This window comes from Rhipicephalus sanguineus, chromosome 6 (genome assembly GCF_013339695.2).
Source record: "Rhipicephalus sanguineus isolate Rsan-2018 chromosome 6, BIME_Rsan_1.4, whole genome shotgun sequence".
NCBI lineage: Eukaryota > Metazoa > Arthropoda > Arachnida > Ixodida > Ixodidae > Rhipicephalus > Rhipicephalus sanguineus.
The window spans coordinates 118,826,659-118,960,941 of record NC_051181.1 but is presented as its reverse complement, the minus strand read 5'-3'; the positions used below and the strand labels follow the sequence as shown (position 1 = coordinate 118,960,941).

The 134,283-nt window shown below is 45.8% G+C and overlaps 3 protein-coding genes across 3 annotated transcripts; 2 read left to right on the top strand and 1 right to left on the bottom strand.

The window, feature by feature from the left end:
- The first annotated feature begins 34,131 nt into the window (after positions 1 to 34,131).
- Positions 34,132 to 64,977, top strand: LOC119396267 (uncharacterized). The gene is made up of 4 exons (XM_037663404.2): positions 34,132 to 34,457; positions 60,141 to 60,239; positions 63,499 to 63,819; positions 64,348 to 64,977. Exons 1-4 carry the CDS (start codon positions 34,437 to 34,439, stop codon positions 64,624 to 64,626), a joined length of 720 nt encoding a protein of 239 aa, XP_037519332.1. The 5' UTR covers positions 34,132 to 34,436; the 3' UTR covers positions 64,627 to 64,977.
- A 9,600-nt stretch (positions 64,978 to 74,577) lies between these two features.
- Positions 74,578 to 76,622, bottom strand: LOC119396266 (guanine nucleotide-binding protein subunit beta-like protein 1). The gene is made up of 3 exons (XM_037663403.2): positions 76,373 to 76,622; positions 76,067 to 76,211; positions 74,578 to 75,269 (listed from the first exon to the last, which is right to left on the bottom strand). The coding sequence occupies exons 1-3, from the start codon at positions 76,505 to 76,507 to the stop codon at positions 74,605 to 74,607; spliced, it is 945 nt and encodes a 314-aa protein (XP_037519331.1). The 5' UTR covers positions 76,508 to 76,622; the 3' UTR covers positions 74,578 to 74,604.
- Positions 76,623 to 76,874: 252 nt separating this feature from the next.
- LOC119396264 (ankycorbin) lies at positions 76,875 to 114,491 on the top strand. Its single transcript, XM_049417025.1, has 26 exons — positions 76,875 to 77,480; positions 81,393 to 81,507; positions 82,067 to 82,240; positions 82,937 to 83,043; positions 83,913 to 84,094; positions 86,319 to 86,389; positions 87,099 to 87,162; positions 87,382 to 87,962; positions 89,693 to 89,897; positions 90,818 to 91,109; positions 91,816 to 91,899; positions 95,366 to 95,464; positions 96,716 to 96,800; positions 99,433 to 99,534; positions 100,492 to 100,599; positions 101,428 to 102,423; positions 102,730 to 103,020; positions 104,080 to 104,171; positions 105,251 to 105,311; positions 105,404 to 105,484; positions 105,608 to 105,683; positions 106,321 to 106,385; positions 106,786 to 106,887; positions 107,087 to 107,220; positions 107,452 to 107,636; positions 109,237 to 114,491. Exons 1-26 carry the CDS (start codon positions 77,245 to 77,247, stop codon positions 109,344 to 109,346), a joined length of 4,698 nt encoding a protein of 1,565 aa, XP_049272982.1. The 5' UTR covers positions 76,875 to 77,244; the 3' UTR covers positions 109,347 to 114,491.
- Positions 114,492 to 134,283: the final 19,792 nt, after the last annotated feature.

Genomic DNA, 134,283 nt, shown 5'->3' with positions numbered 1-134,283 from the left:
TACATAAATTGTTGCCGCCTTGCGGGGTAAACAACTTGCGCATGGTTTTTTGTTATCCTACGCGTTACACTTCATAAAAGAGCCTAATTCAATGCATATAAGCAGGTACTGGGGCTCCAAATTCTTGGGCGGATCACTGCTTCGAATGCTGCAGGTGAGGCAAACATGAGTTTCCGTGCCAAAAAAGGCTCGGGAGCTAACGAAAGGAAAGTTGGTCTATCGCTGTACGTGGAACGGTTTGATGGCTATGTGTGATCATTTGAACTGAGATATAAGAGCATCCATGTGCTGCTTGTGAAACAAAGTTTACAAGTCGAAAAGCCCCCCCCCCCCCCCCCCCCCCCCCCCCCCCCCCCCATCCACTTGCCCCATGCCTTCCAGTGCGCACACGTATACATATATGCATAGCAATGGCATTGCAGAACTCAGCAACATCGGCAGCGTCCGAGCAGCTATTCTCAAGTGGTGACTGTGTTGCTGGTGTCTTGTTGAGCATGTTTATTTTTCTTTGGACGCAGTCTTTCTTTGGTATGGGCCACATATGTAGAATGGCTAGGACGTGCGTCGTAAGGATAATGGGTATCGGTTGTTACCCAAACCCAAGCCGATTGACCAAGTGGCAGCCAAATCCCTGCCATTTGACATTCATCTGCTTTGTAGAAAAGAGAACGTGGTCCGAAAAACCAAAAACTGCAACCTTCTTTTCTCGTTTATTTTACACGTTTTAAGTTGTTCTGCATATCCTTGGTGGACTTTAGCTCTCACTAGAATCGTTTCTTTTCATTTATTTGTATAGCTCTCGTGTGTTTCACTCAACAAGATCAACGAGGCAGACTCGTGGGCTAGTTAATTGTTGCTGCATATATATTGTCGTTTATTGCGAAGGAGCGGACGTCCTAAGACGCGAGGACGCTACAGTGCTGTGTTGTATTTTCTGTCGTCCTCATTATTTTCTTTGCCATAAACCTTAAAGTATGCACGCAGTTAATGTCACCATAAAGTAGCATGTGATGTTTCACAACATTTCAGCAACAAACACTGTTCGACCATTCTGTATCTCTTCGAGCCTCCATCGTCGTCTGAATTTCTGTCTGGTTTAGTTTTACACCATATGTTGTTTATACCTTCTCGAGCCATTAGCGCCAAATATATTTGGCAGTTAACAAAGTAAATAACATCATTCAACAAACCGTTCCGCCATTGCGTTTTTCGTTTTTGTTGCACCAACCAAATAACTAGGGTCGTACATGAGTATAACCTTTGTTTCAGCCTTTTTGAAAACTCCTGCCAAAAATTCCGATTATTCGACGGAAAAAAAAACCGCTTCGATAGCGATGAAACGCTAAGCCGGTGAACGGTTAATCGCTAATCGGTTAAAAGAGTTAATCGGTCATTCCTTGGCCAGAACGTGTACAACAGCCTCGCAGCCTCTCGCTCTACCGTAGGCGTTCTCTGCGTTGTCGGTGACTTTAGCGTCATCTATAGTCAATCGCCCGCCATCGTAGTCCGAACGCTCCTTTTCCTAACGTTCTGTTTTCGAGTGACAGTGTAGAGGCCCTCGAAGACGACGCAATTCATGTTCCGCTTTCCTGCCGCGGCTTTGTGGCGACAGCAAGGTCGCATAATGAGCCAAGTAATGCGCATTACAATGCCGCCGACTATGGGAAGGTAGAACGTTGCCCCATGTTCAGAACAAAAGGTGAAAGATTTGTGTTTAGAAAAAGTTTATTTCATCACAGGACGCTACTAACAGTTGGGTACAGTGTCGTAATCAAAGACAGTAACATATACAAATGTCTAAACACTATATACATGAAACATTTTTACACAGAAATTCAAGTCCACAGGACGTCTTCAACACATGCTGCTGTGGGCTAACATACACTTACAACAATCTTATTTTCACATAATATACATGACTTCGTGAACATACAAGCACATATGTACAACAAATGTTATGGTGTAGGCAATGTACAGATTGAATATTGTTAGCATGAAATGTATATATACAAGATCCCACACGGATACGGGAACATGCACACACAGAAATAATAAATACTGTAAAGCAAAGACACAGAGAAATAGACACAACGCCTGTTGACTAGGCCGGCTGTTCTATTCTGCTCGCTTCGTCGTTCCCTTTCTTCGCCCAGCCGATTTCGCGCCCGTGCCCGAGCGCCGCTGTCTTCTTTACACTCGGCCACGCTGCGAAATTACATGGCGAGCTGCAGAAATGGTTTCGGGTGGACGACATTGGCTGTGCAGCGCTGGTAGTCGCAGGCCCACAGACCCTAGACGCTGAAGTGAAAACGTCTCTGGCGGGCGGTACTGGCTGTGCCTGGGTGGTCGCTCTTTTGCACGCCACGACGTGTCTTGCAGAATTGCCGAAGACTCCGGCGGTCGACTTTGGCTGCCTCGTTGTGGCGGCAGGTCTCGGCCACACTGCGATTCGGTTTGGGGTTCTGCCGAAAGGGTATGTGGAGGGCAAGACTGGTTGCATCGCAGAAGTTGGCCTCGGCCACGAAGCGACTTTTTGTGGACAGGTGCCAGCCATACATCCGGCAGTCGACTCAGGCTGTGTCGCGGAGTAAGCGGCAGACGCGGCATGCTCGAAGAAGGTTGCCGGAAGAGCATCCGAGGAGGCACAGTGGGTGGCGTAGCTTCTCGACCCCCCTTTTCCGCTTCTTTGAGGACGTCTGTCACATTCGCATCATTGTCAACTCCGGGAGGACGGTCACGACCTTCGTCAGCAAAACGAAGTTTCAGTGGCAGTGGCTTTGGGAAAACGGAGAAGTCCTTTTCCGCAGATACAACCTCCATGTTAGTATTAGGATGCTCATCGCTCATTTTCCTCTTCTTCATCATCGTCCGGCACTGCTGGCGGTGTCCGGGCGGCACACCGGGTGACCTGGCTGTGGAGTCCATCGCAGGCTTCTTACGAATAGTTGATGGTACATCAACGGGCAGTGGAATTAGCGAGTCGGCAGCTTCCTTAGGCTTGCCCGGGAGACCCTTCTCGCTGGGTGGAAGGTGATCGAGTGCGAACGACTGCTGTCGAATCTGTGGAAGCGGCTCCGATGAGTCTGTGAGCGTCTTTATGGTTGACATAAGCTCTCCCAGTTCTGGTGGCGTGTCAGGCACGACAGGAGCTGGCATCTGCACGTGCACCTGCAGCAAAGGCGCAACTGGGGGCCCATTATCTAACTGAGTCGAATGAGGAGTGCCAACGCAGGCCGCTCTACGGTGGTGGTGAGCTTTATCTCTGAAGGAGGGCAGGTTCGTGGACGCCCGAGTGGCACCGTCGTGGTGGTGTGTCGCAGAGTTCCCATCCGCGGTAGAGTCTGGGTCGGCAGAGATAGGGTCGGAGGAATAGAAAAGTGGGCGAAATACATAAGTAAACCTGGCGCACCATTCAGTCCAGGATTGTTGTTTGACGCCTTCGTAGTTGTGCCATGCCTTGGCACCATCGCGAAGGCGGTCGATGGCCACCAGCCATTTCCGATGATCCGGCCAGGCATGGCGGGTGGCGAGGTCGTTTACTGCTTTGATCCACAGAACGGCATTATCCTGGAATCCTCGGAACTCCGGTAGTTCCGATGCAACCGCTGATGGAAATGTGGACAGCAAGGATCTGGAGGCTCTGGCGGCGAAACGGTCTAGTTCCTGGGCAAGCAAGGATGTCGCCCGCATGACGTCCGTGGGAAGGTTGAGCGAGGAGCCCGAGGAGCCAGGGGCGATGGCCGTGGAGAATACGGGGCCCCCGGTACTCTTATGTATTTCGCCCACTTTTCGATTCCTCCGACCCTATCTCTGCCGACCCAGACTCTACCGCGGATGGGAACTCTGCGACACACCACCACGACGGTGCCACTCGGGCGTCCACGAACCTGCCCTCCTTCAGAGATAAAGCTCACCACCACCGTAGAGCGGCCTGCGTTGGCACTCCTCATTCGACTCAGTTAGATAATGGGCCCCCAGTTGCGCCTTTGCTGCAGGTGCACGTGCAGATGCCAGCTCCTGTCGTGCCTGACACGCCACCAGAACTGGGAGAGCTTATGTCAACCATAAAGACGCTCACAGACTCATCGGAGCCGCTTCCACAGATTCGACAGCAGTCGTTCGCACTCGATCACCTTCCACCCAGCGAGAAGGGTCTCCCGGTACTCACGGCGGCGGTTGAGAACCCACAGTTTGAAGGCGCCAAGCTGCGAAGCTGTTCGGACAAGCGAGTGGCTGCGCAAATGATCCTCGTAGCATCGTCGGGTGAGCCGCCTGGAGAACCATTGGCTGCGGTCGCGGAATATGTTTTCGTCGCAGCAATCAGCATGGCGATGTCCTCAATCAGGGAAGCGTGGTCAACACGATGAATGGCATCACCGGTAGAATACCGTCGAGTCGCCGAGGAGGCCTGGACGCCTTCCCCGGACGGTGCTTGTAGCGCCGGCAGGTAAGCGGGTGTCGAGGAGGCTTGGACGCCGTCCCCGCCGAACTGTGCTTCCTGCGGCGGCAGGCTTGCGGTTTCCATGCCCTAGGAAGCGTGGACGGCGTTCCTTGACTGGCGGCTCCGCAAAGCCGAAGACAGACGAGCACAGGCGGTTTCTGCCTTAAGGCTCCGTGTTTGACGACTGCGCCATTGTAAAGCAAAGACACAGAGAAATAGACACAACGCCTGTTGACTAGGCCGGCTGTTCTATTCTGCTCGCTTCGTCGTTCCCTTTCTTCGCCCAGCCGATTTCGCGCCCGTGCCCGAGCGCCGCTGTCTTCTTTACAATACATACATATTATATACATTCATCAAGCTCTGTCTGATGACCTGGCTACAAGAACCAGGCTAGATGGAAAACCAGCCGCACACGCCCATCAACCATCGACAGGAAACGGCATGACCACTGCCGTGGGAATTCCTCTTCCCCAAGGAAGAACAATTCCTCCGACAAAAAATTGGGGGACGCTTAAGCTTCGCCTTTAAGAGCTGAACGCGATAGCGATATTCTGTTCCTAGTGCGCAGTTCGAACACTACGAGGGTTTAACAGAATGCGCCCACTAAGGCGTGTGCCTTATGTAATGGGTAGCATGCTTTAAACCAGGAGCAATTATGCGCGAGAAACTTCTTCGAAGTTGCGATGCACCCACTACGTGGTCTTAAGGGAATACGCGCAGTAATGTGTGCGCCTTTTGTAATGGGTGGCTGTCTTTAAACCACGAAGTCGTTATGATATTGACATGGTGTGACACCCGATGGCAATGTACACTTGTACCATGCAATATTACTGCCATATTACGTCTCGTACTGTGACACCTGTATACAGGACGCGTATTTTTGGGAAGCATGAAAGTTACTTTCAGTGCAGCTCGAAGCAGAGGCGTGGCTGTGTGGTAGAACACCTGCTTGCCACGCAGACGGCCTGGGTTCGATTCTCACTCGGACCCAACATTTTTATTATTTATTTTATTTGCAGCTTTTTCGATTTTTCGGTCACGGACATGATGATGATTTTTCGCTCACAACCAACGGCCCCGACGCCGACGGCGCAATTTCTGCGATACGAGCTCTTTAACGCTATCGCGTTAAAAGGACATAAGTTCGGAGTACAACCGTTCCAGAATCGGAAACAGAGTTCGGCGACGGTGACCCGCTGCAACAGCCTCACACCTGTTACGCCACAAACAAAAAGCCCCCGCAGCAATTAGAAGGCGTGCAAAGCGACTACGCGAGCAGCGGCTAGATGTGACGAAACGATTAACTCCTAGGCCACGGAAACCAGTGTTAACGGCTCGCCAAAATACTCTTGCAATTACACTCTTGTAGCGGACAGTTAGGACAAGTGGAAGATGGGACCATGCCCCACCTCTCCAGCCTGTCTCATGTTGGGAGTACTTTACTGGTAGCAACAGGGAGCATACTGTCTATGGAGCCAAACCTATAAGGGCACACCTAGCTTAAGTCATCCTGAAAAGCCTCCGTGCTCAATCTGGTTTCACTGCAGAGCTCAGCTGCCTATCGTAATAGCTGTACTTGTAACCTATGCAATGAGAAGCACTGCGTAAAGGAAATTAACTATCCATTTTATCCTTTAGGCAAACGACTACAACATGAAGAAAATCCTGAGAATGGCGCTGTTTCATCATTGGCAGCATCATCATAATTTATTTACCCTTAAGTGTCCCTCGTGGGGCATTACATAAGGGGGGGGGGGTGTAACAGTAGTAACCTTGTGACCCGTGGTTACCATCACACATAAATACTGTTGGAAAAGCAAGAAAGAACAGTAAGAAAATGAGAAAAAAAAACAAGAATAGAAAACATGAAAATGAAAAGGCAGATAAACGCGCAAAGAACAGGGCTAGGTTCTACTTGGCCTCCTGACATTGGTGCTGTAACAATAAATCTTTAAATTTCACACAATTTATTTCACTAACAATACAGCCAGGAAGTACATTCCAATCCGATATGGCAGTCGGTAGAAATGATTTGTTGAAGGCGTTGGTTGAATCATGAATGCGTTGAACACTGTAACAATTAAACAGACGTCCTGATGATCTCATGTGCGGTAGCATTAGTCTCTCGCGTAATTGAAGAAAGTTATAATACAGCTTACGGAAAAGGTAAAGACTTGCTATTTTGCGACGGCATGCCAGGGGGGTGTTACGATCGGCATCTGCGCGGAAAAGGAAACGGCGTCGCCTGTTCTTCGAATCCGGCGCCGGAGCGCTGCTTGCCTTGACAATGGTTCAAGCGCGTGAATTGTCCTCCCGAGATGGGACGTGTGGCGCCGTGCAGTCCGGCCCGTCCGAGTTCAGCCAGACGACCGTAATCGTTTCCTGTCGCCAAATCTACCTGGACGAGACAGCGGCGTCTGAGCGGATGTCAAGCAGCCCCGCTAATTGATCGACGAGGTGCTTCGGAGCTGCAGACCCTTTGTTGCGCCCGGCGGTCCGAGCGTGGGACCCATCACCCTACGGCCTTCACATGGCGGGGACCACATCTTGCCCCCTTCGGTGCAACAGCGGCAGAGGTGGCCACGCCCCAGTCGACGACGCTGACCTGGGCGAGTGTGGGTGGCACCCTCATTAGTGCTTTGCGGGACACGATTGGACCGTCCCAACTTGCAGAAATTCCCCCATCTAGGGATCTGGGGAAAGAGACCCTTTAAAACGAGCCCCCGCGGGCTCATTCGACACGAAATCCTCGTCCTGTAGGACGAAATCGTCACGTAGAAACAAGATGCTCGCCTTGTAAATAAAACCTCTGTTAAGTTTGCCTTCCTCCAGCCTCTTCCTCCGGAGTCTCTGGTGCCTCCAAAGGCCGGTCGCAACAGGGGTTAGACCAATCGAAGTTTTGATGTTGGTGACGCTCAGTATAGAATAATATTTGGAAGTTATAAAACAAGCAGCTCGATTTTGTATTGCCTCCAACGCCTGGATTAGGCACTCTTGACGGGTGTTCCAGATAAGGGATGCGTATTCAAGTTTGGTGCGTACAAAAGTTTCGAATGCCATTAGCCTAACTGTGGGCGAAGCGAGTGTTGAGTGATCGTCTGATGAAACCTAGTGATCTGGAAATGCTTGCGGAAAGGGACGTGATCTGATTAGACCAATTTAATTTTTTTATTTCTACGCCTATACCTATAAGATTTCACCTGTGTTAGCGCGGTATTGTTTATCGTGTATGGGAAGTGTAGGTGAGATTGCTTACGGGAGACATGCATAAACTTACTTTTTGATATGTTTGACTGCATGAGCCAGGTCGAGCACAAGTTTTGCATTAAGGTTAAATCATCCTGCAACAACGCCTGATCTTTAGTAGTAGAGATACGTCGGTAGAGAACGCAATCATCCGCGTACAAATGAATGGTTGATGAAATTTCAGCAGGAAAGTCATTGATGAAGATTAAGAAGAGAAGCGGGCCAAGAGCGGAGCCCTGCGTGACTCTGTTGAATATTTGTTACGCATTCCTCACTAAGCAACGGGCACGTTCTACCAAGAGGAGCGCTGATAGCCGCGGTAATGAATGAATGAATGAATGAATGAATCGAAAAATTGGGGCAGCTACGCAATACCGGTGCGTAGACTGTGGAAGCAGTAGAGTTTTAGTGGCCTACCCCTCCTCCTCACCCTAACATTACTACTTCTTACGTCACTTCCATTTCCCGCCTTCTCACTATGCTATAATATACATGGCTATGCTATGCTTTCTTTCTCCTTCTGCGTCTTTCTAGGTATTTCTTTCTCTCCCTATCTCTCTCTCTTTCTTTCTTGTACATTCTCTGTGTCTCTCTCTCTCTCTCTCTGTTTCTCTTTCTTTCTCTTCCCTCAATCTTTTTCTCGTTCTCTCGCTCATAGCAGCGCAATCATATGGTTCCCATAAATGCTCGCTTCGCTAGCGTGCCTGGATAGCCGAGTGGTTATGACGCCGCCTTCGAACCGTTGTTACCCGGGTTCGAATCCCGCCTCGCCGAGAAATCTTTATTTTGTTTTGATTATTTCTTCTCCTCCTGCTCTCCACTTCTCTTCTGCCCTGCCCCTCCTTTCCTTCCCCCGACGCGTTACTAAACGGTGCACTCGGCGAAGCCAGGGGCAGCTTTGCCAAGTGGTTGCTAGGCAACGCGAGTTTCCGCGAATGTTCCAGCGCCTAACCTCGAGCTTAAACAGCTGCGCTGTTAAAATCTCCGCAAGTTTTACATTGGGGGTTGCGCTACGTTATGCTTAAGCGTACAGGGTTATTATAATTTGCAGACTTTTTTTTAAACCTCAGGCAGGCAGGCAGGCAGGCAGTCAGGCAGGCAGGCAAAGAAATTTATTATTATCCAGAGGCGGCGCTGGACCCCCCTTATGGGGTGACACCGGTGGGCCATCTCCCACGACGGGACGGGAAGGTTAAACTCCACGGCCATGTCGTGGGCGCTCTGGATGGCCCTAAGCTGGTTTCCTATGTCTTGGCTAGTGACAAGATATAGTTCCAGGCCGCCTCCGTAGAGGGTGACTCGCTGCTCTCGCGCAACGCAGGGCATTGCCACAGCGTGTGTTGTAAGGTACATTTGGGGTGGCGACAGCGCGGGCACCCGGGCGCTATGCCATCCATGTGTTTAGAACACTTTAGAGGCAATGCATACGCCTCCGTCTGTACAGACGTACAGTGATAGATTGAGCTCTGTTTAATAGTGGGTGCGGGAGTGGGTACCTCCGCCGCTCTGCAGATTTCATTAAAGGTTAACAACGGATCTCTGAAGTACCAAGTAACGTCCTCAGCCTCCGAGTGTTTCTCCCCGACGCGGAATGTGAAGTGAGCCAACTCGTTGGCATTGAGGATGGTTCCGTGTACGTGTCGGCCAACATGTGCCGGGAACCAGATGATGTGCTTTTTGTCTGAGCAATTGGCAGCAGAGAGAACGAGCGCGGCTTCCCGACAAACCGAGCTCGTCATGAAGGCCCGTGCGGTTGCGCTCGAATCTGTGTAAATGGCGGTGTGGTCGGTCGCAGCGAGAGCTATAGTGCCACAGCGACCTGCTCGGCGCGATCAGCGTCTGCATTTCATAGACGACAAGTGTTCGTAGACGACAAGTGTTCGCCTTTGAGTGTTGTTACTACCGAGACAAAGTGGTCCGTATAGGCATACTGCGCTGCGTTTACGAAGGCCACGTTATCCTCCATAGTGGCTGCGGTACTGAGTAGGGCTAGCGCCCATGCTCCTCGGTTGCAGCTTTTCCTAGAACGCTCCCTTCGAGCGGCATCGGCACGACGTCTTTAATCTTCTTTCCAACGTTCGTCAGCGTCTGGACCAGCGCCACAGCAATCGCATCCCGCGGTCACCGAAGTGCCAGTTTGGTTTTAAAGGTTTTGCGAAGTATGCATTTTCCCGATGTGTACAGTCCTCCATGTCGGCTTTGCACGTTCTCGTAGAGCTTTTGAATGCGTAAGCATTTCTGTGCTGACGCAGCGAGAAAACTTTATGGACAACAGCCCGTACGTATTCGTCGATCCGTCTTTCTGTCACGTAAGAAGATCATCGCTATATAGAGAAATTGATGTATAAAACAAAATCAAATTTCCTTCTGCTGCTCGGTTTGACTCGGGCTTTGAACCTCATTATACACTCTAAAAAAAAAGGGAGCGAGAAGGGAGCAACGGGCTCCGTTCCTCCTTCAAAGCCGCGACTTTCTCCTTTGCGGTCGATTTACTCGTCGCGCCCTCTTGCGGCAAGCGCCAAGGGAGAAACTTTTCTCCTCAACCACGTGACTTGCGCGCGCGCGCGCATGCGCACGCCGAGTTAAATCGTGATTCCGTGCTGCGGAGAGCGGCTGCCCTTTCGCGCTCACTCGGCAGCCTCAGACCAGACTATCCAGTGCTACCTATCTCGGCCAGTCGCGTGCAATTACTTGTACCTAGGATTGATGCGAGCAACACACGAGTGACGTTCATTGTTTTTGTTCTATGTGTTGAGTAACGTGTGTCGCGTTTTTTTTTTTCGTTTTTTTTTATAGGCTCGGCGTGTGCGCGATGCGCCGCATACTTCCATGTGTCTCGTGTTGTTTGTATACGTTTGCGCACGATCTGCTTGTCATAAATACAGTAAGTCCCGCTTCACAAAACAGTCTTGTTTTAATGAACACCTTAGACTGTACACCAATAATTCAACTTTTTTCAGCGTTAACATACTTGGCTAGAGCACGCGTTTTTAGTTTTACACAGCACTTATAGCACTTATCAATACAACAAGCAATATAAAGCATGAAGGTTAATTTTTACATTTTAGCAAACGTGATACCACTGGACAGTGCATGCGTGAAAGTACGATAACATATAATTGCTGGAGTTTGACGTGTCGAAACCACCGTATGATTATGAGGCACGCCGTAGTGTGGGACTACGGATTAATTTCGATCAACTGGGGTTCTTTAACGTGCACCCGAACATAAGCACATGGGTGTTCTTGGCCTTTCGCCCCCATTGAAATGTGGCCGCCGTGGCCGCATTTTAACGTTAACCTGCATCATAATTGCACATATCTGAAAAATAAGTCAATGACTTCTGTCAATTAAGCCAAAAATCTCAATCACATGCGTTTTGGAATACGCATGCCATCACTGCGAATTAGGACCGACTTATGCACGCGTGCAGTATGTATCTCTCGTTCTCAGGATTTTGCTTTGGCGTGCGAAACTCAACACAAAATGCGCTTCTAATGACAGCTGTGCACAGTGGGTAATCACTAACACTCTCACTCACCTTTGTGAAAAGAGTATTCCAAATCTAACGCAAGACAAACCACCGCCACAACGACAACTACACAGTTGTCGCACAATGACCACAATTTCACACGCCAGGCGAATACCGTGACGTAACAGTAGCAGAGCAGCATATAGGTACAGCGTACTGAAATATTACAGAACACGTAGTGTGGGTAGCGTTCTTTTCCATAATTCGCGCGGTGTAGCGCCAGTTTCTCTACTCAAGTAATGGAGCCGCCGCGACGCCAAGAGCCACTGACATCGCTCTAGAAAGACCACCGTCCGGTGCGAGGCCATCTTGTCTTGTTTCTTCGCACGACCCGCTTTGTAACGTACGTATACACAAATGAGACGGCCGTACCGCATCAGAAGCATTGTCACTGAAGGGCTAGCAGTTGAAAGAATCCATGGCCCATCGTCATACTTGTGGTCAACGCATGAACAGAATGTGAACAGATGTTAACGCCAAACCACTCAACGAAGTCATCGCGACGAAGGCGACGGAATCTGAACTATGTTGCCGATGTTGCGCCCTCACACAGTAAATAAAGAAATCAGAGAGAGACATTTCATCTGTGGCCGCTGTCGGAAGATGGCGCTACTTCAAAATGTCGTCGGAATGGTATGAACGGTTCTCGATATGGTCGTTTTCGCACTAAATTAATCAGCTCTTTGTAATTATATTGTTCATTATCATGCGGCTTTAGATTAACTGGTGCGCTTGGCTAAGCCATAGCTACTATTTAATAATGTCGGCGTATATTGTGACGCAGCCATGAAATCGTAAAGAGTTGAAGAAAAATGACGCATCTTTGTGCCACCATGGTCCACTGTAATTCAGTGACTATATAAGGGCCAGCGCTTCTTAGAGGGGTATGTGTAAACGTCTGCACGTATGCGTCTGTAGTGAATTGTTTGTGTTGTAGGTTTTATACATGCGAATGAATTGTGTATGTATTGAATTGAATGTGCGTATAATGTGTCTGCCTAGTGAACGTGTGCGTATCAACTTTCCGGTGTCCTTGAGTAATCCATGAATGGGCCTACCTCCCCGAAATGCCGTGTGCAGTATCAACGTACGCCGCCTCGGTCAGAAACGACTTTTTTTTAGTATTGTTTAATCCCTCTAGATGGCGCCAGCTACCACCTACTTCGCGGCCGCGGCGCTCTCACAGCTCCACCTACTTATATGAAGTTCAACATCTATCTATCGAAACTATGCTCTGCTGCGCCGGGATTGTTTTGATGCGACAGAATGTACATTTTGGAGGCACAAACGCGTGGATAACGTCGCTACACCGTGTGACGCTTCGACAAATAAAGACAGCAAGCCTAACGTACAGTCTCCGGGTGAGAGCCCCTTTGCAGTATCCGTCTCTTTTAAAGTGAACGCCGTCTCGCTGGCCGAGCGAAACGTACGAGTTCCGTCGTTCCGTTTCGCGAGGTTTTCATCACTACAGGTTTGTCTGCTTGATTTTATTGTCATAGCGTTCGATATTAAGCTCAGCGGGACCGTTTTTTGTGACTGCCAGTGCCGCATACTCTTTATCAGTCGAGAATCGATGCGCTCGCTAGGCCTAAATCTATTGCTCGCTTCACTGGCTTGGCGTCAGCCATCTTGATTTTGACGGTTTCTCCATTGAAAAGGGAGGAATGGTTTCTCCATTTGAAGACGAACATTGGGGACATCGCCGTTTCTCCCTTAAAGGAGAGAGGGTCACTCCATTTTTTTTAAGAGTGTATGCACTCAGTGAGCGTGGTTTCGCAGCGGCATTCACTGTTCAGCTACACTCCTTGTTCGACGATTTTAAAACCACTTCAAGTCTCCATCTTCTCCTGAATTTTCGTCGTGTTTGGCTTTACGTGATATGTTGTTTATCTCTTGACTTATCATTAGCACCAATTACATATAGTATTTAACAAAGTGAATATCATTTATCAAACCGCTACGCACTGGTGTTTTTCTATACAAATAACTAGAGCCCGGCCTCTATTTAATTGGAATGTGGAAGCGTACAATTATTTATGAGTACTTTTTCAGACTCTCTGAAGGCTTCCGCCAAAAATGTCGGTTAATCAATTAATATACTAAAAAGTATCAACGATAGGGCTTTATCGATTACTGGCTGTGGTAGGGAACGATTAATCGTTAATCAATTAAGAAAATAATCGACCATCCCTACCCGGTTGCGGCGGCAACGCTCCAGTGAGGATCAAAATAAGGAGAAATAATAATAATAATAATAATAATAATAATAATAATAATAATAATAATAATAATAATAATAATAATGTATGGGGTTTTACGTGCCAGAACCACGATTTGATAATGAGGAACGCTGTAGTGGAGGGCTCCGAGAATTTCGACCACACGGTGTTCTTTAACGTGCACTAACATCGCACATCCGCCTCCATCGAAATGCGACCGCCGCAGTCGAAGAAGATGCTCGCTCGCCAAGGCTCGCATGCGAATTATGCAAAGTCATATGGGAAATGTTGTTTTTTCAAGAACCGTGCACTTAAAAATATTTCGCGGAAACGCCGGCTACGTCTTCTAGGATGGAGAGAGAGAAAACCAACAAAAGGCAGAGAGGTTAACCAGACACATAAAGGGATACGAGTTAATGGAGAGTACCTTAGCAACCTGCGATTCGCTGATGGCATTGTTTGATGAGTAACTCAGGAGACGAATTGCGTATCACGATTATTGAATTGGACAAGGAAGGCAGAACGGAAGGTCTGAAAATCAATGTCCAGAAAGCTAAAGTAGTGTGCAACAGTTTCGGAAGAGAACAGCGTTTTGCGATAGGCAGCGAGGCACTGGCAGTGTCAAAGGTACACGCCTACTTAGAACACGTCTACATGCATAAATTGTTGTCCGCTTGCGGGTGACAATTTATGCATGTCTTTTTTACCCTACGCGATTCACTTCATAAAAGAGGCAAATGCAATGTATGTAGCAGGTAGGGGCGATCCAAATCCTTGGAAGGATCATTACTTCCAATGGTGCAGGTAAGGCAAACGTGAGTTTCAGTACCCAAAAGGGTTGGGGAACCTAACGAAAGGACAGTTAGTCTACAGCTATACGTGGAACGGTTTGACGGCTATGTGTGATCACTTCAACTAAGTTATAAGAGCTTCCATGTGCTGCTTGTGAAACAATAATGTTTACATGTCAAAAATCAAGCCCCCCCCCCCCCCTACTTGCGCACACGTATACACTGCGCACATGTATACATATATGTGCATACCAATGGCAGTGTGGAACTCAGCAACATCGGCAGCGTCCGAGCGGCTATTCTCACGTGCTGACTGTGTTGCTGGTGTCATTATTGAGCATGTTCGTTCTTCTTTGGACGCAATCTTTTCTTGGTATGGGCCACATATGTAGAATGGCTAGGACGTACGACGTAAGGATAATGGGTATCGGTTGTTACCCAAACCCAAGCGGATTGACCAAGTGGCAGCCAAATCCCTGCCATTTGACATTCGTCTGCTTTGTAGAAAAGAGAACGTGGTTCGAAAAACCAAAAACTGCAAACTTCTTTTCTCGCTTATTTTGCACAATGCAACTGTTTTGCATATGCATTGACAGACATCACCTCTCCCTCGTATCGTTTTTTTAAATGCGAAGCATTTCTTAGCGAACCTTTGGCACTTTGAGCGTTTCTATTTACGTATCTATCTATCTATCTATCTAGCCGCCTACGTCTGGGGGCTTTCATGATCGCCTCCTTAACTTGGTGTAGACCAAAATTTGCATGGGAAGGTAAGAGGATTTGACGAATATGACTGTCGGGTCATAACATGCATAATGTGAAAATCCTGTCGCGTACGTCGTCAAACCCTTTCCTCCGGACACGTGTGGCACATACCCGTTTACCACAGGCCGCGGTGCACGGGTATGCGCCACAGGTGATTGACAGTTTATATCTACCCAGGAACGGCGAGAACAGACACTAAATGCGACAGCGTTAAGAAAAACCAACATCGGCAGCGTTGACGCGACGAATGGAAAGAATGAAAATTAGGATCCCAGCAGGAATCGAACCCAAGCATTCTGCGTGGCAATCAGGTATTCTACCGCAGTGCCACGCCAGGTCAATAAACTGGTTTGGAAAAACAGCCTATGCAGGCGTAATGGCGGTGCAACGTCAATTGTGGTTGTGGTGCTTGCTATCTAATTTTACAAGAAAGCAATAAACACTACATGATACTCCTACGATGTGTATACTCCTACAATACAGGCGTCATATCATATTAACGTCTGTGGTTCCAGTGTTGGCTCCGCTTTTATAGCAGTCTAATAAAGATTACATTTGTATTCCTATGATTCAGCAAGCTATATTGAAGCATTGCTCGACCCCGGAGGAATACGTCAACGAAAGTTACGTATGATATTCGCATCATCGCACCGTAAAGTGCACTTAGACCGCCAGAACGACGCAGTGTCCTCTTCATTTCTTACGAGGCTGGGCGATGGCCTCATGCTGACCGAGGATGATGCCAGATTGATTGACAGCCACTTTGTAGACAAGGCTACGTAGGCCACATACGCCCAGGTGCTCTACAAATGCGACATGCGCCATACACTGATGTTAGTCTACGTAGCACTATACGGGCCTACCAGCATCGACGGCCTATACCTCACCAACGCGAAGGGGGACTTCAGATTCCGACATGTCGCCGGCTCTATCGACAGACAATTTGTCGACGAAACGACCGAGGCATCCACGATTTCCAACAGCTGTACTATACCTGATACTACACACAAGGACCCCTCGTCAACGATCACGACCTGATCCGATAACAAGTCATGACCAGCTGCTGGTGCTCACTGACCACGGTGATGATGACCTTGTTCAAGAACAGCCAAGAACTTCTTCCACACATGCACACGGGTTCGTGAAACGTGCGCGCGTTCTCCATCATAAGGGACAAGTATAAGCACAACATATCAGCTTATCGCTTCTGGTGTTCGTAATACCAACGTTGTCGTTGGCACCGTAACCCAACTGTAAACAACTGGTTATATAACACATATTTGGTCTTCAAAATATATATGCGTGTAAAATTTATAAAAATCTGTAGCGTCATTTTGTAACGTCTCGCTCAGCAAAAAAAAAATTACGCCAATGTCTCCTTCCTGCCGCATGCTTCGCATAACATCGACTTTTATTTGTATACCTCTAAAGTGTTTTACTCAAAAAGGTTAACGAAGCAGATCGGTGGACTAGTTAATTGGTACTGCATATAAATTGTAGTTTGCCGGGAAGGAACGACGCAGGACGACGTAAGACACGAGAACTTTACAACGCGGGGTTCTAGCATTTTCTGTCGTCCAGCGTCGTTTCTTTCAGTTAAACCGCAAGGCATGCACGCTATTCGTGCCACGGGATAGCGGCATTTCATGTTCCACAAAATCTCCACGACACTGTTCGGCCATTCTTTATCACTTCGAGCCTCCGTGGTGGTCTGAATTTCTCTCCTGCTCAGTTTTACACCATATGTTGTGTATCCTTTCACGAGTCATTGGCGCCAATTATATTTAGCGATTAACAAAGTAAATAACATCATTCATCAAACCGTTACGTATAATTGTGTTTTTCATGTTTGTTCCACCGACCAGATAAATATTGTCGTACATGATTGCAACCTTAATTTAGTCCCACAAATGCCGATTATTCGACGAAAAAAAAAAAAAAACCCGCATCGATAGCGATTAATGGTTAAGGCGGTGAACGCTTAATCGCTAATCGGAATGTCCCTTGGCTAGAACATATACCATAGCCTCGCTGCAGATTGCTGGGCTCGCTCCGCAGCCTCTCGCTCTGCTTTAGGCGTTGCGGGTAACTTTAGCGCCATCTGGTCAATCTCCCTCTAACGTTCGGTATCCGAACGCTCCTTTTCCTAACGTTCTGTTTTCGAATGAGAACGTACAGGCTTTCTAAGACAACGCAATTTATGTTCCGCTTTTCTGCCACGACTTCGTAGCGACAGCGAGGTCGCATATTGAGCCAAGTAACGAGCATTACAACGTAGACAACAGTAGAAAGCTGGTTCTACCGACACGCAGAGCATACATCCAAAAGCCGAATCTGTAAGGGCCCACCAAGCCTAGGTCATCCTGAAAAGCCTCCGTGCTCGATCTGGTTTCACTGCAGAGTTCAGCTGCCTATCGGAATAGCTTTTGCTGTAACCTTTTCAACGCGAAGAACTGCGAAAAGGAAATTAATTTTCCATTTTATCGTTTAGGCAAACGACTACAATATGAAGAAAATGCTTAGAATGGTGTTGTTTAAATATCTGCTACGAATTCCTCACCAAGCAACTGGCAGGTTCGACCAAGAGAAGCGTAGACACTCACAGCAATGAATGAATGAATGAATGAATGAATGAATGAATGAATGAATGAATGAATGAATGAAAAAAATTCACCGACGATTACGATACTGCCTAATGCTAATTCGGAGCGCAGCTGTTTAGGTGTTTTGATTCTGCGATAAGTTGAGCAAATGCGCATGCGTCAAGGCGATGCGGCGCGGCGCCAGTGGGAGGATAGAATGCTCGGTTTACGCATCAGCGTAACGTGGTGAACCTGAACCTGGAATTGCCAACTTCCGCCGCCATTGGCTCACGCGAACGCTGCTCCGGACGGGGCCCTTAAAAGTCCGCTAGAGCGTTCAACACACAAAGTGTCCCTTCGACCAGCGCACGTCTTCTTATCCCAAGCCTCGAAAGTCAACCCACTTTCTCGTGCCCGTGCGCGAGAGGCATGCGTCGCGCTGTCACAAGAAGCGCGAGCAGGCGGCAGTGCCGGCTACCTCTTCTATGATGGAGAGAGAAGACTGAAAAATAACCGCATCTCCACTAATGAGAATCATGACGAGTGGCGAAGCACTGGGTATCGTACCGGTATGTCACCGTACGTCACACGCTTGTTGCCGCTGCGAATGTGAATTGAGTGACATAAAGTGTATATATATATACAAATGTATTTATTTGGTTCCTCTTTAATGCTCTTCTCTTTTAATCCTCTTGTTATAATTCGTACATCGCCTTGAGTTCTGGATTCCGTTTTCCCTTCATTATTACTGCTTTGTGGTCTGTGAAATGGAGAGCCAATGGCTTTTCAAGTGTGTCTAAAGTAGGCAAAGACAAGGTCTATTCATGTGGGTGGTTGTTGGTTGTTTCCACTCATATGAAATGCATCGTAGAACGTATCGAGGCATCATATACTGCATAAACCAGTCGCCGTCCATAATGTATACGTTGAAGTCGCCGACTAGTACAAAGGGTTTGTGTTTGTACTTTGTTTCGTAATCGTAATCGAAACGTACACACATATGTTTCGCCTTTGAGGAGGAAATGCCGCGGACTTCAAAAGTTGTCTCCTACTCAAGCTCTTACGAGTTTAGAAAAATTTTATTCCATCAAAAGACGCTACGAACACTTGGAAACAGTGTCTATACAACAACCAAATTAACATACACAAATGACTCAGCACAATATGCATGAAACGTTTTAACAGAAATGTCCAAGTCCACAGGGTGTCCATAAAGGGACTGTCTACCGCTCGGAAAAAATTTTCTGATTGTGCTGAAAATGAGAAGATCGTTCGTCACATCGGCGGCAACGAGCACGCTTTTGCCCCATAAAAAAGGAATTATATTTTTAATTTGATGTTAAAAATCGCGAAAGAATGGCCGCTAACGTCGTCCAGCAGCGATGGGGTCAATCTACTGGTAGGACAAAAAATCCTCGCAGGTACACTCTAGACCGGGTAACCCTTACTATAGGTGCACATTTTCAAATCCTGGTATACCTATATTTTAAAGGTTAAAAAGTAACTTATATGCGTGTAACCCTTATTATAAGTATACAGGAAAATATGTAACCCTTAGTAGAGTACGTGTTAGATACTTATTTTAAAGGTTACTTGTCGGCCTTTCACCCCTCAAAACGTTGGAATAATATACTTAAAAAACAAAGGTCCTCTGTGAAAATCTGTGCTACGTTTTTTCGGCATGCGTGGTAGGTTCTATACCGTTCACACACACACACACACTATATATATATATATATATATATATATATATATATATATATATATATATATATATATATATATATATATATATATATATATATATATATATATATATATATATATATATATATATATAAATGGTGTAGAAGCTGTCACGCAGCTATCCTGTATATAGTGACGATTTTCACACACGACCAAGGTTTTTGCAGTATATTCCAATGTTTTGGGCAGCGATCGGCCCAAACATTGGCGCAGTTTCAAGCGCCAATTTCGAGCGTAAAATTTTACATGATCTTTTCAATCTTCTACCAACCTTCGTAAAAACGGCAGGTAGTACACAGAACACAAATAATGTGCGATATTGCCAAGAAGTCGCATCTTGTCATTTCTATGGCGAAAACATGGTGAGGTGTGGGCACTGCTTCGAGATATAATTTTCGAAAATCCCGTTCAATCAATTCCTTTGGTGTTTTGCCGAAGTGCCGATATATAAACCTGGCGGGCATGTCTTTCGTACAAAAACACACATTCCTTTGTTTCAGACTTCGCAAATTACAACATGAGTCCCGACTCAACAATCACCTTTAGAGGGATGTCAGCTTTCGACAAACCTTATTTACATTTTATTTTATTCGATAAATGCTTTGCTTGTAATGCACTGAAATACGGCTTATTTTATCCAAATAGACCTTTGCAGACTTTGGGGTGGCCTTAGGACACAAATCACTGGAATAAAGAAGCCATGTATCTTGCAACATAAGCAGATATTTATATATATTGAACATCAGGAGTTCAGTTCTAACGTCAATAGCACTACACGTGACTGCTGATGATGCTGCGGTAGTGTATTGTACGCTGCTACAATTATACCACATAAAATATTTCAGCTTAAGTATATAGGCTGCGTAATTCGCCACACAGATGTGTGACATACTTAGAAAAGAGTTCAAAGTGACGCAATCGAAAGATTTTTATTCGGAAAATCGCAGACAACAAGAATTATGTAGGTCTAACTTAGTCCCAAGGACAAAACTAGCAAACAAGAAACAGCGATTAGTTTGGGCTACAGTGAAACCAAAGTAACGTAAAAATTATGCTAACAGTACTGTGCACTTCAAAATACCATAAAAATGTGCCTGCGTTCTTGTCTTGAAAAAAGTCACAGATTTTTTTACTCTTTACTAGGAATGCACAAAAAAGTGGCTTCTATTCGATATATATATATATATATATATATATATATATATATATATATATATATATATATATATATATATATATATATATATATATATATATATATTTAGATGTCGCGAAACTCGAAGTATTCGAAGTTCGTAGATAAAAGCTACATGTACCATAAAAGACAATACGGGGACCCGTCCCTGTAAAGTGCCTTATTTTAAGGAGTAATCCTCTTGTTCAAGTGTGTGAAAAAAACAATTTAAACGCTTGCATGTTGCTGCCGCGGGGACAACTTCACGTGACAGCACAAGCTTCTGCGTTAGCAAAAGCATTTGTGAAAAAATGTAAGGGTACTCCAGGCTCTTAATACAGTACAATAAAGGCAGAGGATGAGAGCACGCTCCAGACCACCAGTAGAAAGTTGAATCACTTCACTTGGACCGGCAAAAATGCGGACTCCCTCCGAGCTAGTGAATATGTAGAGTGGTAACAGCAGGCTCTCCTGAGGGCAGCGGCATCTATGAATGTGTAAAAAATAATGTAAACATACGTGTTATATATATATATATATATATATATATATATATATATATATATATATATATATATATATATATATATATAGAGAGAGAGAGAGAGAGAGAGAGAGAGAGAGACAGAGAGAGAGAGAGAAGTAAACCACGAGGCAATTGCAAAAGAGTATTATTCAACTGCTGCTACGTCGGCATGGTCTTGACAATGGTCTCCGTGTTGCAAGAACGTATAACGCTTCGTTAAAAGCTTTGCCGAGTAGCTTTACCATTCTAAATTCTTACTAATTTGTGTATCGTACTTAAGTAATCATACATTGGATTATTTCCTTCAGCAACACGCTTTGAAGAGCATTTGAATATATTGTTTAGCTCATTCACTTACCTCACTTATGAGAGCATATGTTGACTTCGGCTGTAAGTAGTTCATGAGGTCCAAAAGTGTACATTCATGTCCCTGTCTTTCGGAGCACACTTTGAGGGCACTGGTCACCTTTTTCTCCAGGTCACTGATGTTCAGCTGAAATCTCAGTTCCGCCTCAATGCACAGCTAAAAGGAACCGCAACAAAACAAAATTAAAGCATTTGCAGCTAACAACAGCATATTATGCTTCAGACTAGCTCTATTCACTAGATTTCAATGCACATTTCTGATCATAGTGATACTGTGACAAAATATTTAGGTTTATAACAATTTCATCTAAACAATGGATCGCTGAGAATTTTTCGTAGCTTATTTGTTCATTGTCGATAATATAGCACCAGGTAAAAGTGAAGATGTATAATGAAATGTAATAATAATAATAATAATAATAATAATAATAATAATATATGGGGTTTAACGTCCCAAAACCACCATATGATTATGAGAGACGCCGTAGTGGAGGGCTCCGGAAATTTCGACCCCCTGGGGTTCTTTAACGTGCACCTAAACCTAAGTACACGGGCCATGTATAATGAAATGTAGTTGATGTGTTAAACTTGGGTAAACTTTTCATAAATATTTTGCATAGTATCCTTTTCAGTGCTTGCTACAATGGTCATTTTTTGTGAATAAATGTGCACCCTTTTAGCTATTTCAATATTGTCTTCTGGAGTGAAAAAACAATCAAATAGAGCAGAGCTGGGCAAACCTCAAATTCCACAAGAAGCACCTCTTTTCTAAGTTGGTTTTTTCACCCATCCTGTGAGCAAGTGTTATTGTGAATCACTAAAAAGAGTCGTGAAAAGTCTTATATGCAAATATACGCATTTTTGAACACTCGAGGAATACCAACACTTTACTTACAATTTCGTCCACCAAGAAGTACCGAGGTAAATGATCTGCATGTGTGACAGCATTCAGGAATAGGTATTTCCAGAAGGCGCCTCATCCTTGCCATATCATATACCACACCAGGCAAGCTAGATGAATCCAATGCCTGAAATTCATGAATTTTTCTGTGAGTACCATGTCAAGCAATCCAACTGCATAGGACCTCATGCAATATGCAGATGATTAATCAACTCTAGGCACTTCACATTTTTTGTGCAAACATGCCAGGCAACAAACCTGCAACTCGAGGCAGCACTTTCCTTTGTAAAGACAAAGGTGTCTGTGGAGGCTGGGAAACTTGTTGCTCTTTTCTTTTCCCTATGCCTTCTAACTTTGCGTGCAATCGATAGTCTTTGTGTGAGCATACTCTGCAAAACAAACATCCATCAATTCTTTTGGGTGTTGTAAAGCCTTTGCAAGCTCTGGTAAAACGAAGTAAAAAGGCAAATAAAAATCATGAAAAATAGCAAGTACACACTGCTATTCATAGCTGTTGAGTACTTTTAAAAAATTGATTAATTTCAGGAAAACATTATTCAAGCTGAAAATTGATGAATTTACTGTTGCACAAGCTCGGTTAACCAACTTGAATGTGACTGCACTTGTTAGCTCATGTTTAGCCTTTGACTTACATAGACATGGCTTCGTGTCAGCTGAAGACGCCTGCCTGGTTTTGGATCTTCCCACATGTACCATCGATACTTTTTAGAAAGTGCCTTCCCAAGCGCATCATACTGCCAGCCGCACTCTGCTGTGTTGCAGCTCGTAATAATCTGATTTTCACTGAAAATGTCAAATACAATGAATATTTCATAACAATAACGCTTCTGGGTTAGTTTCAAGAAATATATAACACGCAAGCATCGTGATTAGGTAATAATTGAGAGCTAAATCAGAAGACCAGAGATGAAAACGATACGACTTACTCTAAGGATAGAGCAATTTCAGCTCGAACCTGGCGACACAACCTTTCATGTTGGCTTTCCGAACTAGCTTTTCCTTGCAGCAGTGGCTGTACACATTCCGAAAAACGATGGCAAGCTTTTAAGCAGCCACTTCAGGAATTCTTGAACAAATAATATAATCTTTATTGCAAAAGGTAATGATGAGGACATGAGTCTGTGCAAAGTAACACAGAGAAAATTTGAACGAGATACATAATATTACATCTGGGCAAGAGGAAATTCGTGAAGGCATTTCGTAATTGCATAACCCCCAGGCGCAAACGACGGCTCCGCTACGAAAAGCCACAGGAGCCGCAAAGAAAGGCGAGCGGGTATAACATAGAGAAATCTTATCTGTAAATGGACATGCAACACGTAATGAACGCAATCTATCTACCAAGCTTCAGTGCGGAGGGCGCCGGCAGCAGCGTCCTCACAAAGCCGAAAACAGTAAACGCGCGCCCACTTCACCTCCACATGCGCCATGCTTAAACAGACACAGCCTCGTTGACAGGAGGCTACGGTGCATAGCAATGTCGCACTGTGCTACTAGAGAAACTATTCGTGTAAGAGTTAAGGACGCAGTCCACAACACAGAAGAGTTTGCAAGTGCTACCGACATTCGAAATGCTACGCGCAGGCACATGTAGTTTGAACAAACGGCACTTACCAAGCTCGACTACCTTCCCGTGGACTCCCGGGCAATGGTCGCAATATCGCATTTTATCTTCGACGGACCAGTCACTGTATACTGCTGGCAGTCGCACACCTGTTTGTTACATCGGCCTCGTAAAACGCCGAACATGTCCTTGTTCGTGAAGGCCATGGTTACGGAGAGAGGTACCCCAAACCACCGAAAACTAATTCACCAGGCGCGAAACGTACAACCGCCACGCCGCCATAATAGCACGCTTCCCATAAAGCACGAAAACAAAGCATCAAGGAGAGATGAAACTGACAAAATGGCGTCTCCCCCTGTTGAACCTTCGAGAGGCAACAAGCGAGCCTCTCTAGCGCTTTTATTGCGTGAGAAAGTTGCGCCGCCGTGTATAGGTTACTGTGTAAGGGTTACACTTTAGTTTTTGCTAATGTAACCTATAAAAGCGCTCCGAAACCTATATTTTCTGAGCAGATGGACACCGTATCCCTTAAACATCGCGGAAAACATTAAAAAGTCAAAACAACTCTCGTTGTAACCCTTATTTTATGGGTTAAAACTGCGTATGGGTTGCAGTATGAGTTACCGGGTTTAGAGTGTAGACTCATTTTGCATAAAAACAAACATGTATAATTTTAAATTGTATTTTACGCACTTGAGGCAGCTTTCGGTTGCGTCAGAGAGTACTTTTTACAGCGAAAGCTGTTATGAGATCATTTCACCGGCCGTTTTTGGCGCCGTAGTTGTCCGCCGCCGCCGCCGCCGCCGCCGGTGTCCGTAACCAGTATCGCTCGAAATAAGAAAAAAAAAACGAAATAAGAAAAAAATTCCAGGATGGAACGAGGTTCGAACCCGGGCCCTCTGAGTGGGAGCCCAGTATTCAACCTCTGAGCCATGCCGGTGCTTGAAACTGCTTTGCAAAAAGGTCCTATACAGCCTTCATGTCGGGAAGGAACCACATTAGCATATGCAATACAGCGTGGTAGAAGAGTAAAATAAGCACCAAGCGTCGCACAACGCGAATTCTGTAACCAGGCGTCACACAATGCGAATTGCGCAACGAGTAGGTTGTTGAATGCTTCCAACCCATTACAAAGGTCTCTGCCATAATTCTTCATCGTCATCAGGCACAGCATCAACAAAGTGCGCATAAAGCCTTACATGCGTTTAGCAGGTACCAACGCTCTCCGTAGAATGACGAAAAATGGCACAGTGCCTGTTGCCCTACTTCTCGAAAATTACAAGGATTTATAGCGTAGTGGGTTCCTCGCAAGTGCACTTGTATTGGTTGCCAAGGAAGCCCATAAGCGCATGATCCACTTCCTCGGGGTCTCAGTAAAATTACAGTGATTTATAGCGTAGTGGGTTCCTCGCAAGTGCACTTGTATTGGTTGCCAAGGAAGCCCATAAGCGCATGATCCATTTCCTCGGGGTCTCAGTAAAATTCTTCGCCCCCCCCCCCCCCCCCCCGTCTTTCTCCCACGTCAACATATGTTATACAGCATGACGGGAGAGGGAAATAGCGACCGGGCGTCACCCAATGCAAATTACATACTGGTGGGCCGTTTAAAGATTCCAACCCATTACAAAGGGCTGAGCCATAATTCTTCATCGTCATCAGTCGTCGCGTCAACAAAGTGCACATAATGCCTTACAGACGTGTAGCTGGTGCCTCGCTTCTCCGCAGAATGACGAATTATGGCGTAGTAGGTGCTTCCCAACTTCACAAAAATTGTGATTTATGGCATAGTGGGTACCTTTCTAGTGTACTTGTATTGTAGCCCCAAGAGAGCTTAACGGGCTCTAGAAACGCCGCTCTTCCAGCTTTCGCTGTGACTGTGCTGCGGTTTCAGCGCAGGCCTGGCGTTTTTCTTGCTTTTGTTTTTTCTCACGCATTCAAAAAGGCGCCCGGTGGCACTGCTTGCGGCGCCGTCTTCGATTTCGTCTGATTCAACTCATGCGCTATGCTCATTACATTCGTGTTCAGCGAAAATAAAGTAATCCTACAGAAATCACGTGTGCTTTCGGTTTTAATTTTTACCGGCACTACAATCGCCATCGCGTCCATCAACCAGTGTTGTGGGTATGTTTCACGCCAATGGAATAAAACCGAACGCAGATCGAAAAATTCTGTTTTAAAAATTTCTACTCACATTCCAGAGAAACAGTCGCGAGGTTAGACACTTCAGACGGTACAAAACATGAAAGCGATGAAGGACTGTACACAGTCCCTTTGACACATGCTACTAAGGACTAACATACACAGACTTATCACAATATACACAATGTACATGGCGATGTATATACACAATATACATGACTTAGTGAACATGTCAGCATATATGTACAGCAGATGATGTTATGGTACATGTAATTTACATAAATGTAGAGTGTTAGCATGAAATGTGTATGCACAAGAACCCACACAACTACGAGGACATGCACACACAGAAATAATCAATACAAAGAGATTATAATGAAATCATTCCTTCAGGGTTTCTCGTTGAAAACAAATCGTCAGGCACGACGCCCACCACATCCCACTGTGCACATCCTTCAGAATCGTGACAGCCTGATTTGTTGATTTCGGGAACATAGTGCCTTTAATTATTATTTGATTTCATTTTTATTAAGATATTTCAGGAGTGTTTTGAGTGCTGCATATGACTTTTATCTGAGAATTTATAATCGTAATCGTAATCGCAATGTACACACGTATGTTCCGACTATGGTAATGGTTTTCTATATACAGTGACAGCGGACAGTGGGAGTCGACGACAAAGCTAGGTCTTAAAGGGCCCCTCACCAGGTTTGACAATTTTGAGCTAACGACTGCAATGCATACACTGGGCGTTCACGATCACGTCTGCCAAAATTTGCAACGCTACGCGCCGCCGAAATAGGTCAAATTTCAAGGTAAACGCTGCTTGCCCTTCCTCTCGCGGGCGCGCGCTTTAGAGAATGAGGGGATGACGTACATGAGAAAATGGCCCTACGTAGATGGTAGTGCTGTGACGTCGCTCCTCTACGTAGACGACTGTGCTCTGACGTCGCCAATAGTAGCACGTGACACTGAGATAATTATTTGACACGACATGTGTAGTTTGTGTAATTTGTTGCTTGAATAGAATAATAAAACTTGAGAGAATTAATGAGACACACAAAGGGAACGTGCGCGTCTTTTTCATTTTTTTTTTCGTGAATTGCAGCGAGATGCGCGGCTTATGTGCCTCCCTTTCCCATGCGTTCGTGTCCCCGCGGTTAGCGCATCGAGCAGACGCCAGCCCTGGAAACGAAAGTAATGTTCTGGCGCGTTCGAGCACTCATATGCTCATTTATTCTACCGCGTCCAAGTAAACGTTAATGCGGCACTGGCTCATGATACCGCCACTCTCGTACCCGTACAAATGTCTCAACTTTCATGCCCGTCCCGCAGAAACAGGCAGTACACCACAGAGAACGCCGACAACACGCCCACGGCCGCTACATAAAAAAAAAGGTAGCGGCCGTGCAACGCCGCTCGCGTACTCGGGCTGGCTCGGGCACGTCATGCGCACGTGACCATGCATGCGCATGACGTGTTCATGCGTATGTGTCAAGTGAAGAGGGCAGGGAAGGCATTTGGCTTGCTAAGGCTACACGGGGCGAGTGGCAAGGGTTTGAAACTCGCCCTCTCGCATCATGGTTTCGCGCCGCTACAAATTATTGTTTTTCTCAGCTCGTAATGAACCGATTTGAAAACTTCTTGCGGCATACTGCTCTTCATTCGGCACAGAACAACTTCCAGCGTCTAACTAAAATTTGCTATGTGGCCTGGTGAGGGGCCCTTTAAGGTGTTTCCCCCATAAAAAAAGCCAGATAGGTTGACCAGACACGTTAGGTACTGTACCCTGAACCAACGCGGTGGTCTAGTGGTAATGGGGCTCGACAGCTGACACGAAGGTCGCGGGATCGAATCCCGGTCGCGGCGGCCGCATTTCGATGGAAGCGAAATGCTAGAGGCCTGTGTATTTAGGTGCACGTTAAAGAACACTATATGATCAACATTTCCAGACCCCTCCACTACGGCGTCCCTCATAATAATATCGCGGCTTTGCGATGTATTACTTCCGCTATTATTATTATTAGTAGTAGTAGTAGTAGTAGTAGTAGTAGTAGTATGTTCTGTACCATGTACTTGGGGAGAGGAAGAAAGCGGTTGAAGTAAAGAAAACGAACGGGAAAGAGAGAGCAATACTGGAGCGCACGCTTTAAAGTGTTCATCAAGTCTGTATAGACAAACGGTCGCGGGGGCCTGTCGTCTTCAAATACACCATAGGAATGCTAAAAGAAGGCAGGCATGCAAACACGGTCACGAGAGAGGAGGCCAAGAGAATACAAACGCCACAACAACACCTACATACCCCAAACAGATTACAAACAGACGCAACCAGACAACACAACGTCGTGTTTTCTCTTGTCACTTCAGGACAATACGTCGTGCTGTCCTGAAGAGATCAAGACAACACACCGGCGTTTGTGTTGTCCCGATCTTTTATGTCCGTATTAGTCTGCCTACCTTCTTTTATCATGAATCCTTACCAACTATCTCAATCTTTCGTTGTACTAGCAGTGCATTTGTGGCTTATCGCGCCCACATACATGGTTCAAGAGTTTTGACTTCCGGAAAGTCTTGTGTCCTGCCTGTGTAATGGCGTCTGGAGAGCGAAGCGCGGGGTAGGTGAGAGTACACTATCTAGAGGAGCTTCGGTACGTTGTACGCTTTATCGCCATCCCCGAAACAACTGCAAGTACATTCAAGCATCGACCTCTCTAATAGCATTTTACAAAGGCGGCATGCGCACTTGAAGTGAGGAAAATAAGCGCGCTCCACCAATTTACGCGTACGCGTGTACAGGGAGTGTCCGCCATTATCGGCCCACGCGTGTGCACCCTGTATATGTGGATGTTGGCGTGCCTTCGAGCTTGTCCTTCTTCAAACAAGTGTCGAATCGAAGCGAGCGCGCGTCGTGATATTGGTGATATTGGGAAGACGCGTGATCGTCGATCCTGCGCACTGCAGCGCCAACCTGGAAGTGAGCTCTTTGCCGAAGCACATCCGCTTCCGCGGGCTCCACTTCCGCGTCAGTGGCACACGTGGGTGACGCACACGTTGCACGAGTCACGCTTTGCAAAAAGGCGTGCAAAGGCGTGCTATACGTGTCGTCAAAGTTCCGCGTATACGCTTCCGACAAGCTCTCATATTGACATTACTATGGAGAAATTTGCCGCGCTCGCTATAGCGTGTGCTTGCGTCGGGAGCGGATTACCGCGCGAGTCCGTTTGATTATCACCTGCGATTCGTGCACTGTAATCACTGGTCTTTCGGTGTCAGCTGTACGTCTTGTCCGTGAAAATTGGACGACTTGGTTCGAGCTCTTTATGACGGCAGTGCAAATTAAGGGCACGGTTTTTGTTTGTTGCTGTTTTAATAACAGCACACGTGTATGGAAGGCACCAACTCGGTGATACAGTGGCTACGGTGCTCGGCTGCTGACCCGAAGCTCGCAGGTTCGATCCCGGCCGTGGCGGTCTCATTTCGATGGAGGCGAAACGCTAGAGGCCCGTGTACTTAGATTTAGGTGCACGTTAAAGAACACCAGATGGTCAAAATTTCCGGAGCCCTCCACTACGGCGTCCCTCATAATCATATCATGGTTTTTGGACGTAAAATACCAGATATTATTATTATTATTATTATTATTATTATTATTATTATTATTATTATTATTATTATTATTATTATTATTATTATTATTATTATTATTATTATTATTATTATTATTACATGGAAGGCAGGTAACGTTCGAGCATGCTGTCCCAATATGTAGACGAAATGTTTCAGGCGACGACGTGAGATAGAAGGGCGCGGAACAAGATACTTGCTCCTGTAGCTGCGCTTTCTTCGTTCAATGGCACAGACGCCAGCGGCTTTCCGATTGCATATCTTATGCACATTGAAGCCAGTCACAAACGGCAGTAAAATGCTACAATGCCGTAATCCTAGACACCACACTGTGGGAACAGCGCAGTGACAAACTGCGGAAGAGCGCAGTGAAAACAATATTTCAAAAGGTGAAATCAGCTGCGTACAACTCCCAATCAAGAAAAACCCAACGCCCATCCGAGAAAGCTACACTTTAGCCAAAACACTTACGAAAATATTAGAACTTCACCATGTGACGTAGGATCGCATCATTTGTATGATGTAAAGCTTAAAAGGAGGCCAATTGTCACAGGACTTCATACGGTGCGTGTAATGTACGGAACAGCTGAGATGACACATAATACGTGGGTGGTCGTTGTCGGTAGAACTTAATAAAAGTTTTGACCGTGTATCCCACGAATGTTTGTTCTCGCTTTTACAAACACTTAGCTCAGATCTCGTCATTGAGACGAGGACACCCGACATACAGACGCACGAACAACGCAAAACTATACGCAGGAAGCGAAACGCTAGCGGCAGTCAGAGTTGGTCTGTCACTGACGATGTCCGCACATCATCCGCGGCACGATCACATAGCCGAGTCAACGGGCGGCGCAGCTGTCATCTTTGAGAGGACCGCTACCTCGGAGCTTTCCTCCCAACGGGTCGGCGTCCTTCGGGGCTTGGAAGGCGCTACTGGGTGCGCGACACAGTTCTATCCCGCTGACATCAACGGGCCAGCCACGCCATGATACCTGGACTTCCTTCGCCCTGCTTATAGGACAGCACGTCAAAGTACGCGCTCTTCCGTCTTGGCACAACACGGCGTTCACGCAGCGATCGAAGGAAACTCTTGCAAAAGCGAAGCAAAATTCACCGGCCGCGTGAAGGTGTCCTTTCGAGCGGTGTGTGACGGCGCATTAACGCTTGGCGAGCGAACATCGCCTGTAAGCTGGCTTGTGTCGTAATGTGTCACTCAGGCCGTTGTTCTTGGTAAAGAAACTCCACAGACCTGTCTTGATTGATTACAAGAAACAAAGCAAAGCGCGTAGTGAAAGTAATCTCTAATTGCAGGATTCGCTTAATGTATCGCAAACCTTTACTACCCCCCCCCCCCCCTAGCCCCCTTGTACTAAACATAAATAAAACCTTTCTTCTTGCTCGCAAACAGCCCTTGGGTTGTATTTAAGGTGATGGAGAAGACGAATATTCATGGGTGTCGCTGGAGCACACACTCCGACAGGTGGTCTTGTCTTCTGCAATGAAGAAACTGTTGCTGCATTGAAGAAAAGACCACTTGTTGAAGCGTTGGCTACAGCGACACCAGCCCCTGTTTGAGAATATTCGCCTCTTCAAGCCTCTGTCCTCTCCTGAACTAACTTCCGCCTCAGGTGATGGAGGAGTGTCACTACTACTGCATATTACGAAGTCATGGCTGTTTCTCAGTCCTATTCGTGAACAATCCTTGTCTCGAATGCAACACAGTGTGCAGTATCTGGTATTATTAAGATGAGCCACATCGAGCTCCAATCAGACTCAAACGGAAGTATGCTCCCAGCAAAGAGCCATCGAGGACACTTTCTAGAAACCTCACTCCTAAAGGTAGAATACTCATCACGTCATAACCACACTTGGCGAATGGGGTTAACGTGTATGCTTCCGAAGCTATAAGGTCACGAGTTCTATTATTCTGCTTCGCTTCTTTCTGACGTTCGTCAATGCATCCTGTACTCACCACACGACGCAGCCACTAGCCGTGTGCCAACGTCGCTTTCAAAGCCCGCCTTTTGCCACTTTCACTTTCTCTGGCGCGTGCGTTCACATCACGGCACGCGGAACAGCATCGAACGTCGCGAAGAGCCCGGTGCTTGGGCTATAGGCGTCCCGCTGTGCGCGTTGAAGCAATTGCGGGGCGTTACAGGTGCCGCTGCCCACCGAGTATATACTGCATACATACAGCACGCATCTCTTCGATCCGTTTCGCTCGCTCCGCGAGGCGCCCGCAAGTGCAAAATAACACAGCGGGCACGCGACACCCTCCTGATCGCGCACACCGTACGGTGCCGAATCGAGGTGACAGCCGAGTCGATCGCCCGAGACGTCGACCGATCGTTCGGCCACGCAGCGCGCTCGAGTTCGCGTGTCCAGCGCGTTCGATACGCTCTCGTCTATTTACGTCAAGTCAAGCGCGAGCAAGACGGCTGCTCACGCTTTTCGGTCGTGTGCCTGCGGTGGGTCGTATACCGTATCAACGGCGAACTAAAACGGTCTCGTAAACTCGACTACATGAGCTCTCGATAGAATGAGAAGGAGGAGAATGTTCTAGGTTGCAGGCAGATCTAGCCTTGCGAGATTTGCAGGCAGTTGCCCAGCCCTGTTTCCTTCTTTCAGGTTATGCTGAATAAACATTTTTTTTTTTAAGCGGAGCGCGGGCAGGCTACCAAGAAGACGCTCCCAGAGCGACGCAACAGTGCACATGCCGGTGGTTTATGAGCTATCCCGCGCATGGAGCTCTCGATAGGGCATCCGGTACAGTTTATTTGCATGCTGATCCAGAAACCTGAGTGTGCCTACAAAACAAGGTTTAAAGAAGCAGGGGGTCCGTGGCTTCCGGTGGCGAACTCATATACAAACGCCAGAAGCTTAGGGCAAAATAAGCATCGTTTGGTACGATCCATGCACCAGGAAACATATCTATACGCGTGGCGACCAAGGCGATGATCAAGTTCTCCGCTTTTGTATTTCCTTTAACGAAGCGAGTGATCTACTTTTCATCCACGTTTTCGTAGACAGGCGTGAGAAAGCGCATTATGAATACTTTTTTTTTTCACGGCTTCCGTCAGTGCTTCGCTAATTATATTCATCGAGTGAGAAGAAAAAAATTAATCGCACGTCGTTCCTGAACTCCTCCCACCATGATGTTCAGCCGCATAACGGACAGTAAGCGAACGTTGCACAATGTATCGAACTGGGGAAATTAGAGGAACCTAATTTGACAGCTATAGGAGACAAAAGAACTAGAGTTTATGGCCTAGGAACAAGAGATTGGGGTGTGTGGGGGGGGGGGGGGGGGGGGGGGAGGGGAGGCTGAATCAAGGTAACTTATAAGAGTAGAAGAGAGGGATACCACATGCACATTCAAGCTGCTGTCAGAGCTGAAGTTGAAGTATTGGCAGGTCTCGGTAGGAAATTAAGGATCTGCCAAGGAAGGGTGGGTTTTTAACACTTGCTGTCACTTCCATCTTTTGTTATCTGTCTAGGGCGTTACGAAACACCGATCACCCTTCTGGATTGTATTTGTTCCTTTTCTTTATTTCGCTACGAAACATTATCGCGCGCTTTCTCTCTATTGCAATGATTCAAAGAAACAAACACGTAGCACCGACGGAACAGCTCTGCTCCGTTCGTCTCTTTTTTTTTTTTTTTCATCGCTTCAAGAACACAACTTGTACGACGTCGGGCGACTCGCTTCGTCGACCACCGACGACGCAACCGCGCAATTCTGCACGAAGAAAGACACAAAACGTAATAAAAGAAACTATGCAAAATAACAAAAGCAGAGTCAAGAAAAGGCCATTACCAAGTCAAAAGGGAAAGTGAAATCAAAACCAACGATTTGAGCGGGGATATGACGAAATAAAGAAAGTAAGGCCTACCATGGTCCGCGCACAAAAAGTGACCGGTTCAGTGGATGCCGACCATCCCTCTCCCGTCTCTCTGGCCCCTCTCAGAGCACCGTTTTGTATTTCGCGTTTCTCTCCATTTCTCTGTTTGCCCTTTCTCTTTCTTCCTTTCTCTCTTTCACTTCCCGTCTTCCTCGGCATGTTCCGGCCAGCCAGAAAGTTTGGTCCGCCGCATCGAAGGAAGGAGCGTCAGCGTTTTCGTCGCTCATAACGTGCCATACCGGTCTTGCTGGGCCTCGTAGATAGGAATTCATAGGACGCGCCGGGAGTCCTCAAAGAGAGGCGTCGATTGCGGATTCTTCGTCAAGCGAGACAACGCGAGAATAACCACGTCGCGAGCAGCGTGCGTGCATGGGACCGGCCGATCACAGGAAATGAAACTTGCTGTGTATTATCGTGCGTAGTGGTGCATTTGTTCGCTTGCGCTGCGACGAGTGAATCGAAAGACTCATCACCGCGTCTTCGCAGCAAGTTCGTGCCACATCTGTAAGATATACCCTGCGAAAACACAAAAAAGAAAGGAAGTGAGCGGGCCGAAGACCTTCGTCTTTTCTGTCAGCAGGTGCGTCCGCCCCGTTCACCTTCGCGGGGGCGTGATCGGTGCCTTTTGTTCGCTGGGCGTTGGACGAAGCGGAGAAACCGACCCTGCGTTGATTACCGCACGAAACCGTGCCGTCCGTCTGCGCGCGAGAAGAATTTTATTGTTCGCTCGCTCGTGGAATCTCTCCTTGCACACTCCTGCTGAGACGGACCGGGGAATCTGCGGCTCATTTCCTTCCGCCTGATTGCATCTCCAACCCCGTTCGCGCGCTCGTTCGAAGCGTCGGTGTGTGAGTGCGCGCGCGTGCGTGCGCATACTGCACCCCTGGCATCGGTATGGATTGGTCGAACTTTCAGGTGAGTCTATCTGAATATGTGAACTTTTTTTTTATGCATCTGTGCGAGGCGTCTATTTCTGACTGCTCATTTCAACGATTCTTTGATCTTAGGTGAGTCTGCGTAGGGGTGAAAGTAATTGTAGCTATTCGTGCAAAGATTGTTTTTTTAAGTTCACAAGTCTGTCTTCGGACCGTGATGAAGACGGTATCGGAAGAAAACAGGATTACTTTAGTTGCCTCGGATTTCTTTAGAGGGTATCGAAATATCCGCTAACTGAGCTTCTGGCAATCAGTGTGTATTGTGTAGTTTGTATTCCGCCATTGTGACTAGGAAACGAACCCGCGACATTGCGGTCAGCAGCTCAACGGGCTACCGCGGCAGATAGACATGCAGAGAGATAGAGAGAAAGGCGAGAAGTTCTCACACGTTGTCAGTATAAGGATGAAAAAATGAGAGCAAAAAACAAAAAAGTAGAGAGAAGCGTTGATGAGGACGGAACAGGTGGTGAATGAACGTCAGTGCTGGGGACGCCGCAAAATATTCATGCAGAGAAGCTGTCAAAGGCAAAGTGATTAAAGAAAAACGAGTACTCGGGGTATTGTTATCGTGCGCAGCCATACGAACGATTGCAAGGGTTGTAATCATGAACACCTTGCGTTGAAAATATCTTTCGAAAATGAGCTCTGCCATTTGACAGCCGATGGACATCAGACATCATAATCACCACTGGAACTCTTCCCGTTCACTTATTGCTGTCACGAATTTTATATTATGCAATGTATTGTCGCTTTCTTTCACCCTCAAATGTAGTGAAAAATGGGTTGGGATGCGAGAGGGGGTAGAAAGGCAATCATTCTTGTGCCATCTTTCGAAGTGTTTTATTGTATTTCTGTGTTTTTTTTCTCACTTCAGCCCCGACAACATCGTTTCCTCATTCCGTCATTACTTTGTCTGATAAATCGATGGCCATTGTCACTCAGTTTCACATTCGAACACCCAAAGAAACACACAGACACGCACATATAACACGCATACGTACGTGCAAGCGCGAATGTCTCGGAACAATTGTTTAGCGTAAGACGTAAAGCTTTCACTCATCACACACAGGATGTCATACAACATCAAAACAACTTCGTGTGTAACAAATAGTTAATAATAACTGTTGGAGTTTACCGCCTCAAAACCACGATACCATTACGAGAAACGCCGTAGTGGAGTATTCCGGCAATTTCGACCACCTGGGGTTCTTTAACGTGCACCTAAATCTAAGTACACGGGCCTCAAGCACTTTCGCCACCATCGAAAATGCAGCCGTCGCGGCCGGGATTCGATCCCGCGACCTGCGGGTCAGCAGTCGAGCACAGTAACCACTAGACCACCGTGGCGGGTTCCGTGTGTAACGAATGGCTGCAGCTTTAGTAATCTGATCACACGCAATCCTCTGCAGCTTCGGGCTGTATTTCCATTAATTTAGGGACCCATTATCTTACTCAATAGAGTATATACACTTGATCCCAGTAGCTGTGCTCAAAGACGGTTTGAAGAAGTGCATTTTTTTTTCTTGTCCTCGTGTATCACCGGGCAAAATCAGAATGGCACATAACTTTAAAACGAGAACAATACGGTCCTGCAGAGAGCCGCTTCGACATGTCTAAGCTTTTTTTTTTTCTTATATGTGGGAATGGCCATCCTGAGACTTCATGATGCGCGAATGATGGGCCTCAAGAGTGTCTTCGACCTCAAGAACGTATGTGTATATAATTGGGGCTAATGTAACCACTTCGTCAACGGCGCAATCCGACTGCCCTTTATTCTCTCTCTCTCTCTCGGTTTCTCTCACCCCTCATTAAAAGGTGCGTTTAACGCTAATGTTTCTAATTTAGGTAACAGCCAAATTAGTGATAGTCTAGCAGAGCTTACTGTACAGAAGCACTTATAGGAGTCACTGTTTTTCGTTTCTCCTTCACCTTATCCACTCAATTGGATCAGCCTCGTGGTATCTGAACATTGGCGTAGACAGCAAAATTCAACCCCCCCCCCCCCCCCCCGTTCCCCGAATTTTTTTAATTTTGCATGTGTATACATACACGCGCGCATAAAAAACGCAGCACGATCGAGTATACGTAAAGGGTAATTGAGCCCCCCCCCCCCCCTCCGCCGGTAAAAATTTCGGGCCGCCGCTGTATCTGAAGAAGAACTGGGCGCGGCAGTAGCGCCTACAAATCTACAGTTCATTTAGTGCAAGCGTATACAAACAGCAAAGTAAGATATGAATGGAGGATGGCGTACAGTGTTCCCATGACGACAAAGGTGAAGAGGCAAACAATTGCTATGACGATTCTGCGCGCGAACTGTGTCATCATCGCCACATTCATACGCTAAATTACCTCCGATTTCATGCAATCGTCGCTTAATCTGCTGCTTCGTTCTGGTTAGTTTACTGGCTGTATGCCGTAAAGTGTTCGTAAATTAATGTATGTGTCTCAACCAATCCATATCTCGTAATCTGTTGACGCCTGGACTGCCACAGTTCCGTAGCGCAAAACATGTTGGGTATCGTTATCTAGCGTCACCATTTCTCGGCGCTTGCTGACTGGCAACGTAGGCGACGCGGAAATTCATGAGGCATGCAAATGTTTCGCTGATAAGAGAGCCGTTTCGTTCCAAGCCTGGCGCCTCTTCGCATCTTTCCATGCCACCAATTATCTATTCTTACATCTGCATCATTAGCTTGAACTGAGAGCCTGACGACTGTTTCGTCGCCTACTTTGCGATGCTATAGCTCAGAAAGCATGAAACGTGATGTATATTGAGGAAACTCTTCGATCGCATCTGAGTGACAATCAGTTTATATAGCACGAAAACGGATGTGCGTTTATTGCGTCGCGTGGCGGCCTACTCTATAATTGTTTTTTTTTTATTCTATTTAACGTCACTCTCTCTTCGTTTACTGTAGACGGTGGCGGTGCTGATTTATGGGAACTCGATTTGAACAACATATGTGTTTTGTCATTCGGGAAAACTAAAATGCATAGAAAAAAAGCTAAATGCTACTGACGTTGGTAAAACAATGCCCTCCTTCTGTTTCCTAGAATAGTGCGTGTAAGGAAGGCACTCCAGTTTCCGTTATCAACATTTGGTACGCGCAGACCACAATATTATTTGCATATCAAACAATGGTTACAGAGCCGGAAAGGTCCTACGGAAAACCGCTTCTGAATGTAGCTAAAAAGTGTGTTGTTCGAACTTAATTCAATCGATTGATTTTTTTTTTCATTTTTGTCCGTTCATATACTTTATAAAACATTCATTACAACCTAGCGGCAAAGTATTCTTGCTGCCACCAATATAAACCAACTCGGAACAATACGCAGCGAAGGTGTTTTTTCGTCCAGAATAATCCATTTCCATTTATGTCTTAAATACTACACTACGCGCGTAAAGACACACTTTCCCTACGGTTTTGTCTTTATTTTTTGTTGGCTTCTGTAGGTTACGTCCAACAAATAAACGAGGCCTCCGAACCGTTCCCTTGCTTTCATTAGTGTGTCATGTCATTCTTCTATAAATCGTGTCACCTATAATAGCGTGCTAAGCGATTATTATCAGGCAAACATGCAGAGCACCCGTTAAGGAATTTCTGTATTTCTCTCTATCTCTCTCCCTATCTCACTCGCTGTCTCTCTGTTTTCACTGAGATGCTATACAGTAAAGCAAGGCACGCCAGCCGACAATATACATCGAATTTTATTGCGGCGCGTTCTTTGTCATTTGCGTTTTGAAAAACAGGGCGCAGCCGTAGGCAAAGATGATAGCTGTTCCCTTTTCACTCCCGTGACTGGCTTGTTCAAGGAAAGACGTTGTCAGACTGACCGCAGCACGCAAAAGCAGCGCCAAATAATGGAAGATGCTTAGCGCCGATTCCTGCTGCCTTGCATGCGTAATCATGCGAATGGCAGTTAAACTTTGCAACCGCTTTACTCCGAGCACGGGCACGCTAGGTGAATTATGTGACGTAGAACTGTGCAGAAATACGCCTGCCCCTAACTTTTCAATGCAAACATGACCGCTTGCTGCACTCACTAAAAAGTTTATTATTGAATTTTAGTTCATTGGAAGGCTTACAGCGGGCACGGTTGAAAAACTGCTCAACGAAGCGTTAAACCATATTTACAGAATATGAGCATAATTGCATGCTATGAATTCAGCTTTCATGGCGATGTACCCATTGGCAAGAAAGCGCGCTTTATCTCTATACCGAATTATATAGTCCTGTAAGGAGCCAAGAATACAGCGCAAAAATCTTCAACGTTAAAGGCCGTTGTAGACACACATCTTAAGTCTTTTTTCTTGCCTTGCGCAGAAACCATCGATTTTCCTCTCTTACGTGAACTTTATAGGCGGCGTTTCTCAACGTTTATTGATCTCCAAGAGAAATTCGCGCTACATTTACCCGGAACAACCGCAAACTTCTCTGACAGAGCGGCACGTACGACTATATATGTTAGAGCGCAGCAAGTGAAGGTCTCGAAATCTCGTTAGCGCGAAATACGGGCTTCCAAATTGACGACCGACGTCCCCAACGGTCACTGCGAAGTCAAGGTCTCGCAATCTCGTTTAACCCACGGAGCACGACTGACTTCGAAGAACCGAAGCGATGTCCGTGCGAACTAGCTGTCCTCCTGAATGCCAGTTCTTTCGCTGCAAAGCTATAGCGTTTAAAGCGTTGAGCGCAGGCAACCTATTGGGCAAGAGAGACGGCTCGCACCTAATGGCCAGCCTCTCTACACAACGGCTTCTTTTCATCCCGCTAAGTTATTGCAGCTAAGCGTTCAACGTGTCTCTTGTGTGCACATTGCGCACGCGCGACCACCTGCGTAGCTGTCCGCTTAGAAAACAGGTTGTCCACGTCACTTGAGACTGGGCGGCGCGTTGCTTTTGTTTCACCGATGCGCCGTTTCCAAGACGACGACTCAAGTGTCTCTAGGCTGCTTCTGATGTACTGAAGAATGGGGTAACGCGGTGCCACTCACATGTGTGCGTGTCTACAAGCGAGAGTGAATGTCTGCTGACGAGGCGAACACCTTATCGCAACGAGTATAACTGTCGATATCAACACTCTCTTCATGGTTAACGAACAAAACATTCTCCGATCAGCTACTGTCGTCTATATGTGAGGGAATGCACTGACGACATCGAGACGGTCATGTTGTGGTATATATAGTCAGCATGGTAAGGAACTGTGCGTTATTGTATTCACTGATCTCCGGTAGAGCAGGAGAAATAATGCGGGATAATCGCATTGGAGAATGCTGAGACGCCAGCGTTTCCGCTGAGCCGATCACTGAGATCGTAGCAGGCCCCCTGGGCCAATGAGAGCTGGCAAGGCTACCAATTTCAGAATGTTAGGAATAGCACTTTATAAGATGGCAGTCGTGAGCATTAGCCTGTCCGGTATTGCGCTATAACAACGGTTTGATTAGGCAATCCCGGATTACAGGACACTGGTAGTGAATCCTCGTGACGCTTTCATTAGCCACAGTCCGCTTCATGTAGCCACACAGTTATAAACATGTTTTTCTGCTCTCTCTCTCTCTCTCTCTCTCTCTCTCTCTCTCTCTCTCTCTCTCTCTGTGTGTGTGTGTGTGTGTGTGTGTGTGTGTGTGTGTGTGTGTGTGTGTGTGTTCTTAGCGCAAAAAAAGATATTTATAAGGCCAACATGTGCACCATCACGCCGCCGCCTAAAATTTACACCAGCAACAAAATAGCGTACTTCTATTTACTGCAGTAGCTGCCTTCGTCTGATTGACCATTGCGCCACCAGATGACGCCACTAACACGGCCGCTCACGTTTAGAGTAAACCGGTAACTGTCATAACGCCGTGAAATAAATCGCGGATAAACAAAAGCTCTCTGACATGACGTTGCCTGAGTACCATTGCAAATGCGGCTGTTTCGTGCACCGCCCTGTTGTCAAGGGCACCGCTGTCGCGTCTCGCGCGCATTACTAAAAACGAAGCCGCGAATATATATATATATATATATATATATATATATATATATATATATATATATATATATATATATATATATATATATATATATATATATATATAGCGACAAACGAATTGAGCCATCGAGCAAGGACGACGACACATGGTACGAATAATGACCACAGCGACTGCAACGGGTCGTTCGAACCATTTCCGCACCCACTCTGCTCCACTCCTCCTTCCTTCGGTGCAAGCACTCGGTCTGTCAAGATGTCGAGCGACAGCCGTGGTATACGTATACAAGAGCGAGGGCTGCAACGGGCCTCCTTCGACGTTGACATTGGCTGAAAGGTGCAATTTGCACAATAACCTTGCGACGTGCCGCTGCTTAGTCACGTGGAGCACAAACGCGCGGTGCGATTGTATAGCGATTGCGAAGCGGCGATCGTTTGTTTGGCGCGCTTTTCCGCTAAAACCGTTTCCCGCTGGTCCCCCTTATGTGGAGCTGGCGAAAGGAAAGTGGTTTAGGCTAAGAGCTAATGCGTCTAGAGTGGAGTGTCGTTGCGTTACGGTGCGGAATGTGAGGCCATGTATAGTCTGAGGCTTTCACGGTGTTCGCGACCCCCTGGGAAATCACTGTTGTGACTGGGTGACAAGCTGGCTCACTGGACGAAGGGTTTATACTTATCACCATGATCCCGCCCCTTGGAAGCGTGTTCGTGGTTAAATGAGCCTCTACATAAACGGTTTTGTCACGTAGTCGCACCTGCGTCTGACCTCCATCATGAGGAGGAGGAGGAATGGACGTTTATTGTTCCAAACCGTATCGCGGTAGTCCCGCTTTTACCCTAGGTGGGAGATCTCCTCATTCCGGGAACCCTCTGAATAAATAGGTAAATAAATAAATAAAAACTCAGAGGGTCCCTTATGCATTCACCTAAGACGACTCGAAGGCGACAGCCGTCTTCTTTTTCTTCCCAGTCGATGTACTTAAAGCCCCTAGATGTACCGATCCCGCCCCGCCGCCCTCCGAAAGCTTTCTGTACCTCACTTGGTTTTGTACTGCCTCCAAGATCGGAGGCACCTCACCTGGTTTTGCATTACCTCCGTGATCGGTCCACCTTTGACGAAGCTACGATCAACGTTACTAGAACAAACTAAGTTTCAAAGCTCCGTATCTCCGCCAGCGGAGGAGGGTGGTCCGAACGGCGGTCGCGAGAACTAGCGGCGCTGCAGTTCCGTCTTGCGCCACTATCGGCCTGTCGTCTGCTGCCACGGCATAACGCTGCGGTCCGCCGCGCAGTTGCTCGCCGCAACTGCGCGGCAACTTTCTTATTGTACTATTTAGGTGGATACTTAGGTGGATATGCATAAGGTCGTCTGTATGCATTGGCCCGCGTGCGTTGTTCATTGATTGGCTAAGAATCGATGTTCGGTCTATATTGCCACGCCCACTTCTTGTTTTATTTTGATGTATTCGGGTTTGACCAGCAAGGACGGTTATCAACGCTCGACGCTGTCCGCGAAGCAGTGTTCCAGAAGCTTCGCGATTGTAGTAGATCGTTTTGGTAAAATTGCGCGCTGCACGCGAATGTTCCAGCTTTGTCGAGAGATAACGCCGCCACCAGCGATATCGCTGGAAAGTTCGATAGCGCCTGTATAAAAGCCGACGCGCTTGACCGCTTGTCAGTTGATCGACGGTCGACGCTGTGTTCGCCGCTATCAGTGTATTGCTTTAGTTTGACTTTCAGTTTCCCGACCACAAGTTCGGCCAAATAAAGAGTTTCATCTCGGACCTGCTGACTGCTGCCTTCGTCGACGTCACGACCCTGTGACAATATTTGAGCTGTCTACATTGCGCTTAACTTCGAAGCATAGGAATTTTTAAGCGAATGAGGGTTTTCAGCGTAACTTTTATAACTACCACCACAATTTTAGCCGCTGCCGTCTTATCTAGACCAAGAACAACCCAACACATATGTAAAAGCATTTATAGTGCACAAAGAAGCGTACTTACTCGAGATACAAAAACGTTCCAGGAAAACAGTACTCCTGTTTCTATAATTTATTGAAAAAACTTTCTCGAAAAACATCACCAATGCTTTCCAATGTTTACAAGACACGTTTTCGCGACGGTTAAAGGGATACTGACCCAAAATCGGAAAATTTTACGAGAACTCGGTAAATGAAATCTCAGTGTGCGATTACATCGAATAGATGTCGTCTCTGAGCAGTTTTTTCAGCGGATAGTTGTATTTTCGGTGTCTCATCTTTCTACGTCGCATCCTTCTACGGTGCCTTAAACAATTCGAGCAGAGCGGCCGTGATGTGAGCACCGAGCAGTTATTCGCGCGTACTCTGTCACTAGAAGAGTCGTCAGTATTCAACTTCAGTTTTTCAACTTCACCGAGCAGATGTTCCATGCCCGCAGCACTTCTTACACTGTACGACAGCCGTTTGCGTTTCGTGGTGTAGCCGTTCACTACGCAGTTAAACTGCTCGCCAATTACAATTATCTTTTGCACAAGTAAGTCTCCGTTCCCGAAGCAAAGTGTGGGATTGGGCTAGTTGGTATTCCATTATTAAACTGCTCAGCGCAAAAAATTTGACACGCACATAGAAAAGACGAGGACCAGCGCTGGTCATCGTCTTTTCTATGTGTGCCGTGTCAAATTTTTGCGCTGAGCAGCCCGTTCACGAGCCGGCAAGTGTAAAATATTCCGCACATCTTGCTCAATACCTCGTCGTAAAATCTCTCGAAAATCCACTACTTTGAAGGCATGGCGACAGCTGACAACTGATCGAATGTCAGTGTGATGCAACTGTCTCGGTAGCGTATATAGGTAATCGCCTGCCTTTCATTTTGCTGTTCTATTTCTGGCGGCTCCTCCAAACTGGGCACTGGGCTTTCGCGGGACACCGTGCGTTTTGGGGGGGATTTGCGCCTAAACCCCGAACATTTTGGCTTTGAAATGTGGGGTGGAAGGGCTGGGAACAAGCGCGGCACGGCACCTGGCGCCAGTTCCCACTTTCCACGTGGGATCAAAACTTCTTGTCCCGCAACGACACGACGATAGTGCTTTACAATGTCGTCACTCTCAAAATGAACGTCACAGACTTTGCATTTCGCAGTAAGCTTTCCATCTTTGCGATGCAAAGCTTGAATGGCATAGGGTCTTTTGGAGGTCCGAAGAAGTGTCGTGAAGCGGAGTCGTCGTTGCGGTAGCCGCTCTTGCAGCCCGGCGCAAAGCAAGTCGGCATACCGCACTGTGAATCTGTTCGCCCTCGTTACGCTTCGTACATCGTGCACGTGTCTTCGTGCAAGACGCTAAGCCTGGTCAAGAACAGTCGCAAAACTGACGAGCTAACAAAGCGCAGACGACGCTGTAACCCACGTGCGCTCGTACATCGGCGGCGCCGATCACAAGCGCCAGCCGCGGGAGCTAGACGTGACTCCAGCGCCACTAGTTCTCACGACCGCCACGCGGACCGCCTCTCCGGTGGAGCTTTTAAACTGAGTTTGTTCTAGTAACGTTGGCTACGATGTCATGCGATGACGTCATCATCTGGCGGTTACGTTACGCGACGTCACAGTGACGTCATGTCGGTGTCATAAGGACGTCACATATTTTGACGATCTGTGACGTCATGATAACGCCATATGTTGACGTCATCACGTGATGATGATTTCTTGCATCACTCGTGTTGTCCCCGACACCGCGGGACGCCGACGCCGACGGTCAATTTTCGCGTGTGATGAGTAGAGGCCGGATGTTTAGGCACTAAAAATGCTCGTTTTAGGCGCCAAAAATAGGCAGGTAAAACAACGTTTTAGGCCTCCGATGTCGTAAATATAGGCACAATAAGTGTTTACATAAATGCAAATAACTTCAAAGGAAGACGTGCGCGACTTCTATATACGACAGGAAAACAAAAAAAAATGTTATTGCTTAAATGGACACTAAAGAGAAACAATGAATCGGTTTAGATCGATAAACTGTGCTGTGAGAACTCTAATGTCGTTTATTTCGCCATCGTAGAGAGAATAGAGAAGAAAGTAGAGCTCGTAATAGAGAATAAAATCAAGTTCAAAGTCTCATTTTTTAATTTCGCGCCGAAATCTCCCCGCATGACGTCACGAATTTCAAAGTGTATGTATCGTATTTTGGCGCCATTGGCTCAACAAAGTTACCTCAAACTTGGTATGTTAAGTCTATGAGCCCCCTGAGATGACAATGTACTTCATTTTTACCGATTAGGAGCTACGCAGTCCCTAGTAGGCGCCGTCAAAACATGTGACGTCACGGCGAATGGCGCGGAAACTTCAAGGTGGCGTCGCTACCCATATTTTGTTTTTGCGTGTTTTCTCGCTTACTGAGCGTCTTCTCGCAGCAAGTGTGGTGTTTTTGGTGTCGCGAAAGAGTGCTTTACTAATATGAGAAAAATTGTTCTGCTCATTAGTGTCCCTTTAAGGTGGTACGCAGGCAGCAACATTTGAACGTAGCCGTGCAACTGTCCTTTGTCACGCGCACTTTGCAGAACACGGTCTCTCCGCTTATGCTGTAGCATGGTGAGTAAAGTGTCCACTGTCGAATCAACACACACATCTGTGCCTTTCTTTTTCGCATGAATGAAAAGGGTAGAGCAGGAGCAGACATCCAGATCGCTAAAAGACCAGAAGGAGGGGATTGTTCCAGTTGACGTGGTCGAATCGCGTAGAAACAGTTTCTCCCCTGGCGGTGAACACCTTGAAAAGTAAATTATAAACTAAACAAAAGCCGCGTGCACATCCCATTTTTCTTTCTTCTTTTGCTCTTCACTCTCCCCTGACGGCTCTCAGCAATTTAGCATTCACCAACCGCTCTCGCCTTGTCAGCGCGGCGGCGCGTCCCATGCCACTGCTGCTAGGGGTTGTTTCCGGATGTTGGTTGAAATAGAGGATTACGTTGAACCCCATAGAGTTCCGAACAGTCAATATTGCGCGGTAACGTGAATATCAGGCTGAAACTGCACCGTGAAGCGAAACTTTATGTTAAATAGTTTTCGTATATAGGTGCCAGCTTTGAAAATAGGTATTTATAGGCACTTATAGGCATATAGGCACGAACGCCAAAAAAAAGGCATTTATAGGCACTATGAAAACACCATAAAACCACTCCTTAGCCTCTAATTCCTGCTCATATATCAAAGTGGTGCGATAGGAGCGCTAGGAACTAAATAAGCATTTGCCTCAAATCCATTCTCTAGTGATGAGGCATCTGAGGCTTTCACATTGAAAATGAAGAACAGGTATGCACGCACTCATGCGCGTGGGAGTGACATTATGCTTAACATAACGCATCATTTCAGCTGTAGGTTCGTTTACACGTCTCTTTTCGGTGCTATCATTTTCCCGTGCTGTATTAAACCTGATGCCAAATATGCGTGTATCACCGTTTCATTAACTTATGCTCTTTCCGTGAAATAAAGGTTTCATTCATTCATTCAGTCATTCATATACTTATTTAGATCGAAATTTTCATCTCTTGTAAGTAAGCGTTATAATAGGATAGTAAGCAATCTATTGTAAACGGATTGCATAGATCACCTGAGGCGCATACCCGCGTACCGCGGCCAGCGCTATACGGGTATGGGCCACACGTGACTGACTCTTCGTCATACACTCATACCCTCCTATGAAAATTTTAGTCAATACCAAGTTAAGGAGGCGACCACGAGAGCGCCCAGACGTAGGCGGCTATATCATAGATAGATAGATAGATAGATAGATAGATAGATAGATAGATAGATAGATAGATAGATAGATAGATAGATAGATAGATAGATAGATAGATAGATAGATAGATAGATAGATAGATAGATAGATAGATAGATAGATAGATAGATAGATAGATAGATAGATAGATAGATAGATAGATAGATAGATAGATAGATAGATAGATAGATAGATAGATAGATAGATAGATAGATAGATATAAACGGTCAAAGGGCCTCTGGTTCGCTAAGAAATGCTTCGCATTTAATAACATCATTCATCAAGCCGTTACGCAATTGCTTTTCTCGTGCTATTTTCAGCAACCAAATAGGGGTCGTGTACTAGTATAACCTTAGTTAAATATTTTTAGAAAACTCCTACCAAAAAATTTGGCAGATCCCACGCGTTGTGGGAATCGGTTTCATGCGAAGCAGTCAGCGAGTACTTCTATGCTATACTTTATGGCTTTGAGCCAAGCGTCACGAGGTGTATCGACGTGTTTTTGTAAGTGTAGTAGCTATGTGCAAATCGTGGGCTTAGCAAGCACATCGACAGCACTGGCGTTTAAAGGGTAACTTATGGTGCAACGTAACGTCGGCCCTCACGTTAGAGTACATACGTCAGTATTATCGAAAGTAGGTCACTTTATGGTGCAATCATGTGAATATAACACGTAACTTTCGTTAATGTATACCATCGGGGTCCAGCAATGCCTCAGTATAGCTTGCTCAATCATAGGAATGCGAATGTAATGTTTATTAGAATGCTATAAAAGCGGAGCCAACACTGGGACCACAGACGTTAATTTTATATGACGCCTGTATCGAAGGAGTACATATGTAGAGATTATTGCTTTCTTGTAAAATTAGGTAACCAGCACCACAAACACAATTGACGTTGCACCGACATTACGCCTGCATAGGCTGTTTTTCCAAACCACTTTATGGACCTGACGTGGCTCTGTGGTAGAATAGTCAATCGCCAGCCAACGTTCAATTATCCGAATGCTCCTTTTCTTAACGTTCGGATTTGGAACGACCCCGTAGAGGCCTCCGAAGGTGACGTAATTTCTTCCTCTTTCATTAGAGTTACTGTACAGTAACTCTATCTTTCATTTTCCTGCGCTGCCCTCTGCCGTTTTGGCAGGGTTTTGGTAGGGGCCGGGACAACCAGTACAGCCATAAGGAAAGCCTCCGAGATGAAGAGAGGTTTTGCGACATTTCCACTAGAAGAAGGCCGCATGCGCCGGGGCATCATGAAAGCGACCCCCATGGCCCAGCACATGATCCGGAGTTGGTCGTCCGGTCGTAAGCTGCGCAAAGCAGCCTCCCATCACGCCTCTCTCTCAGCCCCCGCCAAGGGGGTATTTGGTTTGTTTGGACATTGACGATAAACGTGATTAAAGTCGGCTCGTAGACTCGAGCAGAGGCGACTATGTAATTTTAAGTGGAAAATCATGGTACCCGTTTAGACTCGGCGCCAAACCATTTACTCAGCCTTGGCAGGGCACACGTCATCGCGGACGAAGACAAAAGACCGCTGTGTATGGAGCCAAATCTGTAATGGCTCACATACCGTAAGTCATCCTGAAAAACCTCCGTGATCGATCTGATTTCACTGCCCAGTTCAGCTGCCTATCGGAATAGCTTTACTTGTAACCTATGCAATGAGAAGCATTGCGAAAAGGAAATTAACTTTCCGTTTTATCCTTTAGGCAAACGACTACAAGATAAAGAAAATGCTTACAATAGTGCTGTTTAAACGTCAGCTACAAATTCCTCAACAAGCAAGACGAAGGTTCAACCAAGAGAAGCACTGATAGCCGCAGCAATGTACGAATGAACTACTTTAATGAAATTGAACTAATACATGAATAATCAACGCAAATTCTCCTTTGGGGTTTGTCTAAGTGATGCGTAGGCGTAGAGTTCTGGCATAATTTGTTGGTTTATTGAACCTCCTTGATTCCAGCTTTCCTTATAACATATCGCTTTTGGGGCGGCATAATAATATAATAATAATATCTGGGGTTTAACGTCCCAAAACCAAGATATGATTATGACAGACGCCGTAGTGGAGGGCTCCGGAAATTTCGACCACCTGGGGTTCTTTAACGTGCACCTAAATCTAAGTACACGGGCCTCAGACATTTTCGCCTCCATCGAAAATGCAGCCGCCGCGGCCGGGATTTGATCCCGCGACCTTCGGGTCAGCAGTCGAGCGCCATAACCACTAGACCACCGTGGCGGGGCTTTGGGGCGGCATCGGCATGTGGGAAAAAAAACATGGATGATCCCTCTGTCATAGGAATCGGTATAACACGAAAGTGAATCGTGTCTTCACAGACGTAGTTCAGCATTTGTTGCGCATTCTTTCGCCCCAAGGGCAATTGAATGAATGTTACAGCAACAAATTGTAATGTCACGCGAAGAACGGCAAGCAGCTCGAAACTTGCAACGCGCTGCTCAAGCAGAAAGGACGCACGGAGCGAACATACACAGGATGAGAGCGAACTAACTGTCACATTTGTAACTTATTTCTGCGTGAGCACCGCGCTCCTTTCGCAAAAGCAGCCGCTGCAGTGGGCCAAGTGACCTTCGTGCTCTCAACGCGAGACGTACAAACCACCGCGATCACGAGATAAGCGCCTGCACAAGCGACCACGCCCTGTAGACGCGGGCGCTCGTCGCAACAGCGACGACCTTTCAAGCGCGCTCTTCTACTCTCTTCTAGAGTTACTGTATATGCTACCTTTGAAAATCCCGTGCGATTCGTTAACGACGCGGGAGTTGAAGAAGAGTAAAAAGTGAAGAATAAAAAAAGAGAAAAAACAAGAGGAATTTACATCCATCGTTATGTTCAACCGTAGTGCCCTGAGATGTTCCGGTTCATTCGACAATTTTTTGAAGGTACTCTCTTCTCTCTCTTCGAGCCCGTCGCGCCATCTCGTTAGTGATAACAAAAACACACTAACACAGATCTCTGAGTACAGCCACCCGCAAATGGTGTATATAAATAGCTCGCCGTTACCATTGCGAATAACGTGCGGTTTGTGGCCGAGTCGTTTCGCGCTGCGAAACAAGCGGTCGTGAGTTCAATTCCCGGTGACGGAACTTTTCCTTCTGTTTTTTTTTTCTTTGCCCACTGTTAGTCTTTATATTTTACAACGTCATATCCGTGGCGGAAATACGTCAGCGGAGCCGTCCAATCTCTTTTTCTCTCTTTTCATTTACAAGAACCAGCACAATTGTTACAGCTGAGGCTAGCGAGCTATAGCAACAATGAGGGCGTAGGATACACGGATTCTGCTAAATACCGAGGGGTGAACAAATATGTCCCCAGCGTGGTGGATGAAACAGGTAGCGATATCTCGCTGCCGCTTCGATACATGCAAATGATATAACCACCGCAGAGGAACTGGGCATTGCGTTAGCAATCAGTACAAGTTCTTCGTCAGTAACCATCGTGACGGATTCGCAAGAAGCATATCAAAGATTCCTAAAAGGAACAATTAGCAGAGCAGCCCTTCAAGTTATACTCAAGCACAACTTCGAAGACTGAAGTATCTCTGGACACTGGGACATGAACCTCTAGCGTGTTAACCGAGCGGCGCATGCCGCAGCCCGAGAGCATAGACACCGGGCTACTCCGAAGCGATATTCGGACTCCGGAAACGCAGAACGGCGAATACCGAGAAAATATTCCGATACACTCGCGTACTACAAGAAGCAACGACGCCACTATCCACCTGCTCACAAAAGGCAGACTAGGGAACAAGCAGTGACTTGGAGAAGGCTCCAGGCAGGCACCTATCCGCACGGTACACTACTCCACGCAATGTACACCGGCAACTTCAATGGGAACTGCATGATACTGCCCGGAGACCGCTAACAACCTTTACCACATGGTATGGGGATGCCGAAACAACCCAAGTATCCTGCACACAGATGAACAGAGCATCCAAGAAAATCTGGAGGACAAGTGGCAGGCGTTGCTGACGTCACTAAACCCAGAGGACCAGTTACGGCTGGTGGACAGGGCTCGGGTATCAGCTGCAAGTCATGGCTACCTGGAATAAGGAAGTCATCCACATCTGGGCGAAGAGAACGCGCGCCTGGTCGTACAATAAATTTTAATTCACTTTACAGCGAAGCTGTATCCATCTCGTTGGTCTGAAAATTTCGTGGCGTTAGCACAAAACAATTATAGCGCGTATGTGCCACAGAAATTGGGCAAATCCCACTGCTCACCACAGACGCTCGCGTGCTCATAAGCGAGCAGATGCGCTCGCTCCTTGGATTTCATTTCGGATGCTGAGGAAGAACAATCGGAGAGCTGGGCAGACCAGCCGACGAACGCAGCGTAGCCAAGGAAAGAGCGAAACGTTCCTTGGCGGTAGGCTCTGTAGCCTTCGCTTCATTGCCAAAAAAAGCTGTCCGCGAGTATAGCAACTCATTCAGTTCATTCTAAGACTGCCATGGGCAGACCACGAAAATTAAGGACACCACATGAACACCGTGAATACAATGCTCGACGAAAGGAAGAAATTGATGTTGCTGAAAATGGTCGCGGAACCAATCACAGTCTACCACAGCGACCACAAAACGATTGCCACTATCATTACTATAAAGTAATAACACATAACCCCCCAAAAGCATATGTGTTGTTTGATACAGCTTCGCTGGGCATTCACGTCCGCAGTACAAGATGGCATGCAAATTTTTTTTTTGGTTGGGCTGCAAATCTGTCACGTGATGCTCCCTGTTTCTTTTTTCCCTGCATCTAAGTCAGGGTTTTTATTCCACTACCACTTCTTAAGTGTTCTCCCTTTGCATTTGGTCTGCACCGCGGATATAACGCATTCATATGGTTCAATAAATACATACTTTGCAAGCATGAGTGAAAACGCATATGCAACACAGTAACGGAGAACCGCTCGTTTCTTCAAGCACAATTTCATACGAATGGCTATTCACCTAAAGAATACTTATGAAGAACGCGATGTTAGACCGGACTGGTACGCCATCTTGGTGAGGTGCTCGGCCTTACTACCGTTTGTGCTATCAGTTTCGCGTAGTGTATTCAGCCTGATGTCAAATGTCTGTGTGTCAACGTTTTAGATGCGAAGTATCTTAAGGCGGAGCTCAATCTGGTGGTGGTGGTGTGCGGCGTGACCACCCTTACTGCGCATGTGCATACCCTCTCCACACACCTCCTCTCAACTCACCCTCTCCCCTTCCCCTCTCCCCTTCCCCTTTCCACTCTTCCTCTGAAACGCGGGCTAGACATGCCGAAATTCTCTCCTGCGCAACGCCGCGGTGAGCTCGAGCGCATGCGCGTCCCCTCCCCTTCTCTCTCCTCTCCTACGCTGCCCCCCTCTCGCCCGATTGTCGACCGCGTTCCCCGCTCGCCCTGTGAGAATTAACGGCCAGGCTAGATGGAAGATACGACGCGCGTAGCATCCCTCTTCGCGTTCCACGACGCGAGGTCGGTAGCATGCCCAACGATCGCCAACGGAACGCGATCGTGCAAGTGCTCCGGCTTCGCATCGCCTCATGGTCCCCTTTAGCGGGAGATGGTGTAATTTTTATTAGTTTATGCCCATTCTGCGAAATAAGAATTTCATTAATGAAATAATTCATTCATTTATTCATTCATTCTCTTATTGGCTTCTATAGATCGAAATTTTCAACCCTTGTAAATAAGTTGCTTAATCGGATAGTTGATAATGTATTGCAAGAAGATCAGATAGATAGATAGATATATATATATAGATAGATAGATAGATAGATAGATAGATAGATAGATAGATAGATAGATAGATAGATAGATAGATAGATAGATAGATAGATAGATAGATAGATAGATAGATAGATAGATAGATAGATAGATAGATAGATAGATAGATAGATAGATAGATAGATAGATAATGCTCAAAGTGCGTTTGAGTAGCTAAGAAATGCTTTGATTAAATAACATCCTTCATCAAGCTGTCAACATCAACATTGTGTTTTTCGCGTTTGTTCCACCAACCAAATAGATAGATACGGTCGTACATGAGTGCACCTTTTTATGCCGATTATTCGACGAAAAAAAAACCCACATCGATAGCGATTAATGGCTAAGCCGGTGAATAGTTAATCGCTAAAAATGTTAATCGACCTTCCCTAAGCGAGAACGTATACTATAACGTCATTGCAGATCGCCGGGATCACTCCACAGCCTCTCGGTCTGCCTTATTCGTTGTCGGTGACTGTCACTAATCCCGTTCATGGGGATGGCAATCGCCGGGCCGATTCCAAGGGCGGACGTATCGGCGCCCCGAAGCGCACCACGAAAGCGCAGACAATTTAGAGTTGGTCCTTTTAGTGCGCCAGCGAACGCCGGTTGTGGTCCAAAGACCGAGTCAGAGCCGAGAGTCATAACACAAACGAAATATATTCTAAGTTAAGGCAGTTCAAACATCACAAACACATGCACACTCGGCTGGTATTAATTACAACTGCACAATATAACTCAGATGGTGTTAACACAACGGGAACTAAACAAACAGATCACGCGCCACAAATGCAATCTCATGCGTTACAACTATTCAAGAACAGTTAAAGTCCTGAATATTCAACAGCGTATCCAGTCCACAATTCTTGGACGGTACTTTCATGCTTCTCTTGCAGGAAACACGCAAACTCCAGCGCTGATCGTCGTCGTTCCCGTCTTCTGTCGTCGGCCCCGAATCTTTCTCTTCCAGGAAACACTCATGGAACTTGACCGTGCACACATGGCGTCGTCATCCGATTCTTCCAGATCGACGATCGACTGACCGCACAACATCATAAACACGTCTTCTTTGGCTGACGGCGCCACACTCAGCATAACTTCACCATCTCCGGACCGATTGACTCACTGACTGACTGGTCGTCGGTGCACGCTTATATCCATTCTCTATTGGGTTCCAGGAGCGTTGGGAGTGTTTTTTGGCGTGCAGCACAGCCAAAGCTAGGGAAAGGGCGAGAATTTTCCCGTCGATTCCGCTCGCGGTGGCGTCACTCGGCGTCGCATCATGCTTTCCTTCTAGATGGTTCCAGGCTTTGCCGGGCGTTTGATACGAGGCGGCTGGATGTCTACGTCTGCTTCGAGTGGGTGAGGAAAGCGTCGGCGCGCCGGCGTCGTTTAAAACTTGTTTTTCGTTGCGCGCGCTGTTGGCTGGCGCCGGGCTTTCCTGTTGCTGTCTGAAACCGGCGTGCGCGCGCCTTTTTGACACGCTCGTTTGTGACAGTGACTTTAGCGCCATCTAGTCAATCGCCAGCCAACGTTCTATTATCCGAACGCTCCTTTTCCTAACGTTCGGATTTCGAACGACCCCGTAGAGGCCCCCGAAGGTGACGTACTTTCTGCCTCTTTCAATTTCTTGTGCTGCCGTCTGCCGTTTTTGGCAGGGTTTTGTAGGGGCCGGGACAACCGATATAGCCAGAACGAAAGCCTCCCAGATGAAGAGAGGTTTTGCGACTTTTCCGCTACAGGAAGGCTGCATGCGTCGGGGCATCGTGAAAAAGGCGTATTCTCTGCCACGACATTGTGGCAACAGTGAGGTCGCACAATGAGACTAGCAACGCTCTTAGATTACTGTGGAGAAAAATATGGCAAAGTAGAAAGCTGTCTCCAACGACTACCAGGGCATATGCAACGTATGGGTTTAGAAGTAGTTTATTTCATCCTAGGAGGTTATGAACACTTGGAAACAGTGACCGTACAACAACAAAATAAATGACTCAGTGAGGACGTGTGACTATGGAACCAAATCTGAGCGCACACCTACCTTAAGTCATCCTGAAAAGCCTCCGTGCGCGATCTTATTCCACTGCAGAGTTCAGCTGCCTATCGGAATAGCTTTACTTGTAACCTACGCAATGAGACCCACTGCGAAAAGGAAATTATCTTTCCATTTTATCCTTCAGGCAAACGACTACAATATGAACAAATTCTTAGAAGGATGCTGTTTAAACGTCAGCTACAAATTCCTCAACAAACATGGGGCAGGTTCAACCAGGAGAAGCGCTTATAACCGCAGCAATGTATGAATGAACTAATCTAATGAAATTGAAGTAATGCATGAATAATCCAGGCAAATTCTCCTTTGGGGTTTGTCTAAATGATGCGTAGGAGTAGAGGTTTGGCTTATATTTTTGGTTTATTAAATCTCCTTATAACATCCTTCCTTATAACTTTCCTTATAACATCGCTTTTGCGGCGGCATCGCCATGGGGAGAAAAAGTAAAAAAGAACGCTTAAGTGGGAGCGCGCCTAGCGTCCACAACTCCGAAGCCGCTACATCCTCGTCTTCTCATTAGAATTCCCAGCGCGCTCCTGTCTCTCTTCGCATTTTTAGAGCGAAGCTGTATACCTCTAGTTGGTCTAAAAATTTCCTACCGTCAGCACAAAGCATGTGTCACAGAAATTTGGCAAATTCGACTGTTCACCACAGGCGCTCGCGTGCTCCCCTACCAGCAGATGTGCACGCCCCTCGCGTTTTCACCTCGGACGCTGAGGATACAGTGTACTGAGGAAGGGCATTCGGAGAGGTGGACAGACGAGCCGATGAACGCAGCGTAGCGAAGGAAAGGGTGAAACATTCCTTGGCGGTAGGATACGCGCGACTTGATTCTGTAGCCTTCGCTTCATTGCCAAGAAAAGCTGTTCGCGAGTATAGAAACTCAGTCGGTTCATTCTAAGACTGCCATGGGTGGACCACGAAAATTAAAGACACCAGAAGAACAGCGTGAACACAACGCTCGACTGAAGGAACAAGTTCGTCTTGCTGAAAATGGTCGCGGAGACAATCACGGCCTGCCACAGCGACCACAAAGCGATTATCACTGACATTACTCTAAAGTAATAGTAAAACGATCAGCTTGTCTGGTGTTTGATACCGCTTCGCTGGATATTCACGTTTTGCAGGGTGGGATGGCGGCCAATATTTTTTTGGCCTGGGCTTCAAAATTGTCGCGTGACGCTCCCTCCTAGTTTTTTCCCCTTTTTTTCTTTTTTTCCCTGCATGTACGATAGGGCTCTTATTCCACTACCACGTAGCCTTCTTATGTGTTCTCCCTTTACACTTGGTTTGCACCGCGGATACAACGCATTCATATGGTTCAAATATATCCATGTTTTGCAAGCGTGAGTGAAAACGCGTATGCAGGACCCAAACCGAGAACCGATCATTTCTTCAAGCACACATTTCATACGAATGGCTGTTCACCTAAGGAATACTTATGATGAACGTGACGTTAGACCGGACTGGTACGCCATCTTGGTGAGGTGATCGGCCTTGTACCACCGTTTGTGCTATCAATTTGTGTTAACTGATGCTGTGTGTGTGTGTGTGTGTGTGTGTGTGTGTGTGTGTGTGTGTGTGTGTGTGTGTGTGTGTGTGTGTGTGTGTGTGTGTGTGTGTGTGTGTGTGTGTGTGTGTGTGTGTGTGTGTGTGTGTGTGTGTGTGTGTGTGTGTGTGTGTGTGTGTGTGTGTGTGTGTGTGTGTGAGAACATTTTATAAGTTTATGCCCATTCCGGCGAAATAAGGATTTCACTCATTCCATCATTTAGTTGTTTATTTTGATCGAAATTTTCATCTCTTGTAAATAAGTTGCATAACAGGATACTTAACAATTTATTGCAGATAGATAGATAGATAGATAGATAGATAGATAGATAGATAGATAGATAGATAGATAGATAGATAGATAGATAGATAGATAGATAGATAGATAGATAGATAGATAGATAGATAGATAGATAGATAGATAGATAGATAGATAGATAGATAGATAGATAGATAGATAGATAGATAGATAGATAGATAGATAGATAGATAGATAGATAGATAGATAGATAGATAGATAGATAGATAGATAGATTCAGTGCTCCCTTCTGTCTTTCGCCATAAGCACTTGGGCGTTAACTCCCCGGCAGACACTGTTAGCTTTCATGCAGTGCAAGCTACATCCCTTACAAGAAGGAATAACGCCGAGTAATTCGCGGCAACCCTTTTACCGAGATTAGTTGCGTGCGACGTCCAAACAACCGTCAAGCAACGGCGCGTACCCTGTACAGCACACCATGCTAGACAGTGCGTCAACGCTTCTTCCTTCATACAGCCGCACTCATTTCCGTGACCGTATAACGTATGTACGGTAAAACCGTGCACGCCTATAGACCAATGTAGCGGCGCACTGTGGAGTTTCTAAGTTCGTCCTTCGCACGACCACCTTTTGACAGGCTATAAATACGATGGAGACACATGGGCGGGCAGGGCACAGCGATGACACTTTCTTTTTGTTCTGTTGCATTAGTTATCTAAGTGCAAGCTCCCGGGGGTAATAAGAAAGAAACCTGTTCGAGTGATGGAGGTCGGTTTTGTTAGGACAGAAGTGCGCCTCGCCATCAGTGACCCACAATTCAAAACAGTGGCGCGTTTTGCGGAAGCTGAGTTGACGCTCGTAACATAGAGCACGCCGATTTCTTTCTTTCTTTCTTTCTTTCTTTCTTTCTTTCTTTCTTTCTTTCTTTCTTTCTTTCTTTCTTTCTTTCTTTCTTCCTTTCCTTCTTTCTTTCTTTCTTTCTTTCTTTGCTTGGACGTAAACAGCGTGCGTCTGTGTACGCGTGCGCTCAATCCGAAGGCGAACCGGTTTCTCATTAAAAATGACGGCTCCCGCTGACACTGATTGGGACCAGAATAAAACACCGTAGCTTTTATGTTTACTTATCTTTTTGTTTCTCTCTTCAATATGCCTCGCGCTGTGCCTGTATGCGACAGCCACAACGAAGTGTGTTGCCTGTGTATGCACGGAAAACTGCAGCTATCACTGCACCGGTAAATCAACTCGGGGCGAGTTTGCTACTGTCTATATATATTTTCACCTGCCAGGTAATGCGAGTGCTGCGCTTTTGTACGTGAGCCAATAAAGGTGTTACGGTGGCAGACGTACAGCGTGCGCACGTGTTGCCGGAAATGTGTACGAGGAAAAAGAACGAGCCGAGAATTCCGATGAAATACAAGGTGAACGACGAGAAAGTTATCCTTATCGACGGTATACGATCAATATCGTTCGATTCTGTCAGCTTCCTGCTAAACCAACCTTAGTCAGGATTTTTTTAAAAAAGCAATAAAAGATTTACTCTTTCCGTAAACGTATTACAGCTTACGCAAGGTTGCAGCCAGAAATTTATTTCGGAGGAGGGGGGGGGGGGGGCGGCGAGGGGGTAACCATACTTCATGTATGTTCTTGTGTGCGTTTGTATGTGTACGGGCCTATATACACACCGCAAAATTGAACAATTTCGAGGAGAGGAAGGCTTGAACCCCCCCCCCCCCCCCCCTTCCCCAGCTTACGCATTGCAGACACAACTAACAGGCGATATGCGTAAACCGCGGAGATAACTGGTGGCGCCGCCTCGAAATTATGACGTCAGCTAAGTGATAAAGAACGATAAATGCGGCGTCTACTGTTTATTTACTTTAACTGTCCCAATGCCTGCTTTTTATAAAGGAGGCATTGACTGTCCCCTCCAGAAAGAACAGTGAAACATGGACTTCTTTTCTCGACGCGCTGTGGTTGAAGAAAGCGCCCCGCCACGGTGGTCTAGTGTTATGGCGCTCGACTGCTGACTCGAAGGTCGCGGGATCGAATCCCGGCCGCGGCGGCGTCATTTTCGATGGAGGCGAAAATGTTTGAGGCCCGTGTACTTAAATTTAGGTGCACGTTAAAGAACCCCAGGTGGTCGAAATTTCCGGAGCCCTCCACTACGGCGTCTCCCATAATCATATCGTGGTTTTGGGACGTTAAACCCCAGATATTATTATTATTAGTGGTTGAAGAAAGCGTCGGAAAATGACGTTCGCTACGAGCGCTGCCGCTTGCCTTTTATTTTTCTTTCGCTGTTTATGGAACGCTAACGACGTCTCGTCTCCAGCCTTCCCTAAACAGCGACGTGTTCCCGGACAGAAAAAAATATCTAACACGTCTGCTGCTAAAAAAAAAAACGTAAATTAAGCACCGTAAAGAAAAAAAGATGTGCTGATGACAAGAATTTACAAACATTGATGTTTTTACTGCGAGAACTTGGTGTACAGCTACGCAATATTTGCTTTAAGTGCGTTGTAAATTTATGTATAATTTGTAGTGATCAACGGTGTATCAGTAGCGCTGCTGGCGGCATCATATTTAACCAGATCGCACACGAAGCTAAATGTGCACTGACCCTGTGCGACGTTCAAGTTAACTGCTTATCGAAATTTAGAGTCACTATACAGGCTCTTTTTAGAGGGCTGAAGGAGCATATACATTAACTCTTAATTAAAAGCGTCTGTATGGAAGGAAGGAATAAAACCGAAAGATAGAAAGAAGGCAAGGAGGTTAACAAAAAAAAAGCATATGGTTGATTACCCTGCGCTGGGGGAATGGGAAAGGAGAATAAAAGGATGAGATAGGAGGGATGGAAAGAAAGGAATTAGCGGTGAATTTGCTGACGCGTGTCGTGTGCATGGTCAGTAGTGACCTAGAATCGTGACGTGATGTTCCTTTGACAGAAACATCCAAGTAACACACACACACACACACACACACACACACACACACACACACACACACACACACACACACACACACACACAACGTTTCTGGCTGAAAGAGAAGAGAATGTTTAATGAAGGGAAAGGAGGAGTTCTTCTTTCCTGGTGCTTCTCTAGAGTATGGGGAATTGGGAGATAGAGAGATAGAGGGACTACGCTGTCGTAATTTTTTGTGTGCTTGGACGTGCTCTACGCACGATGGACAAGAGCCTTCACATATGCACATGCTAATGACGAGCATCTACGCCTGTCTGAACAAAATGTTACAATATGTCGCTGCCTTGAAACGCGATACTCCGTAGATGATAATTTAGTCAAGCTACTTATTTGCCCACGTGATCGTATATGCGTGAGCGCATTACGTTCGAAATCTAAGGATGGTACATCCCGTGCCCTTACTGCGCGCCCCACGCAATGACGTTGCACGTGGAGCTGAAATAATCCGAGGTCGCGGGCCCGTGCATACGGGAAGATACCATTTGTGGGCGATGCTAATGGAATGTAAGTGATTCCCAATGTCGATATTCACGTAAGGCCTAATTGATAAGTAGCTCTTACACAAATTTTCGAACGAGAACGAGAAAGTTAACACATTTTTTTTTTTGGTCCACATACTTTAATTCCTCGACGAGAGCACCGTCGAACGTGCTATGACCAAATATGTGCATGTAGACAGCGACACGCGTGTTCCTCTCAACACTACACAAACTGGTATGTTGAGACACAATAAAGTGTTCTTGAATTTCAGTGAGGGCGATTATATGTCTTTCACGTCAGTGGCGAGTCCGAACAACCGTAGCGAAAGCGTAAGATAAGTGGAAGAAACGGTGTGTTTTGTAGTGTTCGAAATCTTGCAAGGGCGCTCTGCGAGGATGCTACCATGGAGTCCTCAGTTTCGCGTGCGAAATTTGCAGAGCCAACTGCTCTTGCTGTTCAGGCCTCTTTCCTGCGAAGAGCTGTTTCCTCTGAAGTCAAGAGTTTGGCGGAATCCCGCCTCGCCGGGGAATGACATGGACGAAGAAAACACAGCGCCGGTCAAAGTAAAAATATATTCTTAAAAAGACGTTTCGGCTCCCACACGGGAGACTTCTTCACAATCTTGTGCACAAGGCTCCCGTGTGGGAGCCGAAACGTCTTTTTAAGAATATATTTTTACTTTGGCCGGCAATGTGTTTTCTTCGTCCAGCTATTTCCTCTATTCCATGAAAATGTTTGCTGCTGTGATTTGCACGCGAAAATGTTAATGTATTATTTCCTTCGCGACGTGCTCCCGATATAAATGTATCTGTCTTTGTTTATACAGTACCACCTGTTATTTTTCGTTTCAGGCGGCATGCGTCATGGCCCTGACGACGGCCTTTCTGACTCTTCAGGATCCCAAAACAATAGTCTACGCGCATGCGCATGCGCATGCGCACCGAGCACGAGTACGTACACGTCACCGTTTCACTTTTTTCGTTTCTTTCGTACTATGCCTTATTTCACGTAGCTCTCAATCGGTAACAAACTCTTCTTCCTCGTACTTGTTCTATTATGTTTCTGAGGCTGCTGATGATGCGGCAAAGACCGCGTTACCACCGCAAACTGGGTATAACAGCGCAAGGACGGCACAAACAGATAGACAAACGAAGCGCTGACTGTCAACCGCAGTTTATTATTTTACGCACAGAAATCTATACAGTTGCCTTTATGAAAGGCTGTTCACAAGGGAGACACCTATTAACTCCAAGTATGCTGAGCTATCGAAAAATACACCCCTCTCCCCCTCTCACTAACCTCAGTCCTCAGAAGATTGCAAAACCAGACCAAACTTATTGCCTCCAGGAGGGTTATTGTATGTTTGTGTCATGCTCTACTCTGTTTCGTTTGTTTGCGCTTCCAAACAGTCACAGTGAACTAGTTGCTTATACTAGCGATGTGCTCCGCAAGCTGCAAAAGAAACGGAGAGACAGGACAGAACCTACTTTCTCCCTTTTTATTGTTATTTTCCGTGGCACGTAACTAGTTCAGCATATGAACCCCGCAAGAAAGCCTTACCATTTGAACTGGTCTTACTGTGCTTCGGACTTGTCTTGTCTTGATCTTACTAACTGTTTTCTGCAGGCCCTCGTTTCGACAACACCCTCGCGCGTGACTTCCGAGATCACAGTAGCGCACCTTACAGGGACACCGAACTCGAAGCTCACACTCGAGGGACTATTCAATCGAAATTTAGGCTCTGTTTCTGAGACATCCATTGCTTGACTGTTACTGGTGATTCCCAGACTCTCTCTCTACCTTCTTGTAAACCTGTCTCGTGCTTGTTTTTTTTTTTTTTTTTGCTTTTAAAAGAAAAAGAAATTCGAAAGTTGTACCTTCCTCACTTGATAAACAAAAAGCGTATACGCTCACTTCGATTCGCCAAGTGAGGTCGCAGCTGGAAGACACTTCTGACGCCTCTAACTCTTTCAGACGCTACCTATGAAGAACTGTCTGCAAATGCGTCAAATTTACCCATTATTTCATGGCACTCGATATTCTAGTTCAAGAAACATAATGTGCTAGTACGTTGATCTGTGTGTTTTCTAGCAATTAATCTTAAGGAAATTGTAATTAAATGTTTATTTATCATTAAGTCCTACATGTTCTGTTCTTGCATAAATAGAATAAAATGTCAAGCTGGAAATATAGGGCAAATTCGCTTTCGGTTATGTTCATTTCGAACGAAAAAAATTATACTTTTGACGTGGCTCGCGGAAAGCGGCACGTCGAATGAATCGTCGAGTATAATAGTGTACTGAGCAAAGTGATCATACGGAACAGTACACTGACAGATGAAGTTAAATAAAGACACATTTATTACGCAGGAGGTTCAATTCATCCAAACCTCAATGTACCCTGCTCTTAGCCGCTAATCGACACAAATAGCAAAAACAAGTGGTGTGTACAGAGTTGTGCACAAAGCGTCTCAAAGGGCTAAGACAAAGACACACATCTGAACGGACACGCCAGCACGCGCAACGCAACGCCCAAGCGTGCCACTCTCGCGTCTAATGATTATTCGCTGTTCCTCAGCGAGCGAGCGAGTAATTAGGGCAATTTCGCTGGCACGCGCCCCCGCGAAGGTCACTTCCGAGTTCGCGTTGCTGCCTAGCGGCCAAACGTCTCTTTAGCTCTTGCGCTATGGCTACACGAAAGTGGAAAGCCGGTGCCTATATGCAGTATATGCATGCTCTCTGCGGCTCACTTTAACAGCGCGCCTGTCGACGCCACGGTCGCGGGCCTTGAAAGATTATCGTCACAGCCAGTCGAGCTGGCTTCCGCTCCGTGGTCAATGCATGGTCCTTCGCACGAAACGCATTCCGCTTCCCGTGTATGTCGAAACAGGCGGCCGTTTGTATTGAGCTGCACGCCCCGGTTGGTCGCTGACAAGAGACAGCTTAGAAGAAAGCGGCAAGCTTTCACGCTGGTTAGACGCACTGGTTTCGCGCGTTACAGGAAGTCCGAGTGAGAAGGGGGAACGATTCAGTGAACCTTGTAACCGCATTCGGCTACGTCTAACCGTATGTGAAGGAACTTCCGACAAAGTACGGACTATGTTAAAACATAGTTAAATTTTAACAAAAAAAGCGTATTTAAATCAGACATAAGAAAGCTCAAGTTCAAGCTACTACAAACTATTCCAGAGGTGCTCGAGGGGATAGTACATCGTGAATACTGGTCTGTGATGCGGGTAATCTGTAATCTCGTTTTCAGCGATCATCAAATTAGTTCACGTCGAAGTTAAATATTTGTACTTATCTGAAAAAAGACCAGGAAAAACTCGACCACTGCTGTGAAAGCTCGCCGAGCGCCTCAATACGCTGGCTTGCGCGGAAAAAAAACATTGTTCCGAAGACCACCAGCATTGTGGAAAGCGCGCCAAGCTTCTGAAGTCCAAATCGATAACATCAGCCCGCGCATCGTATGTTCTATGCGTGAGTGAAAGCGCGCGAGCGCTGCTGACGAACGCGGCTCAATCAGAGATGAAACGAGCCGGCCATCTCCGTCGCGCGAAAGGCGCATGGCGATAGGAGCAGCAGGGAGGTCCGCGTGCCTCCGGCAGGAACTGAGTACTTTGATCCACCGGGCGCGGTCACCGGCGGTCGCGCGCACCACAAAGCAGACGGCTCATACTTCTGTACGTGTTGCACTCTCATCGCTAAGTTTGCGTAAAAGTCATCGACAGCACGAAGGTCACTATGCCCGCTGCAGCAGCCCCGTTTTCCAAAAAAAGAGAGAGCTGCTGGCCTTACTTCGTATAACAATCCAATACGTTGCTAGTATTCATTTCTTCGCCTTTGCGGCGAAACTGTGACTCTTTTGCCGAGCTTCTGCATAACCACGATCCACAAGAACACACATCTGTTGTGAGGAGGGTCTTACTAGCTATAGTGATGAATCATTGAATTTTCAAGCGCGAACTGGGACAAGGACAAGTGAAGGAACGACACCGGCGCTTACTATCAGCTGAAAGGTTTATTGAGCATAATAGAGTGCTCAATAAAGCTTTCAGTTGATAGTATGCGCGCTGGTGTCGTTCCTCAGTTGTCCTTGTCCCAGTTGTCGCTTGAAAATTTAATTATGCATATGTACAGCAACTAGCTCGTCTTTCTGCCATACTACAATAATGAACGCCAGTTCGCTCCACCTTTCCGTCTCTCGCAGGAGGTGCAGACGTACGTGGTCATCCACCACCCGCCGGTCAAATCGGCTGCCCAAGGCCGCACCCCCGTCGGGCAGGGAACTGCAGCTGCCGGTCGAGGAGGCGGCCACCACGCCGCCGCCTCGTCAATTAGCACTTCGTACGGCTATCAGCTCCACAGGGAGACAAACCACCACGTACCCGTGTTGATCACGACGGGACACATTCCCGTGTTGGCTCGGGCCCCGGCGCACAAGACGTACGTCACAGTGCAGCACCTGCACCACGCCGTGCACCACGTTCACCAACCGCTGGTGCTTCTGCCGCCGCAGCATCACTTACCGGTAAGCTCGATTTCATGCATTACATACATACATACATACATACATACATACATACATACATACATACATACATACATACATACATACATACATACATACATACATACATACATACATACATACATACATACATACATACATACATACATACATACATACATACATACATACATACATACATACATACATACATACATACATACATACATGCAAACCACGTGGGCCGCCCCTCGAGAAGAGCCTCTCCTTCCTCTTTGAACAAAGGGATACCATAAGCACAGGGTAGCAGAGAGGCACTGATGGTGCATGCATTGTCAGACGATCTGTTCTGTAGCGTTGTAACTTGCTTGTTGTGGGGAGACTGAGGTATATAGCCTCTCGGCTACTCCATTTCTCTACGTTCTGCAGCACACAAAGCAAAATGAATGGTTAGTTTTTTTGCTACCCTACGAGCCCATCAGTGAGTACAAGTGTATTTGTCTAAATAAACTGAAACTGTCTTCGAACAAACGTTCATCTGCACTGCAGGTACACCACAGGAGGCGCGATCGTCTTGCGGCCCAGAGCTCGAGCTTCCGCCAGAAGCACAACCCGTACGTGCGCCTGCCGGACTACCCCGGCTACCTCGGCCGCAACGCCGCGCTCAGTCTCGAGGACCTTGCCGAAGCCGAGGCCGAGCCGACCCTGAAGGTGTACAAGGCGGACGCCGAGTACCCGCCACTGAACATGCGCAACCGGAGGAGGCTGTACTCGCTCGGATACATCTACATGCTCGACTTCCTCGAGAACTCGTATCTTAAGCGCTGATCATCTCAGTCATGCACCCACTGAACACACTGAACACATTTCGTTGCGTAGACATCTGTGACCGACCAAGATCATCCATACGAGTAAGTAGTTCAGATACAAAAACCTATGCAAGCATTCAAGACGGCCACAGAACGTCTTCTCGGCGTCTTCTCAGAGCCGTTCCTAAATCGGCTTCGAAGCGCCTTGCAAGGCGCCTGTTATCTTAAATCTGGGGGTGCTTTAACTGTTCTTCACACCGGCTATAAGTCATCCGACATGATCGGGCACAAGGCGTTCTAAGCAACTTGTGAAAACGTCTTGCACGCAATATAAGGTGATCACCGCAACGTCTTGCTAATGTTGTCAGGACTTCTTGTAGGCGGCTAATAGACGTAGATGTGTACAGTGGGGCACAAGTGCTTCGATTGCCAGAGGGTTCTAGATGAGCTCATTACGCGTACATTGAGCGCGTAGGGTACGCACAGTGACGTAATTTTTTTCGGGCGGGGGTGGGGCACCTCCTTGATCCGACATTGGGTCGAGTGTCATTTTGTGCTCTGTACCCTATGGGGGGGGGGGGAATTTTCGGTGGGGGGGGGGGCACAGGCCCGGTGTGCACGCCTCCCCCCGCCCCCCCCGGCTACGCCACTTCGTACGCACACCTGTCAGGTTCTTACGAATGCCCGCGCGCGCGTATTGTCCATATACGAACGCCCACCCTCTTGCCTCCAAGATCCACGGACGTAAAAACACGCGTCATGTCTTAAGTCGAAATGCCAGAGAGAGAGAGAGAGAAAAAGAGTATAGGAAAGGCAGGGAGGTTAACTATAGACTATGCGTCCAGTTTGCTACTCTACACATCGGGGAGTGGGGAATAAGGAAGTAAATAAGAGAGAGGAGAGACACATTTCACATCACTCACACAGTGCCGATTTTCACAAGCGGTCGCTCAACGATGTTGCTTTCAAGTGCTGCCGGAGGGCTCGTGTGGCTTTCTGGGCTGATGTGCTGTGCGACCAGGCTCCCAAGATCTTTCCTTCATTAAAGGGCCGATCATCGAGTATACTCAAGGCGCTCTGGAGAGTCCGGCGACCTTCATCAAATTGGGGACAGTGGCACAAGGGATGTTCAATAGTCTCTACACAGTTGCTTTCGCACATGGATGAATCTGCCATGTCAGTGCGATGGCTGAATGAGTTGGTGAACGCTACACCAATCCACAACCGGCACAGCATTGTAGCGTCACGTCGAGAAATCTTGGATGGCAGTTGTAGCTGGAATTCTACGCTTAACTCCAATCGTCGCCCACAGATCCTTGAATCGTTGCTCGAAAAGCCAGATTGTATGTTATAGTATTACAGCTGAATCGCTGGATCGTTCGCTGAGCTTGCGAATTTCGCTCAGAGGTGGCACTTCGCCATGCGTGCAGTTTTAACACCACGTCTGGTTGATCGTTCTTGTTCGGTGTGCGCAGAATAAATAGTAAGCGCGCATAGTATGCGGCAACGCCAGGCAAAAGTGTAAATTTTGTGAGAACGAGACGGTGGCCATTCTACTGAAAGCTGGCGCACCATTTCGTTCCCGTAAATTATATACCATTCTGCAGGGGGCGGCCCAAACGTGGTAAACCCAAACGTGGCAATAAAATGCATGCGCCATCAAACGTAATCTCTGTGTGAAATTTCAGCTCGGACGAGCCAGTATGCAGTATAGCTGGAAGAATCACGCGTTAAGTTGTTATATAGTCTTTCTTGTTTAGGCAACACATAGAAGTGCAAGCGCAAGACCAGCAACATTGAACGTAAAACCTTATTCCAAAGCTTGAACCTCGTGCCCAGTCAAAAACAAGCGAACGAAAAACTCTTCGTAGACACACTCGCTTGGTTCCTTGCTCTATAGCGCCGCATTTACTCACTGTACAAAACACAGACTGACACAGCAGCTCTTGCTGCGAAGTCGTCTTCGTAACATCTGGTGTGCCATTGTGTTTTAATCTCGTCTACACTACATCTACTTAATCCGCTACTCTGCTATTATCCACTTATCTGTAGACTTTGCAAGTGAAAAATTTCAGATCTCGCACACTGACTCAAAAGCCCAAGCCGTCCTTTCAACCTGGAAGCAGGGATGTTTTCGGTATTATATGTAAATTATTGTGGTTATTACTTAGATCTCTTCAAGCGCTTCTGAACCTAGGTGCTCAATAGTGAAACATTGTATGCGTTACAGTCTTACAATATATATAGTAGTCGACGTTAACGACTGCTCAAACGATGCAGGTCGACGATACTGGCCCGTTGATATTGATGGTCATATCATACGACGCCTGCCATTATTCATTTTGCTCTGTAGGTAAAGCCTTCAAGACTGAGCTTGTAGAGCGCACCTTATGAGCCTGCCAAGGGCTACCTCGCCAACATGCGGCGACATTTTTACACATCGGTGTTTTTATATGCATCATTATGCATGGTTGTGGTTTTCGATCATACGACACTGGTTGCCCCTGGTGGTTCGGCCGCGCAACACGTATACCACTGCCATTGAATCGAGGTATCCTTCATATTCGTCGAATAAAACATTCATTATTATTTGTGTTATTATTATTTCATTTGCGCCAGAGTTGTTTCGGTTAAGACATGGTTAAAACTTATGTATCGGAGCAAACGTCTGCCCCTACGGAAATAAGGGTAAGCCACCCCAAATACGCGCCATATCTAGATATTTGTTAACTATAACATTTTTGGAATGAAATGCTAAACCTTTTAGGCGAACTCTCATAAACTCTGCTGACCATAGTGCAGACGGCTGCTTTATTATCTTACCGCGTAGCTTGCGCACAATACAACAGTGATATGGTAAATCCGCTTAATGCACATAAAAAATAGGTGGTTTACAATTGAATTGCGCGCTGTGACAAGCATCAAGAGGACAAAAATAATGTTTAGATGTTATTGTAATGCCGGCATACGACGCGAATATTTATGTTGTTATTCTCAAACGCGTGACTAAACAAAGTGCGCGATACAAGTGAGGTAGTTGTGAAGAGCCCCTTTAGAATGGCGCTTGACTTAATAGCGCTTTAAGTGCGGAGCACTTTAGGGGGCCGGGCTGTCGTAGGCTGTGATCGTTTGCTGTCGTCGTAGCTTGGCGTAGCTTGGCGTAACGCAGGCAAAACATAGCCATCTGAGCGCGCGCTCGCGCCAAAGACAAGTCTTCTTGCGCTTGTTCTTCGAGCGCCTTGATTATGACATTAATGCAGGCAAAACCACATATAGTAATTTAATATCCGGGGTTTAACGTCCCAAAACCACGCTATGATTATGAGAGACGCCGTAGTGGAGGGCTCCGGAAATTTCGACCACCTGGGGTTCTTTTACGTGCACCTAAATCTAAGTACACGGGCCTCAAACATTTTCACCTCCATCGAAAATGCAGCCGCTGCGGCCGGGATTCGATCCCGCGACCTTCGGGTCAGCAGTCGAGCGCCATAACCACTAGACCACCGTGGCGGGGCAAACCACACATAGCATAGCCAACTGTAGCATAGTGAGCGCGCGCTCGCGCCAAAGATAATTCTTCTTCCTCTTATTCTTCGAGTGCAGGTAAAAAATTGAAAAAGAGGAAGCAAGCGAGAAAGAGAAAGAGAGAGAAAGAAATGAAAGAAATAGGAAGAAAAATAGAAATTAATAGAAATAAAGAAAAAACACAGAAAAAAATTGGAAGAAAGAAAAAGAAAGAGAAAACCGAAGAGAAACAAAGCTCTTCCGCTCTTCCTTCAGGCTTGGCACCACTAGTGCGAAGCTGCCTAAATTGTTTAAAACCAGGAATGATGATTATGATGATCATTTACAAATAGCGCACTGCATCTAGTCTGGAGCTTCATCATTACCGGCTTCTGCGCCCTGCCATTTGCGACTCGTGTTCTCCGCGAGAAATGATGACGTGTGCGTGTCTGCATTCTTGCGTGGCACATTCCTGTCTGGCGCGTCACTCTATAGCTCGACCATCTGCGGCCGAGCCAAGTGACGCAACAACAAGCTGCCACCCCGCGCCATGACGTCACGCATTCTACTGTCAACCGGAGACGTGCTAAGTGGGAAAGGAAAAAAAGAAACAACTAAGCACAAAGGGGCAATATATAAGCGGAAGCGTGGGCTATAGTTAAAACGGTCCAGCCCTGCGGAGGTTATTTCAGACAGACATACGTCGAGGGTTCCCGCAAAGCCCCTCAGTTGCGGAAAAGGCGAAATGTTTTAGTCCTGCAGGGGAGCGAAAACGAGAACTGCAGGAGTTTGCAGTTGTATATATATACATGCTGTCAGCAGCCGCTCTCTGGCACGCCTCGTAAATACTGCGTTGTTATGCACCGCACTCTTTTTGTCCCATGCGTGAGAGCTTTGTACTTCCAGAGCGACCTACAGAGTGGATAGATGGCAAACATGACAAAAAGAAAAAAAAAAAGAACAGTTACATAGCTGGCGTCCTCCGCCGCTTACTTCACTTCGAAGCTGTCCCAAGAATCTCAAAAGCTGCCATACCGCCAATGAAAAAAGAAAAAAAAAACAGAAAGAACAAGAAAACACAGATACCCAAAAACCACGACACTTCAAAACGTATACTTACACGGATATATTAATAAAAGCATCATCGTAGATATTTTAGCACGAAAATACGCAATACAAAATCTTTTCGCTCATATATATGCAAGACTTGAGCAATTACTTCAAACTGTTTATTTTTGCCTATACTGAGCACCACAGCACATAGCGAACACAGACTGCGATTGTGTTTTAGCCGCTGTTTACTATATTTGATATGAACAAACGAACTCAACAGGAAGTGCTAATACAATAAAAAGAGGGAGAGAGGAAAGAGTAAAGCGTAACTACATTGTATACTTGCCTTTCCTTATTCATACACTTCCAATGACAGGATATATATGCGGCCTACCGTATAAAAAGTGGCTAACTTTGACAATGTATATGAGCTCCCTGTCTCGCTCTTTCTTTACAACCCTAACTTTTTAACTCCCCCTTTCCACAGTGCACCGTAGCAAACCGGTTATTCTGAGCTGGTTAACCTCCCAGCCTTTTCCTTCTCTCCTGTTTCCTTCCTTCTTTAAGTTAGCATAAAAATATTGCTTCCTCGCGAAAGTTACAGTAGCGTGCGCACTGGAGCTTTCGGAGGTCGATCTCTGCATCACACTGTGAACTCGGGCATACACGTTTCCTCAAAGCCACGTAGTGTGAATAGGCATCCAGAGCCGTCGCGCGAGGTATTTCGCGGAAGCGCTCGTGCCAGGGTGCATTCGAAGTTGCCACTGAGCCAGCGTGTCCGGATTCTTCTTCACATGCAGGGATGGCGAGCTACGTACCGAGGAAGTCCCGGCAGTGTGCGCGTGTATTTACATAAATGTATATTGGTTTAAGCATTCGCGACAACGACCTGCTGGAGTGCTCTCATCGCCCCCCATCGAAAGACGAACGTTCGAAGTTTGAACGGGACCTTGAGCTGCTGCCAATCAGGGCTGAGCAAATAGTGATGTTTGAGGGTTGACAGATTACCTATGGAATAGTGCCAGACGCGAAACGAATAAAAAAATCCTTTCAAATATTGAACAGTGTTTTTTTGTTTTTTTTTTTTCAACTAAAAATGTTCACGTTCTACAATTCGCAATTTTAGCGATTGAGAGCACATATTCGGGATATCAGAGAGAAACTGGACTCTTTGCGTGCACAAAACTCTTAGGAGGGTGTGGATGGTCGTTGCGTAGTGACTAGGATATATGGTATATATTTTAGGCCCTATAGTAAAGCCGGTAAAGGTCTGGCTCCTCGGGCGACATAGCCTGTACGATAAGCTTTCAGATTTTATGCATGTATACTATGCCCACGGGGATAAAACGTTTAATCCCCGTGGGTTTAGTATAGCATTGGCAGCAGTAGCGCCGGCACACTGTAAGCGTGAAATTGAAAGAATTTCGTGCCTGCTACGTGCCAATGTTGCTGCTGTCAATCGATCCGCAAATGAATTTGCGACATTCACTGTGCATGCTGCTTTCTCCAGCTTTTTTATAAAAAAGAAAGCCGGCCGCGAAGTATCACGGTACAAGTGATAAAGAAAGCTCTTTACTTGAAACAAGGGAGCAGCGTATAGATGCCATTTATCTGACTACACATATATTATGTACTCTGATGGGCAATTATCGAATCGCGGAGACACAAAGATAAGCAGAAAAGCAAACATCAAGGTAAGATGGTTTTGGGACGTTGAACCCTAGATATTATTATTATGAAGGTAAGATGGAACAGCATGGTGTCGTTGCGGCCGCCCCATGAGACAAGTTCTCTTTTCATCCACTTCCATTCCCTATTACGTTTATTATTTCGTGGGCTGTCGCCGAGGACCTCGGAAGATGTTCTTCGAACGGTGGATCCCTGGCAGCCCAGCCCCGGGCACAAGTAACAACCGTTGGACAAGTAAAGTATATTCAACTCAATAAGACATGGCAGTTAATTTCTCCTATATTCTTTATCTGGCTTGACTACTTGCATGCATCATACATTTACTTAACAAAAAATTAAACCCCCGCCTACCTTTGTTATTCTCGCCCGGTTGCTTAGTGCGAGTTATCAAATACACCTTGAGGGATTTGATAAGAAATGCACGGGCATGCGGCTATACCTCTATCAGCAAGTCTCGTCGCAATAAAATAATTCGCGCCATATCATGATTGCAAAACTGTCCACAGATTTGACGGTGTGTTCGATTACACAATGAGTTGCAGAATCGTGATTAACGCAATATGCAAAGGAGTTACAGGAGTCGTTGATTGATTGATTGATTGATTGATTGATTGATTGATTGATTGATTGATTGATTGATTGATTGATTGATTGATTGATTGATTGATTGATTGATTGATTGATTGATTCTAAGAAGCCGAATGTCGCAGCCGAAGAGCTATCGCGTTGGATAAGAATGTGTTTTTGTTTAAGCGACCTGTGGTACCGAACAAAATTTTCGACGGTGTGCTTAATTGCTGCTAAAGACCATCAACAAGCTTGCAAAACAGCTTAAACATACCTCAAACCAGGCTCGTAGCCAGGAATTCTTTTTGAAGGGGTCCTTGACTTTTTAATGAAAAACACATATTTTCATTCTTTATTTTCAGTAAAACACCCTGTCTCATCAAAATTTCGAGGGGGGGTGGGGGAGGATAGCTACGGGCTCGCCTCGCGCATGTCAACATTCGCACCACTACATTAAACAGAATTACCTGCAACTTTATTCTAGTGCACTCATTGCCATTTTCTTCTCTTCCTTTTAACAAGAAGTGTTATATTGTCTCACTTACATACAAAGAACTTAGAGAACACCAAATCATTTCACGCAATCGAGCATGAAAGTTAGGGGAACCGTGGAACGTAAACCTATTTCGTGGCTTTGGAAATGTATATCTCAAAATTGGCCGCATTCTGAGAATTCGCAGAATTCGTTCCAAGCGGATAAACACTGCATGCTCACCGCCCGCAATTCGTAAAGTGCGATACATTCCGCAAACAGTGCATCTATACAAACTCAATTAGTGAAACTATATTAATAGGTAACTTATTGATCCCACTTCATTTTTCGAGCGGATATTGTCCACCTTTTCCTTCGTGGAAAAGAACTGCGGTGTCTACGGTTGCCATTTTTATTTAATTCTGTAAAGTCTAAAAATATGTATATCTGTATCTAACAACTTGAGACACAATGTGCATATTCGCAGAAACAATTAAGCAGTCTGCTATTCGCTGGTCGAGCTTCAAATACATTAAAGAACCTCCTGGATGGAACTGCGAACATAAGTGTTGTTGCTGTTTATGTTGTTTCCTCCTCGCTTCGTTTAAGACGATGCGGTGTGCCCCTACGCGTGAACAGGCGCACGTTTATTCGTTTGCGTTTTGACGCAGCACCGTGTTTATGACTGCTCCGTACCAGCTGCCAACCGCCAACCAGCTGTGGCTGGTGGGCGTAAATATTTTGATTTCAGAGCGGCTCGTATCACGTTGCCGGAATCAGTTAATACAACTCGATAACCCTCTCGCGGTTACCACGCCTGCAGTTTCTGTTTACATCCACGCAGTATTGGAAAAGACCCGAATGCCTCGTTGCATGAATCTATATTACTAGGAATTTCGCTACTTCAGTCCCAACGAGCGCAACTATTTCATTCGTGTTAGCACATTGTTCTTTCACAATTCTAATGCCGCGAGGCGACGTTGATAAGCGACAAAACGTGCAAAACGCTACCTTGAATTTTCCTCGCCGACTCGTTGTGACGTCATAAATTTTGACGCATCTCCTGCGGCCTGCATAGTTCTTAATCGGTAAAAATGAAGTGCGTCGTCCTCTAATGGGTTCAGAGACTTAACGTATACCAAGTTGCAGAAAAATCTTGTTGGACCAATGTGGCCGAAATACGATATCCATGACGTCATGCTGACAGTCGTGTGTTGAGGTTTCGGCGCGAAATTTAAAAATGAAACTTTAACCTTGCTTTTCTGTTCGAGTAATGAAACTATGACGGTGAAACCCACGACAGCAGAGTTTTCAGAGAATAATTTATCGGTCTAGACTTATTCATAGTTCCACCTTAGTGTCCCTTAAAAACATCAAGTCTTTGTTTAACTATTTCGCTTAGATTCTGAAGGCATAGCCACCGTGCAAGCGGAAAAAGTAGTTGTCTCCTCGTGAGTCATACCATAAAAGCCGTGCCGTCTTTGTTGATGTGAACACAGAAGAATGTAACATAGAAGAAGGTTTGTATGTTGAGTAAAGCCAGTGTTTGAAAAGGTTTAAGATGAATTCCCCTGGCTTTTGGAATATTCTCTCACAGAAGAAGAATCCCGGCTGCGGCGGCTGCATTTTCGATGGAGGCGAAAACGTTTGAGGCCCGTGTACTTAGATTTAGGTGCACGTTAAAGAACCCCATGTGGTCGAAATTTCCGGAGCCCTCCACTACGGCGTCTCTCATAATCATATCATGGTTTTGGCGGACGTTAAACCCCAGATATTATTATTAAAGATGTAACACTAAACATCGTGTAAATATGGCTCTTCAATAGGAGGTGGCAGAATGAAGCCAGGCTAGTCGTAAATGCTCGCTCAAGCTCCACTTTTACAATACAAGCACATTATCACAGCAGCGTCGAAGACACAAACACGAAGAAAAAATAATGCGCCGAGACACGTCACAGCGCTTAATTGAGATGTGTGTCTATGCGCATGTTTCTTTTTTGTTTTTGTTTCTAGGGTCTGCGCGTCTTCCGCGTTGCATTCATTATGCCTTTAATTAAGACAAAGCACCAGTTAGCCTTAACTGAGGTCCCGGAATATCCCTCGGAGAATAATTGGCATTGCACGCGGGACTTCTTTCGTTTGTTTAAGATATATTCTAAGATATATTTAGATACGAACAAATGACGCTACGAGTTGCTCCATATCATGATGTTAAATCAATAGTTCAATTTAAAGCGTCACTTAAGTGAGGCAATTAATCAACTTAGACTGATAAATTGCTCTTCAAAACATCTACTGTCGTTAGTTTCGCCATAATAGTTTCATTACGCGAAAAGAAAATGAAGGTCAGAGTTTCATATTTAAATTTCGAGCCGGAAGCTTCGCACACCAATGCCAGCGTGACGTCATTTTCCCTTTTCGTGTTTTGGCCACATTTGCTCAACATAAAAAGCTAAAAAGCTATGGGATATGGCACATCCCACAGTTACATATGCGGACAAAACATGATGTAAGGTGCCTGCGAGGAAGACACCGTCATAATAAACAAGTTAGATTGACGCTGGCACTTTTATTTAGGCAACGTAAGTTGAATCTCCTAAGTTCACAGTACATGGAACAGGGCACAGGATTCGTGCAAATTGCGTGGTATGGAACATGCGCTCAACTTGTTCGCGCAGCGTTTATTTTATGGCACAAAAATGGTCATCAACTTCAGTTGTATAGAGACCACAGGGACACTGTCCTATCTTTGCTGCCAGCAGCAAGAAGCAAGCCCGCCTTGCACAGTTCTCTATCCGAAAACTTCACAGCCTGCACAGATTCCTCGTGGAAATCCAGCACCGCAAGTGGTTTCATGTTCTTCCAGCCGAACACGCGTATTCTCCCATCCCAGCCGCCCGATGCAACAATCTTGCCGTCGGTACGTATGTGCAGAGAAGAGAAGCCATCATTGGTGACCGTCAGCCTCCGCCTCTCAACGAGTCGACCGTCATTTAATTCGAACACGCACAGTTCGTTAGACACCGAACCACATACCCCCCTGTTCTCCCTGTGAACTTCGTCGAAGTCCATGCACATTATTGGTTCCTTGTACAGCGTCAATGTCGAGACCGGGGTACCACCGCTGCGCATGTCGTACTGGACGACGCTGCCGTTTTCGTACGCGGCAAGAACGCTGTCGCAGTCCCTGCTGAGCTTAATGCTCATTGCCATGCCGAGCTGTTCCTTTGACTCGAGAGTGGACGCAACGGTCTTCTGGCTCTCCAAATCCCACAGTGTAATCTTCCAGTCTGGCTCGGACGGCGTGGCAATAAGTGTAGACGCTGCGCTAGGAAGGCTGCACTGGCAGAATCCTTTGGCATTTGTCACCATGGTACCTGAACGGCAAGCAGAAAGAAGTGACATGTTGAGTGAGTAGCACCAGTTTATTTGCACACATTGTATTTACCGCACAATGTTTAAACAAAGTTTCTTGGATAGCAGTGGTTTAGCGACATTTCTTGTTTTAAGAATTGTTTAATGCGACTTCCAACTGCATACATCTGGCATCCCGTGAATTTCGGAACAGATTTATATGTCCCAAGACTGTCCCGTGCTTGCGCGACTCTTACCTGGCTAAATGCGTATACATGAAAGTGAAATACCGGAATATATAAAAAAGGAAAATAAAGTAGGCAGCAGGAGGCCGAAACAATTAAGTGACCATAGCTTATAGGCAAAACAGGTGTGACAACAGTAAACGTAGACCACACCTACTGTAGTCGGGCACTGGTTTTTCTTGACATACAAGGAGAAACTCTTGTAGTCCTGACTCTTACATAGTGCACTGCGTGCTTATTTCGCAGACCAGTATAAAGTACCATTATAGTGCTTTATTTTGGTAAGTAGAAACAGCACGAAAATTGTCTCTTCCTTCTTTTCTTTCTTGGGCACCTTGGCTGCTGTTGTTTTGCATAGGCTTGTGGGCGGTGAAAATAATTTTCTGCGCGGCCCTGTGCCCAATAACTCTAACGAAACCAGCAAGTTGTTGCGCCGAAAATCCTGCAATCGACATGTAGAACGTATCTGGTAACTACCACTGGCAATGCGACGAAATGCATGCACGGAAAAAAATAATCGAAAATGGTTGCACGCCAAAACAATACAAAAACTCGTCAGATCATTCACAACTAACCTGATTGCTTCCACTGGCTATCGCTCGACGTCCAAATTGCCACAGTGCCGTCACGACCCTGGGTTAACAAAGCATTTTCAGAATGTCCGATCCATAAAATGCCTTTATTGTTGTGCCCTATGAGGGTGTGTTTCCTCCTAAACGTCTAGAAAAAGAAAACAGTAAGAAAAGCGAGTTACTGAAAAAGTAAAACATTAAAAACGAATACGAACGGGTTTTGACCCCAGATACGCGCACAAGCAGCTGTTAGCCACACCGATCTTTCACAATGAACTTATGATATCGCGAACAGCTCTCATTACTAACCTCGAGGTCCCAAGCAAATATTTCACCGTCCGATGATCCTGAGAAAAGAACATCGTCGAAAAACTCGACCGTCGTTATGGGACCACCGTGACCTCGCAAGGTATAGAAGGGGTCTGGAGATCTGTTTGACATCATAAAAGGTGACACAAGCTCAATTAAACGGTTGTTCGCGGCATAGCCGCTTTAACAAAGCGACAATGCTGTGACGATGCTAAAATTGCGAAGAACTCGAAATCTCTGAATTTCAGCGCGCGTCTTCCATGGGAGCAGACATTTTTTATGTTGAGAGTGGCCGCGGCCGTAGTTGTACTTCAAAGTCGTTTTCACTCTCTTAACGAAATATTACAAAAAAGTACAATAATACTTTGACATAATCAAATTTAATTGTTAAATATTGCGGGGTTATTTCGTTTATTTTAAAATTAAATTTTAAAACTTTTTTTTACGTGTACGAAACTGTCGCATTTAGACTTACGAATGCGCGGCTGTTGCTGCTGACAGGCGAAAGTGAAACAAAAAAAGATTAAACGCGCACCGCGCCCGATGTTTCGCGTGCCTCGCTTGTGCCGTTGCCAGCGGCAACAGACAATAACATTTCTCAAGCAAAAATGTGACCGCCGCGGCTGGTACTTCTTCGCTGTCACCTCGCCAGTTCTTGGGCGCACTACGTAAGCAAGGTAACGCGGTCGTGCCTGGTGATTTCCCCCCGCGCACGATGTCTCCTCGTCGTCGCCTCGCGTGCCCAAACGACTTCAAGTGGCCGTAATCGAGCGCGTGTGGGGACCGTGCTAACTTTTCTTTTCTCCGACTTTCTCCCCCCCCCCCCTCCTCTTGATGCATACTTCGTGGGAGGTCAGCCGTTGGCGCAAGCCATGAAGAAGTTCTTCCAGAAGAAAATACTCAAATCCTCCTCCGCCAAGAAGCAGAGCGCGGCTAGCTTGAGTTCGCAGGATGGACACACGGACGAATTCTACGGCTATTCGATCGACCTCGCCAGGACGGACTCGAGTTTCACGAAGCTCCACAAGGCTTGCTGGCTCGGCGACGAAGACAGGGCCCGCTCGGCTGCCAAGAAAGTCGACGTCAGTTTTCAGGACAATGAGAGCAGGTAAGCGGAACGACGTTTTTGAGATCGTTAGTCGCGCGGGCGGTGTGGTTACAACGTGCTCCCGCCCGGTTTTTGCTTTAATGGATGACGGGACGCGCGCGCGCTCTCCAAATTTGGTGCGTCCACGGTCAAGCAACTCCTTCGTGACCGCGGCGAACGACGAAGGTTGTTTGGCACGCTCGTGAACCTCGTGCGAGACCCGCGAGAAAAATGTTTTCGTGGGTGGACGGAAGTCGCTGTGAAGGGGTCACCGCTCCAACCACGGAGTCGCGTGGGTTCGCGCGATGCATTGTAGCCTGGATTCTCCAAAGCCCGCTTCATATCCTCCGCGCGAAAGCGGGGGACGGCGGCGGCTGAATGTTTTCCGACGATACTACGTCGCCTATCTCTGATGCGGGATGGAAGGGTCTTATCACAGGCGGCATCGACTTCGCATCTGCCTTCAGGGGCCTTGCGTTGTGCGTACTATTCTCCAGTTTCTGCGTCCACTGTTTGTTGTAAGTAAACCTTCGGCGCGGCCCGCATCCACCCGTCAACTGTCAAAACGCCAGCTGCGATACTTTTTAAGAGACGTTTCCATTGTGTTATCCTTAGCACAGCCGCTCTCTTGAAGTACGGACGTTGTCCTCGTGTTTAGGTTGGAGGATTGAGCCATCAGTTTACAGTTCTGTTGCGCGGTGGACCAAACGCCCTCATTTGACTTTTATATTTACTTCATGTGAGGCTCTTGGGTGGAGGCGGAGTTGCGCATTGTTTGAACAAGTTCGACAGATTATTGGTCGTGTACGCAAACGCGTGTTTATGTGCTACCGGTAGTCGTCGTGACGCAGCATGGATGAACAGGTTATGAACGTGCAGTCCCAACATGTGTTGACAGCTGTTTTTGCAGGTGTGGAAAGGAAGGTGCAATCGACGCCGCATAATCACATGAGCATTTGGATGTCAGAGGACTCGCCTTACGATTGTGTTCTTTCGTTTCTCATGGGGCTAAATATTCAATAACAGTGCTTCTAGGCTGACAACTGGCAATCGACATTTAAGACGATTAGTCACGCACATCGATTATTAGTTTAATGTTTGATCTCTTTTTCTATGCTGCGTACATTATCTGGGATATATATAGCGTAAAGAAGCTGCACTGTGATCTTTTGCTGCTTGGATACAAAAGCAGCCCCATATTCATGCTGACAAACCTTTGCTTGTCATTTTTTTTGATGCTGGCAAGAAGAAACGAACTTTTGACTTTAATGCAAATCATGGAATTCTTCATGTGTTAACAATTACGTTTAGGGAAATGAAGAAGGGACGGTACCTGCCTCATATATGGCATTCACAGTGAAGTTTCAGTGTATTGATGGCTCTGTTGCCGTCTGTATGAGTTCTTCCTTCTTCAGAGGCAAAAAGGTTAACGCTTTCACAATTAACATTCACTAACTTAATTTTGGAGGAGGTTTGATTCAGTTTTGTCTGCTCACTTCGTCCATTTTTGCTTATCTATTGAGTAACGTAATGCTGCAATACCTGTGTATAATTAGGACATAAAAACATTATTTCAGCAACTGTCACACCAATCAGACTCTTTAGATTGATGAAGTTCACTTTCATGTCTCTTACTTTCAATTATGCGCTGAAAAAACATAGTTTACTAGCGGAGAAATGAGGGCTGGAATTTTCTTGCCTTAACTGTGTTGTGTACAAACAACAGTACATTAGTGGGCCATCACAGATTGCCACAGTGAGGTTTTGCTATTTGTTCTTGTAATTGTTCAGGAATGGTTGTTGAGAATCTATATAAGATCAGCCTTTTATTCTTCGTGAATTATATGTTGTTTTTGTTAAGCAACAAACTATACTACTATTCATTCCTAAGAAGGTACTTCCAGAATTAACTTACTTCAGGTGCGAAAGCTTCAAGGTCGTGTCACCACTTGTCTTCATTTTTTATGCTTCTCTTGCTTCACGACGCAGAGCTCACAGTCGATCAACATGTTATTACAGAAGTGTAACTTATCAAGACCAATCCATCTTGTCACTACACTTGCTAGCACAGTTGACCCTGTTCGGGGCATTGCCACATGTACCGGGTCATATGAAGAGGTTGGAAAAACGGGCGCATGCCCCTGTCCAAAATTTCTGTCTGCCATAGGATGCCGAGCATAAGGCGACACTTGACAACACCTGCCCTGTCCAGCTCGGACTTCAAGTAAGGGAGAGCAACCCCCCTTGAAAATATTTCCTGGCTGTGCCACTACATCTGTATTTCTGAACACTACAATTGCTGCTAGCAAGTGCTATCTGCAGTGCTCACATATTGAAATGTGACAGCATTTTTTTTTAGTATAATGACTGCTATGACCAATAGCTTGTGATCAGCACGTCACGTCACTGCAAATCTGGCCGCTAAAGCTAATGTTGGCTCTGATATAAGTGTTCGAGTAAAAAATTATGGCGATATGATACAAACTGCAGATGCTTGTAATGAAAGTATGTCCATTACTCAGCCCTAAAATTTCATGTTTCAATCCATAAGTACTCTACGCGAAAATGTTTCTTGAAGTACCCTAGCTTACATCTCAAACTCTACACCCAAAATAAAAGTTGTATACTTTTAATGCTTATTTCTCCGACAGAACATTAATCATTAGCTATCCTGTGTCCTTCCTTGCTGCTATAACACTGCATGCCTTCTACTTACAATTCATAAACGGTGTCTGTGGCATAGTATTCATGATAGTAAAGTTCTAAGTGCAGAATATTCAAGAAAATAAATGGATATAATAATAATAATATCTGGGGATTAACGTCCCAAAACCACGATATGATTATGAGAGACGCCGTAGTGGAGGGCTCCGGAAATTTTGACCAGCTGGGGTTCTTTAACGTGCACCTAAATCTAAGTACACGAGCCTCAAACATTTTCACCTCCATCGAAAATGCAGCCGCCGCGGCCGGGATTTGATCCCGCGACCCTCGGGTCAGCAGTCGAGCGCCATAACCACTAGACCACCGTGGCGGGGAAGAAAATAAATGGAATGAAGCCAAATGACATTTATTGTTGTGTGACAAAAATGTAAACTTAGGGCTTGCAGCTGTTTTTAGAATGGGCACAGTTCTTAATTTCCCAAAATTTCATGTGATGTCTTACATTGCATGCCCTTGACCAATACATGATAGTAAGGTCTGGATACCCTGTTGCACTTTGTGCATTGATCGCATTTGGGCATTGCATCTTGCACAAAGGCTTGCCTATGCTCATTCATTACAGTCTTTGACTAATGGAGTTGACTTCCTTCATCTCTTGCCTCTATCAGGACAGTGTTCAATAATATACATCGTCACCTAACACTGGAAGTATAACCAACAGTTTTCTTTTATTATTACACTTCTTAACTGTACCATGTCAGTTCACTATAAATAGTCAGATATTGAGAGTACCAGTGCCTTGACACTTGTGCTGTGCATGTACTGTTGTCCATGTCAGCTGATATGATGGCACTGCAGCCTGGTATCATTACTCTTCTAACTAGTTGCATCATCTTAACTGCAGTACACTCTCAGTAAATGGAAATCTCTTCAGCGGAACTGCTGCTTAAATGGACCAACTGCCTCTGATATGATTGGTTTCGTACCTGAATGTTGTACCCCTGTTTGTCTGAGTAAACGGAACATGTTTTCTGTGCCCCTTCAGGTTCCGTTTAACAAGAGTCTACTTACTCTCCATGTGAGACATATCCATGTGAGACATACTGGGACAATTTGTAATTGGCAAGCCACGACAACAGTGGACTCAGTTGAAAGCAACTGATAAGAGTATGACTTCAAAAATGAAAAGGCGCGAATAATTTTTACTTAATAATGTTGACAAAATATTTTGTGTGCGTTTCTTTTTTCTTTTTTTTTTATTCGAAATAGGAGCCCACTCCACCTGGCAGCTGCAAGGGGTCACGTGACTATCGTGCAGCTTCTGCTGCGTGCGCAGGCCCGTGTCGATGCCTTGGACTCGGAGGGGAAGACTCCGTTGATGAAGGTGCAGTACTGTGCAGTTGTTGAGTGCTGTACTAACCTTACTGCCATGTCTTGGTCAGGCCATCGTACATTTCCTGGTACTGCGCCGTACTGGGCAACGAGTGCTGAAATTCAAATGGACACTAAATTGAAATGCTCAGTTAGTTTAGACTGATGAATTCTTATTTAAGATCTAAATTGTTGTTAGGGTTACCATCAGAGGTTTGTTACTAGAAGTGAAAATGAAGGTCGAAATTTCAGTTTTGAATTTCTCACCGAAGCCACGGCAGATGAACGTAGGTGCGACGTCAGGAATTTCAGTCCTTTTTCATTATTTAGCCATATGGGCTAAATAAATATTTCTTAAGCTTGCCACATTGTCTCTGGCTCCCATTAAACATGATGTAACTTATTTTTACCGATAAAGAATTACACAGATGCTGTCAAAATCCATGACGTTGTGGCGAGTTTGTTCAAGAAATTCAAGACGGCATTGGCACCCGTACTTCCTCTTTCGTGTGCTTGGAACTCTCTAATAACCGTGCTGGTTCTCTCCTGGTTGTTTTCTTTTTCTTTTCCAGGCCGTAGAGGGCCATCATCTAGAAGCTGCTCGGTGTCTGCTGGAGCAGAGGGCTAACCCCGATGTTCCTGACCAAAACCTGGACACGGCACTTCACTTGGCCCTTTCGACGGGACAGGCCGATATGGCTGCACTGCTTGTGCAGTTTGACGCCGATGTCTCAGCAAGGAACAAGGTGCGAGACTCCGTTTATGTTTAAATACAAAAGACATGTCTCAATTCATCACTCGTTATCTCAATAGGTGTAGCTCTTCAGTACAATATTGTTGCACGCAGCTGCCAGAATTCAGCACTTGCATACGAGACTGTGGATTAGTTTTGAGGCTGTTGTGCTGGCATGGTGATAGAGGGAGTGCGTAAAACGCTCATGTGCTTTAGACTTAAGTAAGGGCTATAGAATACTGGGTGATTAAAGTTAGCTTGAAGCCACTACAGAATAATCTGCTGTAAAATTATAACGCAGAAACACCAGTAGAGTTTTAACTTGTTCTCAGCTTTCATGCTTTCCAGTGGTTAATAGTACTGCTTTTCGGGTTTGACGTGTGATATTCGCCTTGCTAGATATATGACTAGTGATATATGACTGAGCACAAGCACGTAGGTTGGACTCCCAGCTGCACTGACTGCATTGTAATAGGGGCAAATGGCAAAAACACTTTTGCTCTTACATTTCCCTCCACATTAAGAAATGCAAGGCAAGTAAAGTCCAGAAATCCAAACTACGGCCTTTCTCACTGACACCATGTTACAGTGTGAGGTTAAACCACATAATTTCGTTTTAAGAGGTGGTATTTTTTCATTAGACAGCAACAGTCGCAATCACTGCTTGTGATTGAATTTCATGAGTGCATCTGCAATGCTCATTTTGCAGGAAGGGATGTCGCCATTGTACTTAGCAGCAGTCCAGCAGCACCTAGATGTGGCTCGCCTTCTTTTAGACCGTGGAGCCCAGGCAAATGCTGGAGACAACAAGAAAAAGTAAGCACCTTACTGCAGCATCGAGCAAGTGTTGTTCACTTGTACAGCAGCTTTCAGAACGTCAAGTGGTGCAGATCTTTGCAATTAGTATATTATTGTTCTGCCTGCACTGATTTTCCAAACCTTCAGGGCCCATTTCACTCTTCACAGAGGCATCAACCTTCTTTTTCTTCCTGATCGTTCGTGTAGCAAAAAAAGAAAGAAAAAATCTCTAAGCATGGTTGTACAAGGTGCCTGTCTTAACTACTTCAACAAGTGTGCTGATTGCTGGCTGTCCCCTTTGTGCAACTACAGAGTAATACAACGATGGTACCTGAGTATCCTCAGTGCTAGAAATGAACATCATAACGACCAGTTTCTTTGATAAAGGTTATGGCTTTCTTCCCTGTGTTTCTTACAAGGTGTGCCTGTTTGGTCGAGTAACATAGTGAGCGATTCTCTCAGATTTTTGTCCATTCTCTTGGATGTATGGACACCTGGCGGTTTGGTAAAAAAAAAAAACGTCACATCCAAGTTTCATGCACTTGTGAAAAGGTGGCAATAAGTATTACCCAAACTGGGGAGTCCAAGGAACACCAAGATGCTTCAGGTGTTCCTGTTTAATCATTGCCACATGTGCACGGCCCCCACCGGCTCAAATCTGGTCAGCATCTCGCGCTGCAACAATCCACGTGGTGTACTTCGAGGTATCAATCAATACGATATGTCTGTATTGGTGTTTACATTTGTTCCAACCAAAACGTTTTGCATAAATAAGCCTGTTAAGCAGCTCCCTGGAATGTGCCGCACTATATGACAGCCCTCCAGTAGGGCATTTCTGTCCAACTTTCTTTTACTGTCTAATGCCATGCCTTGTTCTTCTCCTTCAGAAGTCCATTGATGGTCGCCTCAGAAGCTGGATCTGTGGCTTTGGTTCAGCTGCTTCTCAGTCGAGGGGCCAACGCAAATGCAGTTGACGACGAAGGCCGCACAGCCCTCGACCTTGCCAGGAGAGCTGGCCACGAGGAATGTGCCAAGCTGCTTGCCACAAAAACTAGCAGCGCCCATGGTGGTGAGCATTTGTTATTCTATTGTTCACCGTCACCCGGCCTGCATAGTATATAAAGTTAACACGTACTGTGAGTGTAGTAAATCTTTTTGTTTGCAGTTTTCATGCTGCGCTGAAGCTAGATAGATTTGCTCTCATTTTGATGCCTATCGTGTCTTGCCTTTTTCATACTTACAGTGCTGATAATCATAGGTCGGCAGAAAATGTGGAGCTCACTCAGACTCACTGATGAAATATGTTTAGCACTTAGGACTCACTCGGACTCAATCTCACCAAAATATTACTCACTCGGACTCACTCAGACTCAGAGTCACCGCTTGATATGAGTCTGAGTGAGTCGAATCGTGAGTCCGTTAGCGCATAAAACTGTTTCGCCCATGGTGTCAATGCTCTTTAACACCAATATTTGACATAATCATGCTTTACTTGGCACCTTTTGATCTCGTGCCTTCAACTATGAGTTATCAGTAGTTGCAGTTTAGTAAGGACATTTTTATTGAAAAAGATGACTCACACGAGATACAGTAGAACCCCGCTGTTACGTTCCTCACTGCTGCGTTTTCCCGGCTGTTACGTCGTTTTCCGCCGGTCCCGGCATAGCTCCCATAGGATACAATGTATTGGGAACCCCGCTGTTACGTCGTAACTGTCGGACCGTTCCCGTATGATACGTCGCGAAGTGCGCTCGGAGCTGACCGAGTGACTACCAAAGAGAGCCGCCATGGTGCATTTTCACGCAGCTTGGCCTCGTTTGACCGTAATATTAGCCGCATGAGAGGCGCAAGCAACAGAATCTTTCAATTGATTCAAACAAAAGCATGGCCTTAGAGATTCAAATTGCAAAGATGGCGTCTATGACGTAACTGCTCGCGAAAGCAAGGCCTTCGAGATTGGCATTTACTATTGACAAAAGCATAGCCTTTGAGATTTGTATTGCACAAACATGGCGTGTATGACGTAATTGCTTGCGAAAGCAAGGCCTTCGAGATTGGCATTCACTTCTGCCATCGCGTTGGCGTAGACTCATCATCATCGTTATTTGTCGGAGTGCGGGAGGAGTTCGAGCTGGTTGGAGCTCGCACGGTCGTGCGTGCGGTTCGCGGTCAGACTCGCCGCGCCGGTCGTGATTGCGTGTGCTTAGTACTTTCATGCCTACAGCTGTTGGTGTTAAAAAAATCACATACGTTGATTACATTTCTGTGGATGAGGCCGTCCTAAGCTCCGCGTTTCTATCCATCGACTAGATCGCGGTTGAGCGCGCCAATTTTCGTGCTGCTCGTAAGAATTGAAATAAAATTCTGTACCACTAAATATTTTGCCGTTTTTCCTGTTTTTCGGCTCTTACGTTTCCCGTCTCTTACGTTTATTTCCTACGGTCCCTTCAAAAACGTATCAGCGGGGTTCTACTGTATTTTTATCACAAACTTCCCGTGAAATAGTTTGCGGGGGGGGGAGGGGTCAAGGCACTATCCCCCCTCCACAATTCATGCCTCTGATCAATAAATATTGAGCTGGCGTATGAATGCTAATGCATTCAAGTTTGCATGAGTAGGTAGATGGGAGTATAAACGTGAGCCGACATGAGGCTGATAGTAAAGCCGAAGTTGTGTACATAGGACCATATCTCGGCAAAAATTGTGGAGCTCACTCAGACTCACTCAAGAAATATATTTTGCGCTTAGGGTTCACCAAGCTATCACTCACTCGGACTCACTCAGTCTCTGATCCACGGCTTGATCTGAGTCTGAGTGAGTCGACTCCTGAGTGAGTTTGCCGACCTATGCTGATAATGCAAACTTTATGAATGCCTCCTGTGTGAACTGGAGTTGGTGCCTCAAACGTGAGCGTGAGTGACAGTAGATCATGATTTTGAGCGGTGGTAACTATGAACGTGAGAGACATTGCATTTGAGTCACTTAATGAGTAGGAAGCGTGCAAACTGAGCTTGTAGGTACACATTCATTGTAAAAAACAGCGCGAAAACACAAGGACGGGACAGATGAAGCGCTAGTCCTGTCTCATCTGTTCCGTCCTTGTGTTTTCGTGCTGTTTTTTACTAGTGAGTGGGACCAGAGATGAGAACAATCATGCATGCATGATGGCAAATTGGAATTTGTAAATGAGAATGTGTGTAAATATGAATGCCAAATGTGAAGTCACTAAAGGTGAGTGAGTGTTGGTGAGTATGAGCAGGTGCTTGTGTTCTAATGCCTGTTGCTTTTACCAGGTGAAGCTGAAAGTGCTGACATCGAGTCATGGAAGTCGTCAAGTGACTCTGAAGCCAGCAGGAAAGGGAAGGTAATGAATAGTGCTACTCAAAGGGAATGCTTAAAACATTTGTAGCATCTGCAAATTTGTCGGCTGTCGTCAGGCGTTGCTACTCGAGCTTGACCTTTGCTTTGTGGTCACTGAATGGATTGTGAACTCTGTGGTCACCAAATGCTTGTAAAGCGATGCCCCAGGTTGAAATGTGATGCCAATGTCCGTGTCATCTTCTTTGGTGAGGCTTCAGCTAGCACACGGACATTGGGAATTGCAAATAGGATGACAACCCTAACTGCAAACACTGGCTATTTGGCTGATGGCTTAGCCAACTATCGGACAAAGGTTTCATAAACACGTTGTGGCAAAAAATGAACAAAGGAAATAAGACCTCGGTGCATCATTAAAGCTAACGTCACTATTCTTTGAGAGAAAAAAGAAAAGTTATCACTAGAAGGGTGCCGCCACAAGACGCTGTGACATTGTGAACTTTTCCTTGAGAGATCAGTTTGTCCACCTGCGCAGTGCACAAAATTGGCAAGTCACACAACTAAATGAACTGTGTACTTCCATACATTTTTGTGCTATTCAAGAGATTGAATCACTCGGGTGTTCCCTCTGGCAAGATTTTGAAGAGCTTTGCAATTTGTGCCCTTATAGGTTTTACTGTTAGCCACTTTAATGGAATGCTGTTGATGGTTGTGCCTGATAGAAGCTTGAATTTCTCGTGTCTCTTTTTTTTTAGAGGTTACCATACAACATTGTCATTCCTTCACCCTCACACCTGTCACCTCAGCATTCGATTACCGGTGAGCATAACCTTTTTTTATGTGTTCTTTGTTTTCTTCATATTCTGAGGTGTACTGTATAGGACTCATTGGTTTGCCTTGCTACTTAGTGTACCGAAAATGCGGCGGTTGAGCAGCTCTGCTCTAACGGCACCAAGTATTTGTCAAGAGCAATTCTTCATGCCATTCTACAGTGACTGAAGGATTTTTTTTTCAACATTTTCCTGCTGTACTTTACAGGCCACTCACCGAGCCCAAACCATCTCGGCATCAAAGAGCACCCCAAGCCTTACGTCTCGTCAGTCGTGATTAATTCCAGCATGCCGCAGAAATCGGCGACCAATGGGGAGCCGACGGGGACCCAAGTCGGTGCTACGAAAAGTCACGGGTTGGAAAGAGACGGAGAGAAAAACGGGAACATCATTACCATACCCATGAAGGAAGCGACACCGAAAAAGACGCCGACCAAGCCCCACTTCGAAGAGAACGACATTCCCAGTTGGATGGAGGGCGACGTCTCGTTCGACGAATCGGAGGGAGACGCCAAGGCCACGTCGCTGTACGTTCCGTCGTCGGTTTCGCAGCAGAAGCGCAACTCCAAGGCCGAGCCCGAACTTCACAAGTCTGTGGAGGTTTTGCTCGCGTATGACGGTCAGCAACTGAGAAAAAACACGGGCATGGAGCCCGACGAAACACTCGTCAAGGAACTGCTGGAAGAGGTGCCCGAGCCTTCGAAGGCACCTGCCGCCGACAAGTTGTCCGTGCCCTCCGACAGTGACTGGGATTCGACGGAGGAAGTTGAGGACCTCCCTCCAAACAAGGTTTTTTATTTAGCATGTCCATATTCAGAAAATTTGCTTTGTGTAATGTTAATTGGTTTAAAGGGGTCATGAACCACTTTTCCAAGTAATGATCTAATGACCTTAGTATCGGAGTTTACTGCCTCCCGAATCGATTGCCGCAAAAATTTCTCGAATCTGCAAGAATCAGCGGAGTTACGGGGGTTTGGCGCACGCTCTCAGCGCTTTCTCTCTTTTCTCGTGCCGACGAGCGCACTGAAGCTAGACAGGGAGGGATGGCACGGGGGTGAGAAGTTACGTCAGCGCGAATCATGAAACGCGATCACTCTCCCGCTGTGATTCGCACGCGCGAGTGCGGCTACCGTGTAAAGTGAGCAGACTGAGGAGTGCGGCGCGGGCAAGTGGTGGCACCCCGTGGCAAGAAGCGCATCTCATCCGGCTATCTGCCAATAAGCATGCTATGTCTCCGCGACGTCAACATGCAGACGCCCCGCCCACCGACGAGAGTGAGAACCGGCCTCTGTTTGAAAAGAGGGCACCTGAGGAAACGGCAACTTCGCGCTCCGCTTATGGCCTTTACGCGGCGCGCACGACTGTAATATTTTGCAGAGCAGTTCATAGCAGTGTCAGCTTTCCGCAGGTTGTGTTTTTTCAACAAGCCCAAGGGGTGCTTCATGACCCCTTTAACCGACTGAGTAGAGAGGCACATGAGGTGTATGTTATTGAAAAATTAGTCTTCACCCTTTTTTGCTTAATTTAGTGTGGACGCGTATAAGAGCCATAGTCCTTCATGCCTAATTTATCGTAGATGCACATAGGAGCCGTAGCTATTTGGGCATAATTTACTATAGGCTTGTGTGAGGGCCGCATCTATACTATAAGGGCTGCACCGATCTTGGCAGCCCGAAACTGTAGAAAAATATCCAGCCAAGAACAAAAATTGAGGCGGAGAAATTGCAACCGACAAATTCCAGGTAATTCTTACTAGCCTTAAAGTAACAGTGATACCCAATGCTATGGATGGCACTGAAGAATGTGCTAGCGAACAGAGCGTAGGAAGTGGTGACAGCGATGAAGAAGACAAGTAGTCAGTAGCACAGCTTGCACAAATTAATGAACATATTCATTGCCAAAAAGGGTAGGGTTTGCTTTTGCAATTATGTGTGACTGCAGGATAGGCAGATTGTGGTGCATTTCATACTCAATTGGAAAGAGTTAAACCAAATGGTCCTGTCCATCGTAACAGCCATACTGTGTTTAAGGGGAGACGTGGCACTTTAAAATTTTTTTTAACACGAAAGTGTTTTATGCCGGGGTCCACCAAGTACTTCCGTCACGGTTATGACGTTGATAAAATGGACGCCAACGGGTGAGAAAGAAAAAAACTAAGAAAAAGATCCGCTCCTGGGAATCGAACCCACAACCTTGCGGCCGCAACGGTAAGCGCCCGACACTCAACCGACTAAGCCAACTCGGCAGATAACGGATACTCCACGAATGTGCCTTATATCTTTCACACATCCTCTTTCGCACGGTGCTCTCTGTTGGCGGTGTAGGTAGGCGGGGTTGTGAGCACTTGGACACCAATGTTGTGCTTATCCTAACAGCAGATGAAGCTGTTCATATGAATGATTACATTCATTTACAGCATTTTTACATGTTCATGCATTTGTAGATGAACCCAGAGAATCGAAACATGAAAGGAAGTGGTGACAAAAAAATGGCATTTGCATTTGTATTTTTCTCATCAGGTGATGGAAGGCACATTGGGACGTCTAGACACACTTCAAGGAACCGAAGAAATTTGGGAAAGGAATCCGAGCGTCCCCGTAAATGCAGATGAGGCTGTGAAGGCGAGCTTGCCAAGTGGCTCCCCTCCAACAGCAGCTCCGCGCAAGTCGTCTACTAGCCCTCAGCGCAAGCATTCAATCGAGCAGCACCAGCCACGTGCAGACGGTAAGGAGAGCAGCATACTGTTAGTGCAGTGCTTTTGTTGTGCGAAACTTCAAAAAGTTAGACACCTATGTCTCCTTACCTGCGTTGAATGCGAAAGCACAATGTGTCTGAATGTGACGATTATATCGACGTCCATGCTGTTTTCAGGGCCATTTTGCATGGCATTATGGCATGACATCACATGGTTACATCATCGATAATGCCATCACTTTGTTGTGTAATGATGCCATTGTGACATCGTCACTTAGTCACATAAGGTTTCTTGATTTAGATGGTAACCCCATTCACTGGACAGACACCAGATATTTCACTTTATGGGGCATATAACACTTCCACATTGATATGAGAGATCACATCTGAGCATATGTCCCATTAACGTTCCCCTTCACTTTTTTCGGTGATGCAATGAAGTTTCGGTATCAATTTGAAGGTGTCCAGGCAGTTCCATCTGTTCCACTTCAACGTTCGCTGAGGTGTCATTAGGCCAATTTTATGTGTCATTGTCTTGACTTCAACCCTTCTAAGGTTGTATTGAAAACCAATTTTTTATACCACTATTTTAATGTCCACGACACAAGTGCCTAAAGAAATTTACAAAACAAGCTCTACATCATTAATATACAGTTATTATAGTTGGTTATAGTTACACAGCACTATGGTATTCTTTTGTCTTGTACTGTACGTATATTTTTTAGCCATCCTACATCATTTTCAGCTACTCCGTACAAAACACAGTTGACGGTGAGAAATAATTGGTTGAATCGATCAGGTTAAGATTAAGTCATAGGATGGCACCTGGCAAGGCACATTAAGATTAATTAAGGCACGTTAATTAACTGCAGGGTTTTTACAAAGGGGCCTTTGTCTTTCCTAAATAGGCTGACAGTGATGTCACTTACGGTGGGTTCTTGCTTTTGCAGATGTCATTACGCCACAGAGGCCTCCCCGGTTGAGCAAGAACCGGCTCCGCAGTTCTTGGAGCTCCTCGTCATCTTCAGCACCGCCATCAAGGGCGAGTCCACTGGTCATTGGCGGTTCCAGGCGTCCCAGCCTGCTAAGGGACAGTAATAGTCGACCCGAGAGTGTGTCGCCAAGACCCCCCGACGATCCGGGCGGCAGCTACGGAGGCTCACGGGTCGTTCGCAAGAGATCAAATGCATCAAGCCGGTCGACAAAAAGCTCTATCGCAGACAGGCATGAAGTGACGACAAGGTACGTATGCCTTCTCTGGTGGCAAACCCATTTGTTATGGAATTTAGCTGCTAAGTAGTACATTGTGGAAGCTATATCATGCTGAACATGCTTATAAAACAGTGCATCTACATCTTGACATCTACAAATTCTTAAAACTTATATTATGGTATGTCCTAAGATTTTACGAAAGCATGCTGACTTTATTGAAAAATGAATTCTGTTTGCATAAATGTCTTCAAGGTATTGAAAAATAGGCAGTGTAAAACCACAGTAAAATGCATTAAAAAATGAAGTTATAATGCTAACCTGAGCTGGTCTTTCTTCGCTACCAAGGTCTGTATGTTAGTCGTCGATTTATCATAAGTTAGCTTTTTTTTTAATCTTCTTCTTACTCTGTGAGATAACTGAGATAAGACAACATATTAATGTATGCGTGTGCTTCTGAATAAATTTTTTAAAAGCCATCGTTAGTTATGTCTTCCCTTTTCTTCATACACATATTTATTTTGCACGGCTTATCAGTCACGAAACAGGTTTACCAACCCACTCAACTTGCCTCTCTTGCCTGCAAAAGTTTTACAAAATTTAACTTAACAGGCAGGTGCATGTGCGCAGTCTCTTGTGTCACGGAGGTCACTAGCAACTTGATGCTTCCTGTTATAGTTGGCTTAAGATTGACTCTCATGCACACTTACACAAAGCATTGTCTTTCGATTCTTGACAGGCACGTTGTGGAACTGACTGCACTCCCCACAACTGAACTAGGCGACCTGGTCACAACACTACAGAGGGAGGTTAGCTCAACACGGTAAGCTGTTCCGCGTGCAATTCGCAGATTCCAGCCCTTAGTGACTGATGTACTTTTGCGTTTCATTATTCTCAAGAAAGCTGTACTAACCATGCATGGTTGAATGTGTTGTGTTGCTGTGTGGGTGCATGCCATTGCAGCTTCGCTTCAAGGTTGCACGGGTTGACATACTAACTACGATGGTACTACACTCAAACCTCGATATAACGAACTCGGATATAACGAATTATCGGTTATAACGAAGTAAATGAAGAATAGTCTTGTCGTAGATACAGTGTTGCAAACAAACGTTTATAACGAATTTTCGGATATAACGAAGTTATTTTTGTGGCAGATGTGACTTTGTTATAATGAGGCTTGAGTGTAATTTCATTCATTGTTGGTAACTTGATGAGAAAGCTGCTAAATTTGGGAATTTTCACTCACTTTAGCAACACCTTTGCTTCTTTTCTTTGCAGTCTTAGCAACATTACTGATGTATGTAGCTATTCGATTGCGTCGGCAAGATTTAATGAGGATCTTTGGCTGAGTTCAGTGCCTCAATTCAGGTGTATCCCAAGGTGGATAATATCGTCTGCAACACTATTTGTTGTTGTTTCTAAAGACTTAATTTACAGCTTTTTAGTGACACATTAAAAAAGTAGGGGTGTGCGAATATTCGAAATTTCAAATATTTTTCTAATACTGTTTGCTATTCAATTCGATTCGCACTGAAATTTTACTATTCGAACAATTCGAACTTCCCACAGGCAGATACAATCAACGTCCGATTGAAAGTGACCCCTTCAAATTTTCAATATGCTTCACCTCATTACACTTTTGTATTGCGGCAAAGCTGCCTTTCAAGCTTCGTTACGGTCGAACTTAGCCAAGACACAGTCAACATAAGATTGGAAGTGGTCCCTACCGTTTCAATATGCTTCACCTCATCACACCCCCATATTGCGGCAAAGCTGCCTTTCAAGCTCCGCTACGGTCGCAAATGTATTAACTCAAGAAAACGCTAATTCCAACATGGAGATGAAAGATGTGGCAAAGGTGGTGGCTCAGTTAATGCTGTTTTAGACCTGAAATTTGGGCAGGAAGTCCGAAAAATCGGACGCCGAAGCTTTTTAGCATCCAAAATTTAGATGTTCTTATGTATCGACGTCTACGAGGCAGATTTGGAACTCCTGACTTCAAGAGAGCACATCCTTGTCCACCACATCAGTTGGGCTTGCACAGAAGTTGAAAGAGGAGGAGAGGCTGAGGAAATGGCATCTTTGCCTATCACATGTAAAGTGTTGTCGGCAACACTTTGGTTGCACCAAATCGTACATAAATACAATTCGGCCTCTACATTGCCTCATTCTTGCTAAGACAACTATGAAACGCCACCCCACCAGCGCTTCATCTAACTAGCAAAAAGAAACACTTCAGTGATGCTACCGCTGCGCCAATTGCGCCAGACTGCGCCAAAGTGCCCTGGCTGCTACAACCTGCTACATTTCCTCAAAATTTGGCGATTCTGCGCCAAGCCTGTGCCAAAGGGGTGTACTCCAACTTTCAGAAATGAAACTAACTACATGAATGTAGTTAGTTTCAGCGCGATGTACGTCCGCGTACATCGTGCTGTACGCGGACGTACGCGGACGTTCTCCATGAGAGTGATGAAAATGGAGACAAAATATCAATATGGTGTTGTCAAGCGGACGAAGGAACTGCGTTTTGTGTTCTTTTTTAAATCAAAGCATCAACTGTAGGCAACATGGCGTAGCAGCAGTCAAGAGACATGCAGCCATGAAACGGCACATTGATGCTACCATTCGTCATTGAGACACTTCAGGTGGGCTGCAGCGGCCGAAAACGATCCAGCCGACATTGGAATTCGGCAGTCCATGGAACGTTTTGCAGTGTGACCGCGTGACAAACGCAGAAACTCTGTTTGTGCTTGGCATGACTCTCAAGGCTATCCCATACACGTGGGCCGACACAGCAACTGCCTTGTTTTCCAAGTTATTTGGAGATTCCGAAACAGCGAAGCAGTTTAGTTGTAAGAGGTTCAAGGCATCCTACATAGTTAGTGATGGCCTCGGGCCGTATTTCAAGAAACTTGTGCTTGACGAGCTGAACAAGCCGGATGTGGTTTTTTCTGTTAGCATTGATGAGACCCCTCTTCTTGAACAGAGGTGCCAACAACTTGATGTTGTAGTTAGGCATTTATCCAACAAAATGCAGCACGTTGTGGAACACCTACAGTCTTTCCGGCTGGGCTCCGCGACTTCGGAAATTTTGGCTAATGAAGTGCGGAGAGCAATGATGGACCTGCTGCAGAAAAATGTCATTTGCTTTTCTACGGATGGCCCTAATGCAATGAAAAGCTTCAGAAAAAAGATGCAGGAAGCATACCCTGACATCATAGATGTAGGAGAGTGCTGCTTGCACAAAGTGCACAACTCATTTGCCCGCGGCTTGAGTGCCATTGGCTCGGATGTCGACGCTGCTGTGGTTGATGTTTATTACTTTTTTATGAATTCTTCGGCTCAAAATGAATTGTTCAAGGCAGAGCCCCTGCTCCAAAAGCTAGTTTTGCTGCTCCAAAACGCAATTTTGCCTGCTCCAAAAGCTGCTCCAAAGTGGCCTAAGCCAGTAGCATCACTGACACTTTCATGTTGCTATCTCATAAGAATATGCTTAGGAATCCTCTCCAACCTTTTTTTCTGCAATTTCACTTCGAAGTATTAGAAAAATATTGAAGGAATATTCGAGAAATATATTCGAAAAATATTCGATTCGATTCGCACTCACACTTCAATATTCGAATTCTCTTCGCACCCAAAATATTGCTATTCGCACAGCTCTTTAAAAGTACTTTCTTGGCAGCACATTCTCTGGAAATACAAGACCAGTTTTTAAAATTGGGGGCTTCTTTTCTCTCTCACATAAGAACTGTTGCCTCTCCAATGCATTACCTGATATTTAGGGGAAATTTAGGAACAGTTATGACAACAAAATAAAATGCCAAGTAAATCTTCATTGTCATTATGATCTCATCATTAAGTGACCTTTAAAAAGAGGCGGGTAGGTATGGACTGTGACCTGGCAACCTTGTTCATAAAATGAAGTTACCAACACCAGTTTTACCATAGTAAAAGATGTTTTGGCCACTACTTTCACACAGAAGTCACTTGTTTTTGCTTTCACACTGCACATCAGATCACCTAGAGCGGACAGTCACGAGGCAGCACTAATTGCGGCTAGACACATAAGCCGAGCAGATCTGTACGACTGTTCCCAGTGAAAGCATGTGCGTTATTGTGCAGTAAGTATTATGTGGGTGTATATGTAAAAATATTACTTTGTCAGGCTGACTGTGCTGTAAGCCTGTATCATTTCACTTTCGATTGATAGTTACGTATCAGGCATCTGTATAAAGGACACAGTGCTCAGAGGGTCCTTCCATGTTTTTATTCTCGATGGCCGACAGGGCTGAGCTGGATGAAGAGATCCAACATCGAAAGGAGGCAGATTTGTTTGCCAGAGAGCTGCAGCTGCAGCTTGCTAAGAGGGAGCAAGCCATTTTGAGGTGGGGCAATACAGTAGTTTAGAACAGCTGAGCACCCATTCGTAGCTTTGCCATGCACTTGTGAGGTCTCATATTTATGTGACTGCCTTTAAAATGCGTATGCAATGCCCAGCAGTAAGAATGCACAAGTGTGTCACTCGGCAGTAGTATGTGTGTTTTCAGAAATTTACACTTGAAACAAATAATGTTGTATACATCGATGATGTGAGCAAATCCACACGGCATCTTCACTGCTAGCTGGTGCTGGCCAAACGTTCTAAGGTTAGCAAACAGCAAAAAAAGTAAATAAAAGCAACTCCATTCGCTTGATTCATGTGCCATGAATTTGCCTGCAACAAACACTACAGCCCTCATAGCTTTGCCACACAGACGTCTCAAAGACCATGTTAGCGGCACCACCCATTCAAAGGACTACTATATGTACGCATTTGCAGTCCTAAATGTCTTGTAGCACAATTTTAAGGGTGAATTTAATTGTGGAACCACTTAAATTTGTTTAGAATTTGAAACATAAATATTTTGCACATCGCTACTCTGAATCGCTAACATCTGCTCATGGTTTGCATGTTAGTCTTGAACCTCACGAGGCACTTAGGGCTCCTAACACTCTCAGCAAGTACCATTGTAACTCATATGGAGGTGGATATCTGTGAAACTGACTCTGCAGACTACGTTGAGGGCACTTTGGGTTTCACTGCATGGCTTTTTGGGTAAACTGGAACCATGCTATTCGAAACTACTACCCCATAAGCAAACGTGTGTTGTGACATATATATGATGCATATGTGTCACAGTGGTGCCATAATAGTGTCAGTTCATTATTGTTGGTAGTTCTGCATTACAGGTTTTTTTTTTTGCTTTTGTATTAGCTAAAGAAATGTTTCATTTGGTATGTAGTCGGCACTATTGTCATATTTGCTTTAATTGCCACATGCTGAACATAAAGCAACTATCTGAAGTTGAAGGCTGTGACTTAAAGATAGTATGTGGTTTGTTCAAAAACAATACTGCCTCTGCAATGCATGAGTTTTTACTGCTGTGCCTGACTAAAATCTCATTTCTAGATGAGAATCGGCAGCATAATAAAAGCCTAGATCAGGCCTCTGTGTTGTTTCTTTCCAACAAAAAAAAAAATTTAAGGAAGTGAAGACAAGGTCTTGCTCATTGCTGATCTGCTTGGCTGGGACAACTTACAATCTCACGATGCCACTTTCAGTCTGACAATGTTAAAACTTGCTTTTCATCCAACAGAGATTTTGAAACCAAGGATGCCATTGACAGCAAACTAGCTGATCTGGAGCAGGAACTGAAAAGTGCGAAAGTGCTCATCAAAGATGTGAGTAAGAGTCCGATAAAACCTGCCTGCCGTACTCTTCACCGTCTCTCCTTACTCATTCAAGTTCTTGGTGTTTCTCCTAAGAATGCTCAAACAAAATGCAAAGTAAACTGTGTACATACCTATGCAAAAAGATGCTAATGGAATGCTACCATGTGCATTATAAATTGCATTATATTCAACAGGGCATGTTATATAATACACTGATGGGAACATCTTTCCCTGTAGTTCTCTGGACTTCCAGTGCAAGGAAAGGCCGGTTCAGGAATATGAATCATGCTTGTGTGTTAGATAGGGACGCAAAGTAGTCACTGGATGAAGTTTACCTTCTTCAGGCAAATTTCATGCAGCACAGACCGATCCAAACAGAGTGATTTCATAATGATTTGCAAGCAAAGGAGAAATTCAAAGAAATAGTGCATGTTTTAGAAATTGCAGGGCATTCGAATAATTAAGTCACATTGAACAGGGAAATAGCTTTGGTATGTCTGACACTCCACGTTAAGCTCACATGCTGATATTGGCGCAAACAGAGACAACAATATGATTTGACCTACGTGAAACGAGCATGCGTTTGACACATCTGATGAACTAGTAAAGGGTCTACTGTCCGTATTAATAGCCTGCTAAAGTCTTGCCATGCCACTATATGGTATGTGAGCAGTTGTAACTTTTTAAGAATGCTTTGCACCCTCATTAGTACACAGCCACGTAATTAGTGTGATCACTTGTAATTAGCCTGCTGGCACCTGGCCAACGAAGCGAAAGTTTATGGCCAATATTCTATTTTAATTTGCTTTTGCCAATGTGTTCCATTTAACAGGAGTTCCGTTTACTGAGAGAGAAGCAGGGCTGCAGAATTCAAGCATGAAACCAATCATACCACATGCAGTTGTTCTATTTAAGCAGCAATTCCGTTTAAGAGATTTTCGTTTACTGAGAGTCAACTGTACTTCAATACATAGTGCCTTGAGCTCTGAGCAAACCAATATTGTTTCAGATTTTGCATCTTCGGTTCCATTGTGGTAGCAGTATAGACCACACCTTCCTGGTACTCTATATCATAGCAATAATTGAAGTAAGGCGTGACCATTGGAATTTACTTTGTTGTAGCCAATATAAATCGTAATATCCATGTTTGTTATATCATGCGCCTACTGCAGCTTGCAGCATGAGTTAACGTAAACTAGCCATTCTTTTTTTTTCTTTTTTTTAATCAGAGGAGCAATTCAGGGATACCATACAGCATATTTTGTAAGGATAAGAGACACATAATAAAAACAAAACAGCTGGAGTCCCCTTGAGCTTCGCCTCAAGAGTAAAACATGATTGCATAATCGAACCCCGTTTGCAGTGCCTTCTGAATTGCTAGCCTTGTTTCGCTTCTCGGTAGACACCTCAAACGTGCCACAGGGGAAGGCTCGTCTGTGCGTGTAACATTGGCCATTTCAAACTATCCTAGAATGCCTACTGCAGGTACAGTTGCGAAGTGCCCACTACGCTATAATTCTTCCTTTTGCGAATTGGCAAGGTACTCACTATGCGTTCGTAAGGCAACATGCTCACCCGCTTAGCTGCACATTTTGATGATGCTTTTGCCGATGACGATGATTAATTATGCCTGAGTGCTGTGTAATGGGAGAGCCTTTAAAGCACCCACTCGCATGCTTTGACACATGGTGCGATTCCATGCCTCTTCCACGCAATATTATGTGCATTAAGGAGACTCCTCTTTCTAGTATATGAAATTTGTAGAAGGTTTTTTTTTTCTGTAATAGCTTCAAGCACCGGCATGGTTCCGTGGTAGAACACCTGCTTGCCATGCAGAAGGCTGTGTTTGATTCCCACTTGAACCGAAAATATTTATTTATTTATTTATTTATTTATTTATTTATTTATTTATTTATTTATTTGAATCTATCTCGAATTTTCGCTCACAACCTATGACGTCAACAGGGGTATTTCTGCGAAATTAGCTCTTTAACGCTATCGTGTTAAAATCGTATTTCTTATGATTACTAAATCATTGAATGCTGTGACAATTGGTCCACACAGTCTTAGTTAGTGCACAAGAAAAAACTGTTCCTCTGTATGCATTATGGAATGTGCACGTTCATTACCGAACGTGCATATTTGACAGTTATGGCGTTACCAATGTTATAATAATTCATGTGTAACACGGCATAAGCTACTGTATAGCACTAGCATAGCTTTCCTGGGAGTTTCTTGAGAATCCCAAGCAGATTTCTCCTGTACGTACTGACATTCTTTACTCTTTTACAACAAAATGCTTGTACGAAAAGAGGGCTAGAAGCATGCCTGATTTACACGAGGGCCCTATAGATGTTTCTGTAAAAATTCTTAGCCATGTATGCATATTTAACTCCGAGTAAATCTGCTTAAAGAAATTATAAGTTTGCTTTGTAACATCGGACATTTCTGGGAAAGAGAAAAAGAAACCTAGTGCCCTGATACTTAGTGTGATGATACTATTAGTATTTCAGAACGCTGTAATCGTACATCTTCAGCAGTACCAATATTGTGCCACATTCATTGCTTGAGGATGTACATTTTAGGCACTTCATTGATCTGTATGACTCTATATTCTTCTTCCTTTTCTGTGCAATGGCAGCTTCACCATGAGATTGAGTTTCTACAAAAACAGCTGAACTCGTACAAGGAATCGGCCGACTTATACAAAGATGCGAGTGAGAAGCAAGAGGCACTGTTTAAGGTGAGCGTTGAGGAAGACAGGTTGTTTTTTCTGTTTTGATGTTGTCTTTTCTTGCATGTGTTTGTGTGTCTGCAAAGCGATTTTATGTCACACCTGGATGACGGTAATGCGAGTTTTTCCACAGTATTATTGTTCTCAGAAAGCACCTTTTTAATGGTGTAAGCATTAGATCCCAAATATAATGAGCTCCTTTTTTTTCTCTCTCTCCTAGACAATTTCGTTTCTGAGTATGCAGCAGCAACGTTGGTCACCAGGCAGCTAAGCTGTTTTGGAAAAACCAGTCTCTTCATAGCAGGATGCACTTATCTGCGAACAGTTAGAGTACGACTTCCCATCCTAGACCTAAGGTCCACAGAGGAACAAGTTTATTAGTCCCAACTGTGCAACATCTGCTAATGTTATATCTCTTGTTTGCATGTAATGTTCTCTGCATTGCATGGAGGCATGTTTGTAGCATGTGTGCTGAACTTTTGTGGCATGTGCGGCCGATTCTTATGAATTACTAAGAATGATAAGGTTTCGGCATGTAGAAATTTTTCAGTGTTCTTAGTTGGACTTACATACTTGGGTAGGTAGTGCAAAGAACATGGGTGACGATGTGGTTTTCTTATCTTTGCTGAGTGATAAATAGGTGCGGATTCTGAGACTAACCTTTAGTTTGAAGTTAGCGTTCGTCTCGTGTCTCTGTTCATCGCTTGTGTCTTCACTTTTTTCGCTACCTGCTGAAGTATGCAGTCTTATAACTCGCCCAGATTTCGGTTCTTATAAGCTTAGTTTGACATTGTGTCGAGCAGTGTCATTCGGAGATAATGTCATATTCGTATGATCCTAGAACAGTTTTAAGAATTGTGTTACTTGTACAGCAAACGTCTGTTGTATTACAAAGCGGTTTGTTGTAAGCAGGCACGTCTAGACAAGTTGTATGGTGGACTGTTTCATCGACATCCATGTTTGCAGGAAATTGTCAGTGAAAAGGAGAAACAGTGGGCTGAAGAACGTGAGAAGCTTCTGCTAAAGATCAACGAAAAAGACGTTCATTCATTGACTGCACAAACGACTGCTGAGGTGTGTGCTCCAAGCATTAGTCAATTTGCAAACGGTGAAACTTGTATTGTCCGACATTTATGGTAACATTATTATTATTTCTGAAAGCAGCGTTATTCCGGGGCACCATTCTGCCAATGTGCCACGTAGTAGATCGTCAGAGGTTATTGTAGCTCTCACTCGGAAATACTGTTATATGTGCTTTTTTTGTGTGTGCTAGCTTCTTTGCAAGTGTGACTGTTTGTTCACTAACCTTGTGTAACTGCGGCTTTGTGCTAACAGCAAGCATGTAGTGTTCTAGATTCATCGCATGTGTTAATATTCCCAGGTGTGCCTTGTCCGTTCTCCCTGACTTTTTAATCTCTAAGGCAAAGGTTCTCATACTTGATGATTGAATGTCAATTTATACCGATGCGGTATGCTTCTCGTGAGGCTAAGCCTAAAACTCTGCATTGTTGGACCATAGAGTGCTTCAGAGTGCTTGCGCATTTTTTCCCTGCAGATGGAGTAGAAAAAAAAGTGGCGCAATAGCAAGCTACGAATTGTGTGCCAGTATACCCAGCACATGATTTTAACCCCAGTTGTCATTCGGTAGTCATAGTAGACAGAAGCACTCCAATTCAACTGTTCCTGGGAGTGGGCTTATCTATGAACCAGTTTATACTCAGGCTCGCATATTTGTCACATTGTATGTTTTCTTACTGCAGATTGCAAATGAATTAATGAGGATGGTAAAGGGGTATTTTTTTGTAAATGTGAAGCCAGTGCACACTGTACAAAAGAAGATAAATTTCTTGCACAGTGATGCAAGGTGCTGCGCTTTTGATTTCTCGAATTTTCCTTTCTCAGTTTGCTGCCATACAGGAGAAGCTCGGTGCCCTGCATGAAGTGCTCGCATCGCTCAATCTCAAGGCCGACTCAGTGCACAGCATTGAGCGAGCTGAGGAAGGAATCGCCAGGCTGCTCAGCCTGTCCACATCAGCTTTGAGGGACTTGCAGAAGCTCTCCGAGAGTGCGGAGCAGACCTCCCGCGTTCTTCATGGCATCGACAACAGCCTTCACGCCAAGAGGTACGACATGGGCTCGGACAGAAATGCGAACAACTTGCTCGAGGGGGACGCCAACAACCAGCTCGCAACGACGGCATCTTGGACGCAGAATTTTGGCGGCATCAACCAGACGCTCGAACGCCTCGAAGCCAACCAGAGAGTGCTAACAGACACGCTGGAGGAGATACAAGCGGTGTTGGCCAGCAAAATGAGCTCGGGCTCTGCGCCTCGCGAAGCGCTGGATTCGTCGTATCTGCCGTCGAATGGTCACGTCGCCACTGCACCGTCCGCTACTGCGGCAAGCGCGGACTTGTCCGACATCAAGGAAGGCGTCGGGCGCGTGCTGGACAGGCTTGACTTCTACGCCGACGAGATCAAGAAGGCGTCGCAGTCGGAAGTGACAAACGCGACCCAAAAAGTCGTCGAGGCGTTTGCAGAGTACCACGCTGCCACAAAACAGGAAATGCTCAACTTGCTGAACAAGGTGGCATCGTCTCAGCAGAAGGCTCTTACCACTTCTGGCGTGGGTCATTTGGCGGCGAAGGGCTGCCGTGGTGATGAGGAAGCCTTCAATGGCTCGGCCTTGTCAGACGAGTTTGCCGAGATCAGGTTAAACCAGAGCACCGCGCTTCGTGAGCTGCAGAGCCTGAAGGACGAGCTTATCCAGATGGACACGAGTGGCATGTTTGCGAGGCTAGAATCGTGTCACGAGAGGGGCATCGAGCAGGTCTCGAGGATTGTGGAGCCGGTCTCAACTGAGCTGAAGTCTATGCAGGTAGGTGAGCCCTTTCAGATGGTTTGTTCAGATGGTAGATGTAGAGTGTTTCCTGAATGCTATATTATGCTTAACATGGAAAGTCTGTATTGCAGAAGCCCACAAGGTAGAGCAAAGAGAAGCAGTTGTCATCCACATTTTTGTAGCTTCTTATTGTTCATGCAGCTGTAATCGTGCTGAAAGCAGCGCGCCATTATTGTCATGCTGTGCAAAATTGGCATACATATAAAAAGATTGCTTTTTCATTTCTTAGACTAGGCTAGGCTACATTAGTGTTTATTCCATCAACTTTTTTTATATTCCTTCACTCGGGTAACCATGCATAAGCAGCATGAGGACCTTCTCAGCCGCATGGGCGAACCCGGCAATGTGCCGAGTTCGGCTCAGTGGCAGGAGGTGCTGCACCGGCTCGACGGTATGCTGGAGCAGACGGCCTCCCTGCGGAAGAAAGACCGTTCCGGCTGCTTGCGCCGCATATCAGCAGACCTCGGCGAGAACATGCCAGACGCCGACCTCACGGCTGTGCTCAGCAACCTGGCCACGACGCTGACCGACCTCAAGAACGAGGTGCGCAGGCGTGAGAGCCTCCGGAACGAAGCCACACGTACTACTTACACCGTGAGTAGGTCCTCATTTGTCTGAAAAAGTTGTGGCACTTTTAAAAGATCTTAAATTTGGAAACATTTCTTCGGCTATCCCAGCCCTATCTGTCCATCTGACAAAACTCAATACGGTGACCACATATGTAGCCCCTGCAAGGAACTGAACCCAAGCTCACAGCATGGTAGCCAGACACCTATCCTCAACTCTTATGTCAGCGGGGTAGAAGGCAGCACAAAATGGGTGCAACTTAAGATAGGAAGAGCATTGCCGCTCTGGTGCTGTCAAAATGTAGGAGTGGATATAAGACACGCACGAGAAAGGCTATATAATGTCTATGCATTCAGTGCATCTAGCTGCAAAAGCACCAAAGCCAAAAGCACTCACCTTCATACTCTGATCAGGGGCACGATCTTGTATGCATTCTACAACAGAATGTGTATAAGATCGTGCCCTAGAAGGTTATAAGGGAAGTTGAATAAATTTTGTATGTTGTTGCGTTGTTGCATATGCTGCTGCATAACTTACATAATGATCATAAGTGAGTGCTGGTACAATTATTTGAATTGTAAATTGAGTGTTATGTAGTTTATATTATTTACTAATTCCAGAGATTTCGTTCGTTAAAACCTCAAAGCACTGAAGAAGTACTTTGCTGATACATAGTATAGGTTCCGTTTACTGCAGAAAGATGTGCAGGAGTCTGTTTTCAGAAATTTTTGGCATTAGAATTAAATGTAGAAGCTGGATTTTACAAAAAAAAGTATACATGCGCTGCTTAATGAAGGTAAACTTTACAAAAAAGTTTGAAGTCTTGTTCTTTCTGAAACAATTCTTTTTGTGTGTGTTTGTACTGCCAATTCTGCTGTTTAAAGCGTCACAACATGTGACACTTTAACAACATGAACAAGTGGCTCTGTTCATACAGAAATGTGAACATTTTGGTCTTTGATTGAAGATCTTTTTACATAAGAACCAAAAATGTTGCTGTGAGGTTTTCTCAAGAAAGAAAAAAAAACGTCCTTGGTATCAATGCAACATGTGAGCAATTTATTCTCAATGGGCGTTCATTGACAGGCCCAGGCTGAGGAGCAGCAAGCTGCCAACACCACAAGTCTCGCCAAGGAATGCTTATTAGGAGATGCTAAGCTGGCTAAAGAAAGATACAGGTGAGTTTGCAATAAACCAAATGAGCAAATGTGCATTTTCCAGTTTAGTTTTGATTGATATTTCTCGATTTATTTATTTAGGCATACTGCTAACCCTCTCTTGAGGGTTGTTACAGGGAGGGTCAGAAATTGAATTGCACAAGAATAAACATGTGAAGAGCATTTGTAGAATCACATTTGTAAAATGTACCACACTTGTAGAAGAAACACAGTTACATACATTTGCATTTCATAGCATTTGCAACATATTTGTGACTTATGGAACATTTGTAAGGAAATGCAGTTACGCACAGGAACACTAATAAGCTATACAGTTTGAGCAAAATGCGTATCAAGACCAACCTCAGAATCACTCAAGGTAGTTTTTTGCACCACATCATGCGGTTATTCTTTCCACATTTTAATGGCATCAAGAAAGAATGAAAAGTGAAATAAGTCTGTTCAAACCAGTACTGGTTGTATGAATGTACTGCGTGTTGTTCTTGGAAACCTTTTGTGAAAATGTGTCAGATAATCATCCTTGTTTATTTTTGCCATCTGCATGTATTGTCTGGAAAAGTATCATATCTATGCTTTTTATTGATGAGACAACCGTTTATGCATGCCTTGTTGCTTTGTTTTAATTGAATATTTTCCCTCCATAGTCGGATGAGCTGCCTATGGAGTCAAAATATTCAATTAAAACACAGCAACAGGGCATGCACGGTGGTGGCTGCGATATCCTGATCCCTGCCGACCTCCTCTAAGCCAGCGCAACCAGTCTTCGTACTGGTCCCCTCTTTTGGGTGCAATAAAGAGACCACCAAGACCACCTCCAGAGTCGGTTTGCTTACTTATTTATGCTGTAGGTTCGGTTTTCTGTTTTTACCTGAATCCAGATTTCTCTGCTCATTTTGTAATTTGTCTCCATTAATCATGTGTGGAGGGTCCCACTGCAGTCTGCTGACTTTTGGAACCTCTCCTGCATATTCTTTCCGTGTACTATTCATGTTTTGCAAACCCAAATAAGCTTGAATTTGGAAACTTATGTTTTTATGTCCTTGAGTTCACAGGTTTTGTCTTCTTTTATTCCAACACAGGAACAAGAGGGCTCTGCTGAAGTATAAGTCGGAGCTTAAAGGCATCAAAGAAAAGCTTAAGGTGAGTAGGAGAAAAAAAAAAAAAAATTGGCAGCTCTGAAATTTCAGCTGAGCTTTCGTAGACTCATTCAAGGATCTTTTTTTATTCTGCAGAGCCTGAACCATGCTTTCGATCGAGATGGTTTCACAAGTCATCACCAGATCGACCGTCACGTGTCAGAATTGCAAAGAAAGGTATGTTATGCTTCTGCTGGTAGATTTGGTGTCACTGCACACATTACATGGCTATGTCCATACATGTGACTCCTGCCCAGACCCGCCGTTACTGTACGATGGGGGTTGACCTGTGTGTTTCAGATTGACCTGTTGTCCCTGAAGATTGAATCTGATCGCCACTACCGAATGGATTTGGAGATTAGCGACCTTAAAACAGGTAGAAAACTGAATTTATTTATTTACTGAAAAACATCTTACAGGCCCGAAGGCATTGAGTAGGGGGTGTTACAATGAAATCACTAGTAAACTTGTAAGGAACAGGGTTACAGTGCAAGTTAATAATAACAACCAAGAAAAATACAGTGCAGCAAAATTAGCAATGCAATACATTCGCTAAATTCAACAGCACATTAATGAAAAAAAAAAAAAACGCAACACTTCGTAAAAATAAGCAAAGCTTGAAAGTTAAATGCACCGATGGCACCAGTGCTTTCAGAAACTTTCTGTGTTGAGTCAGTGGATACTGCTGGTCATTTATTCATTGGATCAGAGTTGATCATAGCTGAAAGCAAATGCGACGAAGTCTTGACTGCAGCTGGGTTGAATGGCTATTACAAAATGTGGGGGTCATGAATAGGGCATAGGTGTGCGCAGGGTCCTACATTATAGGGATCACTACAGTTCGGCGGCGAAACCCATGAATGTTAATTCTCTGAATTGAAGTTGTGGGAAGGATACAATATGGCATGAAGTTGGGGGATAGGGCAAACCTAGGCATACAAATTTGTCCTGCTGTGCCTTAGATTTGTCTAACCAATGTTTACACACTGAACTTTGTTTTCATTGATCCCTAGAAATGCAGCAGATTAGGCAACAGATGGCACGAGAAGAGCTGCTCAAGTCAACCCTGGGCTTCACGGTGAGTTCACTTGACTTGTAAAATGGAACAAACAGGAGCACACTCAAAACAAATTTGTTTCAGCATGAATGCATTTTGTGCGCCGAATGGTGTGGTTGAACTGCCCAGGTGCAGTTTCCAACCTGTCGTAAAGTTGAAGAGCTTCTTCAAAATTCTTGCAGGAATGTGCAGGGCTGTAGATGTAGATGATGTATGTAACATGCTTGTCAAAAACCTGCTTCTTCTCTTTCTGCATACTTGATTTCACCTCAAGAACATAGATGCTTGGAAGTCTTATATGAAAATTAGATGTTGCTTTCATGCTGGTCTGCGCGGTATGGGTGTGGGTTCATGACATTTAAACCAACAGTCTTTTGTGTGCCATGCCTCCTATTCATTTTCATCTTGGTTTTGTGAACAGGCACAACCTGAGAGGCTTGAGCCCGAAGAAACACGTCCGAAACGTTTGGAACAGAATGGGCAACAGGACTTTCTATTCGAAAAGTACAGGAGCGACCTGTCGGTGAGCATTTTCAACTCATCACACCTCTTTGGTTGGCTTGTGAAAAGCTTGGAGATAGGTGCAACACCTCTGACACACTCCTGTGCAATGTTTTGTCTTGCCAGAGCTTATGCTGAAGGAGCATCGAGACTGTTCACGATGTTAAACTCTCTCATGTTCAAGGGCATTTTTGCTGAATGCATTTGCATTATAATTACAGGCAGAGATAAGCAATCTGCAAAGGAACCTCAGCTCTGAGCCGGATCTCCATTATTCCTGGTTGTCGTCGAAAAAGGGGGATACGCCAGAGGAAGTCAAGAAGGTAGACGTGTCAGCCAACAAGAGTTTTCCCAGGTAACTCTATTGACGATCTATCATTCGTTGTCTTTTCCAATGCACAGGCAACGCTTATCACTACACATTAACGGAAGCAGCCTTGTTAGGAGTGCGGGAAATCTGATCAGTGGAAGTTTGCAGTGCGGAGGGAAGTGCATGGAAGAGAATAATTGTCACCCGTCTGTAGCGTGAAGCTTCAAGCTACAGAGGAAGCAAGTTGTATTTCTGAGCGTTCTGGTGTGTGCGCAGGCGCAAGCCGCCGAGCCAAAACCAGTCTACGCCGTATCGAGTGCCACTGTTTCCCGAGCATCTGCCCAGTTGGCCCATGAGTCCGGTAAAGAGGACAGCCCCGCCGGTGCCGACGCAGAGCGCAGCCACACGTCAACGCGTTCAAGCCATGTTGGATGAATCTTTTGCAAGGCACATGACTGCAAGTAAGGTCAGCTCGTAGTCCCCAAGCACTATCCTAGAAAAATATACTGTTAGTGGAACCTCATAGCAATTGCAGATAAAGTATAACATCATCACACATTATTGTGTAAAAAATTTCTGTGCATTACGGTGGAATTACCATTTTTCTAAAGGGCTAGAATGAAAAGCAAATGTTGTATTGCTCCTGCACTCAAGGTTATGGTTCTAATTTCTCGCTGAATGAGCCAGATTTATGTGGGGGCAATATACAAAAACGCCCACGTGCGGAGTTAATCCAGACACCCCACTACTCATGCCGTCCCTTGACTGAACGATCAATTGGATCGTTCATTCAATGTAAACAGCTATTTTGGCTCGCATTCAGCCTTTAAAGTGTGATCACTTGTGATTTGGCACTGCAGCATGTATGTTAGAAAGCAAACTTGTCAATTCATGGGCAGCAAGTTACCGCGCAAAGATGTTGGCAAATGCAATGCATTGTTGCTTTTTTTTTTTTGCTCAGCCATTAGTGCCAGCTCATGCAAGCACTGCACTATACTTTCATCTATCCGTAATTAAAACGTGAAAATGGTCTGAATACATGCCGACCAGATCGTAGGCAAGCCTATGCATTTATAAGCTTGTTCTGACACTTGTGGAACAATGGGACTGACTTTCTTTTTGTACCCGGTATCCATGATTAGCAATTTTAATTCTACCTCATAGATAGTTCCAATTATTGGTTGGCAACTGATTGGGAAGAGCTAATCAATGACTGGGGCATGATTTTACCTCAAGGGCATTGCAGCTTATGGGAATTTGGACGTGAAAAAATAGCTTACGTGTAAGAGAAATGCAGATGCCGACCTTACATATTTAAGGACACTTGGAAAGTAACTTCATGCTTGAAACTACAGCATAAAACTGCGCAAGTTCAAAAATGAGACATGACAGAGAAGTTCTTGTTTGTTGTCTCTCATTTTTCATTATGTGTTGTTTCATGCTGTAGTTTCAAGCATGGATTACGAAAACACCCATGACGGAAGGATTCATTGTGATAATGATTCATTGGGAACAAGGCTCCCATCAGGGTAGATGAAACGTCTTATTCTTTTTCGGTCTGTGTTACTCCTTACCTTTTCATCATGATACTTCTGGCCAGGTGTGTTTTCGTCAAAACCTCCACTTCAGCAACACACCCGGCACACTGTTCTTTCGATGAAAATTATAAACATTAATTCTTCTATATTGTATGGGCAAGTAGTTGATTTCGGTGCTTGGATTGCAACGTTTATGCGCGAGATCTTTTACGTGTTGCTTGTGAGATGATGTATATATTGAAATCTTTGTTCAGGAAAGATTAACAAAGAGCACTGTAACAGAAAAGCCCACAAACATCAGCGGGAAAGATGGGACACAGTGCTAACAACACAGTTGTTAGTGCCATCTCCCATCTTTCATGTCGACGTCTGTATATATGACTTCATACCAACTAGCTCGTAAGTCTATCCTTCCAAAACCAAAGGGGCTTGTGATGCAAAAAGAACATCCAAACCAGTGTTCTCTGTTTGTCCTAATTGCTTTTATCGTAGCTGTGCCTCATTGTCTGATGCTTGCTTGTAGGAAACACCTTTGTGACAGCACCAAGCCTCGAGGTTGATGGCATGGACGCTCAGCTGAAAAAGTCACTGGCCGAGCTGACAAACTCTCTGGAAAAAACTTATCTGGTGTGACGCCGTGCACGATGTTGTTTGTTGCTAGTCTTAGGAACCTTTTTTTTTAGCACACACTGGGCATTCTTCTGTGTACCATAATACTGTATTTTCTCGCGTATATCCCACACATGATATACAGATAATTTGGAGCTGTAGTCGGGGTGTGAGTTATTGTGCGATTTTGGCACGCGAGATGGCTTCATCGCACTGCTTCACAGTAATGCAAAGAAGCTGGCTACACGGCAGTATGCGGTTATCTTTTCTAAAATTATTTTGCTGCGGTTATATGGGCTACATGCAGGGTTGGGTTATACGCGAGAAACTGCAGCCATAGCCAGCCATACGGCTTAGCCATAACCGTGTAGCCATAGCGTTCGTAGAGGCCATATCTTAAGTGTCACCGCTCAAAGCCATACAGGCGCACAGACACAGTCACCACTGTGCCGAGTTTGTTGCAAATTTTAAATAACCTCATTTTGCTGATCTCCCCCGCTCTGCGTTTGTTGATTAAGGTAGCTCGATGCTATTTTTTGTTGTGCTTCTTTTGAGCTTAAAGCTTTTACGCAACTTCATTTGTTGATTGCAGCAGAAGCATCATGTTATATATAAGGAAAAAGGTGTACGTTTCACCATGTTTAAAGAAGTTGTGTCAGCCACAGTTTCAACATATCCAATGTTCATATAAACTCCCAAGCAGGTATCGGCAACAAAAAAAAGGTTGCAGTCAGATCTGCGTACTTATTTATATTGAATTATTTGTTATACAATATATGTTTTTTATGTTGAGGTACGACTGTAATACAGAGTAGGGTATACAATGCAGTCTACTTATACGAATAACAATTACCGGATAGACTACATGTGCTCTCTACTACTTGCATCATTTAGAGCAGATGCTTAAAACGGACCCGTGTGTATAAAAAAGTGGCTTAATGATCAGCATTTCTGAAGCTGTTGTCATCATTGCAAGTGGACTGCACTGTTAGTAAGTATATTTTGAAGACAGATCTGAGCTCTCTTAAGGTGCTTAGCTGGAATGAGCCATATATACTCGTAATATAGGACTGTTAAAGGAGCGGAGACAAATATTATTTTATTAATTTTTCATATTTCTTTTTACCTTTTTTTACGCATCACAAGAGTGGGAGTGTGCGCATTAATCATGCAGCGCACCTTAGCCACTTTGAAGTGCCTTCTACATTATTTCTCAGCAGTGTTTTCTCTGCTGAGTTGTCGTGGCTGTGACATAGGGTGCATAGCAAATTTGGCAACCAAAACAGTCTGTTTATAATGATTACAGCACAATTACTGACACAAGAAAATAATAGATGCAACAAGTGTTTACCACAACTGAATTCGGGCGCTTTCGCGAAAACTCGTGAAAGCGCGAGTTTTCTGAAGTTTTAGTGGAGTTTGTCCATATGATGCCTGAGAAGTATATTCATCTCAGAAGTTCAAATTGGAGTTTGTGTGGTGCCATTTGTCTTGATGGAAATTGTACTGTAGTGAGTCAAAATGTAAGAATGCTACCAGAGCAGATGCATTCTTCACTTGCAAGAAACACTTGCAACTCGCTGTGGAGCTCTAAATGTGGTAAACGCCTGCGTTCTGCAGGAAAGTACATGCCATATAGAAAAAGCAGTGAAAAGGCAATGTATGCATTTTATGTGACAGGATTACCGCTGTTACAGCTGTCATCCTTGTGCTCATACTATCATGCTGTTGTAGATTAGTTTATTTATGCGACAATTTGATATGCTGAAGGCACAACACGGAACACATGTGCACATAATTCAGTCAGTGTTTAATTCAATCAGTGTATTGAGAGATATCATGTCATGTCTTGTAGTAGGCGATTCTGTTTAAGGCAGAAAAAGACCTCATGCAAGATTTTTGTCTCCGCTCTTTTAGGGGTCTTTGAACTTTCGCATTGCAGGCAGAGCTCTTTTTACGTTGCTTTTTACTTTTTTACACTATTATACATTATAATTTTGTTTTGCACTGTATTTTTTTCATGTGCACCATTGTTGCATGCACGGCTGCAGCTTTCTTTTTCTTCGTTGCAGAAGAGCTTGTTAGTGCAGTCCTGTTTTGAATTTGATCACGCCTTTAGATGTTAACTCTATTTCACCGTGGAAGAAAGGGTGTGAATTGAATGGTTGTGTTTTTGTGTGTGTGTGTGTGTTGCATGCAGCAAAAAAATCTATGTGAAAACATAGTGAAAACGTGCAGCTTTGAAATCTGAACCAGTAGAAAAATCAGGGTAGCCGAAGGTTTGCAGAAACAAGATATTGTGTGTGACAAAATGAACAAGGCATTGATGCCGTACCAAGCCATGATTGTCGCCATATTTTAAGCATGTTAATACTGGAAATATTTCCGAACGTGTGATACATTGTCTCTTGTATCTTCGAGGAGGTAATATTGGAGTTGTTGTCCTAGATCTTGATTTTGTTGCGTCGAGTCATGGACACTACTTTCGTCTATTGCAAGTGGACATCATCGAATCACCATTTAGATTGGGATGCTGGAACGCGGGAGTGTCGTGTCATCACGCATTGCCCGATAGGTGTGATGCATTTTCGTGGATGCACTGCCTTGTAAAAATGTGCCTTGCAACATATCCTCCTTCATTCTTGTTGAAATGCCTGCAAAAGAACACATGCGCTCTGAAAACTGAGAGTATGATAGTAAAATACCTTGTTAGCAGATAATGGGCTTTATTCTAAACATGTGTCCTTAATCTAGTTTTATTAAACTGCTGGTTTCAAGTTTTTAGCCCTTTTTGCTTCACTTGTAGTACAGCTCTCAGTGATGTGTTATTGACGTTAATGATTTGATCAACTTTCACACCTGCGACGTGCCGCCTATTGTCGAGATGACTACAGAAAAAGACATGCATGTGTATATGTGTTACTAGTACTTCACATAATTCATGCATAAATAGGCATGGACGATCTGCACCTTCAGAGAAGCTGTGCAGTGAATATCTGGCACGTTTCAAAGATCAGGTCTACTATCGCATCACATCGATGGTGTCCTATGTATTTGTTACACCAGCCTAAAATGTGCAGCATGCAAAGTTGGTAGGTAATCCTTCATATAGGTACTACTCTAAATCGATGATTTTTCTTCGAAGTTTTGTGTAGAAATTGTGGAATGGTTGTTTATATTCTATTTATATTTGTTTTGCAAATGGTTTGCGCTCATGTTTAATACAACAGATAATGAGAAGGATGATCTCTAAGCGCCTTGCCTTTTGTAAAAAGCAGTTTTAGGCCAGTCAGAAGCAGCTTTTTTGAGCAGGCTGTTTGAAGATGTTTCAATGCAGCAAGCACAGACCTGTAGAGTAGTGTTTGGAATCGTATTGATGTAACACACATACATTGTGCATGTGCAAGAATTGTAACAGTGGCTGCTTGAGTTGAAAGCTGCAAAATTCCGTAAGCTGCTATTTTCACTTTTGCTTTTTTTTTTGTTTATGCAACTCATGTTCTTGGTAAAAAGTTTTTTTTTTTACAGCACTTAAAAGCACGCTTCTTTGACTATTACTTACGCACAAGAGGCACATTATTTGTTTTACTTGTATGTCATTATTCAAGTCACTCATAGAATGCACGATTTATATCATACCTGTGTATGTTTGCATGTGGGAATTTCATTGCACGCATTTGTTTTGAGGATTTATGCACACACAGCAGTGCAAGTACAGTTCTTTAGTAGTAATCTCTTATCATGGTAGCTGTGATGCCTTTGTACAATTCATGACTGGCAGTTAATTCTTGCTCTGACTACAAAGCTTAATTACTTGTTGCCTATCTTTGGCAGTATACCTGCCATCCGATATAATCAGTCAGCTCAGATAAAAATAATAGAACAATTGTAAATGACATAAAAGGTTTGTTGGCAGCATCAGTGTTGTTGTGGGGTCATGTGAAGATCAAAGTGTGTGCTTTACTGCTTTCTGTCCAGCACTATTTTTCTGTCTAAGTTAAGCTTTTTAATGCCAATTCATTTGGAGTACACATCCTATCGCAACTTTTTTTTTGATGGCATAGACTTACTGCTGGAGGCTTACTGCTGGAAAAAACAAATTCTATAATAGGAGCATTTTGGAGCGCATCTAGTCCTTATGAAGTACCATATTTACTCTCTTTTAGCGAGCGAGAGCCTGTTCATCGAATCTGTAATGTAGCTTTTGAAAGCTACAAGAAAGGTGGTATTTTCTTTTTCTATATCGAGCTATCTTTAGCTTGTACTATGCCATTGGAAATGTAATCTCCTTATATGACTGGAGTCAACTGGCAATGGTTCAAACTTCAAAGGGCCATAATTCTTTCTATTATTAAACATTTGAGTAGTAAAAGTTCAGTTTAAATGCAGTCTAAAACTATTATGGCTATTCTCATAAAGATGTATAGATAACCAGAATTCTGAGAGTTCAAAGTAGCCAAAATTCTCCTAATCATGTTTACAAGCCAGGTACAAAATGTGCTAAAACATATCGGGCCTTGTAAATATTGTGAGATATACATATGTATGTATAAATTTGAATTTGAGATTACAACAGTTTTGAGTAATGGGAATTTGAAATATTGTACGTCCACTTCACTGGAGTGCTTTTTAAGAAAACATCTTAGCATTGTTGTTAGTACATGTACAAGTACGTGTACATGTGCTAAATTGTACATGCAGTATGTGTACAATTTGGCACATTATGTACATGCTATAAAGTGCTAGTGACACCAGATTGTTGCTAAATCTGCGCAACTCATTTTAGGTGCCATGTCTGCCTCTGCTCACACTTTTTTTATATTTACGTATTAAGGAACATGTTGAGATTGTTTGCATTGTTGGTACTGCTTGTTATTGAGAATGTTCATAACATGAACTGGAGTTCTATGCAATCATTTGACGTTCCTGTATGCTGTCTTAAACAGGGCAATACAAAGTTTGAACTGTCTATTGCACAATCAGTATAACAGTGACAGTGTTAGTTTAATTTAGTAATGCAAGAAGGGTTAATAACCTAACCTGTCATGCTATTCAGCGTTCCAGTGTTAAATATGAAAGTGTGATACGGAACTTTCCAAGACTCTCACTTGTGCACAATGTATGTTGAATTTCATGTCTATAAAAAACTGCAAATAAACTGCCTGCATGTTTGATGCAACCGCCCATACATATAGCAAGGTGCAGCTACATTTAAGAGCACATTATGAATCACTTGTGGCACTGACGTGCCACACAACTTTATGCAAACGCTGCATAAAGTGTGTTTGCATAAAGTTTGCATAAAGTGTGTGGCACTGACGTGCCACACAACTTTATGCAAACGCTGTTTATAGCTTTCACAGGCATTGACTAAAGTTAATTTGCATAGCGCTATCTTTTTGTCTTGTGTTATTTTTGACATGGGCTCAACAGAAGGATTTCACCTCTCGTCTCAGTCATTAAAGGAATCCAGACAGATCTCATGAAACCCAAAAGAGAAGCTTTTTGAATATTGAACTGAATGAGTTGGCACACAGTGCTCACACAACAATGACAAAGAAAAAAAATGGCCTGCACATTTCTTCCTTCTGTCCTCATCTTTGTGAGTACTGCACAGGAAACGGAAAATTTTTTTTTACTGTGGTCACACGAGTTTATTGAAGTGACATCGATGTGCTAGTTATCAGCCATATAAATCCTTTTCTTTTGTTTTGCATGTCTATACCTTATGTTTTCACAATGGTACTGATGACGACAGAGAGGCACTTGTCTTTTTGTGCATGTCCATTTAAAGGGCATTGTCATTAATGAGGTGCTGTATTGATTATCGCACTGCATTAGTGCAAGCTGAGAATGTTGTAACGCTTTCAAATGTGCGCTACTCTCTCAAGAGACTACAAAAGCTTCAATCATGTGGTGTTTGCTACTGATGGCCTGAAAAACTTCATGGTGGGAAGTGCATCAGGGCTAGAATGCAAAGCTCTTGAATGCAACTTATCATATGCCTGCCTGTCCATTGCGCTTTTATGCCGACACGTGCAGACATTTGTGGATGCAAAGTAATTCCCAAAGTGCACTTCTGTGCTGTTGCACGAATGGTTGCAGTCAGGGGCGTAGCCAGAAATTTTTTTCGGGGGGGGTTCAACCATACTTCATGTATGTTCGTGCGTGCGTTTGTATGTGTGCGCGTATATATACGCAAGCAAAATTGAAAAATTTCGGGGGGGGTTTGAACCCCCCCAACCCCCCCCTTGGCTACGCCCCTGGTTGCAGTGCATCTTCTCAGCCCTTCTGGTGCCATCCTTACCTTTCTAATTAGAACAGCTTTTGATCAGAATAATCGAGAAAATTAAGTCTGTGGTCACTCGTTCCATCGTGTTGCTACAACCGATTATTTCATGCGCAGTAAATAGATCCCAAAACACTAATGTCACTCTTACAAAACACTTTGGAAGAAGTAAGACATCACATAGACAATTAACATATTCTTGATTTTTTTCTTGTCTGTTATAAAATTTTTGATCATACGCAGCATAAAGGTTGTCTTCTTCCACTTTTATGCATTTTCTCACCTTCATCTTGGCACAGATATGCGTATAACTCAGTTTAGTGAAATTATTGTGAATTATCTTTTTTTTTTTTTTTGAAGACCATATCATTTGTTTTCATGGCAAATACATCTTGCTGCGATTTTTTCTTGTTATCTTGTCTTACAGGGGGACAGTAAAAGTAAACATTGAATTGTTAAGAGGGGTGGATTATTTCTTAAAAACTATATTGCCGGTAATATCACAAGTGCAGGCTCATTAGAAACACCGACATTCATAGGGTAGTGTGACATCAAATATTTCGAAGTATTTTTTACCACTTCAGCGGCACAAATAAAGTTCCCGAAACTTGCCATTGTAAGTCTTTTGCTCTCTTAGCCAGAGGTGTAGTTATTTTTACGAATAAATAATTGTCTAGCCTGTAGCAAACTCTGTCCAGATCTGTGATGCCGTAGCAATCTGGTACAGGAGCTTCAGGCAGCATTGCCACCCGTGAAATAATTTATTTCTTTAATGTCGCTGTAAACAGGATAATGTGGTTGGCGGACGAAAGTATTTGGCACTGGGAGAGTGTTACACGACTGCCAACTTGCTGAGCTGCGCGAAAAAGAATGGTTGTCCTCGTGCACCCAATGTATACTTTAGTGCCTCTAAAAACCATGGCTGTTTTTATTAGTATTCCGTCAGAGTAAGCACAAGGGTGCACCTGAAGAGTTGGGAAGATGCTTGTGCGCATCATTGTATATAATATCGAAATATATTTAAAATTTTCGAGTTGTCACTGCTACTTTTCCATACTTAAGATAGTGGAGTGCGTTTGAGCTGCAATTTTTAAGTAAACCAAGAACATTGTGAGCTGTTTCGGTGGCTTCTTTCTTAATGGGTACTGTTGTGAGCTGCCTGATGGAGTTGGTGTGCCAGGAAAAAAAAATTATTGCTGCAGAATTTCTTGTTGTCCAGCACTCCAAAGATTTGTAACAAAGGACTCAATCACTTTTTGTAATAAAACATTTTGAAAGCGGGAAGTGTCGCCTCCGGTGTCCTGATGCTTCATTTGTTGTGTCACCCTGTTGCATAATTGTTCGGTGGTGCGCACTACGGCGCACGCATACATGCCCGTTTTTAACGGCACTGTTAGGAGCACGTGCCAATTGCGCGAAAGCATTACCGAAAGGCGTGGCAAGGTAATACCACCACATAGAATTATGTGCGCAAACCAGGGCATGATGTAATCACTGCACACATGATGTTCAGGAACGCACCTTATCACGATCACGCCATCGCAGCGGACGCCAGAACGCTATCCTGGCTTCGGTGGGCCGATTGAGCAAAGTGCGACAGTGTATCCACTCAGTCTTTGCCGCACGTGAATGAGCCACAAAAGTATGGCTAATAACGAGGGAGGGGGTCAAGGGGAGCGGAAACGTTCGACTGTTTATTCAACATATTGTCACACTTATGACGAGAACCTTACGTTGTTCTGCGTGTTGGGCTGGTTAGGCCAAGAAGCGGCTCAGTCCGAACTTCTTTGTCCTCTTCTACCCGTGGGTGCTCACACAACCATGCGGCATTAGTCCCCCCTTTGAAAAGCATCGACTCGATGCTTGTAAAAAAAAGAATAACTACAACACGCGCAGACGCAGAGAACCAGAGACTAAGTACCAATAGCCGCAGGGAAAATAAGATGACGCACCGACACTTGCGCCATGTGCAAACAGGAAAATAGAAAACAACCACAGGAGTCACATGGTAACAGAAGTAGCGCGAACGGACAAGGGCTACTGTGTGTAGTACGGCTTGAGTCGTACGACGTGCACGGTTTCGGGCCGAAGTTGTCGACGTGAAGACACTGCGCCGTCCGGAAATACTTCGTAGGTGAGGTCACTGACACGTCGGAGAACCTTGTACGGTCCGAAATAGCGGCTCAGAAGTTTTTCAGACAAGCCTGGTCGTCGGATAGGTGTCCACACCCACACTCGGTCGCCAGGGTGGTAGGCGACGTTTCGACGGCGAAGGTTGTAACGTCGCGCATCTGCGTCTTGTTGATGACTGATGTTTACGCGAGCCACTTGACGAGCTTCTTCGGCGTACTGGGTGGCGTCTGGAGCAAGTTCATCGCTATGATCGCACGGAAGCATAGCATCGAGCATGGTTTGCACGTTGCGTCCGTAAACAAGGCGGAAAGGTGAAAATCGCGTTGTTTCCTGCGTTGCCGTGTTGTACGCAAACGTGATATATGGCAAAATCTCGTCCCAGGTTTTGTGGTGTACGTCCACGTACATTGAGAGCATGTCTGCTATGGTCTTGTTAAGTCTTTCCGTCAGTCCATTTGTTTGTGGATGGTAAGCTGTTGTTTTTCGGTTACTTGTGCAGCTCAGTTTAAAAATGTCTTCCATCATTTGTGCCGTAAATGACGTCCCTCTGTCCGTAATCACACATGACGGCGCGCCATGTCGCAGGATGATGTGGTGCACGAAGAACTTCGCGACTTCAGACGCCGTGCCGCGAGGTAACGCCTTTGTCTCGGCATAACGGGTCAAGTAATCGGTTGCCACTATAATCCATTTCTTTCCGGTGGACGACAAAGGGAAGGGTCCTAGAAGGTCCATTCCCACAAGGTCGAATGGAGTCCGCGGTGGTGCAATCGGGTGGAGAAGGCCCGCGGGTTTCACAGGGGGCGTCTTGCGACGCTGGCACTCGCGGCAGCCTTGCACGTAGCGGTGTACGCTAGCCGATAGTCGTGGCCAGTAGTACTGCTGGCGCACCCTGGCGAGAGTCCGCGAGTAGCCCAAGTGTCCTGACGTGGGCTCGTCGTGGCACGCAAGGAGGACGTCATCACGCATGTCAGCTGGGACAACGAGGAGAAAGGCTTTGTCGCTACCTCGCGCGTTTTTCTTGTAAAGGATGCCCCTTCTAAGACAAAATGATGACAGCTCGCGAGCAATGTGCCGAGGAACGTGGGAGTTTCGGCCTTCTAAGGACTCGATAACAGGGCGCAATTCTTGATCTGCTCGCTGTCTTGACATGAAGTCAGAATCGCTGACTGCTCCGAGAAAAGCATCGGCCTCCTCTAAGTCCATATCGGGATGCCCCACAGGTGCTCGAGAAAGCGCGTCGGCATCTTCGTGTTTGCGCCCAGACCTGTACACAATCGTGATGTCGAACTCCTGCAAGCGCAAGCTCCATCGAGCGAGACGGCCAGACGGATCTCTGAGATTGGCCAGCCAGCACAGCGAGTGGTGATCAGTCACCACTTTGAAGGGACGGCCGTAGAGGTAAGGACGGAACTTTGCCGTCGCCCACACGACCGCAAGGCATTCCTTTTCTGAAGTAGAGTAGTTGGCCTCGGCTCGGGAGAGTGTACGACTGGCGTAAGCGATGACATACTCAGCGCCGCCGTGTCGTTGTACAAGGACAGCGCCAAGTCCGACGTTGCTGGCATCTGTGTGTACTTCAGTAGCAGCGTCCTCGTCAAAATGGGCTAGAACAGGTGCTGTTTGCATTCGCTGCCGTAACTCTGCGAAAGCTGCATCTTGTTCTGTAGTCCAGGCAAAGGGTACATCATCTCGGGTCAGTCGCGTGAGCGGTTCGGCTATCTTCGAAAAGTTGGCAATGAACCGACGATAATAAGCACACAAGCCGAGGAAACGTCGCACTGCTCTCTTGTCTGACGGAACAGGGAAGGCGGCGACGGCGGCAGTTTTTTCTGGATCGGGCCGAACTCCATCCGCACTCACGACATGTCCCAGGAATTTCAGCTCTTCATACCCGAAATGGCACTTCTGGGGTTTTAGCGTGAGTTCAGCAGAACGAATGGCTTCCAGAACCATTCTTAGGCGCTTGAGATGTTCTTCGAAGCTCTCAGAGAAGATGACCACATCGTCGAGGTATACAAGGCAGCTTTGCCACTTCAAGCCAGCGAGAACGGTATCCATCATCCGCTGGAAAGTGGCTGGAGCAGAACAGAGGCCGAAAGGAAGAACTCGGAATTCATAAAGCCCATCTGGAGTTACAAACGCTGTCTTTTCTCGGTCTCGCTCATCAACCTCTATCTGCCAATAGCCGCTCTTTAAATCGATCGATGAAAAATACTTGGCGTGTCGCAACCTGTCGAGAGAGTCGTCGACCCGTGGAAGCGGGTAAACGTCTTTCTTGGTGACGCTATTGAGCTTCCTGTAATCAATGCAGAATCGTAGCGTTCCGTCTTTCTTCTTCACTAAAACGACTGGCGAGGACCACGGGCTGCTGGACGGTTGAATAACACCATCATCGAGCATCTCCTTTACCTGTGTCTGAATAGCTTCGCGTTCTTTAGCAGAAACACGGTAAGGTTGCTGTCTGATTGGGCGAACGTCATCGTCGGTAATAATTCGGTGCTTCGTGAGGGGCGTTTGGCCGACTCGAGACGAAGAGGCGAAGCAAGATTGAAATTCCTTCAAAAGGTTGTGAAGTGCGGCCTTCCTGTCGTCCGAAAGCTTCGAATTGACGTCGATGTGGTCCAGAAACCTGTCACCATCACTCATTTCCTCGGACGCGAAGCACTCCGTGACGTCAGCTACAGGGTCACCATAGGCCACAGTGGTGCCGCGGAAAAGATGCCGGTGCTCGAAGTTGAAATTCGTCACAAGTACCTGTGACCGTCCGTCACGAACACGCACAAGACTTCGGGCTGCGCACACACCTTGAAGCAGCAAGAGTGATAGGTTGCTCTCGGCGACCGCGTCACCGTCTCGGAGATCTTCACAAGTGACCTCTATGAAAGCAGTCGCTCGTGGTGGCAGCGTCACGCTTTCGTCAGCAACACGCAGCGCAGGTCTACGACAGCTATCGGCGTCTCGATCTGTTGCGCGTTGCGTCGAGAAGGTCACCATTCGTTCGCGGAAATTTATAATCGCGCCGTTCTCGCGAAGGAAGTCCATGCCGAGGATGAGCTGACGAGAGCAGTCGCGGAGGACGAGGCAGGTCACCACAAATGTTGACGCACGTATTTTCACTCTTGCGGTGCAGCGACCCAATGGTGTAACAACATGTCCTCCAGCTGTGCGAATACGTGTTCCATTCCATGGCGTCATCACTTTCTTAAGACTAGTGGCCAGTTTTCCGCTAATAATTGAATAGTCTTCACCCGTATCCACCAATGCGCTGACCTGAAGACCGTCTATCAGCACAGGAATGTCGAGCGAGACTCGGTCACTGTGTTCAGATGTAGATTACGGCGTTTCTCTGGCACTGCACTCAAACGGGGATTTAATGTCCTCGGCGTTTCGCGCAAGCGTCGATGGGAAGTCTTCCGCACTTTGAGTCCCAGCGACCTCGCCCCCGAAGGTCGCTGCCTTCAGTTTTCCCGACGAGGGCTTGGGGAACGTCCCCGTGCCGTCGCCCCGAAACGTGGCCCAATGGCTGCGGGTCGCCGTGGGGATGGTGACCGCGATTGACGTCGTGCGAAGGGTACACGTTGCTGGGCGAGGTATTCTTCAATCTCCCTTGGTCTCTGACCAACTTGGGGACGAGGCGAATTAATGGCGAAACCGCGCAGTCCCAGCTGTCGGTACGGGCATTCGCGGTAGATGTGACCGGCCTCACCGCAATGGTAGCAGAGAGGTCTTCTGTCCGACGTACGCCAGAGGTCAGACTTCCGCGTAGGTGCACGGCGACCGTCGATGTCCAAACCAGCGTGTGCTGATTGAATTGTAACTGGCGGCATTATCTGGATCGGGACTGCGGGGCTAGCGACCGGCAAGGAAGAGGCTGGCATGCGCAAGGCTTCGGCATACGTACGGCTCCGAATATCAGTGGACACAAGAGCCGGTTCCACATTGGTAGGCATCGGTTGATAGTGACGGTTATGCAGCACCTGCTGGACCTCGTCCCGGATAACACTGGCGATGGAGCCTACCTCGGGTTGTCTCGGCCCGTACAGCTTCTGCATTTCTTCGCGGACGACAGAGCGAACGATTTCGCGAATCCATTCAGTGCTGTTGCTCCCAAGGGTGGCGCGAAATTCGGGAGACGATGCGGTATTCACTTGCCGGTCGAATAGGGCAGACCGCTGATGAAGTACTTTCTCCATCGTTGCGGCTTCAGTCAGAAACTCGGCTACACTCTTTGGAGGACTCCGCACCAGACCAGCAAAAAGCTGCTCCTTCACACCTCGCATAAGATAGCGCAGCTTTTTTTCTTCTGGCATTGCAGGATCCGCTCGCTTGAAAAGCCGTGTCATGTCCTCCACGTACATTGTGACGGTCTCGTTCGGCATCTGAATGCGTGCTTGCAGTGCACGTTCAGCACGTTCGCGGCGGTCTGGGCTCCTGTAGGTCTCCAAGAGGCGATGCTGGAACTCGCGCCAGGATGTCAAGACATCATCTCTGTTCAAGAACCATGTTCGGGCGCCGTCCTTTAAGCAGGAATAGACGTTGCGGAGCTTTGCGGCGTCATCCCAGTAATTGATCGCTGCGACACGTTCAAACTCACTCAGCCAGTCGTCTACATCTTCAAACAGCTCTCCGTGAAAGGGACTAGGCATCAGCGGATTCTGAACGGTGCAGTAGATCGGTGTAGAAGACGTAGGAACTTCCATGGCGGCTTGAGGTGAAGTCATAGTCACTGCGTCAGTAGGCTGTTCCGGTGCCTCCGGTGGTAAGCCTCGTTGGCGGCGGCTTGCTCTGTGAACTGGAGTGTTCACGGGCACAGGGCTTGTGTTTCGGCTACCGGGCGGGGTCTTGTGCATGGGGTGAGTCGTGAGTCGTCGTACCCAGCTCCTCCACCAATCTTGTCACACTTATGACGAGAACCTTACGTTGTTCTGCGTGTTGGGCTGGTTAGGCCAAGAAGCGGCTCAGTCCGAACTTCTTTGTCCTCTTCTACCCGTGGGTGCTCACACAACCATGCGGCAATATATAAACATGCGCAGCAAGCTAAGCAAACTTCGAGCGTGCCGCTCGAAGTTGCACATGCCGCTTCTGTACTGAAACAACCCCGAGGTCGTTAAAATTGTTAATGTGTCGAACCGAAGGTTCTTAGCAAGCACTGATATCGGGCGCTAGTTGGTACTGATCCATAGCCTCTTGTGCGAAAGACACGTAACGCGGACCAAGACAAAGCTGATCGCAAGACAATTAAAGCTTGCTGAACCATGACACCTGGCTGCGCATTTGTTGTTGTGAAGCTGCTGCTTTGTGATTGTGTCGCGTACAATTATTTTGAAGAACTTCTACATGATTTCCAGCACACAAAGAATGGCGCGGCCGCTATAGGCTGACTTGTTTGCATGTGACGCATTATAACTTGTTAGCAACCAAAATAATGAAATGTTTTTTTTTTGTGCAGAATGGTAGAGGACGTCCTTGACTTCAGTTAGAGGGATTTTAAAAAAATAAAAAAATGGCCTTTTTGAGAAAACTATTTTCAAACTTAGGCGTTTTTGGTAAACCGCTTACGTTTGAGCACAATTATGGAGTGAAACGGAGAGCTGTAAAACCACGGCGATTATTTTAAAAGAGAGCGCAAATATGAAAGTTTATATGTACCCATTTTTATTATCCTCAGTTTAACTCTTTTGCAGCAATAAATTCCTAAAATACAGGTATCTTGTGCGGTTTGCCATGTTTGTGATTTTTTTCTTCAAAAATGCTTGGACAGGTAAGAAAAATAATAGACTCATAAGATTCTATTCTAGTTGTTCTTTGAAGGGAATAGATATTGTGACCAAGAAGTGCACCGTTTTTCCCCTAGGTGCGCTCAAAATTCAGAAATCGCGAAATTGGCGGAAGCACGTTTTTTGCGGCCAAACTTTTTATGTATCTTTTTTTCTGGCTAACATTATTTTTTTTTCACAAAACTAACCTCTAAACCATTGTTATGAGTTTAATGCCTAGGCCTACAGTCAATTTCATCAAAACCGGGAATGGTGACCGGGACCTCGTGTTCGATCTTATCTGAACACACCCTGTGGTACATACTATCATGAGCTGGAACACGAATTCATGTGTATCCAACGATTACTTGTAATTTACTGATATCAGTGTGACGCATTGAATTGCCAGAGGTACATTTCCAGTCGAGCATTAGTGTAATGAACACTTTTGCGCTTTCCAACTTAGTTTAGCCGAATGCATTACCTGTCGAACCAGGACCGTGTTGCTTGTTTTAGCCCCTTATATTTCTATCCATTTGAGTGATCTGTCTATATTGTTTGAATCAAATGCAAGGAGACTCCAATGTCTCCTTGCAATGTATCCTTGCTCAAATACTCCAGTGTCTTACCAACAAGCATAGGCGTGCGCAGGGTTCCCCTTCGGGGGGAGGGGGGGCGAAGGTTCGTCGCAGCGCCCCCCCCCCCAGTTATATGGCGCTGACATTGTGCCCCCCCCGAATCGCAGCGCCCCCTTTCTTTTATGTCAATGTGTGGGGCTGACTTTGCGCCCCCCCCCCCCTTCTTAGGTGAATAGGGGGCACACGCCTGTGCACACGCCTATGCCAACTAGCCCCCCAACACGCGCTCCTTAAGTCCAATAGTGAGATACCCGTATATAATGGAATGTTTACTGCACTGTATATGTATGCGGAACATAGCAGGCAACATCGATGAAGTGCAGTTCGTACAGCTACCAATTCTTAAGTTTAAAAAAATGCTTATAAAACCACTCAATTCTTAGACAATCCCCTACAGTGAGCGTGAACCAACTACCTTTACACGTGCACTGCAAGCTGTGCCGAGTCCCCCGGGCCGACCTCTTTCACATACCATGCAAAGCTGTACCAATCTACATATCCATCATAGCCCACAGGGCTTGCATATTACCACGACGCAGCAGTGGGAGGCCACACTGCTCAGCTCCGACCCAGACGAGCAGGTCTGGATCACGGGGCGGGTAGAGACAGCCGCCAAAGAGCAGGGGCTCCTGGCCGACTAACCGCCGTCGCCTCCCGCAATCGAAGAAACCAAAAATTTCATTGGTTTTCAATAAAAGTTTTGTCCTCGTCCTCCACATTTAATAAGTGGACAAGAACAAGCTTGCTCCTGCAGGCATGGACGCGACAATAATTTTGGTGACGTTGAGAGCGTTTTTGCAATCTAATATGAAGTTGATCTGACAAAGCGCCCGACAATTAGACGGAGGCCGTTCAAGTGCAATGGAAAGCTGTGTATCACGGGCGCTAAAAGTTACTTTTAAATAGCACTAGTTGCTGCCATACCAGCTTTATAACATTTATATGTGTGAACAAGTTAGAGCTGCAAATAATGTTTTCAAATTGCACCATATTGTACTTTATAACCCTGGTGCACTAATCCATATACCATATTGCACTGTTCCGTGATGTTCCATACTGACGGGGTGCTCAGAATATAATAATTACCTTCGTGCTTTTTAGGGCACTCAGTAAAGCAATGCGTACAAGAAAGAAGTTATTCATAACAATAATCTGGGTTGTAAGGAATAACATTTTCACCGTTTGCACTAAGCTTCGTGTCGTGTCTCATAAGGATCATTTTAGGACGTCGAGGCGATAAACATATGTTGCACGGGCGAACGTTGTGCAAAAATAGCGTCATTTGTAAAAAAAAAGAAAGAAAAAAGTGTACAGTGGCTATGACACGTTATTGCAAGAAGGAAGGGGCTTTTCTGCATAACAGGGCTCACTTTAATTTAATACAGTTCTTTCTTTTTTTTTCACTTCTGCTTGTCAAGGCTGTTCATTGCAAGCTTGTTCGTATAAGTAGGCTTACTGTCCTTACACAAAGCAGCCCTCCTTGTAATTCGTTGCGCCCGGGCTAGGCTCCGCAGCCATATAACATAGCCCTGCTTAGGTACACAGATGCTATTCCGGGGCTTTAAATGGCGTTATCTTTCTCTCTGCTTCCCTTTTTTTTTTTTCTTTACAAGATCTGTCGGCGTAGCTGGCCCTGTACCTTCTGCGCCCTTAGGAAGATCGCGGGGTCACACATGCATGCGTGGCGATGGATTCTACGGGCGCGGTGTCTCCTACTTGAGCCGGCCACCAAGCTGCAGGCTTTCAGAGGCGCGCAGCGCCAACAGGTGAAATTCAGAAATGGGTGAAAGTTATCGGAGCGGGCTGCACGGCGTGCGCCGGACCACTTTCAATCTTATGCGTTTTTCCTCTAGACGGCGCTAATGTAGTCAGCTGCTTGAAGTCCCTATATGCGGGTGCCTGTCGTGCTGCAGCCCGTTTCCAGCGCCCTATACGGCACGAAATCCGGTTAAAGGGGGAGAAATAAAAGCGAGAGTGTTGCTCTTACTCCGCGGTTTATTACTATTTTTAAATGTTCCCGCTCCCGGGCGGCGGTGTATACCCACCCACCTTCGCTCAGTCGCAGCGAAGCTTCTCTTCCTGCGCCGCTCTTGCGCGGTGTACGTGCGGGCACGGGGCTATGAAATGTGGTGTTTTCTTTTTTAAAGTCTTTCTTGGGGAACTTAGAAATTTTGGTCTGTCTGTCTATCTGTCTGTCTGTCTGTCACCCGATTCAGCAACCCGGCTAAAGTTGAACCATTTGCTTACCGCCCACCCATCTTGAACTGGTACGGCTGTTCATACTTGTGAACGTTGTCGATCAAAACGTAAATATTACGCATATCTGAGGCGCAACATCACTAGGTAAGTATTAGGTGGTGTGTTCCTTTAATAGAAAATACATAGATACGTAATTCTAAAGAGCCTAGTTTCTTAAGCTGCGCTTAAAATGTGGCTGCGCTGAAAATGTCTATGCGCGCCGACGACCGCCCTCTGCCACGGAGGAAGGAAACCATCTGCACAAGCTCATGTTTCCCGACGTATTGCCAGATGGCGTCCATATCTCACACAGCGCCTCCTCTATCGTCTTTACACGGCATTTGCAGCGGAGCACGCAGATACGCGGCCAATTTTTAGGGGCGTAGCTCCTATTAGTCTAACCTTGTCCCGCGTCAGGCGTAATCGGCAGTATCTCCCAAACAGTATAATAGATGGCGCTGTCTCATAGAAGTACATACAAACTGCAGTTGAGGGATGATATTCTAGATGGCGCTGAACACAGTCTGTGTCTTCATCACCATTTCTCGTCTCATTTCCTAGATGGCGTTAGTGCAATAGAAATGTGTGCAATAGTGCGCTTGTGTGAATCCCCACTAAATGGCGGTGGAAGTGCCGCTACTGTCCGATTGGCTGCTGCGCGGGCTGTGCCTGGGTGCGCGGGGAACGAGTGCCTCTCTCAGTCTCCTGGATCGTCGCCGTACGTGTCGGATCGTTGGTGGGCGAAGCGAGCGCCGCGGCGAAACGAGCGCGGCGCCTGGCGGATCCCGTGATGGTGCGCGCCAATAGAGAGTTTTAGTTTAGTGCGCGCAAACCTGTACGTACGCAACGGCCTGCGCGCTGCGTACGTTAGAGTTGAGGCTGTCTCCTACATTTTTAGTTTACCGTACGCAACAACCGAAACGTGGACAGCGTCTAAGCGTCAGCACCTTCGTCTCGGAGTGTTTTTCTGCGCCATCTAGCGGCTAAGAAATAAACTACAATAGCCGATCATAGCTGACACAAGTAAAGGCACCAGACAAGGCAAGATTTTACGATGGCGCAAATTTCGTTGAGGTAATCTGTGGTGAACGGTGACGGTTGGTACGACTTCTACGAGGCGAGCAGCAGCGAGGGAGGAAAAATGCCTTCCAGCATCCTTTCGAATCAGCGCCTTTTGGCGACTCTTTCATTGGAAGAGATAGACAATTTGGTGCTCACAAACCGAGAGCGGTGGCTTTTGAAGGGCGACTGCAGTCTCGACGACATCGAATATCTCCTGCATCTTTGCAGCGATCACTGTCCACTGCACTGGGTCCGCGAATGGATTCAAGCTACTCACGTAGACAAAGAGCTCCAAATCGAGGGCAATTCCGAAATGGACGTGGGATTTATTCGCTGCCATGACCGCCGTGCCGCTTGTGCTGCTGTCGGACGCAGCCATTTTGCTTGTCTCGACCGGTCGAGATCTCGCGAGAGAACCCGTAAGGTACGCAACGGCCGTAGCGGGCGCAACGTAAGCGCCGAGATCTAGCGTGCGCATCTCTTGCGCGCGCAAACGCACGCATCTCTCTTAGGTTCAGCGCATGCGCAGTCTTGCTCTCTCTCACCCGTTGCGTACGCAAGGCCGTTGCGCGCGCTAAACTAAAACTCCGCGGCGCAACGTGCACTCCGAGCAGCGGACCCCGAAAGGCGAGCCCGAGAAGCGACGGCGAAGCGAGCGCGGCGCCTGGCAGACCATGATGGTGCTCGTGCACGGGAAGCGGCGACCAAGCGGTGCCAGCGGTCTCACATTCAAGGAGCCGACGCGCGGTTCGAGCGGGAATTTCTCGCTCATTCGTTTGACCACAGTTGCGACGTGCGTGATCGACTTTGGTTCGATAATAACCTCACCGCGGTTTCTGGCATCAGGAACGAGATTTTCACCGTACCTCACGTGTTTGCATGATGATTTTATCGGGCAAACTTCTCGGAGGATTAACGGTATCACCCATAACCTCCAGAACTTCGCCCACCTCACCATCATTCACCTCGTGGATATGCTGTGATTTTTTTCACATTCTTTCTTTTATCACCTTGCGTGGATGGGGCGGTTGCGAAGAACACTGCATATCAAGCGTTCGAAAGTATGCACGCGTTTCGTTTGCGGCTGTGCCGGGCCGGTATGTTTCCTACCTAGCGCTTAATAGGGAGTTTTCGAATAAGGGCCCCAAACGGCTTGGGCCCCAAAGAAATAGCGTAGAGGCCACTACGCATGCGCGAGACCCAGCGTTTGGGTTTAGCGTTGGGGCTCTTGGCCAAGACTAGTGACCTAGAATATGGGGAGTGGCCAAAGCGCCGCAGACCCTATTCGAAAACTCTTGGCTTCTGCTTGACCCAAAGCGAGCACATGCAAAGGGCTTTGGGGGCCCGACCTTTTCGGGCCCCTATTCGAAAACTCCCCAATGTCTCCATTCGTTCCCACAAGGGGCCCCACGCTGCATGATGGGTTGGCCCAGTCCACATGTGTGTAACAAGAGGTGGTGATATGTACAGAGGCGTCAGTTAAGGGGGGAAGAGGATCGCACCCCCTCCCCGCCCCGTGCCACATACCTCAGCAGCCCAATAATTAGCCGCAGAATATTGTTCTAGACATGTAGTATAATGCTAGAATAAACCTTGCTCAAGCATACTTCCAAATTTTGATAACTTGAATGTCAAGTTTATTTTGTGTGGTGATGCCTTGATCATTCTCAATGTACACGAGTCCGCCCTATACGTCCCTGTGTGCATGCAGAGAAAACGACACCTCTGTATGCATGTATTGCACATAACCTCCTCAATATCGAGGAGGCTATTGCCGATCATCAAGCAGGGTGGGGGGAAGCCCCCCCCCCCCCCCCCATGCACCTCGGATAGGGAAAAGGGGGATATAAGATTCTAGGTGCTCGTGCATTCATACTCGGTTTCTAATATGTTCCAGGTGTCTGGCTTGTCCGCTGATTATATTCTTGCAAATTGTGCAAGTATCTCGAGTGATGAAAAAAATAATAAAACTTGATAGTTACAGTAAATAACTGAAGGGGCATTACAGGATACGAACTTCTTATTTTCCACTCATACGGCAAGCTGTAGTCGTAGATTGATTCACGATCTATTTGCCCCATCGTCATTCCAGGTGTGTATCTTGCGTGTTTTTGTGTTTTTCGTCACACGTGACCTCATAAGAACAAAGTGCTGTAGTCATTGCCCCGAACAGCGGCCAAACACTGCGCGCGTTTTCACATACTATATAACGAGAATAAGCAGATAAATACTTTGTTTTTAGTGTGTTCGCTTTAACTGATACAAGTGCGATTGTTTTCGGCATTTCAACGTCTCAAAGAGCCACATGGGCTATTAACAAATGCAGTGGAACGAGCCCGAGTACTCACAGCCGGTCTATCCTGTGCAAATTTTGTTTCCACACAAATCGATTAGACCAACCATTTCCTCCCCAAGCAGAGATTTCAGCGCGCAGTTTTCTCTGCAGTGTGATTTTCATCCCCATCAGGGCAAGGTATAGCAGCAGTTTAAAGACCTGAAAAAAGTTTAGAGCCGTTGGCCTGTGTCTGTGGCCTCTCTGCTGTACTGCACGCTATGGGATATAATATAAAGGCAAAATATGCATAATCATTGCCAACTTCCAGGGGTGAAAATGCAGGAAGATTGCACGAAGCTGCTCAAAGATTGGCACAGCGAACCTGGTTGATCCCCAGCTCGCCGTGCTGCATCACGGGAATCACAACGTCGGCGGCGATTGGATCCAGCGTGCTTGACCGAAAAAGCGGCAGCCAAGAGACGGCGATGGGCGGATCCGGAATACGCGCAAAGCTTGCCACTCTGAATGCGTTGAAATCGCTGTCCCTGAGCCACGATGTAAGAAACTGTGGCGGTTGCTATGGCGACGGCTCGGCGGCAGCTGCTCCTCGGCGCGGCGGCCCGCGGCTTGGCTATATTTAGCAACGGCGGAGCAGGGGTATTTCGTTAACGGACGTCTTAGTGCCAACTTTAACAGCTTCGCTGTTGAAAGTAAAGCCAGTTCCACGCAGCGAAAGCTCTCGAAACAGGGAAGCACTCTCGTGCCCATAGGCGTGCGCAGGGTTCCCCATCAGGGGGAAGCAAACGTTCATCGCAGCGCCCCCCACCTTACTAAGTCAATGTATGGGGCAGAGTTTGCGCCCCCCCCCCTTCTTAGGTGACTAGAAGGGTCAATGTACGGGGCAGATTTTGCGCCCCCCCCCTCTTAGGTGATTAGGGAGGGGAGGCCGCCCCCCCGCCCCCCCCCCCCCCCCCCCCTGTGCGCACGCCTATGCTCGTGCCAACTCCCGCTGCCGCTCGCGACGAGCGGCTTCCTCCTCGCGCGCACGAGAAGTCTTGCGCATCTTCGGAAAGGGCGCGGCGCACATAAACCACCGCTCTTATACCCATGGCCGGTCACCTCGTCTCCACCGCGCCTCTCCTCCTCGCGCCCAGCGCGGCTTCGCATTGTTTACTGCCTCTCCGGCCAAAGCCCCCAAGTATTACCGCTTCATACGCGACCTAGAGTTTACTGTATGTGCTACCTCATAGGTAGCATATACAGTAACTCTACCACGACCGAGGCAGTTACGCCATCTGTAGGTGTATCTGAGAACCGGGGCGTGTCGACGCGGACACTCATCTGTCGTCAGGCCCACTCCTAGAATAAATATAGTATAGAGACGGTATCTTATGAACGGCATCAGCATTTTAGAAGTCTTGAATATAGTCCAGTAACCCCCAATCTGGAAGGAAAGAACAAAGTTAAGGCTGTCAGTTTGCTTCCCTGAACAGGAAACTATTACAGGAGAAAATAAAAAAATCACAGCATATCCACGGAGTGAATGATGATGAGTGGGCGAAGCTGCGGAGGTTCATCGGTAAACCGTGAATCTTCCGTGAATTCTGCCCAGTACATCATCACCGACGTGAGATCGGGCGCGTTTATACTAAAGGTTCGATGAGTTATGACGACTTGCAGCTCACTTTAATTTTACATGTACGCTGTGAATTTTCATTGTTTAGAAAACCATTGCTTTAGAAAACATCTTGCGTCTTTCGTTAAGCAGCTGGCGTCTTTTCGTTTTGCTTTATAAACATCTGGCGTTCTTTCGTTTTGCTTTTAGAAAACATCTGGCGTCTTTCGTTGGTTTATTTCATCAATCAACGGCGTTTTGAACAAAATTTTTATTGTTTAATCACGCACAGGTGAAATCTCACCAGGCACTACCTTGGAGGTAAACAATGGCTGCTAATGAAGTCGGCTTTTAGCTAACACTTACACTTCTACTTCTACTAACGTTTCCTACTGGAACATGCCAATGGCTGCTAATGGGGAATGAGAGACAGAAGAATTCGGCTTTTAGTTAACGCGCACGCTGCGAATTTTTTATTGTTCAACAACGCACAGGAGAAATCTCCCACCGGCACCACCTTGGAGGTCAAGATCTGGTACTAGCGTTAAGACTGGTTACGCACTACTACGAGGGACGAACGGGTGCCGCCTTAAGGACCTTCGCCCCTAAAAATTACACTATCTTCCGCTAAAGGGAACCATGTGGGGATGCGAAGCAGCGGGGAGATGGTTCGCTTGAGCGGGAGATGGTGTAATTTTTTTAGGAGCTGGCTCGCCAGGTTCTTAAGCTGGGGCGAAGTCGCGCGCCGTAAGCTGCATCCATCCATTCAAAGCGTCGTGGAACGCGAAAAGGAACGCTACGCGCGTCGTGTCTTCCCTCTAGCCTGGCCGTTAATTCTCACAGGGCGAGCGGGGAACGCGGTCGACACGTGCGCGAGAGGGGGGAAAGGGGAGGGGGAGTGGAGAGGGTTTGAGCATGCACATTAAGGGTGGTCCGGACGCACACCACCGGATTGAACTAGGCCATAAGCTGCTTCGCATCTAAAATTACAGGAAAGGGGAAACGGAGCTCGGTGTTGTACCTAACAACTATACAAACTCGGAGTAGCGCACAGGGAACATGCAGTTTGAGAAAGCGCATCAATTCTTCATCGAGCTGTGTACAAGTGAACGCTGAGGTAGACACTTCAATGTCATTGAAAGCCATGTCAAGTGCACTACGAGAAGGATAAGTTTACCGGAGTGGTTTTATTTTTGCTTAACCACAACCACACAAAGTGGCACAAAGTAAATCCAGAGAACTCGTAGGGGAAATCGATGGCTAAATTTGATCGAAATGATAAGGTAATGGAAGCTAAAGTGGACGAAAATTGCCGTGGTTGAAGGCAGTTGAACCAATTGAGTTAGTCGAGCGATAGCTTGTGAGCCTCAAGGCTCGACGACCGCGCCTTATCCTTCTTATTCCTTCATGGCTGGTTCTGGCGAAGTGGCTGCCGGCAGCCGCTTTTGTAGTCAGCTACTACCACGAGACAACACACAAACGATGCTCAGCTAGTACACTCTAGCTCAGCGCGGTCAGCGCGAACGCGCAGTGAACTTGGATGCAGGTAGAGTTACTGTATGTGTTAGCTTTAGGTAGCAGAGCTTCCAAACGCCGCTAGCAACCATGCATTGCGGAGTAGCTGACGCTCGGGACAATTTTTGTATTTTTCGACACCGCCGCTGCAGCGAACTGAATTAACACTAGTCATCGATAGTTAATGTTTATCGCAGGTATTCGACACACCAGACATGTTAATCGGCGACACGGTAGGCATGTAGTCTGCAAAAACGGAGTGCGACTTCACCGCACAGCTGTGGTTGCTAGCCAGACCTATGCGCAACTCTGCTACCTAAAGGTAGCATATACAGTAACTCTAGATGCAGGATGCAGCCAGCGTCTCTGGTGGTGGCTACACGAAAGACTGACCTTGAGGGTTGGTTTTCGCGAACGCGCCGCACTAGCGTTTCGCTGAAGCTATTTGGGCGGCGTTGCGACGACAAGCGATGCACGTAAACGAAGCACGTGATCAACGCGCTGATATCGCTGAAGGAACGTCGGCGCGAACTCATCAGCTAGGGTGAGGAGGAGGAGAGGTTGAGGAAAGGAAAAGGCGCAACTTCTGCAACCCTAATTGGGAGCACGGCTCAGCGCCTACAGCTAGGATGCCTCGAGGCAGGGGCGTAGCCAGAAATTTTTTTCGGGGGGGGGGGGGGGGGGTTCAACCATATTTTATGTTTGTTCATGCGTGCGTTTGTATGCGTGCGCGTATATATACGCAAGCAAAATTGAAAAATTTTCGGGGGGTTCGACCCTCCCCCCCCCTTGGCTACGCCCCTGCCTCGAGGTACCATATCATAGGCGTGCACACGGGGGTGGGGCAGGGGGGCGCCTTCCCCCTGCCCCCCCCCCTCCCCTAAAGGGGAACCCTGCGCACACCTATGTACTCTATCATCAGGGAGAACTTTGCGCCATTTCGCGGGCGATTTGCTAACAATTTCGCGGGTGATACGTAACCGCAGCTCAGAGACGCTGGCATGACCTTGGCTGGGCTTGAAGGCCAGGTTCACGGAACGAGGCGTTTTCTAGGTTTGTACGATGGAGGAGTAGAGCTATCGCTCTAAAAGACAACTTGACGCTGGTGGGGACTGCAGCTGTGCCTTGTGGACAAGAAAAAACAGCCTATACATTTGCGGGATACGAATACGCGGCGTGTGAGCCGCGTATTCGTATGCTTACTATACTGTGTACAGAGACATAGTATATATTATATATATACTATATATTCGAGACATACTATATATAGACTAGGATGTCTCGAACTAGGTCAAGCTTAAGAACTTAAGACTATTACTCACCCAATGAAAGACTTAAAAAAATATTTAAAGAAAACTTAGGTGAAAGGGCTAGCTGTCGTCACCAAATGGCAAAGAGCCGTCCGTTAATAATACCAAACCAACTGTCAGAAAGTTG

Coding starts and splice junctions, on each gene's coding strand:
- LOC119396267 (XM_037663404.2), top strand. CDS start 34,437: ATGGATTGGTCGAACTTTCAG. Junction 34,458..60,140: donor TGGATTGGTCGAACTTTCAG/GTGAGTCTATCT, acceptor TTTTCGTTTCAG/GCGGCATGCGTCATGGCCCT. Junction 60,240..63,498: donor CGCATGCGCACCGAGCACGA/GTACGTACACGT, acceptor CGTCTCTCGCAG/GAGGTGCAGACGTACGTGGT.
- LOC119396266 (XM_037663403.2), bottom strand. CDS start 76,507: ATGATGTCAAACAGATCTCCAGACCCCTTCTATACCTTGCGAGGTCAC. Junction 76,212..76,372: donor TATTTGCTTGGGACCTCGAG/GTTAGTAATGAG, acceptor TTCTTTTTCTAG/ACGTTTAGGAGGAAACACAC. Junction 75,270..76,066: donor TAGCCAGTGGAAGCAATCAG/GTTAGTTGTGAA, acceptor CTTGCCGTTCAG/GTACCATGGTGACAAATGCC.
- LOC119396264 (XM_049417025.1), top strand. CDS start 77,245: ATGAAGAAGTTCTTCCAGAAGAAAATACTCAAATCCTCCTCCGCCAAG. Junction 77,481..81,392: donor TTTCAGGACAATGAGAGCAG/GTAAGCGGAACG, acceptor TATTCGAAATAG/GAGCCCACTCCACCTGGCAG. Junction 87,963..89,692: donor AGGACCTCCCTCCAAACAAG/GTTTTTTATTTA, acceptor TTTTCTCATCAG/GTGATGGAAGGCACATTGGG.